This window comes from Mustela putorius, unplaced genomic scaffold (assembly GCF_011764305.1).
Source record: "Mustela putorius furo isolate JIRA1106 unplaced genomic scaffold, ASM1176430v1.1 tig00003867_pilon_pilon_pilon, whole genome shotgun sequence".
In the NCBI taxonomy this organism is placed as follows: domain Eukaryota; kingdom Metazoa; phylum Chordata; class Mammalia; order Carnivora; family Mustelidae; genus Mustela; species Mustela putorius.
Window position 1 is genome coordinate 20,303,307 of NW_025422019.1, and position 144,179 is coordinate 20,447,485.

The 144,179-nt window shown below is 36.1% G+C and overlaps 1 protein-coding gene across 7 annotated transcripts; it reads left to right on the forward strand.

The window, feature by feature from the left end:
* Window positions 1-47,407: 47,407 nt before the first annotated feature.
* On the forward strand, window positions 47,408-112,558 carry SPOPL (speckle type BTB/POZ protein like). 7 transcript variants are annotated; one of them, XM_013048904.2, is made up of 13 exons: window positions 47,409-47,745; window positions 68,988-69,121; window positions 86,908-87,044; window positions 87,207-87,328; window positions 87,574-87,725; window positions 89,576-89,703; window positions 95,609-95,786; window positions 95,868-95,923; window positions 97,316-97,438; window positions 105,760-105,902; window positions 105,992-106,045; window positions 106,639-106,713; window positions 108,272-112,558. In XM_013048904.2, the coding sequence occupies exons 3-13, from the start codon at window positions 86,967-86,969 to the stop codon at window positions 108,414-108,416; spliced, it is 1,254 nt and encodes a 417-aa protein (XP_012904358.1). In that variant the 5' UTR covers window positions 47,409-47,745; window positions 68,988-69,121; window positions 86,908-86,966; the 3' UTR covers window positions 108,417-112,558. The 7 variants fall into 7 exon arrangements, with proteins under 7 accessions (XP_044922378.1, XP_012904358.1, XP_012904357.1 ...); XM_013048903.2 differs by lacking the exon at window positions 68,988-69,121 and adding an exon at window positions 77,549-77,607; XM_045066443.1 differs by lacking the exon at window positions 68,988-69,121 and having other exon boundaries at window positions 47,408-47,745; window positions 95,609-95,699.
* The last annotated feature ends 31,621 nt before the right edge of the window (window positions 112,559-144,179 follow it).

Sequence of the window (144,179 nt, forward strand, 5' to 3'; positions counted from 1 at the left end):
AATAAATGCCATGCTATCATAAATTTGGTAGATTAAGAAATGAGGCATACCTAGCAACATGTATAACAAAGGATTTCCTTCAGTCGGGGGAGAAGAACACTAGCAATCCATCTGATGTTGATTATAACTCTTCACAGGAAGCCTCTTGTCAGGAGCCAGGGTCCAAAGAAAAAAGGCCTGATGCAAGCCAAATCAGGAATTGGAACTAGAGCCAAGTAAACTCCAATTCAGGGAGTTTCTCAAGTCCAGCAAAGAAAGCAGGGCAAATTCATGATCTAGACTAAGATTGTAACAGGGAGGGAAAAACCTGCAATAAAATATTCATATGCTTCAATCCAAGAGCTTCCAAGGATCAAGCCAATTATAAGCCAGGAAGACTAGTTGTAGGCTCTACCTACAGTGGTGCTAACAAAATTGCCCTAACTTTGACCTGGTCAAGCTCTGCTATGGAACTGGGGTCAGCCTGGTCCAGCATAAGAAGGACACTACTATTTCTGGCATGGAGGAATTAGAGACAACCAAAGTAGGGAAAATGAGATCATTAAGGACAACAGGTAGATGTCTGTAGCTACATAAAAAGAAATGATGCTTGAGTCTTATTTCAAAGCTGTTATATATGCTGAGAGTCATGGAACCCTTGTCAGTGACATACCAGTTCGTAATGAATAGGGATATGGGAGTTCTATGTTATATATTTCTAAGAACTCTGCTCCTGAATAGGCCAATGAAAAGAAACTCAGCACACTTACTAAGGCAGATACTCGTTCAGAATGATAACAGAAATTGTTGTGTTTTGATCTTAGTATTAGTTTATGAAGCTGACTAGAGAGTCATGGAAAGAATGATCAAAGCAAGGACAAAAATAATCTATACTTTTCCCCCATAGAGCCTAAAAAATCTTTTTTACCCACCTTTCATTATCCTTTGAAATAACTTGTAGGAAAATAAAAGCAGATGTCTGGAAAAGTCATCGAGAAAAGCCACAAATCAAAAAGAGATTTCAAACATATGTTTTTAATGAACTGGCTGAAGGTTTGTTCTCCCCCGCCCCCCGTACCATCCCAACTGATCCCAGAGTGTTAGCGGCAAGGTGTTCTATCAATCAGTACTTTCCCAAAACTAAATGTACTGTCATTCTACTCTCTTTGGGAAGAGAAGACTTAAAGTGGATGGAAACTGCCTTAGAGTACCAAAACAGCTTTCCTGTTCAGTCTAGTCCCACTGCTTTTCTTTTAGTCCACAGGTACAGCAACCTGGACCTGGAAAACTTGGAATAAGTCCTTACCTATCTTTCTGTACCACATGCAAGGGAAAAATATGAAGTCATTCCTTATAATACCTGTCTGGTTCACATTCATTGGCTTTTCTTCTTTATTTCCCAGAACCACAGTATTCACTAACAAAATTTAAAACATCTTTTGTTAGCTTGAGTACTTTCCTTAAAGGATCAGTAATTTTTTCTATCTAGCGAGGCATTTTGGATAGATAGACATACTATATCTGGCCAAATAAATCTCCACCTGAAAGACAATTTCCAGTTCTTAATATGACCCCAAGTATAAGTCAGCTAATGGTTTTATTTTTAGATGAGGCCTGAAAAGATCATCTTGCCATAACCTGTATTCTAATCAGTAAGATGTAACTATACCTGTATCTTCATTTTATGGAGTGAAGTTCATTGTTATGCTGAGTCTTACTATAGCTTAAGGGGCATGAGAATTCAGAACAGCGGCTTCTATAGAGATACTTGGTCTACTACCATACCATGCTGTCTCTTTTTTGGAATTATGGCTAATTTAAGACATATTATTATAAACCAGGCCATAGACATTACCTTAGTAATTGAGTTTATGAAATTTCCAAGCTAGATGATGATGATTAAAGAGTGTCTTCACAATAACAACTTCATAATTAAAACAAATGAAGGGTTTGTAGAATACTGTAGGCAATAAAACACACTTTTTTCTTTTTAATAAAATGGTAAATAATAATAGAAGCCTTATTGGTAATCATTTAGGTTCTCATACCAATATATATAATTATAGAATTCCTACATATCATAGCGAATATATTCTGGTCTGAGATAAAATTCAGGATCAAGAATTGTAAACAGAAAAATAAACTGCTATACAGAAAGATGTGGTAGCACATGTTGGTACAATATGGCAAAAAATTTGCCCTGGTCCTGTGTCTCTTGGTGAATGAATGTAGAAGCAGTGGATATAGGAAATAGGACTGGACATTTCCAAATGGGAATGATGAGCTTTTCGCTATGCTATCTTTGCCTCAGAGAATGCCATCACTTCCCACTAACCATAGCTCAGTCCAAACTCTGGTTCTCCAAGGGAGCAGATTACTGTACAGCATGCACAAAGAAGAAGGAAGTAGCATTTCCACAAATAGCCTCAAACCAAACTTTGAGAAATCCTCATATTCAGTAGAAGATGGGAATATGGAAAATATAGTTTATTAGTAAAAATATATCTTGCTAAAAAATGTTATTAAAGTAACTAAAGCAGGTATTTCTAGGACATTTTAGCATATTTTATTAAAATGAAGATTTGATTCTTCACCCAGAGGCACCTGGGTGGCTCAGTGGGTTAAAGCCTCTGCAGCAGCAGGCCATGATATCAGGGTCCTGGGATTGAGCCCTGAATCTTTGCTCAGCGGGAAGCTTGCTTCCCTGCCCCCTCTCTGCCTGCCTTTCTGCCTACTTGTGATCTCTGTCTGTCAAATAAATAAATGAAATCTTTAAAAAAAAAAAAAGAGAGAGAGTATGGACAAACGCCTCCATCTGATAAATCCTAACTCCAAGTTCAGGTGACCATATGTATTCTTTTCATGTTTTAGAATAAAACAAGAAAAGCTTTTTTTAAAATATGTTTTTCATATTTTTTGCAAAAAATGGAGACATTTAAAAAAATAAAATCTACAGGGGTGCCTGGGTGGCTCAGTGGCCTCTGCCTTCAGCTCAGGTCATGATCCCGGGTCCTGGGATCGAGCCCCACGTCTGGCTCGCTGCTCGGTGGGGAGCCTACTTCCTCCTCTCTCTCTCTCTGCCTGCCTCTCTGCCTACTTGTGATCTCTCTTTCTCTGTAAAGTAAATAAATAAAATCTTAAAAAAATAAAATCTACAGGCTGAGTTTTTAAATACTATAGTTATGATATTTCAAAACAAATTAGTATAAACTTTATATGATTGATAAATATTAAGGAATTAATTCAATTTTCAAAAAAAGTCATAGTTTTAAAATTTTATACTTATAGGTGAGTTATAGGTGAGGATATTTCTGAGCAGCATTTTCAGAGTTACTTATTTATATAAGCATTATTTTATACATTGCTTTGTCCTTAAAAGAATGTAGGGGAAATTGAAAAGATATAAACCATGTGAATCTACCTTTAGATGGCTAGGCTGACTCAAGGTTATATAGTAGATAGTTGAGTTTGTATAGCCTGTATTATACTTTGGTAAAAAAACAAAAACAGAAACAAAACCGTACCACCCCAAGTCTTCATAGCTTATAAAAACAAAAATTTGTTTCTTGTTTGTTATAAATTTATTTTGAGTCAAGCTAGCTCTTCTAGCAAATACGGTTCATAAGTAGACTCAAGAAATTGAGGCTTCATTTATCATCTAATAGTTTTCGAAGCATATGATATTACTAAAATTATTTGAATGAGAGCATTTTAAAAATGTGTATAATGGTATCAACTATAATTTTTTTTAAAGATTTTGTTTATTTGACAGAGAGATAACAAGCAGTCAGAGAGGCAGACAGAGAGAGGAAGGGAAGCAGGCTCCCTGCTGAGCAGAGAGCCCGATGTGGGGCTCGATCCCAGGAGTCTGGGATCATGACCTGAGCCAAAGGCAGAGGCTTTAATCCACTGAGCCACCCAGGGGCCCCAACTATCATTTTTATTCTAAGATACAAGTATCTAGTCATTCGTTAGGACAGGTTTTTAAAAATCTATCTCCACAATATTTGTACTTGTAACATTGCCTTTTTTTAAACTGACATGTAATTGATATACAATACCTATTAATTTCAGGTGTACATCGTAGCAATTCAATATTTTTATACAGTATGCATGATCTCCATAAATCTAAATACCATCTGTCATCATACAAAGTTGTTGCATTATTATGGACTATATTCCTTATCCTGTACCTCACAACCCTATGACCTCTTTATTTTAATTAAAAATTTGTATCTTTTGATTCCCTTTACCCATTTTACCTGCTCCCCTACATTGCTTTTTAAGTGATATTTGAGAGGCATGTTTCTGATTGACTTCATAGCTTTAAAGTCACAGCCTCCCCACACCAAAAAACTAAATCTGTTTACATTATTGTGTCTCCTCCATCCCCCCCTTTAAAATAGTTCAGCCAAGTGACCTATAAAAACATAGTTTTAAAACTAGCACTGATTTTGTCCATTTCAACTTAATTGTATTCCCCATACAATTTTGTTTAAAATCATTTAGAAAATACCATAAATTATGAGTGACTTACAAGAATCTGAATGTAAGAAATATCCTTTAATTCTGAGACATACTTTTGGGTAAAATATTAAGAGTCTATTACATTCTAGACATTACGCTAAGTACAACAACAAAGATAAAATATAGAGGCGGGGAGAGACCTGAAAACTGGAAGTTTGGTATAGGTGTGTGTGCCATTTTGACTCTTATGGGGTGGGTAGGCCCCTTTCAGGAGATGATGTGCATGCTGATGGCCAAATAGGGAAGAAAAGGAACCATGTGTAATTTGGAGAGAGAATATTCCAGCCACAAGGAATATTAAATACAAAGCACAAAAGCCATAAAGCATAAACAAATTCAGCTTGTTCCAGGGTCTAAAAGAAGGTCATTCTTTGCACAGAGAGATGAAGATTATTTCAAAGAATAGGAAAGGTGTGAACCACACAGGGTCATGATGGCCATGGTGTAGGGTTTAGATTTATGTGTGCAGAGAAGTAGTCCTTTGGGTATTTTTAGTAGGGATATGGTATGATCTGATTCATATTTTATGAAGGCCACTCTGTTTCGTACAAAGAGAATAATATCCAGGAGGAGTGGAAGTAGAAATTTGGTAGGAGGCCAGAGCTCTAGCCTCAGTGGGAGCAAGGGAGGCATGGACCAGTACTGGAGAGAGTAGTGGACAGAATTCCATAAGGATTCACAATCAAGACACAAAATAAACTAGAAAAATATTTGCACCACATATCACAAATTCTGGTTTTCTACAGATCAATAAGAAAAAGACTGATAGACAAAAAACATATTAATTTGCAGAAAAGGAAATAAAAAGGCTTCTAAATATGTTAATCTCCCCAATCTCATAATAAGATAAATGAAAATTAAAATTACACTGAAATACTCATCTAACCAAACACTGGTAAAAAGCAAAGAGTTTAACAGATTATAAGTTTGGGGAAGGCATGAAGAAATAAACATACATTTCTGGTATGAATCTAAGTATATGCTATGTGATGAACAATATGGAGATGTCTATCAAAATCACAAATGTACTTGTCCTCAGACCCTTCAATTCTGTTTATTATAATTTATTCTACACATAAGCCTTCATTATACATCTTTGACAGAGGTGGTTAATGCTTTGCCCATATCCCTCAACCAAGTATCTGTATCCCTCAACCAAGGACTCTCAGATGTTGGTGTGTATCTACTTCAGCTCTCTCACCCTTGACACTGAATAATTGTGAGAAGTGTATTATTCTCCTTTCTCAGTTTCCCCCATTTTTAACTTCCCATAATACTAAGATACAGTTACTGACTAAGGTACCTGGCTTATAGTGCACCACTGGTTGATTTCTTTTCCCTAGATCACCTTCCTCTTCCTTTACTAGTTTTCACAGCACCTCCAAATAAATTACTTACAATCAATGTTGCTTCCTGGAGGAATCCAACTAAGAGAATCCTCCAGCTCCTCCTTATATATGTTCTACCTTTAGATTCCTTATAGGGGATGCTATTGGCATTTGGGCAGTTATAGCCAATGTTTTACAGGTCTGTCCCTACCTTCCAGGACTTTTAGCGTTCCTCTTCCCTGCACACTAAACTTCTATAGCACTCTAGTTACTAGTCCTTGTGACAACTCAAGCCTTATTCCTTGCATTTTCATGTTTCTTATGTCTCCTTCTCATCCCTGGGAACAAAGCTTCTCCTCTATCACCCTCATTAGAGTGCGACTTATTCCTTTCAGGTTCCTCAATCACCAGGTCTGGAAGTGGGCTAAGTGTCTTCTTATGGCTCTTTACTGCTTCTAGATCATTTTCCCACCCTCTTCCAGAAAAACTCCACCTTGAATCCCATATCTTTCCACCATAATACCACCATCTGTCACCCTAGGAGTGCCCCTTGAAGAATCTTCCTTATTCCTTAAAGATTTTGGCCATGAGCTCATTGTCATTCTATCCAACACTGATATTATAATTCTTGGTGATTATAGTATTTACCATGTCCTCTCAGTCCCTTGATCTCTCTTCCTTCATCAAGAGAACCTTGAGAACTTCCCACCACAGTATCTACCCATAATTTGGTATCTGTGCCACATGTTACCTTCCTTTTTGCTACAATGAATGCACTGTCCCTGCCCCTATCTAGACTAATATGTTGTCTAGTATTTTAATCCCATACTTTCTTTCCTATTCAAGGACATCACTGCAGCAATTTGTATCTCTCTTCCTGAATCATTAATGTTCCCATTTCCACTAGGTCATTACATTCAGGATTCAATTATACTGAAATTTCATCCATTTTAAAATGGTAATACACTCATTTGGTTTTTGTCCTTCTGCACTGGACATTTTATCACAGTCTTCCTTGTTGGTCCTTCCTTATCCCTCGGCCTAACAATGACTGGAGGGCATCAGGACTCAGTGCATAGCCTTTCCTATATCCATGCTGCCTACATTGATGATTTCATCCAGTTTCAAGATTATAAATACCATTTATATACTGACAACTCCAAAGTTTATTTCTCTAACTGGGTCCTCCCCTCAAAATTCATAGCTCATATATCCAATATCCTACCTGATATATCTATCTGGATATCTGATACATGATTTTAACTGGAAATGTTCAAACTTCTTATCTCCTATCCAAACATTCTTCTTCAATGGTTTTCCTCTACTCAGGAAATGGCATACCCCTCCTTCCAGTTGCTCAAAACATATACGTAGTACCATAATTTGATTTTTATCTTCCCCTAATGCTCCATATCTACTTTAGTAGGAAATTATTTTTGGCTTTACTTTAAAAGTATATATAGAATTCAACCACAACTTACACCTCCATTGTCAATACCTTTTAAGGTGTTGTTAAACAATAACATTGTTTATTTAATGTAATTGTAATGTAATGTAATTGTAATTATGTAATTATTATTGTGTTAAAACACTAACACTTTAAAGACATTTTTTCAAGTTTTTATTTAAATTCCAGTCAGTTAACATACAGTGTAATATTAGTTTCAGGTTGTAAAATATAGTGATTCAACCCTTCCATACATCACCTAGTGTTCATCACAACAAGTGCATGCCTTAATCTCCATTGTCTACTTCACCCACCACAACCCACCTCCCTTCTGGGAACCATCAGTTTGTTCTCTGTACTGAAGAGTCTGTTTCTAGTTCATCTCTTTCTTTTTTTCTTCTCTTGCTTATTTGTTTCATTTCTTTAATTCCACATAAGAGTGAAATCATATGGTATTTGTCTTTCTTGGACTGACTTATTTTGTTTAGCATAATACTCTCTAGTTGCACCCATGCCATTGCAAATGGTAAGATTTCATTCTTTTTTATAGTTGAGTAATATTCCAGTGTGTGTGTGTCTGTATCTGTGTATGTGTACACACACCCCACATCTTCTTTATCCATTCACGAATTATCACATGCTGTATACTTGTATACTTGTATATTGTAGATAATGCTGCTATAAACATCTGAATGTATGCATCCCTCTGAATTAGTATTTTTGTATTCATTCAGTGAATACCTAGTAGTGCAATACCTAGATTATAGGGTAGTTCTATTTTTAAATTTTTGAGGAAGCCCCACACTGTTTTCCAGAGTGGTTGCATGAGTTTGCATTTCCACCAACAGTGCAAGAGGATTCCCTTTCTCTACATCCTCACCAATGCTTGTTGTTTCTTGTGTTGTTGATTTTAGCCATTCTGACAAGTATGAGGTGATATGTCATGGTAGTTTTGATTTGCATTTCCCTGATGATCAGTGATGTTGAGCATCGTTTCATGTGTCTGTTGGTCACCCACATGTCACCTTTGGAAAAATGTCTCTTCATGTCTTTTGCCCATTTTTGTTAGATTATTTAGTTTTGAGATGTTGAGTTTTATAAGATCTTTATACATTTTGAATATTAACCCCTTCCTGAATATATTATGTGCAAATATCTACTCCCATTTAATAGGTTGTCTTTTAGTTTTCTCAGTCATTTCCTTTGCTGTTCAGAGCTTTGTATTTTGATGTAGTCCTAACAGTTTACTTTTGCTTTTGTTTCCCATGACATAGGAGACATATTTAGAAAGAACTTGCAATGGCCGATGTCAAAGTACTGCCTGTGTTCTCTTCTAGGATTTTTGTAGCTTCAGGTCTTAAATTTAGGTCTTTAATCCACTTTAAGTTTATTTTTATGTATGGTATAAGAAAGTGGTCCAGTTTCATTCTTTTGAATGTTGATGTTCAGTTTTCCCAACAACATCATTGGGAGACACTGTCTTTTTTCCCATTGGATAGTCATTCCTGCTTTGTCAAAAATTAATTGACCATATAGTTATGGGTATATTTCTGGGTTTTCCACTCAGTTCCATTGACCTATGTGACTAATTCTGTGTTACTACCAAACTGTTTTGATAGCTACAGCTTTATAATATAACTTGAAGTCTGGAATCGTAACGGCTTTACTTTGATTTTCTCTTTTGAGATTGCTTTGGCTATTTGAGGTCTTTTTTGGTTCCATACTAATCTTATGATTGTTTGTTCTCTGTGAAAAATATTACAATTTTGATAGGGATTGCATTAAATGTGTAGATAGTATTGGGTACTGTTGGCATTTCAACAATAATTGTTCTTTTAATCCATGAACAGGGAGCCGACTCCCTGTGCTTCTTGGAGCCTGATGCAGGACTCAATCCCAGACTCCGGGATCATGACCCAAGCTGAAGGCAGTTGCTTAACTAACTGAGCCAACCAGGTGCCCCCAGTTTCCAAGTATTTTATTGAGGATTTTCGTATCGATGTTCATCAGGGATATTGGCCTGCAGTACTCCTTTTTAGTGGTGTCTTTATCTGGTTTTGGTATTGGTAATATTGGTCTCATAAAATGAAAGTGGAAGTTTTCCTTCCTTTTCTATTTTTCAGAATAGTTTGAAAAGAATAGGTATTAACTCTTCTTTAAATGGTTGGAGGAATTTGCCTGTAAATCCATCTGATCCTGGACTTTTGTTGTTAGGAGTTTTTTGAGTACTGATTCAGTTTCTTTGTTGGTTATCAGTCTCTTCAACTTTTCTATTTATTCCTGTTTTAGTTTGGCAATTTATATCTTTCTGGGAATTTATCCATTTTTTCTAGGTTGTCCAATTTGTTGGGCATATAGTTTTTCATAATACTCTCATAATCATTTGTATTTCGGTGGTGTTGGTTGCTATGTCTTCTCTCTTTGTGATTTTATTTATTTGGGTCCTTTCTCCTTTCTTTTTTGATAAGTCTGGTTGGAGGTTTATCAATCCTATTAATTTTCTCCAACTCCTGATTTCATTGATCTGTTCTATTGGGTTTTATTTGTTTGTTTTGTGTGTGTGTGTTTTGTTTTTAGTTTCTATATCATTTATAGCTACTTTAATCTTTATTATTTCCTTCCTTCTGCTGGTTTTAGCCTTTGTTTGTTGTTCTTTGTCTAGCTCCTTGAAGTGAAAAGTTAGGTTATTTGAGATATTTCTTGCTTCTTAAGGTAGGTTTGTATAATTACTATATACTTCTGATCTCTTAGGACTAGGACTGATTTTGTTGCATCCCAAACGTTTAGACCATAGTGTTTTCACTTTCATTTGTTTCATGTATTTTTTAAAATTTTCATCTCTGACTTCTTGGTTGACCCATCATTGTTTAATAACATGTTATTTAACATCCTTGTTATTGTGGTCTTTCCAGATTTTTTTCTTGTGGTTGACTTGTAGTTTCATAGCATTGTGGTCAAAAATGGTGCTTGGTGATTTTAGTTTTCTTGTGTTTGTTAATGTCTCTTTGTGGACTAATTTGATTATTCTAGAGAATGTCCTATGTGCACTTGAGAAGAATGTGTATTCTGCTCTTTCAGGATAAATATTATCTGTTAATTCCACTTGGTCCACTGTGTCATTCACAGTCCATTGTTTCCTTATTGATTATCTGTAGGTGATATGTCCCTTGATATAAGTAGGGTGTTAAGATACTCTACTACTATTGATTATTATCAATGGATTCCTTTATTTTTCTTTTTTTTCTTAAACTTTTTAAATTAAAGGACATTTATTAATTTCATTTTATAAATAAATCATAAAGAATATGTATATTGCCAAACATGCTTACTTAACTTTGTCATTTCTTTATTTTTTTTTTTAATTTAAATTCAGTTAACTAACATATCGTGTATTATTGGTTTTGGAGGTACAGGTCTGTGATTCTGCAGTCTTGTATAATACCCTGTGCTCTTTACATCACATGCCCTCCTTAATATCCATCACCCAGTTACACCATTCATCCACTCTTCACTCCTCAGTTTGTTTCCTTTGATTAAGAGTCTCTTAGGGTTTGTCTCCCCTCTGGTTTCACCTTGTTTTATTTTTTTCTCTCTTCTCCTATGATCCTCTGTTTTGTTTCTTAAATTTCATGCATCAGTGAGATCATATGATAATTGTCTTTCTCTGATTGACTTATTTCATTTAGCATAATACCCTCTAGTTGCATCCATGTTGTTGCAAATGTCAAGATTTCTTTTTTTTTTTGATGACTGAGTTATATATGTGTGTGTGTGTGTACACATATATATACATATATATGGTCTTCAGATAATTGCATTTGTATCTTTGGGGTAAATACCCAGTAGTGCAATTGCTGGGCTGTAGGGTAACTCTATTTTCAACTTTTTGCGGAATCACCATACTATTTTCCAGTGTGGCTGTACCAGCTTCCACTCCCACCAATAATGTAAGAGGGTTCCCCTTTCTCTACATCTTTGCCAATGTCTGGCATTTCCTGACTTATTGATTTTAGCCATTCTAACTGGTGTTAGGTGGTATTTCATTGTGGTTTTGATTTGTATTTCCCTGATGCCAAGTTATGTTGAGCATTTTTTCATGTGCTTGTTGGCCATTTAGATGTCTTAATTGGAGAAATATCTCATAATGTCTTCAGTTCATTTTGTTACTGGACTATTTGTTTTTTGGGGGGTGTTGAGTTTGATAAGTTTTTTATAGGTCATGGATACTAGCACTTTATCTGATAAAAAAAAATGTGAACATCTTGTCCCATTCTGTCAGTTGTCTTTTGGTTTTGTCAACTGTTTCCCTTGTTGTGCAAAAGCTTTTCATGAAGTCCCAAGAGATGTATCTAGTAAGAAGTTGCTGCAGCTGAGTTCAAAGAGGTTGCTGTCTGTGTTCTCCTCTAGGATTTTGATGGATACCTGCTCATATTAGGTCTTTCATCCATTTTGAGTCTATTTTTTGTATGGTGTAAAGAAATGGTCCAGTTTCATTCTTCTGCATGTGGCTGTCCAATTTTCCTAACACCATTTGTTGAAGAGACTGTCTTTTTTCCATTGAATAGTCCTTCCTGATTCATCAAAGATTAGTTGACCATAGAGTTTGGGTCCATTTCTGGGTTCTCTATTCTGTTCCATTGATCTATTTGTCTGTTTTTGTGCCAGTACCGTAAGTTCTTGATGATTACAGCTTTATAATAGAGCTTGAAGTCTGGAATTGTGATGCCACCAGCTTTGGTTTTCTTTTTCAATATTCTTTTGGCTATTCAGTGTCTTTTAAGGTTCCATACAAATTTTAGGATTATTTGTCCCAATACTGTGAAAAAAAGTTAATGGTATTTTGATAGGGATTGAATGTGTAGATTGGTCTGGGCAGCATAGACATTTTAACAATATTTGCTCTTCCAATCCATGAGCATGGAATGTTTTTCATTTCTTTGTGTCTTCCTCCATTTCTTTCATGAGGATTATATAGTTTACTGAGTACAGATACTTTGCCTCTTTGGTTATGCTTATTCCTAGGTATATTATGGTTTTGAGTGCAGTGTAAATGGGATCAACTTCTTAATTTCTTTTTCTTTTGTCTCAATGTTAGTGTATAGAAATGCAACTGATTTCTGTGCATTGATTTTATATCCTGGCACTTTGCTGAATTCCTGTAGGAGTTCTGGCAATTTTGGGGTGCAGTAATTTGGGTTTTCCACATGTAATCTGAGTATCATGTAATCTGAAAAGAGTGAGCGTTGACTTCTTCTTTGTCTAATTTGGATGCCTTTTATTTCTTTGTGTTGTCTGCTGAAGCTAGGACTTCTAGTACTATGTTCAACAGCACTAGTGATAGAGGACATCCCTGCCATGTTCCTGACCTTAGGGGAAAAGCTCTCAGTTTTTTCCCCATTGAGAATGATATTTTCTGTGGTCTTTTCATATACAGCTTTTATAATATTGAGGTATATTCCTACTATCCTTACACTGCAAAGAATTTTAATCAAGAAATAATGCTGTATTTATTCAAATGTTTTTTCTGCATCTATTGAGAAGATGATATGGTCCTTGTCCTTTCTTCTATTTATGTATTGTATCACATTAATTGATTTGTGGGATGCTGAACCACCCTTGTAGCCCAGGAATAAATTCCACTTGGTTATGGTGAATAATCCTTTTAATGTACTGTTGGATCCTATTGGCTAGTATTTTGGTGAGAACTTTGGCAACCATGTTTATCAGGGATATTAGTCTGTGATTCTCCTTTTTGGTGGGGTCTTTGCCTGGTTTTGGGGTCAAGGTTATGCTGGCCTTATAGAAAGAGTTTGGAAGACTTTCTTCCATTCTGATGTTTTGAAATAGCTTCAGAAGAATAGGTATTATTTTTTCTTTAAATGTTTAATAGATGTATCTGTTTCCTCTAGCATCTTGGGTTGAGTCTAAAATGAAAAAGGTTGTTGACTTGTTTGGAGGGCTTATCACACTTTTCATGTTGATTCATGGTTTTGAGGATGTGTCTGTAATCTGTAGGCAGTGTTAGTTTCATGTCAGAATTAAACAAAAGCTTTATCTGTATTACCAGAAACCCCAAAATTATGAAATCTGTTTAGGAACTGGCTGTCCTATATCTGGAGGGATGTTGGATTTCTTTGAGTTCCTTTACCATCTCTCTTTTGTGTAAACAGGTTGAAGACCACCCATGGGTCACTCTCATCAAAATTTCAATCACTTATGTGCCAGCAAATTTAAATATGACTGGTTACCTCCTGATATCCTGCTACATTCAAAGAAATTTTGTATTCACTTTTGTTCAAAAAGAGAAAAAGAATAACGGCAGTAAATGTGGGGCAACATCCCAAAAGCCAGTGGGATAGGAAAAGTCAACATCACCTCAAATGGAAAATGTAAGGACTCATCCAGAAGTGTCTTTTGGGGCAGGAATTAACCTATAAATTCTGGATGGTGAGGCAATCTTGCTGACCTGTTCAGATTTTCTATTTCTTGTTGATTCAGTTTTGGTAGTTTGTACATCTCTAGGATTGTGTCCATTTCTTCCAGATTGCCTAATTTGTTGGCATGTAGTTGCTCATACTATATTCTTATAATTGTACTTCTTCAGTGTTGGTTTTGATCTCTACTCTTTCATTCATGATTTTTTTAAGATTTTATTTATTTATTTAACAGAGAGAGACACAGTGAGAGAGGGAACACAAGCAGGGCAGCAGCAGAGGAGAGGGAGAAGCAGGCTTCCTGCCAAGCAGGGAACCTGATGGAGAGTTCGCTCCCAGGACTCTGGGATCATGACCTGAGCCAAGGGCAGATGTTTAACAACTGACTTACCCAGGTGCCCCTACTCTTTTATTAATGATTTTACTTTCATCCTTTATCTTTTCTTTTTCAAAAGTCTGGTAGGGGGTTAAAATCTTATTAATTCTTTCAAAAAACTAGCTCCAAGTTTTGTTGATCTGTTCTACTGTTCTCTTGGTTTCTATTTCATCAGTTTCTGCTCTTATCTTTATTATTTCTCTTCTCTTGCTGGGTTTAGCCTTTATTTGCAGTCCTTTTTTCTGCTTCTTTGGGTGTAAGGTAGGGTTGTGTATTTGAGAACTTTCTTGTTTCTTGAGAAAAGCTTGTATTGCATATACTTCCCTCTTAGGACCACCTTTGTTGCATCCCAAAGGTTTTGAACAGCTGTGTATTAATTTTCGTTGGTTTCCATTTTTTAAAAATTCTTCCTTAATTTCCTGGTTGACCCATTCATTCATTCTTTAGCAGGATGCTCTTTAGCCTCCATGTATTTAAGTTCTTTCCAAATTTCATCTTGTGATTGAGTTACAGTTTCAAAGCATTGTGGTACAAAAATATGCAGGGAATGATCGCAGCCTTTTGGTAAAAATTGAGACTTGATTTGTTACCCAGTATTTGTGATCCAGATCTTTTCTGGAGAATGTTCCATGTGCAGTTGAGAAGAATGTGTATTGTGTTGCTTTAGGATAGAATGTTCTGAATAATCTCTGTAAAGTCCATCTGGTCCACTGTGTCATTCAAAGCCCTATTTCCTTATTGATATTTTTGCTTAAATGATCTGTCCATGGCAGTGAGGTGGGTGTTAGAAGTCCCCTACTATTATTGTATTATTATCAATGTGTTTCTTTAATTTTGTCATTAATTGGCTGCTCCAATGTTAGAGGCGTAATGTTCACAATTGTAAGAACTTCTTATTGGATAGACCTTTTAATTACGATATAGTGTCCTTCCTCATCTCTTCTAGTCTTTGGTTTAAAATTGAATTTTTGTGATATAAGGATTGCCACCCCATCTTTCTTTTGATGTCCATTATTAGCATGATAAATGGTTTTCACCCCCTTCTGTCAATCTGGAGGCATCTTTGGGTCTAAAATTATTCTCTTGCAGACAGCATATGAATGGGTCTTGTTTTTTTATCCAATTAGATACCCTGTGTCTTTGATTGGGGCATTTATCCCATTTACATTCAGAGTAACTATTGAAAGACATGGAGAGGAGGGGCACAATGGTGGAGAAGTAGGAGATCTCGTTTTAACCCATCCCCTAAAGTGAACTAAATATCTACTAGAAAACTCTGACACCCATGAAATCAGCCTGAGATGTAGGATTATACACTTCTGGATCTCTGTGGGGGAGGAAGACACAGTGGAGAGGTAAAGCAGAGTGGGAATGCTCGGACTGATTGCAGAGGATAAACAGAAGGGGGAGGGAGCCACCAGAAGTGACACACTAGAAAGTAAGACTCCAATATAAAAGCACCCTATGATTGGGGACAAGCATTAAGTTGGAGTCTGGTGAAAAGCACTCAAAAAGAACAGAAGATCTTAAGGGGCAACTGGTGGAATCAGGCGGTCACAGGCACACACCTAAGCCCACAGACCCAGGACAGCCACTGCCAGTGACCACTGGTGCAGAGTGTGAGGGAGCCTCTAGCTTCTGATCCCTGAGCCCTCAGGGTTGCACAGCTTGCAGCACTACTCAGTTGAGTGTACTCCCATCCCCGCATGAGGGAGTCTACTGTGGATACCAGCCTGCGCTCTCTAGAACTACAGCCTTTTGTGCTCTGTGAGCACTGTGCGACCAGGGTCTGACCCACTCCCATCCATGCCTGAGAAAGCTCCGTACAAGTGCTAGCCATCATTCCCTAGGACTGGCAAAGAGTCTGGATGCTTCTAGCCCGGGCCTGAAGAAACTAAGTGCAATCTCTGGTTGGGATCCCTCAGCAGTGGCCTATGCAACTGTGAGGTCTGGATCCCAGACAGCAGTCCTGGCAAAGTTGGCCACTGGAAGCAGGCTCCCTGTACCAATATTGCTCATTGTTTTAGTGGCACAGAGGTGCAGAGACAAGCGCGCACTTGGGCAACCCCTGAGACAGTGGCCGTGGACATGCACTGCCTGTGGGAGGTTGCACGGTTCAGAGGAGTTTGCAGAGGGGGAGTGTGTTCTGGACCACCCAGAGGGGAGCAGACTGAGGCTTCTCTCTGAGAAGGAGCTCTGGGAGCAGTTTGTTTTCCACTAAATCTCCAAAAAGCCACAAAAAGCTGCCAAAGAATGAAAACTTCCAAAGAACAAAAGCCTGAAAAACCAGTTTCCACAGAGCCCAGCCCCTTGATAGTGGGCAAGAGGATTCAACCCAAGCAAGACTGACTGAAAAACAACGTGGCAGGCCCACTCCCCCAGAAAGCAAGCCAAAAGAATGAGAGAGGATAAACACCACAGGGTCCTCATGAAACTGTAAAACCCCAATAACAGGAGAAAACAATATATTAAGCTTCCAATATTGCTCTAAAACCTGTATATTTCATAGTTACAACTTTTATTTTTAATTTGTTCTCACTATTCTTGTTCTTTTTTTTTTAACCTACTTCCATTACAACTAGAAGTTTAATACAACATATTCCATAATAACTTTTAACTTGAACTTTTTTCATACATATACCTGTGTTTTTCTTTTTCTTTTCTATTTTTTTAATATACATATAAGCTCCATGGTAATCCTCTCTTCCTAATCAATACTATCCCTATATATAAAACAGTTTTAATCCCCCTTTAAATTTGGAAAGATGAGTCCTTTAAAAAAGATATCAATATACACCCAGGAAGAATCAAAATAAACTTCCTCGCCCACATTGAGGATTTATAACCACCCTCTCATCTTTTTCTTCTGTCATTGTTCCTGTATATTTGTTTTTGTTCTGGTATTATATAAATCTTATACTTGGGGTTCATTTTGGCTGGGTTCTTTTTTTTTTTTCTTGTCATTTATTTTTGTCAGTCTTTTTGTTTGTCCATTTTTGTTTGTATGCCTTATAAATCCTACTTTTAGGGCTCATTCTGGCCGGGTCTTCTCTTTTTCTTTCTCTCTCTCTTTTTTTTTTTAAATTTTCTCTTTCTTTGCTGTTGACTTCCGATTGCTCTGAAGCCTTCCAGGGTACACCTTGCCTGGATTGTGGTTGATATATTCAGCTACACATGCCCTCAACCACCTCTCACCAAGTTAACTAGGAGAAGGAACACCCAACAGAGGAAATATTCAGAGTTTGTGCCCTCTCCATAAAAACTATTTGATATGGACATAAACAGTATGTCAGAAAGGGAATACAGGGTAACAATTATCCAGGCAATGGCTCAGTTGGAGAAAACCATTAGTGACCACATAGAATCTCTAAGAGCAGAAGTGAAAGCCACCCAGGAAGAAGTTAAAAATGCTATCAATGTGTTCCAATCTAATATAAATACTCTAACAGCTTGGGTAAAGGCAGAAGATAGAATTTGTGATCTAGAGGAAAAACTGATAGAGAAAAAGGATCAAGAGGCATTGAAGAAACAACTTAGAAGCCACAAAAACAGAATTAGGGAAATAAATGACACCATGAAATGTTCCAATGTCAGAATTATTGGGATCCCTTGGGGGGGGGGGGCGATTGGAGAAAGAGAGAAGACAAGAAGATCTGGTTGAACAAATTCTGGATGAAAATTTTCCCAGTCTGGGGTATAGAATCAGTGGTCATGTCCTAGAGCAGAAAGAACACTCCCCCAAGATCAAGAAATGTAGAAAGACCTCAAGACACTTGATTGTGACTCATGAATCATAATTTTAGACAAGAGGTTCTGAGGGCAGCTGGGGGAAGAGATTCCTTATGTACAGAGGATGGTCCATCAGAATAATGTCAGACCTGTCCACAGAAACCTGACAAGCCAGAAAGGGCTGGCAAGATATATTCAGGGCACTAAATAAGAAGAACATATAGCCAATAATACATTATCTAGCAAGGCTCACATTCAAAATGGATGGAGAGATAAAGAGCTTCCAAGACTGGAAAGGTTTAAAACAGTATGTGCCCACCAAGCCGGCACTGTAAGAAATATTAAGGGGGGGGGGTTCTATAAAAACAGAAAGAAACTAAGAGTGACATAGAACAGAAATTTACAGAGACTATAGAAACAAGGGCTTCATAGGCAACATGATGTCCATAAAAATGCATCTTTCAATAATTACTCCCAATGTGAATGGCCTAAATGCGCCCATAAAATGGCACAGGATTGCAGATTAAATAAAACAACAGGACCCATCCATATGTCGTCTACAAGAGACCCATTTGGAAGGTAAAGATACATTCAGACTGAAAGTGAAAGGATGGAGAAACATCTTTCATGCCAATGGGCCTCAAAAGAAAGCTAGGGTAGCGATTCTCATATCAGAAAAATTAGATTTTAAAGACTGTAATCAGAGATAAGGAAGGACACTACATCATTCTTAAAGGGTCTATCCATGAATAAGATCTAACAATTATAAATATGTATGCCCACAATATGGGAGCTGCCAACTACATAAGCCAAATGTTAATCAAGATAAAGAGTCATACTGACAAATGAACCAGGAAGAAATAGAAAACCTGAACAGACCCATAACCAGTAAGAAGATTGAAACAGTCATCAAAAATCTCCAAACAAACAAAAGCCCAGGGCCAGATGGCTTCCCATCCCTTTGATCTAATTTTTGATAGATCAAAAATTTTAAAAAGAACTAATTCCTATTCTCCTGAAACTGTTCCAAAAAATAGAAATGGAAGGAAAACTTCCAAACTCATTTTATGAGGCCAGCATTACCTTGATCCCAAAACCAGAAAAGGATCCCATCAAAAAAGAGAACTACAGACCAATATCCTTGATGAACACAGATGCGAAAATTCTCACCAAAATACTAGCCAATAGGATTCAACAGTACATTAAAAGGATTATTCACTACGACCAAGTGGGATTTATTCCAGGGCTACAAGGTTGGTTCAACATCCACAAGTCAATCAATGTGATACAACACATTAATAAAAGAAAGAATAAGAACCATATGATACACTCAATAGATGCTGAAAAAGGATTTGACAAAGTACAGCATCCCTTCCTGATCAAAACTCTTAAAAGTGTAGGGATAGAGGGCACATACCTCAATATTATCAAAGCCATCTATGAAAAACCCACCGCAAAAACCATTCTCAATGGAGAAAAACAGAAAGCTTTTCTGCTAAGGTCAGGAACACAGCAGGGATGTCCATTATCACCACTGTTATTCAACATAGTACTAGAAGTCCTAGCCTCAGCAATCAGACAACAAAGGGAAATTAAAAGCATCCAAATTGGCAAAGAAGAAGTAAAACTATCACTCTTCGCAGATGATATGATACTATATGTGGAAAACCCAAAAGACTCCACTCCAAATCTGCTATAAACTGTACAGGAATGCAGTAAAGTGTCAGGATATAAAATCAATGCACAGAAATCAGTTGCATTGCTCTACACAAACAACAAGACAGAAGAAAGAGAAATTAAGGAGTCAATCCCATTTACAGTTGCACCCCAAACTATAAGATACCTAGGAATAAACCTAACCAAAGAGGCTAAGAACCTATACTCAGAAAACTATAAAATGCTCATGAAAGAAATTGAGGAAGACACAAAGAAATGGAAAAATGTTCCATGCTCCTGGATTGGAAGAATAAATATTGTGAAAATGTCTATGCTACCTAAAGCAATCTACACATTGAATGCAATTCCTATCAAAATTCCATCCATTTTTTTCAAAGAAATGGAACAAATAATCCTAAAATTTATATGGAACCAGAAAAGACCTTGAATAGCCAAAGGAATATTGAAAAAGAAAGCCAAAGTTGGTGGCATCACAATTCTGGACTTCAAGCTCTCTGACAAAGCTGTCATCATCAAGACAGCATGGTACTGGCACAAAAACCAGACACATAGATCAATGGAACAGAATAGAGAGCCCAGAAATAGACTCTCAACTCTATGGTCAACTAATCTTTGACAAAGCAGGAAAGAATGTCCAATGGAAAAAAGACAGCCTCTTCAATAAATGGTGTTGGGAAAATTGGACAGCCACATGAGAAAAATGAAATTGGACCATTTCCTTACACCACACATGAAAATAGACTCAAAATGGATGAAGGACCTCAATGTGAGAAAGGAATCCATCAGAATCCTTGAAGAACAGAGGCAGCAACCTCTTGGACCTCAGCCACTGCAATATCTTCCAAGGAACATCGCCAAAGGCAAGGGAAGCAAGGGCAAAAATCAACTATTGGGATTTCATCAAGATCAAAAGCTTTTTCACAGCAAAGGAAACAGTTAACAAGACCAAAAGACAACTGACAGAATGGGAGAAGATATTTGCAAATGACATATCAGATAAAGGGCTAGTGTCCAAAATCTAAAAGGACTTAGCAAACTCAACACCCAAAGAACAAATAATCCAATCAAGAAATGGGCAGAAGACATGAACACATTTCTGCAAAGAAGACATCCAGATGGCCAACAGACACATGAAAAAGTGCTCCACATCACTCGGCATCAGGGAAATACAAATCAAAACCACAATGAGATATCACCTCACACCAGTCAGAATGTCTAAAATTAACAAGTCAGGAAATCACAGATGCTGGCGAGGATGCAGAGAAAGGGGAACCCTCCTACACTGTTGGTGGGAATGCAAGCTGGTGCAACCACTCTGGAAAACAGCATGGAGGTTCCTCAAAATGTTGAAAATAGAACTACTCTATGACCCAGCAATTGCACTACTGGGTATTTACCCTAAAGATACAAACGTAGTGATCCGAAGGGGCACGTGCACCTGAATGTTTACAATAGCCAAACTATGGAAAGAACCTAGATGTCCATCAACAGATGAATGGATAAAGAAGAGGTGGTATATATACACAATGGAATACTATGCAGCCATCAAAAGAAATGAAATCTTGCCATTTGTGACAATGTGGATGGAATTAGAGGGTATCATGCTTAGCAAAATAAGTCAATCGGAGAAAGACAACTATCATATGATCTCCCTGATATGAGGAAGTGGAGATGCAACATGGGGGGTTGAGGGGGTAGGAGAATAATAAATGAAACAAGATGGGATTGGGAGGGAGACAAACCATAAGTGACTCTTAATCTCACAAAACAAACTGAGGGTTGCTGAGCGGAGGGGAGTTGGGCGAAGGGGGATGGGGTTATGGACATTGGGGAGGGTATGTGCTATGGTGAGTGCTGTGAAGTGTGTAGACCTGGCAATTCACAGACCTGTACCCCTGGGGATAAAAAATATATATATGTTTATAAAAATTTTTAAAAATACATAAATAAACAAAAGAAATGGAGCTGAGCCTTCTGAAGTGACAACTAAGTAGGGCTAAGGAGAGGTCAGTTCATATACACACAAGACACACTATCTCTTAAAAGTAGGAATTAATAAAGGCTCATGCATTGTAACAATAATCAGATTTGGTATAAATATGACCATCATTAAATCATCTTTATCTTTTTTCCCTAATAAATTAAGAAGTGCCTTTCACATGGATCATATTTTATGGTTCACCACTTTTTTTATGAGTAAATGATTAGCATATACATGAACCCCTAATAAAACCACACAACCAACTTATACTACAATAGTCTACAGTTCTCAACAAACAAAAGACAATCTCTGGGGACCAACATGGAAGTATGATTAGAGATCATACCTATTTGCTATCTAAACATTGTCTATAAACTGAGTAAAATATTCTTCATACAATTCTGTATTCTTTGTCATATATATATAAATGACCTAGTGATTAATAAAATACATTCAAAATCCTTTTTAAAAAAAGAGTCATATTGATATGAACCCATTAATAGTAGGGGATCTTAACACACCACTCAGCAACAGAGATCACCCAAGCAGAAAATCAATAAGAAAAGAAGAGCATTGAAGGACATATAGGACCACATGGACCTCATAAACATATACAGAACATTCCATCCTAAAACAACAAAATACTCATTCTTCTCAAATCCACATGGAACTTTCTCCAGAACAGACCACATATAGGGTCACAAATCAAGGCTGAACTGATACCAAAAGACTGAAATTATTACCTGCATATTCTCAGACCACAATGCTTTGAAACTGGAACTCAACCATAAAGAAAAGCTTGGAAGGAATTCAAACACTTGGAAGCTAAAGACCACCCTGGTTAAGAATGTTTGGGTCAACCAGAAAATCAAAGAAGAACCTAAACAATTCATGGAAACCAGTGGGAATGCAGACACATTTGTCCAAAACCTATGTGATAATGGCAAAGGCGGTCTTAAAGGGGAAAAACATAGCCATCCAAACCTCACTCAAAAAAAAAAAAAAAAAGAAAAAGAAAAAGAAAAAAGAAAAGAAAAAGAAAAAAAGAAAAATCCAGAATACACCAGCTCTCATTACATCTTAAAGAACTGGAAAATCAACAACAAATTAAGCCAATCCCACTCACAAGAAGGGAAATCATCAAGATTAAAGCAGATATCAATGAGATAGAAACTCGAGATACAGTAGAACAGATCAATGAAACTCTAAACTCTCAGGTTGTTTTTCAGAGTCCATAGTTTCTCATGATTCACCTCCCCTTCCAATTTCCCTCAACTCCCTTCTCCTCTCCATCTCCCCATGACCTCCATGCTATTTGTTATGCTCCACAAATAAGTGAAACCATATGATAATTGACTCTCTCTGCTTGACTTATTTCACTCAGCATAATCTCTTCCAGTCCCGTCCATGTTGCTACAAAAGTTGGGTGTTCATCCTTTCTGATGGAGGCATAATACTCCATAGTGTATATGGACCACATCTTCCTTATCCATTCGTCCGTTGAAGGGCATCTTGGTTCTTTCCACAGTTTGGTGACCGTGGCCATTGCTGCTATAAACATTGGGGTACAGATGGCTCCTCTTTTCACTACATCTGTATCTTTGGGGTAAATGCCCAGTAGTGCAATTGCAGGGTCATAGGGAAGTTCTATTTTTAATTTCTTGAGGAATCTCCACACTGTTCTCCCACTGTTCTCCAAAGTGGCTGCACCAACTTGCATTCCCATCAACAGTGTAAGAGGGTTCCCCTTTCAACACATCCTCTCCAACACACGTTGTTTCCTTGCTAATTTTGGCCATTTGGCTTTCCGGTGTAAGGTGGTATCTCAATGTGGTTTTAATTTAAATCTCCCTGATGGCTAGTGATGATGAACATTTTTTTCATGTGCCTCCATTTTTTATTGCATCTCATTAATAGCCTTTATTATTTTGACTTGATGAGATATTTAGTTCTTTTGTTTTTCCAGAAAGGAATTCTCTAGTGTCTTCTATCTTTTTCAAAGCCCAGCTTGTATCTTTATAATCATTATTCTCAAGTCTAGTTCTAACATTTTACTTATGTCCCTACTTATTAGATCCCTGGAAGTCAGAATGTCCTCTTGTTCTCTTTTTGAGGTGAGTTTTTATGTCTTGCCATTCTATCCAGAGTAGAATAGATGAATGAGAGAACCAAACACTAAAATGGCAGCAATAATCCCATACAATAAAAGGATAAAGTGTAACTGTAAAAATGGAAATTAAAAGACAAGGAAAAAAAATAGAAAAACAACAACAACAAAGGCCGGTATATAAACAGACAGGTGAACAGAACAGAGCAATACACTATCTCCTCAATGAGTGTGTTTTGATCAGTTTGTCAGAAGAAACTACATCTCAAAACTGTAAAGAAAGAAAAACTAATACATACAAAAATAAAATTAAATACATTGAAAGTATAGAATATAACTGTAAAGATTAAAAAAACTGTAAAGATGAAAAAACAACAAAAAATGAAAAAGGAAAAAAATGACCAAAAAAAGAGAGAATATGATCTGACAGATGAATAGAACAGAGTCATAAACTAGATTTGGGGTGTATTTTGTTCTGTTAGAATAAGCTGCATCCCAAAATTGTAAAGAATGAAAAACATATATATACACACAAAAATAAGCTTAAATACAATGAAGAGATAGAATGAAATGGTAAGAATGAAAATTTAAAAAGATTTTTAAACAAAATGAGTTGATAAAATAAGAAATTAGTTGAAAAAGGCAAGAAAAAATAACACCTATTCTCCTGAAGCTGTTTCAAAAAATTGAAGCAGAAGGAAAACTTCCAGATTCTTTTTATGAAGCCAGCATTACCCTGATCCCCAAACCAGGTGAAGACCACATCAAAACGGAGAATTTCGGACCAATATCCCTGATGAATATGGATGCTAAGATTCTCAACAAGATCCTAGCAAACAGGATCCAACAGCACATTAAAAAGATTATCTACCATGACCAGGTGGGATTCATCCCTGGGTTACAAGGATGGTTCAACATTCACAAATCAATCAATGTGATAGAACAAATCAATAAGAGAAGAGAAGAACCACATGGTCCTCTCAATTGTTGCAGAAAAAGCATTTGACAAAATCCAGCATCCATTTTTGATTAAAATGCTTCAAAGTATAGGGATAGAGGAAACATTCCTGAACTTCATAAAACCTATCTATGAAAGACCCACAGCAAATATCATCCTCAATGGGAAAAAGCTCACAGCCTTCCCGTTGAAATCAGGAATACGACAAGGATGCCCACTCACCACTCTCGTTCAACATAGTATTAGAAGTCCTAGCAACAGCAATCAGACAACAAAGAGAAATAAAAGGTATCCAAATTGGCAATGAAGAAGTCAAACTCTCTCTCTTTGAAGATGACATGATACTTTATATGGAAAACCCAAAAGACTCCACCCTCAAACTAATAGAACTCATTCAGCAGTTCAGTAACGTGGCAGGATACAAAGTCAATGTACAGAAATCAGTTGCTTTCTTATACACTAACAATGAAAATATGGAAAGGGAAATTAGAGAATCAATTCCATTTACTATAGCACCAAGAACCATAAGATACCTGGGAATAAACCTAACCAAAGAGGTAAAGGATCTGTACTCAAGGAACTACAGAACACTCATGAAAGAAATTGAAGAAGACACAAAAAGATGGAAGACCATTCCATGCTCTTAGATCGGAAGAATAAACATTGTTAAAATGTCTACACTGCCTAGAGCAAATCTATACTTTTAATGCCATTCCAATCAAAATTCCACCGTATTTTTCAAAGAGCTGGAGCAAATGATCCTAAAATTTGTATGGAATCAGAAGAGACCCCGAATTGCTAAGGAGATGTTGAAAAACAAAAAGAAAACTGGCATCATCACGTTACCTAATTTCAAGCTTTACTACAAAGCTGTGATCCCCAAGACAGCATGGTACTGGCACAAAAACAGACACATAGACCCAGTGGAACAGAGTAGAGAGCCCAGATATGGACCGTCAACTCTATGAGCAAATAATCTTTGACAAATCAGGACAAAATATACAGTGGAAAAAAAAAAGACAGTCTCTTCAATAAATAGTGCTGGGAAAATTGGACAGCTATATGTAGAAGAATGAAACTCGACCATTCTCTTACACCGTGCACAAAAATAAACTCAAAATGGTTAAAAGACCTCAACATGAGACAGGAATCCATCAGAATCCTAGAGAAGAACATGGGCAGTAACCTCTTCTATATCAGCAGCAGCAACTTCTTTCAAGATATGTCTCCAAAGGCAAAGGAAACAAAAGCGAAAATGAACTTTTGGGACTTCATCAAGATCAAAAGCTTCTGCACAGCAAAGGAAACAGTCAATAACAACAACAAAAAAAGAGGCAACCCACGGAATGGGAGAAGATATATATGCAAATGACAGTACAGACAAAAAGTTGATATCCAGGATCTATAAGGAACTTCTCAAACACAACACACACAAAACAGATAATCATATCAAAAAATGGGCAGAAGATATGAACAGACACTTCTCCAATGAAGACATTCAAAAGGCTATCAGACACATGAAAAAATGTTCATCATCACTAGCCATCAGGGAGATTCAAATTAAAACCACACTGAGATACCGCCTTACACCAGAAAGCCAAATGGCCAAAATTAGCAAGACAGGAAACAACGTGTATTAGAGAGGATGTGTTGAAAAGGGAACCCTCTTACACTGTTGATGGGAATGCAAGTTGGAGCAGCCACTTTGGAGAACAGTGTGGAGATTCCTCAAGAAATTAAAAATAGAACTTCCCTATGACCCTGCAATTGCACTACTGGGCATTTACCCCAAAGATACAGATGTAGTGAAAAGAGGGGCCATCTGTACCCCAATGTTTATAGCAGCAATGGCCACGGTCGCCAAACTGTGGAAAGAACCAAGATGCCCTTCAACGGACGAATGGATAAGGAAGATGTGGTCCATATACACTATGGAGTATTATGCCTCCATCAGAAAGGATGAATACCCAACTTTTGTAGCAACATAGATGGGACTGAAAGAGATTATGTTGAGTGAAATAAGTCAAGCAGAGAGAGTCAATTATCATATGGTTTCACTTATTTGTGGAGCATAACAAATAGCAAGGAGGACAAGGGGAGATGGAGAGGAGAAGGGAGTTGAGGGAAATTGGAAGGGGAGGTGAACCATGAGGGACTATGGATTCTGAAAAACAATCTGAGGGTTTTGAAGGGGTGGGGGTTTGGGAAGTTGGGGGAGCCAGGTGGTGGGTATTAAGGAGGGCATGTATTGCATGGAGCACTGCGTGTGGTGCAAAAACAATGAATTCTGTAACGCTGAAAAGAAATTTAAAAAAACAATTAATTAATTAAAGAAAAGGAAAAGGGAAAGAAAAAAAATTAAATTTGAAAGACTAAAGAATCAATGGAAAAAAGGCAGGAGTTCTATGTTCTGTATTCCACTAGCAGTGGAGTTTTGCAGTTCTCATTCATGGGTAAACTTGGCTGGATGTTCTTACAGATCTTGGGAGGGGCCTATTGCATTGAATCTCAAGTATCTTTGCCTTAGGTGAAATTGTACCACCCTTGCCAGGGGCCCAAGCTAAGTAATCTGCTCTGATTTCTTCTCTGTGGCTTTTGTTCCCTGAATGTTTTAGAGGGTAAGAATAAAAATGATGGCCTTCCTATCTCCCGTCCCAGAGCTGAAAACTCAGGGCCCCACTCCTCAGTGCACTCCTAGAGAAAAGCAGGCCTGTCTTCTTGGTCTCTGGCTGCACTCTCTTCAAACCTTGCAGACTCCTGTGTTGCACTCTTGCACTGCTCCCCCCACCCCAAGGAAGGAAAGGAGGTCTCACCGTTTCTGCTGCTTTGTTGGGGCCCTGCTCAGAGAGCAGTTGCCTGAATGTGCCGCAGTTTGTGGGTTATGGCAACCCCAAGCTAAGAGCCCACTGCTGGGCTTCCCCACTCCTATACCTTTGAGCCCTGTCACCCTCAGGCACCACCAATCTTCCTTGACCCCAAGGATCCTGAGACCACATTATTCCAGCCGGGGTTTTGCCCCCACTTAGACATTTGAATGACTTCCCTCATCAGAGCACACTTCTAAAAGTTCTGATTTTGTGCTCTGCTACTATATCTCTTGCCAGTAGCCAGCTTATGGAGGCTCCCTGCCCCCATGGCTTATCTTCCCATATATCGCCTCAGATTCACTCCTTTGCATCTCCTCCCTTGAGGAAAGTGGTCACTTCACTATTTGTAGAGTTGCAGCTATTCTTTTCTTAGATCTCCTGTTGAGTTTAGAGGTGTTCAGAATTATTTGATGATAGCTATCTAGCTGAATGCCTGGGACCAGATGAAATTAAGGTCTCCTACTCCTCCATCATCTTGGATTCAGTCCTCTTTTATGTTTTTATTAATTGTTTTATTTATTTGGGTGCTTCCATGTTGGGTTTATAAATATTAATTTTTTTGTCTTCTTGTTGCATTGTCCCCTTTATTATAATATAGTGCCCTTCTTTGTGTCTTGTTGCAGTCTTTCTTTTAAAGCCTAGCTTGTCAGACTTTACTGAACCTGGGTGGCTCAGTCAGTTAAGCATCTGCCTTTGGCTCAGGTCATGAACCCATTTTCCCGGGATCAAGTCCCATGTGGGGTTCCCTGCTCAGCAGAGAGCGTGTTTGTCCATTTCCTCCCTGTTCATGCTCTCTCTTACTATTTTTGTCTCTTTCTCTCAAGTAAATAAATAAGATCTTTTAAAAAGGCTTTTAAAAAGAAATAAAGATAATTTTAAAAAAAATAATAAAGTCCAGTTTGTCAGATATAAGTATTGCTTCTCTGGCTTCCTGTTGATATTCATTTGTAGGTTAATTTTCTCCATCCCTTCACTTTCAATCTGCAGGGGTTTTTTTAATTTATTTTTTTTAAGATTTTATTTATTTGATAGAGGGAAAGACAGCAAGAGAGGAAATACAAGCAGGGGAAGTGGGAGAGGGAGTAGCAGATTCCCTGCTGAGCAGGGAGCCCAACGCCAGGCTCAATTGCAGGACCCTGGGACCATGACCTGAGCCGAAGGCAGACACTTAACAACTGTGCCACCCAAGTGTCCCTGCAGGTGTTTTAGGTTATAATGAGTGTCTTATGGGCAGCATATAGAAGACTCGGTTTTGTTTGTTTGTTTGTTTTTAATCCATTCTGACATTCTATGTCTTTTGATTGGAGCATTTAGTCTATTTATACTCAAAGTAATTACTGATAGCTCTGTATTTATTGCTGTTTTGTTACTTGTTCTGTCATTGTTTCTGGAGATTTTTCTCTGTTCCTTTCTTGTCTTTGTTCCTTTTGGGCTCTCCTTTGCAATCAGAGTACCCTTTAATATTTTTTGCAAGGATTGGTTTAGTGGTTAAGAACTCCTTCAGTTTTGTTTTTCTGGGAAACTCTTTTTCTCTCCTGTTCTGAATGAAAGTCTTGCTGGATAGACTATTGGTGGCTGCAGATTTTTCCCATTCAGCACTATGAATACCTCATACCACCCCCTCTTTTTCTTCTGGGATTCCTATAATAGGAATGTTATTACATTTGATGGAGACACTGAATTCCCTGGTCTATTTTCATGTTATATAATTCTCTTTCATCCAGTTTCATTATTTTCCATTATTTTGTCTTCTAGTTCACTAACCTGTTCCTCTGTTTCTTTCAACCTTCTGTTCATTGCATCATGCCTATTTCAGAAACTATTCATTGTAATCTTCATCTCTGATTCTTATTTTAATTCTTCTATCTAGTGGTAGGGGTCTCATTAATTTCTTCCATTCTTTTCTCAAGTCCAGTGAGTATCCTTAAGATCATTGCTTTAAATTCTCCATCAGGTATGTTACTTACATCTGTTTCACTTTGATCTCTGGCCATGACCTTATCTTGTTCTTGGATAATTTTCTCTGTCTTCTCACTTTGTCTAAGTCTGGGACTGCTTCTCTGTGTTAGAAAAGCCAGTTATGTCTCCTGTTCCTGAGAGTAATGGCCTAAGGTTATATAGGTTATGTAGTGCCCAGGGCCTGGCACTTCCAGGGAGTGTCTCCAGTGTGTTTTGCATGCACTGTTGTGTTCTGGCTACTTTGTCCTTTAGGCCAGTTCTCCACAAGATTTTCCTTCTCTGCTAGAGGAAGTGTTTCCTTTTTTTCTTTTTTTTTTTAATTTAAATTTATTTTTTTTCAGTGTTTCAAAATTCATTGTTTATGTACCACACCCAGTGCTCCATGCAATACATGCTCTCCATAGTACACACCACCAGGCTCGCCCAAACCCCCACCTCCCTCCCCTCCAAAATCCTTATTTTTCAGAGTCCAGTCTCTCATGGTTTGTCTCCCCCTCCAATTTCCCCTATCTCACTTCTCCTCTCCATCTCCTAATGTTGGAGGCAGTGGTTTCATCCCTGATGTGAATATAGTGAGTTTTAACTAGGTGTGCTCTAGGTTGCTTGTAAAATGAAATCTGTCACCACCTCCACAAACTGAGGCCCTACAAAACTCTCTGTTTGGGAAACATAGTGTGGGCAATTTTTTATGCTGGGAAGGGTCCCACCCACTGGGACTAAGGTGAGTGACCATGACTGAGAAGGACACAGCAGCACAAGGGTGTGGGGGTTAGCAGTTAGGCAGCTAGTGTCCACACTGCACTACTTCCCACAGGTGGCTCTGTGGTATGCTGGGGATGAGGAAGGGAAATGGCACTGGCCAGGCAGTTCCTTTGTTCTCAGAAAGGTATCTCTGTGAATGCTGCCTCTTACTGACATGGTCTAAGAGAAAAATCTCCTTACTATGTGCCCCCAGGTGTTCTTCAGTTCACTGTTTCTGCACTGACCATCCCTGGGTTGTTGGCCTGCTTTCCATCCTGGAGCAGCACAGTGCCCTCTCCCAGCCAAGACTGCTGACCTTTAAAACTCCATGCTTTAAGCTCTGCAGGCTACAAGACCTCACAATATTCAGCACCTCTCACTTTCCAAGCCAATAGCTATGGGGTGATGTTCTCCTCTGCTTTCCCCCATATGCTCCTTTCTCTTGCCCTTCTGCATGACCACAGTTGTCTCCCCTCAGCAGCAGTCAGGATCCCTTTCTTCCCTAAATCATGTCTCCACACTTTCTACCTTCTTCCATGCGGCCTCTTCTCCTTAGTTGTGGAGGTTGTTCTGTCAGTCTTCTGTCAGGTTAACTTCTGGGGTATTTAAGATGAGCTCACAGTTATATAGTTGCATTTATGGGACAAGGTGAGCTTAGGGGCCTCCTACTTTCCTGCTATCTTCCTGTCTCTCAGCATTTTTCCACTAATTTTGTTTCAGAAGACTCTTAAGGATGAACTGGTCTTCTAATTCTAAATAAGTGGAAAATTATTTCCTTCCATGATGTCAGGAGAGCTACACTTTATTATCTTCAGCAGAATATCCCCTCCACACACACCCTCAATATATACAAAATATACCAGTCTTCTACTTCTGGCACAGATTTAGTAGGAGCCAGGCCAGACTACCAGAATACAGCCAGGCATGTACTCAGGCCAACCTGATGATCCACACTTTCAACACTTGTAAAACCTTCCTCATCGTGGTCCCTTTTTTCATTTTTGCATTACCCCCATACAATTTAACTTCAAAACAGAAATCAGAGTATTCTTTAAAGATGTAAGCTAGATCATGTTACTACTTTAGGCAAAATCTTGAATTCCATTTGAACTAAAGGTTAGAGTCTTTACAGTGGCCCAGGGGACCACATAGAACCTAATATCCCAGGCACTGTTCCATATAGACTCTTTGACATCTTTGAATAAATGAGAGTTGGACAGATTCAGCAGATTCTATTTTGAGAGTAGCACTATTAAGATCTGCCAATGAATTTGCTGTGGTAAGATCAGGGAAAGGGAACAATCAAATGTGGTAAATGACTCCTTGATTTTTGGCCTGAGCACCTAGGTAAATGATTATGTGTTAACTTTTCATAAGAAAGACCAGGACTAATATACATATGTGGGGTTATAGGTAATAGGTAGGAATTCTATCACATACATTTGAAATTTTAGGAGCCTATTAGAAATCTAATAGAGGAGTAAGGGTATGCAGTTGGTTATACAAACCTGGTAAGAGAAAACTAGGTGAGTGTGATTTCACGGAACCCCAGAAAAAAAATGTTGTATCAAAAAGGATGCAGTGGCAATCTATTTTTGATGCTACCAAGGTTGAGTAAAATTATGGCGAAGTTAAAAATGGATTAAACAAATGCAGGCTATTGGTGATCTTGGGAAGATGGTGTCATTTGGGTGGTAAATGGATTAAGGAGAGAATGGGAGGAGTTAAATGGAGGAGAGCTTATACAACTGATTGATGGTAAGTCAGTTCCCCCTTTATTATATCCATTTTTATTGTGAACAAGGAATAAGTTTAACTTTCAAAGTGTATAATTTAGTGATTTAGTGGCTATATTTGCTATATCTAGAAGGCTGTACAACAATTACCACCATTGTGATTTTAGGACATTTTCAATATCTCTCATCCCCCAAAAACACCATATAATCATTAGCAGTCACTTTCCATCTTCTTCAACCCATCCCCTAACCTCCAGCCCCTGGCAAGTACTAATTTACATTTTATCTTTATGAGTTTGCCTATTCTGGACATTTCATGCAAATAAACTCATACAACATGCAGTCTTTTGTGTATGGTTTCTTTCAGCTGGTATTTTTTCAAGGTTCATCTATGTTATATATGTCAAGATTTAATTCTATTTTTTTAAAGTTTTTAATTATTTGAGAGTGACAATGAGAGCGAGCACAAGTTGAGGGGGATAGGCCGGGAGAGACGGAGAAGCAGGCTCTCCACTGAGCAGGGAACCAGACATGGGGTTCATTCCCAGGATCCCAGGATCATGACTTGAGTTAAAGGCAGATGTTTAACAGACTGACCATCCAGATGCCCCTATTTCATTCTTTTTATGGCTGAATATTTTTCCACTATATGGTTTTACCACATTTTGTTTATTCATTCATTGGTATATAGACAATTGCAGTTGTTTCCACCTGTTAGCTATATGAGTAATGTTCATATAAACACCTATGTATGACTGTTTGTGTAGACATGTTTTCATTCCTTTGTTATACTTAGGAGTGGAATTGCTAGACCATACAGTAGTTGTAATTTTGGCAATTTGAGGAACTGCTAGACTGTTTTTGAAAAAGGCCATACAATTTTATATCCCTAACAGCATTGTACAAGGAATGTATATTTCTCCACATCCTTACCAACATCTATTGTCATCTGACTTTATAATTACAGTCATGCTACTGAGTAGGACATGGTATCTTACTGTGGTTTTGATGTGTATTTCCCAGATAACCAATAGTGTTAAACACCTTTTAACAGATTGTGTTTACTGACCATTTGTATATCTTTAAAGAAATGCATATTCAAATCATTTGTCCATTTACAAGACCAGTGCTCTAACCCCTGAGCTATGGAGGCTATTTGTCCATTTAAAAAATATATATTAACTCATTTACTATTCACAAGAGCTATAAGATATGGGTGGTACAATAGTCCCTATTTTACACATAAGGAAACTAAAGCAGTGTTTCAGTACCCTGCTCAGGAATGCATAGCCACTAAATCCTGGTTTGAGGTTTAATGCTCGGAACTACAATGCTAAACCCCAGTGTACAGACTCCTGATTCTAAATTTTATCCAATCTTCTTCAGCAATATCTCTGTCTGCACCAACTCCATACTTCTACAATTGTATTTTCACATGTGTTTTAATTTCTAAAGAGAATTTTCTACCTTTCTTTTACTTCTGCATTTTCAGGATATTACTTTCTATTTTCTCTACCATTTGACCTATAGAATCAGCTTAACTTCCATAAATGATGATTAGGATTACATTTCTAAATTACCTTGGGGAGGATTTATATCTCAAAGTTCTCTTCTGTTAGGAAGAAGCTATGTATCTACGTTTATTGGGTCTTTTATTGTTTTCAAAAATATGAATCATATTTTTGTTAGATATCTTACAGTTTTGTTGTTGTTGAGAATAGGTTCCTTTTTCTGTTTCACTCTTTAACATATCGCTGATAATACATAGGAAAATATTCATTTTTTTATACTAATTGTGTATCTAACCATCATACTGAACTATTCATTGATTCTAGTAATTTTTTCCTGGATTTTCAAGATAGTTGTTTTCAAATAATTATATACCTGTGTCATCTGTCCATTTTTAAATTGTTATTCAACTTTTCTTGTTTTAAAAGATTTTTTTAATTTTAAAAGTTTTATTTTAAAAGTTTTTTTTTTATATTTTCTAGATCAAAGTTCCTTCCAAATATTCCCTTAGTATCCTTTCACTGTCTGTAGAATCTCTAGTGATGTCCACTCTTATTCTCGATATTGATATTATGTATCTTGTCTCTTTTATTTCCTGAGCAGTCCAACTATAGTTATATCTGTCTACTGATCTCAAAGCATTATCTTTTCGTTTCATTGATCTTTCTCCATTGTTTTTTACTTTTTATTTCTGTTTTGATCTTTATTATTTCATGCTTACTGTTCACTTTGATCTTAATTTCCTTTACTTTGTTTCTCATGGTGGAAGGTCAATCACTTCAAACCTTTTTTTTTTGTAAATATAGGTTTGATGGTATAAATTTTCAAGGAAAATATCCCACTGATTCTTTTTTATGTTTCTATTTTCATGTAATTCAAAGTAATTTTGACTCCTTTGATTAATGGGTCATTTAAAAGTGCATTATTTAATCTTGTAATATGTGGGAATTTTCAAGGATCTTTACATTATTGATTCCCAGTTTGATTCCATTGCAGAGAACAGATTCTGTATGATTGGAATTTTTTTTTTAATTTCTGAGATTGTAATATGGCACAAAATATGATCTATCTTGGTAAATGATTCTTACATACTTGAGAAAAATATGTATTCTACTCTTGTGTATAGGGTTTTATAAAGGTCAATCAGATCAAGTTGGTCATGAGTGTTGTTCAAGTTTTCAAGTTCATTTGTCTATTCCTCCTTGTGGTTCTATCAGTTTTTACCTCACTTTTTTTGAAGTACTGTTAATAGTTGCATAAATATTTAGGATTACATCCTTTTGATGAGTTGACTACTTAATCCTTACAAAATGACCATTGTAATCATTACAAAATGAAAATTTTACAATAGAAATAAAAATCATTTCATAAGAATTATGAAGGATTAAGCCTGGTAATACTCTCCTCTCTGAAAATGTCTTTGTCTAATGGCCACCTCAGTGTTCTTTTGACTACTTTTGGCCATGCTGTATCTTTTTCCTATCCTTCTAACATATTTCTGTTTTTATGTATGAAGCATACTTCTTGGAGGCAGCATATAGTTGGATCATGCCTTCAAATCCGATCTGATAATTTTACTGTTTTAATAGCAATGTTTACACTATTTACATTGAATGTGATTATTTATATGGTTAGGTTTGTTTTCTATTTATCTTTGTTAAATATGTTCTTTGTTCCCCCTTTCCTTTTATCCTACCACCTTTTGTATTTTTTTTATGAATTTGCTGCTTTGTTGGGTTATTCATTATGTCTTTCTTTACTTATTTTATTGATTGCTTTATCTTGTAATAGTCTATGTTCAAGTGATAGTATAAACTTAAGCTCTACAAAAACTTTACTTTCTCCTCCATGACCTTTATGCTAATGTTTCATGCATCTTACTTATATGATTATAAATCCCACAGTATACTGTTACCATTATTTAAACAGTAAGTTATCGTTTTTTATTATTATTATTAAAGAGAAAGAGAGGGAAATAACAGATCAGGGGAGAGGGAGAAGCACAGCTGAGCAGGGAGCCTGACCTCGCTCTCAATCCCAGGACCCTGGCATCATGACTGGAGCCAAAGGCAGATGCCTAACTAACTGAACCACACTGGTGCCCCTAAACAGTAAGTTATCTTTTAAAGGATTTGAGTAGAAAAAAATATATATATTTACCTATATAGTCACCAATTATATAGTTCTTTATTCCTTTGTGTGAATTTACATTTTGTGTTTGAGGACCTTCTTATAACATTTCTTACAGTATGTGTCCACTGGTAATGAATTCTTTTAGTTTTTGTATGTCTGAAAATAGCTTTACTTCACTGTTGTTGAAAAATATTTTAGCAGGACATATAATTCTAGGCTGACAAGTTTTTTTCATTACTGTAAATATGTTCCACTGTGTCCTCATTTGGATTATTCCCAATTTAAAAAAAAATTGTTTTCATTCTTATCTTTGTTGTTTTGTATGTGTCTTTTATTTTTGGTACTTGTAGGTTTTTCTTTTTTTTTTTTTTTAAGATTTTATTTATTTATTTGAGAGACAGCGATTACAAGCAGGCGGAGAGGCAGGCAGAGAGAGGAGGAAGCAGGCTACCCATGGAGCAGAGAGCCCAATGTGGGGCTTGATCCCAGGACCCTGGGATCATGACCTGAGCCGAAGGCAGAAGCTTTAAACCACTGAGCCACCCAGGCGCCCCAAGGTTTTTCCTTTTTTACCACCATTTTTTTTTAACAATTTAGTGATGATAGACCTTGCTGTAATTTTCTTCATGTTTCTTGCACTTGGGCTTCATTGAGCTTCTTGGATATGTGGGTTTATAAAGTTTGGAAAGGTGTTGAACATATTTCTTGAAAAAAATTTTCTGCTCCTCTCTCTCTTTTCTGGTAATTCTAGGCCACTTGAAGTTGTCCCACAACTCACTAATACTCTTAATTTGGGAATTCCTTTTTCTCTGTGTGTTTCACTTTGGATAGTTCCTATTGTTATGCTTACAAACTTCTATCTTCTGTTACACCTAATTTGCTGTTAATCCCATCCACTATATTTTACATCCTAGACATTGTAGTTTTCAACTCTAGAAATCTGATTGGGGTCTTATTTTTTTAAATCTCTACTTATCTCTTTGAATATATAGAATGTAACCACAATTGTTTTGATGTCCATTGCTAGTAATTATATTATCTGTGTCAATTTGGAGATAGTGCTGACCAATTGGTTATTCTGTTGTGGGTTGTATTTTCCCATCTCTGTGCAGGTGTGGTATTCTTTGATTGCATGCATACTTTGTGATTTTATTTTGTTTGGTGCTGGATACTTTTAATTCTCATAAATCTTGAGTTTTGCTCAGGAGTAATGCTGTTATTGGAAACAGTCGATCTGTTCAGGTTTTGCTTTTATGGTTTGTTTGACAGATTGGGAGCAGTTCTGAGTCTAGAGCTAATTATTCCCTGCTAGTGAAGAAGACATTCTTGAGTAATCTACCCAGTATCTTATAAACTATGAGTGTTTGTAGTCAGGTTGGAGGGAACAGGCACTATTTCTGGCCCTTTATGTGCTCCAGGTATAGGTTGTCTTTGTTCCTTCCAGATTCTTTCCTGGGCCTCGGGTAGTTTCCTTACAGCATGGGCTGATCAGGACTTCACTGAGCATTTTCACACCAGTACCACTACACATTGCCAGTTTTCTTTCTGTGTAGCTCTCTGCCCTTTTTCCCTCAACCTATCAATTCTAACTGCCCTAATGTCCCTGGACTTATACATCTGTCTCTTCAATTTGTAGTCTTAACTGGGTTTCACCTCAGCTTCCCTTCCATACGTTAGGGCCTGAAAACTCTCTCAAGTTAATATCCTGGGGCAAAAGTAGGTCTCATCTCTTGTTTCTTGTCTTTCAAGAATCAATTTATAATAAATTTTCCTTTATTACCTGGTATCCAGTGTCCTAAAAACCACTGTTTAATTTGTGTTGGTTTTGTTTTGTTGTTTGTTTTGGTTGTTACAGGTGGGAAGGCGAATTTAGACCCTGTAACCCCACCTGTGAGCTTTTATTAAGCAGAGGTAGCAGGAAGCACTCTGAATGGCTCCTCATCAATGTCTTTTCTTCTTTATTTATGATGAGAATGAGAAATTTGGCCTACACACACAAACATGCACTCACACAGAAATACGCACACACACACACCCCAATTTTTGTTTCTCAGATCTTTAAACACACACACACACACACACATGCAGATGGAGCAAACACTGATACCACAAACAACTTCCTTTTCCAGAAACAAGAGAATTCCACTGGGGAACACTCCTTTATGTTGTGGTGTGCTAGCCCAAGCTTTATCCTGATAATTTACAAATCCAAATTTCTCCCATAGATGGGAAGTTATAGGCCAGATATAATATACAATTTACTGGGGAAATTGCAGTGAACGTAGAGGTAGGCCTGGCCCAAAGTCATTCAAATTCAATAGTATAATAGCAAGTAAGAGAGCCCTAACTTTCTGGCTCAATTTTATTGCACATCTTCACCCTCAATTCTTACCACCTACCTCAATCATAAGACTTTTTACTGAAATACCCTATGGGGAAAAAAAATCCTTAAAAGAGGAGCACTATATAATATTAATAATTATAGTTGTATTATTATTACTGATTATAAGTCCTTCAAAGAGGACCTCTAGCCCCCCAAAGAAAAGTTAACCAGGAGGTTACAAAATCATAGATGAGGAAATGAATCTAGCTGCCCTGAAGCAGTAAGTATCCTTTTTACCAGTCTGGGAGAGGCTGTGTGTCCACGAAGCTTAGCAGTACACTCATGTTAAGGACAGTACATCTCTCTGTCTTCCCAGCGAAAGTACCCTATTACTACTATCCGCTTCTCCTGTTTTACAATCTGCTTTGGTCAATATTTCCTTAAGCTAGGAAGAATGCTAACTAACACAGAGATGAGAAACTGCTCTTAGAAACCTGTTGACAATATGAGCTAAAAAAGACAAGTTTGGAAAGCTAGAATCAGTATTTTTAAAAATAATAATTTCTATTTTTTAAATAGCTATGGTTTGTTTGCCAGTGGTAATTTAGTGATAACTAAGAATATCATATTAGGAATTATAATATGAAGGAGTCTACTGATTATGGGCTAGCCAGGATGCTTGTAAAACTGTAACTCCTATTGCTACTAAAGGTAGTCTACGCAAGTACAGACCCAGAATATCGAGTCATATTATGACTGAAATATATGTTTCTACTAATATTCAATGATGTCTTAAAGGACATCAAAAGACAGCAACATATGATATTCAGATATAACGTATTAGTGTGTTTTTTAATACCTAATATAAGTAACAGAAGGAATTAATTTTATGAAGAAAGCCCATCTTGGTTAGGTAGTTCAATCACAATACTAAGCAGCAAGATTAGTCTCTCCAACGTAAATACTTAGTGAGACTCATTACTGCTGTTACAACAAACACTAACTTTCCCTGCAAGGTTTATTGATCTCTTAAAACAAGTTATGTTTCATGGCTGCATTTTTAAAAGTCCTCCCACATAGTCCTCATTTTTAAAAGTCCTTCCTCATAGTCTTCTTTAGAAAGCCAAACTCCATTTTTTTTTTAACAAGTTAAATTAATAAGAGGTGACATTTTTCCAAATAGGTTTGGTTTGATCAGTGATTTTGCTTCTCTTTTTCTCCCAGGGACATTTGCCAATGTTTACAGAAGTTCTGGTTGTCAAAACCGAAGGGGAGGGTGCTACTGGCATCTACCAGACAGATGCAAATATTCTACTAAACCTTTTACAAAGTACAGAACAGCCCCCTACAACAAAGAATTATCTAGTGCCAAATGTCAACAGAACTGAGATTAAGAAGTCATATGTTAGATATAATGCTACTAAACTTCACTATAAATTCCAATTGGGGAATACCTTTGCTGCAACTTTTAAAGTTACATTTGTTTTAAGAAAAAATAACTAGTCTTACTCACAGTTTTTAAATAACCTCTTGCATTTGCTTCGCATTTTATTGCTTCCAAAATTTTTTCATACGTTTTAATCTCATTTGTTTCTCCCTCTGATGAAGTCATCTTTTCCCTGTTATAATACCAAGGATGTGTTGCATAAGAGGAGGCCTGGGGTGGGGAGGGGGACTGTACCTGGGTGGCTCAGGTCATGATCCCAGGGTCCTGGGATCTAGCCCTGCATTGGGCTCCCTTGCTCAGCGAGGAGCATGTTTTTCCCTCATCCACTCTCCCTACTTGTGTTCTCTCTCTCTCTGTCAAATAAATAAATAAAATCATTAAAAAAAAAAAAAAGAAGAAGATGAAGAAGAAGAAGAAGAAAAGGGTTAGGCAAGTAAGGTCACACACACAGATTCAAATTCTGGATGAAAAATCCATGCCCTTTTTTGCTATCTTACAGTTGTGACACTTGTTAAGAACAATATATAAAAATGAATTTAAAAATTTTAAAAAAGCAAATAAATCATCGACATCCATGAGGGTATGACTCCAAAAGACAGATGTCATATGCTCTCAGGATGGTAAGTGGCAGAGAACAGGGAATGGGTTGGGTGTTTTGGGAGGTGGGAAGCAAGTATGGGAGATAAGAAGCAAAAAGAACAAAGACATTAGTCAAGCCATGGGGATAAGCACAGATAGATCCCTGAATTTAAAATGAACTACTCTGTGAAAATCATTTTTCCCTTATAAATAGGATAAAATTCTTATGAAAACATAAAATGGACAAAAGTGCTGAATCCGACCAGTAAAAGAGAAACCACATTCATTATTTCAAACGGAGAATTTGATACAAGGAATCTATTGTACAGGTGATGGAAAATCTGAGAATAATCTAGAGATTAGTAACCACAGAAAGCCACAACAGTTTTAAATGGGCAGGAGAGTGGAAACAGTATTGCCAGGGCTCAGGGCCTGTCCAGTAGGAGATGGAACCCGAGAGGATAAACAGTTGTTGCTGTGAACAATGCCTAACGCAGAAAGAGAGGGGGAGAAATACACTGGTTTCTCCCTTCTTCCCACCCTCCAGGCGTCTGACAGTGCTTCCAATTGGCCTAACTCAGCAGGAAGCCAGCTGACACAGGGCACAGGAAACAGCTGGGAGCTGGCTAAGATTGGGAGCACAGAAGAGCCAAGGGATGAATCTAAAGGAGACAAGCTTAGAGCCATCACATTGTCCTGTGGGCATTTTGCCAATGCAAGGACACTACAAGTTAGTTCAAGGCAATAAATGAATATTCCTGTACTAAACTGTTTTCCTGCAAGGCAAGAAAAACAGGTCTTAAGTCTATTCTGGACCCAACAAATAAGTAAACTAAAAATCAAACTCAGAAAAGGAATCTGACAGATGAAGCACAAAATAATTTTTCATAAATATTTAGACCTAAGTAGTGACAACTGAGAAAAATAAAAATACAGATAAAACCCTGCTATAATAGATGCTCAGAAAGGAAGTTTGGATTTTGTCACACCTATTTTGCACACAGTAGGCTCCATATTCAAAACAGAAGCAATTTCTGAGCTCTTGACAACATGAAAATAAAAACATTCATCACCTTTCATCTTAAATGTGTAGACTATAGCAGAACACGATTTTTAAAAGGCTAGCCTAATTTTCTTTTTGGGAAAAAAAAATACTCAGAAAGTAAACTAAAGAGGCAATAATGTATTACTGTAACGTCTCCCTTTTAACTGGTTCACCGTGTGTACTGAATGTGCATAATTAAATTTAAGAAGTAGGTTGAAATTGTAGAAACACTAGTATAAAACTAGAAATAATGAAAAGTAAAAGCCAAACTTCTAATTGTTATTTCAGCTAAGTAATGGTTAATATTTAAAAGAGATATTATCTAGGGTAATTCCTGGCACATTTGGTTTCTTGTGTATACTCTCAATCTGCAATAGCGAATGATCATTAAAACCTTCAGAAAAGTATACCAGTGATGCTGTTGTTAACTGAGGCATAAAAGTCCCCCTTTAGGGAAGGGGATACCTAAAGCAGATAAATATAAAAAGGCACTGAAGTAAAAAAAAAAAAAAATGTAAAGTGTGATTTCTGGTAGCTCTCCTGCCTCAGACACAAGTGGGCCTTTCTGGTCAGTCCCAGCAGACAGGGTAAGACTGAAGCATCCAAAATACAGCACTGGACCTGTTTCTTTGAGTGGAAGAGCCACTAGACAGCTGGATGCAGCTGCAGGCTTATGAGAGTTCAGTGTGTAGAGAACATCATCCTAGCTACAGGGTCAAGGAAACAAATGCCATAGTCCAAAGCTACAGTTTCCTAGGGGGGAGGAGGCTTTAAGATTGTAATGGCGGGCCTACAGTGGTAGAAGCACTGTGAAAGCAAATCTAGGGTCTTGTGATGCTGTGAAATCCCAGAGGCTATTTGGAATAAAGGGAGTGTCTATGTGAGCAGCGTGAATAAAAGGTGAGTGACCTAGGCAGGGAATCAAACAGAGAAGCCCAGTTATTAAAAACTAGAAAAGAAAAATATTTAATTGATGATAGGAGGTAGAGGGGAGGGCTTGAACCTGAATCCAGTGTGGAAGAGTTTATATCCTTCCCTCCCAGAGACATTTTTAAAATCCTTTTAGGGTTCAGGTTCTAAATAAAGGCACAACCCCTAGAGTCCTTATACTTTTCCAGGTTTTACCAAATGGAGAGCTGGAAAAGAAAAATATCTTGGCTCTAAAAGCTACAGAAAACTGTGAGGTGAAATTAATATATATTTTAAGAGGAAAATTATATGAATCTTTCATTTTGCATAACTGAACATTGTATTTTTCATGTGGGATATGACTGTATTTTTGAGTTTCACAGGATGTGGAATAAAGCCTCTAAAAGAATATCCAGATATTGTGGCAGCCCTTTAGTTGGCTCTTCTTTAGCCTGGCGTAGTTCAGGCCGGGAAGGTCAAGAGTGTGTCAGAACTTTGGCAAGGATGGACAGGCAAGAAGAGGAAGGCAGAAACCCAAATCACCAAGACCAGATCGGGGTAGGGAGAAAAGGGAGGCTTGGGGGAGGGGTGTCTGAGACAGATGCAGAGGTTGGGCTTGATGGGGAGCTGGGAGGGGCAGTGCACTGTCCCCGGAGATGGCACAGCTTGGTTTCTAATTTTGGAAATGGCCATACCAGGATTTCCAAACTGGCAGGCAGGCTGGCAGCAAAGGGCTCTGAATAGTAGAGAGAACCATCTGGAAGCAGGTGGCCACTCAGTGTTATGGAGGGGTATGATGCAGAATCAGTAACACCTGGACAGTAGGGCTTAGTTTCTAAAGGGGGGAAGAGGCAGAAGGGAAGTAAGGACTGAGCCAGAGAACTCAGTCCTTCTAAAGGAGCAGAGAAGTGAAAATCAATGAGTCAAGGAACACTAGGGCACAGAGGTTCCAAGGCTCCCAGGTTCACTTAGTTTGATTGGCTCCTGGGCAACTCCAGGAACACTGCCAGAGCTCAACCAATGGACCTCTAGGACTTCTAGTCTGGGAGTCTGGAGCAGGGCCCAATTCTATATGCTTTGCCCTTGAGAAGAGGGGTACCTTAGTCTAAGTGAAACAGGGGGTCATCAGAGATTACTCTGGAAGCAGGGCCCCTTAATGTGCCCAGAGAAAATAGCTTTAGAGCTATTGTTCCTTGAATCAGGGTCAGAGGGGACTGAAGTGATCTCAATTTTCAGGGAGAAAGCTAGAGACAGGAACCACCCAGCAGGCTTCGCAGGGGCAGATGTTTAAATAAACTCTTCTAGCCAGAAATTGCCCTGATAGGCAGACGGGTGTGTCTCTCTGGGAGGGGACCAAAGACCCTGACCTGGAGACATTGTGATGACTGAGCAGAGATAAAAGAGGAGGAGACTGAGCAGCTGTACCTCTACAGTCATTTGAGGCTGCTGCAGGGGCTGGTGACCTCTGGCTGGAGAGCACAGTGGAGAGCTCTAGGCTTCCACTGGGACGATCTCCAAGGTCCAGGATCAACCACAACTTCTCAGGTTACCTGACAGCAGAGCACGGCCAGGGCACCAGCAAAGGAGAAAGAGCTTAGCTGGCCAACCTGAAGAAGAGAGAGGTCATCGGGGACTACTAGATCATGGCAGTAGCAATCACTTGGATCCTGGCACACTAAAAGATTTCCAGCAACTGTAAGTGACCCCGATGAGAGTGAGTTCTCAGGGCATGCCTGGAGGGATGGTGTAGGGGCTTTGGATAATGTTGTCAAGGAGATCATTTTTGTTGTTTTTGTCCTATTACATTGTAAACAGGGAATTTGTAGATTAGAGTAACCAAGATTTTTTTCCAAGACAATTTATTGCTTAGGTGAAAGTTTGCTGTTTCCCATTCATTGTGTATTAGTGATCCAAAATCTAGGGATAGTTAATGTTTTAAGAGCCTCAAAAATGTTTCAAAACTGATTTAAATTAATATTTAATTCAATGGCTATAAAATTTAACAGTAAGCCAACTAGTGAACTGCAACTCAACACAACTCTTCACATGGTGATAGAACAAAAATAACAAAAATCACCTTTCTTGTAGTAGACCCCACAGATTATCCAAAGGACCAAAGCATTAAATACATGAGTACATACTTAATTTGAAACAAGAGTATCTTGAAATATTTGATATAAAGTGGCTGAGGACATGAAAATGAAGGTGCCAGAGGAGGACGTAAAGGACACAAAAATGATCCTGTTCTCAAGATTCTGGGTGGGCCCTATCTCAGTTTTCTGGGAATGTCTTTTGAATAAAAAGTACATCAAACTTGCTGGCTCTTTCTTGCTATAGGCATCACTACACAAAGGTTGTAGGTTCTTAATTCTAGAATTCTAAAGTTTTTGGATCCTTAATGAGTATCATATAATGCAAAAGTACTACAAAACTAGGAATTCACATGCAAGGTGAAAAGCCAGAGACCCAAGAAAGAAATGGAGGTATGGGAAAAGGAAATGAAATTATGTGTAAATAACTCACAAGTTATTAAAGAGTTTTAGTGTTTTCTTCCAAATAAAAGACCTAAAATTTATAACAGTGAAAAATAATTAGCAAACAAGTTGTTCTTTTCTTTCCACATAAATTACAAAACATAAATGTCAAATATTTGTCTGGCCACAAGTGTTAGTTTATGGAAGTAAAGCCTGAGTTTGGTTCCCTTGAAGAAAATTTAAGACGGAAAGGGATAATGGCTAGAAAACTATGAGGAACCCAGCTCACCAGGAGAGAAGAACTTGGTTGACATTGGGAAGGTTGGGTATGAGCAAAATGTCCAGGGAAGCAGAGTACTACACTTGGGATTCATGAAATATATCATGTTTACCAAAAAGCTTAATACCACTTTCTTGACTCTAAACAGAATAATGAATTTGGGAATTATTTGCAACTGCATGCTTTAGTTTTTGTTTTTGTTTTAAGATTTTATTTATTTATTTATTTGTCAGAAAAACAAGCAGGGGGAGCAGCAAGCAGAGAGAGAAGCAGGTTTCCCACTGAGCAAGGATCCTGATGCAGCAGGACTTGATCCCAGGACCTGGGGATTATGATCTGAGCCAAAGGCAGATGCTTAACCAAATGAGCTGCTCAGGTGTCCCTGCTTTAGTTTTTTTGATAGCTAGAACTGGAAAATAATAGTACAAAACAGGTGATGGTATGGAAGGCAGTGGTGTGTCTACTGTGTGTACCCAGTCACGAAACGGGAGCATTTGTGATTTTAACTTAGAAAAGAAAAATAAAATGCTGCAGTCACTAAAATACCAAAGTGGGACGCATGGTTGGCTCTTCAGATGAGCCTCATAGGGTTAGGTCAAGAAGATCCAAAGTCTAGTCCTCATCTGCGCTCATGACGCTCAGAGAATGACTCTTCTGCCAACCTATTAATTACAATGAGTAGAACTTTTAAGTCATCCACTGAGGAGTGTGAATGGTTTTCTACAGAAAACTAGCACTGGAGAGAAAAATGAGTATCAAAAGTTTCTTGGTGTTTAAGGAGTTAGAACACCTTGCATTGCTTTGAGCAATGCAAACCTGATAAATGACTAGTGGAAGAACACTATGCACAATACCAGTGATAAAGCTGTTACTTATTTAAATATTTATAAAAATCACTTATGGCAGTAATAAACCATAGCCTTTAACAGTTTAGTTTTCCAGTAGCTATCCAGTGAGTTCAAAATCAAATCAACAAAAGTAGTTCTTTAGGGGATTGGTATAATAGCATCAAGCTTTAATCCAAGCTTATTGACCACTGTGTCATCTTTTACTTTGTCAAACCATAAGTTTTACTGGCATTAGTTATAAGCCATATTTACTCTTACTCTTTCCTATTACTTTATCAGTGGATAAAGTCACCAAAAAAAAGAACGGCATGTCCCAACACTGCAGAGAGAGCAAGCCTAGGGAAAGGACTTTATGAAAATACCCTGAGGAGCTATTTGACATTCTTGTGGTGGAACGACCTCCAACCAGAACCCAGTCAAGTGTCAAAGGTCACCCAAGTACCACTCATTCCTAATTCCCAATTGAAAAATCTACTTCAAAGATTTATTATAATGATTGTTTGGGTGTATTACATGTATCAGTGCCTAACAATGACTGATCAGTGGAAGAGAGGGTGTGATATAATTTAAGGGGTTGAAAGAGGTAAATGGGCTGGGCAGAAATCTTACACAATTTTCAGTGTTTCTGTCACAAAACATAAAGTTAACACAGACCTACAATGAGTATAGCAAATAATTTAACTGTTCTTTGTGTTTGGAGAACACGAAATTTTGCACTAATATTTGCTTTCCCCACTCACAAGTCCCTAGCACACTAATGCTCACTTCCACTTTTGCTTTTTAACCCTTGACTAAGATAATTTTGAACTTTATGGTTATGGTGATCTTACCTTTTTTTTTTTTTTTTTTTTTTTTTTCTGCTACTCTTTGGCGCTGGTTGTATCCCTCGCATGTTTTGTGTGTTACATCGTGAATAACACAAAGTAGTATTAATTTGAAGTGAAGGAGATCTGCTTTCCTGGTATTCAAACTCCATTCACCCTTGAATGAATTACTTACTATTTCTGATCTTTAGCTCCTTTATCTGTAAGATGGGAATCATTCCTACCATGAAACTGTAAAGTTGCTGAGAGGATTTTAAAAGATCATCCAAGTCCGTGCTTACAGTGCTCTCGATAGAGATTAAAATAGTATTTTTCTCCCACCTCCCCTTTTCTTGGAAAAGCAGGTAAACAGTGGACTGATGCGCAGTTTTTTAAAAAGTTAAAGGAACTGGGGGGGGGGGGCTGTCTTTAAATGATATTCGTGCCTGCACTGTCCCTCAAAACTCTTTAAATTTAGAGTGCATTCTCGGCAGCTAGAGCAAGTTTTCGCTCACGAGTGCTGAAACAATGTTCTGTAGGAGGTCACCTTTCTTTGAACTCCATGAGGAAGTCTCCTCATGTCTTAAGACGTTTGCTTAGATACAGCATTATTTACCGACGTTTAGTCATGGGATGCCACCTGTTCTTCCTTTGGCAAGCAAGCTCAGTCGCCTTTAGGCGGACCCCTTCCTTCCTAGGCCTGAGACTTCCACTGCAGGCTCGCCTCCAGCCAAAAACCGTTCCACCGTGGCATTTCATTTGCCGACCTGGAGTTGTCTTCATTTCTCCCTGGAGACTGTATATTGCTGTTTTCGTTTTGGCACTTCACAGAGTTAGGAGCTCGCAACAGGGGCTCGGTAAAAGTTGCACCGTGGCTTTCCAGTCTGGTGCAGCACCAAGGAAATCGTACCGAGAAACGGTGGCCGCCTATAGCACCTACGTCTATCCATTTAAGAGGCGTTATCAGCGGACTTTATAGGCAAGGAAAGTTTTACGCTGGTCGAAGGGAGGTCCCGCAAGACCAGGGAACTCCTGGTCCCCTCCAAGGGTGCCACTGCTGCGGGCGCGCACAGCCGAGGGCCCACCGCCTGGCGCAAGCCGCAGCAGCAGCGGCTGCGGCGGCGGCGGCTCCCAAAACCCGGCGGTGGATCCCGGCCGGCCCGGAAGTGCCCGGTGAGGGAGGGAGGAAGAACCTTGCGAGCCCACGCCGCCGCCGCGCGCACGCGCCCTCGCTGGCTGGGGCTGGGGCTGGAGTCGCAACTCGGAAGCCGGAGCCCGGACGGGCCCGGGGCGGGGAAGGGGGGGCTGCGCGGGGGCGGGAGCAGCGGAGGCAGCCGCCCCTGGCGGCGGGTTTGTTTATCCCCGGGAAGAAGTTTAGGAGCGGGAGACAGGGAAGGAAGGCGGGCCGGGGAGGAGGGATGCGGCTCGGTGGAGGCGGCCGCCACAGGGACTCGCCGCCATCACCTCCGCCGCCGCGGCCGCCGCAGCCGCCGCCTCAGCGGGAGAGAAGTCGCTGCCGGGACTGCCCGCCGCCGCCCCGCACGCCCGGGTAGGTGCCCCTCCCCCTCTGAAGTCCCCGCCGCACCTTGGTTGCTTGCTCTTCCAACTCCCAGCCCTTTCAGCTCGCTTGCGCTGGAGCGGGGCGGCCTCCTCCTCACCCACGGCACCCCCATTCCTCCTGGCTCCGGACCCCCTGTTCCTGCGACGTGCCTTCCCTTTCTCAGGGCTGCTTTTCGCCCCCGCCCCTCAGCCCCACCCGCTACCCCCGCCCAGGCCTTCCCTTCCCAGTCTTGGCTTGCCCCTGGCGACCCCCCCACCCCTTATCGATTTCCCAGCCTCCGCCTACCAGGATCCCCGAGACTTTCCTCCACGAACCTCGCCCCTTTTCCTTCGCCAGTCTCGCTCCTTTATACCTACGTATCTCCACGCCCGCCCCTTTATACCTGGTCTGTTTTCTTCCCCTCTTGAAGTAGTGCCCAAAGATGGAAGCCCCTTTGCCCGTCTTCTCCGCCCCCCCCCCCCCGCTCCCCAGCGTCCCCATCACCCCTCATCCCAAACGTGTGAAGTTATCCCTGTGAGCCCATGTTAGCGTGAATTCTCTGCTCTCCAGCCAGACCACTCAGTGTTTACTGCGGTGTTCAGGCCCTCAGCCTACTTCCCTACCTCCAAGCACACCTTGCCCTCTCACATTCTGTCACGTTCACAAGGGAACATCAGACTAGCTCTGAGGTTCAGGGTTCCAATGTTCACTTTCCTCTTTTATTCCCCTGCGCTATCTTTTCCCCCGACTCCTCTTTCTTTGGAGTCCCTGTGTACTGAGTAAAAGGGAGAGGATGGTCGAGTTTTCTTCCTCAGAGCAGTAGATCCAGTAGAATTAAGATTTACCTTTTACTTATCTCAACTTTTGACCTCTTTTTCTGTGAATTGTGTCATTCAGCCATACTTTTGAGGCTGTTGCTGCTTTGTCTATACTTGAATGATCCTGGGCCTAGATTATTCCATTATCATACTTGTCTTCGCAGTTTTTCCTTATAGCTGAAGCCACTGTTTCTTAGGAAATTTAAGTAATAAAAGGTTTATACCTTGGAAAATTATATCTCTGCTGCCGTAATGGGAAAGCTGGAATATTTCAAATTATCATCCTGTTATTCTTAGGAGAAATGGTGCCTAGTGGTTAAGAGCTCAGATGTAGCTGAACTGCCAGGATCTAAACCCCTGCTTTGCCACCTACCAGCTCTGGCCTTGGGCAAGTTATTTAATCTCTATGCCTCAGTATTCTTACACATCTAAAAGGGGATAGTGGTATTCTTGATAAGATGGTGGTGATAATTGTATAACTTATTGCAGGTAAAATACAACAGTTCCAGGCACCTGGTAAGCATTCAGCAAATGTTCTTTATCGTCATCTCTTAGCTTGACTTCTCTTGTCTATTGGTGGGTGAATTTTGAGGAGGGAAGGTGGGAATGGAAGGCTGCTTTTTGCTCTTTTTCATTTAATACCTTTTTTGATGTAGTTATGATTCATATTTTGTTACTGTATAAACTAATTCCTTCTGGTGTGAAAAGTACAGAGTTTTAGCTCCTTGTTTGAGGGTAAGTTACTAGGCTACAAGCAAGTCAGTCCCAGCTTCAGGTGTCCTTAAAATGTTACATTTGTTTTGAGAATAGATGAAATACAAAGCAAATTTACAGTAGTGGAAAATGACGGTTTTACTGGTAAGTAAAACTGATTATTCATACTTAACTATTTCTTTATGTTGAATTGTTACTCAAGAACTTGGCTTCACCCAAAAGACTTGTGGCTTTTCTCTCTTAACATATTATGTATGTATGTATGTTTGTTTGTTTGTTTGTTTGTTTTTGAAAGATTTTATATATTTACCTGACAGAGATCACAAGTAGGCAGAGAGGCAGGCAGGAGGGTGGGGGGGGGGAAGCAGGCTTCCTGCTGAGCAGAGAGCCCAATGTGGGGCTGGATCCCAGGACCCTGACATCGTGACCCCAGCCGAAGACAGGCTTTAACCCACTGAGCCACCCAGGTACCCCAACATATCATGTTTATTAATACAGCCATGCCTTGATGTTTCCCAGATTTTACTCACTCTTTAAAACCCTGACAGTTTTTGTCATATTTGCTTACATCCTGTGCATTATTTTCTTGATTTTTTTTTTATAACAACTCAGTTAAAACCCAAATAGGTGCTGTTGGTATTGTTATAAATAGTGCCATATGCGCTATCTAAATAAAGATGTTGCCCATGTATAGCTTAAAATCATATTTTATGTCATCAGTGGAATGTACTCCAAACTTTGAGTGACAGTGACTTTGCCTATGCTAGTCTCACCTAAAATAACCTCTGCTCTTTTCCCCACATACCCAGGTTCTACCTATCTTTCACATAGTTTCTGCCAACACTGGTTTCTTTGTCTCTTGGTTTTCCTGCTGTCTGTATGCAGCATTTTTTGGCTTTGAGTAATATAAGCCCATTCAAGAAAAATGACTCCCTTAGAATAAGACTTCAGAAGTTTATAGGAACTTTGAAGGGGCGGAATGAAATGGACACTTAGCATCTTCTTTGTGCTAAGCACTCTTGCTTTGGTTTTGTACATATTCATCCTTTCTAAAAATATTTAATGAGCACTTACTTCATGCCAGGCATTGAGGATATGCAAGAGCAGTCCTTCTGAATCAAGAGTTCTAGTGAGTATCAAGCCCTAATGCTCTAGGGGATACAGGGTATGTAATGAATTGACTCCTCTCTTATGTATCTAAAATGGTACTAGCTATGTACCTTGAGAGAGAGAACGGAGGAAATAATCACTTAAGTCGGTTTCTGTAGGGCTTAATTTCTCACAGAACCCTGGCTGAGAAAAGCCCCATCAGAGAATAATAACAGACTCTGCTTTTTTGTAAGTTATTTTAATGTGGCACTGACAGAAAATAAGCAAGAAGGCAGATAAAATTACTTTATAAGAGACTGGTAATATTGAGGATGATGATAATCACTAACATTTACAAAACACTGTGCCAGGCACTGCTTAAAATAATTTAATATCTTCTTTAATCCTTATAACAGTCCTTTGAAGACTTTATTGTATCTCAGTTTCACAGATAAGGAAACTAAGAAATTATTTAACAGCCACAAAATCACACAGCTTTGTAAGCAGTGGAACTAGATGATATTGTTGTAGTCTATTACCTTTTGTTGCCTCTCATATCTTTTAGTTCCTTGTTGGTTACTTTAGACAAAGTTCTTCACCTTTTGGGGGAAGAAAGAAAAAATAATTTCGACAGTGAGGTTTCTCTGTCTTTTTAGGTGGTTTAGGGAAGTAAAGGAGATGTAACTTTTGTAAAGCAAGGGGTGCATAGACTTATCCAAGTCTTATACATGACTGGATACTGAAGGCATTTGCATTTTTGTGGTCCTGCTCACCATTATGTTTCCTGACCTAGGTTTATTCACTTACCAAAAATTTATTGAATGACGGATAATGTGCCAGGCACTGTTCTAGGCTCTGATATGTATGTTAATGGAAGGAATGTACCTGTATTTATGGAGGCAAAAGCTATTGGGATAAAGAAGCTAAACAGCTAATTACAAAAATAATAATTACAATTATGATTACTGCCACAAAGGAAAATTATTTTAAGCATTGAAAGCCCACTAATGTTAACAGGGAATGCTTCTCTGAAGTTATGACTTTTAGGCTAAATCTGAAGGATTAACTGAAGTTACCCTAGTGGTGTTGGTAGTTTCAGCTTTCTAGAACTGAAAATCCTGTCCGTGCTGGACCTTAGCATATGAAGCTGGTTGACGCAAAATGACGCCAGAACAGATCACAATGGTCTATCATTGTTAAACATTTTGTATTTAAATTCTGGCAATGGGAAGCTACTGGATAATGTTAAAAACCTGAATAAGTTACTTAAATTTTTACTTTAAAAATATCACTTGACTGCTCTGCAGAGGACACACTGGAGAAAGGCAAGTGTAAAGGCAGGGATACCAGTTAGGCCAGTCCTTCTCAAACTTAATGTGGAGAAGGACCAGTTTTGGTTGGTTTGGTTTGGTTTGGTTTCTAATCTGTACTGGTACTTTAGTGACACAATAAAATGGACGTTGTGGCAGTTGTCAAATTGCTATAAAAATTTCTAAATAAGTCTTTCAGTTTCTGTATTTGCCTTGTCTCAGACCAGTAACAGTAGTTCATGGATGACTGTTGGTCTACAGAACACACCTTTGAGTAGAATTGAGTTCAGCTATTATAGTAGGTTAGGCAGGAGACGATGGAATCCTAGTCCAGGGTGGCAGCAATAGAAAGTAGCTGGATTGGGGGAAAGTTAAATTGATAGGATTTGGTGATGAGTTAGAGTAGTGGGTCTAGAGAGAGGAGAAGGCAGGTTTCCGGGGTTGGTGGTTCTTGTTGGTAACACAGGGAATAATACTAGGGAGAGGAGCAGTTTTTTGTTTGTTAGTTTTGGGAAGTGAAGAGAGTATTGATTATAATTCAGCTCGAAATCTTCATTATATGGCTTACAGTTGATATCTTACTGTGGGAGCTGGTGAGTGTGATTTCCCAGAGAGATGGTAAAGGAATATAATAATCCCCTGTGAATTTTCAGCATTTAAACATTGGGAAAAAGAAATGAAGCAAAGGAGACTGAGAAGGTGTAGCCAGAGTTGGGAAGAAATTTTCCTTGACATCGCTGAAGCCAAGGCAATAGACTGAAAAAGGAGTGGGTAATCAACTATTTCAACTATGTTGAATGAAGCTGAGAACTCAATTCAGCTGGCAACTAAAAAGTACTCTTTGGATTGAGCAACATGAAGGGAATTTAATTTTATTATTTGTTTATTTATGGGGGCAGGGGCAGAAAGAGAGAGAATTTTTTTTTTTAAAGATTTTATTTATTTGATAGAGACACAGCGACAGAGGGAACACAAGCAGGGGGAGTGGGAGAGGGAGAAGCAGGCTTCCCATCAAGCAGGAAGCCCAACGTGGGGCTCGATCTCAGGACCCTGGAATCATGACCTGAGCCGAAGGCAGCTGCTCAACCACAGCCACCCAGGCACCCCCAGAGAGAGAGAAAATCTTAAGCAGGCTCCATCTCACAACCCTGAGATCATGAGCTGAAATCAAGAGTTGGATACTTACTCTAATGAGCTACCCACAACATCAAAATTTTTTATTTCTTAATAAATAGTCTGTCCATAAACTAGTTGGTGATGAATTTTGTTTTAACCTGCCAAAGCAACAATCCTAAATTTAGGATAAAATTATATCTATAGTATGAGCCATCTTCATTCCTCAGTTTAGACCTCATGTTAGACCCATGTTTCTATTTATCACCATGTAGATGTTCTACAAGCATCTTAAATTCTTTCTACAACTCACGCATCAGAACATATTCAAACAGTGTTTTTTAAGGTGTTTAATACTAAACTTGTAGAAATGTGATTAGACTTAAGAGACTAGGGTCATTGGACAGTTAAATATTGTTACAGTGTAATTAGTATTGTCACTGCAGCTTATTCAGGTTGCCTTGGAAGCACAGATAAGGCATTAGGGAAGACTTGAGTAAGTGTCTGAAAGGTGGAGAGGTGGAGAGGGCAGTCCAGTGTAGTTAGTGGTAGAGGAGTTTAAAGAAATGATAAAGAAAGGCTACTAAAGAGGTGATACAAAATACAGGTATTTTGAAAGCATGCAATGGCAAGGAATTGGGACACTAGCATGTGCATGATAGTTTGGAGAGGTTAGTGTGCCATTCAAAAGGTTTTCTCTTCAACTTATGTACCTCTTTCTGTTTGCCGTTTTGATTAATATCACTACCCATGTAAAGGCACCAAGCTTGGAGATACCTACTGAATATTTTCAAAAGTTAAAGATAACTATGTTGTAGCATTTATCGTTCAAGGTGATAATTTATTTTTATTGGTTGGCTTTATATTTCATACATTAACACCCATACTTACAGAATCATTAAGTAATTTATAGCATAATTTAAAAATATTGGTTATGCCTTGGGTTTGTTTTTTTTTTTTTAAGATTTTATTTTATTTATTTGCTAGAGAGAGAAATAGCACAAGCAGGGGAGTAACAGGCAGAGGGAGAAAGAACCGGGCTTCCCACTGGGCAAGGAACCAAATGTGAGACTCATCCCAGGTCCCTGGGATCATGACCTGAACTGAAGGCAGATGTTTAACCGACTGAGCCACCCAGGCATCCCCTGCTTTGGTGATTTTTTAACGGGAGAAATTTAATACATATAACTTTTTTCAAACTTGGAGAGTTGAAAATGAAGGCCTTGGTAAGGATTGCTAAGAGTTTACTGCGAAACCTCAGGCTATGGTTAATGATGGTGTTTTTGGACAATGAAGAATAAGAAGAGGCCCCTGATACCGTAAACACTATTTTAGATAGTTGTCTAAATGTTCCTAGATTTACCCTCTTGCACCATAGTAGAACACAGTTCATCAGCTGGGATTACTCTCTGAAGAATACTATAGTTGGCAAAACCTTATTGGCACGATCAAAGGCTCATAGAAAATAGTGTGTTAAAAGGGAAAATTAAGTTAAATGTATTTTAAACTTTTAAAATAGTAAAGGTTATAAAATTGATCTGCCTTAAAATAAAGGAGGAATGGGTTTTATCAAAATTTGCTTCTGAGTTCAGTGAGTTACTGTGGAAATGTTGTTATTCTGATCTGCTAAGGTAGTCTCCCTTAAATTTTGTACTAGAAAATTGTAACTCTTAATTGTTTTTTAATATCTTTTGCTTTTGCCTTCTCCCTGGTTTTTAGTTCCTTAGATCTTGCTGAATTCTTGTGTAACAACTGTATATTTTTCATATGTTACCACGGTTCTTAGAGGCATACTTTTTCAGGCCTCTTTTTTATATACATATGTAGAGCTCTGATGTTTTCAGACTTGCCTACATGTTCTAAAGGAGGACAGAATAATTACTAGCATTATATTTTGAATTGTGCTCTGTAACTACTATATATGAAACAAAACTTTACATAGATAAAAGATAGCAGATTAAAAAGAATTATCAGCAGATAGAAAATTGTGTTACCTCAAACCATGATTGGGATAGGTTGTTTATACACTGAGAACAAACGTATGATGGAAATAATACATTTATACAATATGAACATGCTTACAAAATACTCCTTTGAACTTGTTGTATTTGCTTTCATTCTTAATTGGATATGAGAATAAATAAAATTAGGAATGACAATTTAAAAAGAGGTACTTTACACTCCTATTGAGTAATGCGATATCTCAAGGGTTGTGGTATGATGCTTTTAAAATACTACTTGAGATATATTAGCAAAGAAGAAAGCACTGTTTCCTGTCTGGATATGTTTTTTGAAGCAAATTTAACAATTTTTTTATTGTGTATAAATGGATTTGTACTTCTCCCACCACCCTGTTCCCCCAAGGTAAATTAAGTGACTTTAAGGTAAAGAGTGCAGTTGATACAAGGTGTTTTTTTTCAGTTGTAATTTGGATACGATTTTTGGTGTTTTAGTGGGAAATTCCCCTAAAGGTAAATAGTTTTCATCCTATAAAATCGAAAACAAACACACAAAAAAATCATTGAATATAAATTCATTCTGAAATCATCAAGGCAGATGTCAACACAAGATGCTATCAAATACTTAAATTAATTGAATTTGTTTTAGTTAAAATTTTTGGTGGCAATTCTTAGGACCAGTTTAAACCTTTTTTTAGTTATTCAGCATGGAGGTTGAGCTTCAAGTTTAATATGTCCAGTTTTGTTAGAGCTCAAGTGGGCACACAGCTAAGCAGATTGGTCATTTCTGATTGCATTCAAAGTGTATTTTTTATTATGATGATCATCATTTATTTATTTATTTATAGAGAACACGAGCTGGGGAGAGAAAAAGAGAGTCTTAAGCAGGCTCCATGCCCAGTGTGGAGCATGTCGCAGGGCTCGCTCAATCTCATGACCCTGAGATCTTGACCTGAGCCAGAATCCAGTCAGACACTTAACCTACTGAGTCACCCAGATGCCCCTAAACTGTATTTTTAAAACTTGAAATTTTTTTTTTATGTGAGCATTTATCCGTGGCATTTGAGAACTGGCTTGAAGCAAGTAGTATTTGGGAGTATCCTAATTCATGCTTTATTCTTGATGATTTTAATTTTTCTCAGATGTCTTATTTTTACTGTTGTTTTGTCTGTCTGCTTCCTCCCATAGCATATCCCTTATCAAAGAAAATTTCCTCACCAAGTTATATAATGAAACCAGTATTTCTTCCTCACAAAGGATATAACCTGGTCTTTCTACATATATAACATTTGCACATGGTCTGAGAAACTGACAGTACTGTAAAGGTATTTTCATAGAATTTTCTTATAGATCATCATGGTTTAAAGGGAAGAACTTCCCTGTAAAACACTTGTACTGTATTTTTTATATTTTACTATCTTAGGTATAGATAATAGCATAATTTTTTGAAATGTACTTGCCTTCAATTACTGGATGCATCATTATACATGTACCCCAAAGAGAGAAAATAGTATCATTTACAAATATAAAATGCCATCAATTTTAACCCATTTTTTTTAACCCACTGAGCCACCCAGGTGCCCCTAAAATGCCATCAGTTTTAGAAATGTTAAAATATGAGAGAAAATGGGCATCTTAGAATTCATGAAATGTGGCATCAATGTACCTTATCTTATGGTTATCACCCAAATTCCTCAAAATAACTAACGTCCCAACATGAAGTGAAATTATATCCTGCTTTATCTTAGAGCTTTCTGAATTCTAAAATTCTGCTTTACTTCAGAGCTCTTTAAGCAGCATAGCACAGAAATTAAGAGCATGTAACCAGACTGCTATTTATTTAATAGCTTTGTGAATTTAAGCAGTTAGCATCTTTGTCTCAACATTCTCATCTGTGAAATGGAAATGGTAATAGTATTTACCTTGAGTGTTTGTTTTATAAGAACCAAATGAGTTATATTTACATTTAGAGTTGTGCTTTATACATAATTAAATGTTTTGTGTAAATATTATTTCTGATTTAGGATATATAAGTATATATAGGATATATAAGTAAATGATGTGTTTAAAAGGGAGGGACAAGGGGCCTTATCAAATGGGTCATTGGTATTTTGGGCCCCCAGTGAAGATTAAATTATTTTGTTGATTTGTCTTCTTTTTTTTTTTTTTCCTATGTCTTTTAACTAAATGTGAGATTGCAGTCTTGACAGCTTTGATAACAAAGTTGCATTTTTATTTTCATGAAAATAATACTATGTAAAGATTCAGCTGAAATTTGCTTTTTTTCATCTGTATTAAAATACAGTTAGAGTTTGACATACTATGACGGATGTCTTGAAAATAGCTTGTGATACACTTATGATTCCTGTTAACCTTATAAGGAATTCATTCAGATATTTTTAAAGAGTTTCAAATTAAAGAACAATGTTTTAATTTTAGTTTAAAACATCATACTTTGACATTGTGAAATACATGGGGGAAAATAATGAGGCAGTTTTTGTGTATTTTGATCGTATATTTTATATGTTCATAATTTTGTTGGTTCATTGGATATTTAAAAATATTGTCATATGCTTTAATAGTAAAAGTAGATTAAGACCTTCCTTTGTACTTCCGGATTTTTTCCTCATTCTCACTTTTGCTTTATTTTCCTTTTTTCTGTTCTATTTTGAGCTCACATCATTCATTTATTCCGTAAGTGGTTATTGACCCAACTACTAAAGATCAGGTTCTGTGTTTACACCATTGTATTGGAAATAGCCCTTAACCTGAAAGCCTCATTATTTGGGATATAATACTGTCTACTCATTGAGTGCTTAAGCACAGTGCTGCAAATTGTATATGCACTCTTTGTTTTAATCCTTATAACTAACCTGCTAGGGCAGGTTATTACTTGTCAAGTGTTTCTTCTAAGTGATTGGCAGAAGAGTGAACTCTGCTGATGGAAGGAAGGTGAAGGTCTGAATGGTCAAGGTTATGGTGGAGGCAGAGCTTTAGTGGTAAAATTTTTTTTCAAAAATTTTTAGTGTTTTCTTCTGGAAAGGATTTGGCTCTTGCATTCTATAACCTTAATACAACCTTCTTTGTTTTCATATAAAAATGGTTTTAAATTAGCATGAGAGAAGATTCAAAAAGTGTTCTCTCCCAATTTTAGACTGGAAGGAGCATGGCACTGGGAACATGATTTTATTACAGACATCTAGGCATCAAGCTGCTTATTTATTTATTAAATTTTTTTAGGTAAACTTTTTATTGACATTTAATATTTAAAGACGTACATACTACATCATATAGCAAATACACCCTTGTGTCTGGCTTCTGACACAAAACATTTCTATTTTTTCTAATTTAGTTATTTATTTATTTACTTATTTATTTTTGAGAGAGAGAAAGTGTGGGTGTATGTGCAGGGGATGGTGGGAGAGGAAGGGAGAATCTTAAGCAGGCCTCACGCCCAGTGTGAAGCCAGATGCAGGACTCAGTCCCACTGCCCTGAGATCATGACCTGAACTGAAATCAAGAGTCAGATGCTTAACCAACTGAGCCACCCAGGTGCCCCCCAAAACATTTATTTTTATATGATCCATTCATGTAGTGTGTAGCAGCAGCTTATTCATTCTCACTGTGTAAAATTGTTTCAGTTTAGCTATATACCGTAAATTACCCACTCTACTGTTAATGAACATTTAGGTTGTTTCCAGTTTTGAGCTACAGCGAATAGTGCTCCTATATAATATTCTTGTGTATGTAGTATACATTTTTGTAGTATATGTTCCTTGTAGTGCAACTGTTGGGTCATGGTGTGTGCTTGTATTCAGTTTTAGTATGTATTACTCAGTGTTTTCCAAAGTGGTTTTATCAGTTTATACTTTCATCAGTAGTGAATGAAAATTCCATTTGTCCCAGACTCTGCAACATTTGCTTGATATTGTCTCGTTTATTTAGCCATTCTGGTGGGTGTAAAGTGGTACTGCATTGTGGATAGGCTAGGTTTTCAAAATAAACGTGATTTCCTTCCCCACTAATACCCACATACCCTCCCACATGTGCTCCAAGGAAAAGTGGAATAGAGACATGTTTATTTTCACAAAACCCATCAGATGATTCTGGCTGCATTGTCAGTTGATAAGATGCAGGAATATAAAGCAAATTTAAGTATAGTTTAGGGAAAATGAGCAAAATGAGCATGTCATGAAAATGATAGTTTCATTGTATAGTTCACGGACTTTCTGACAGATGGCGCATTTCTGCCTAACTGTTGCTAAATGTGGGAAGGTTTTAAGATTTTGCAAGCTGGTGAAAAGTTTTGTAGGCTAGTTTATTGAGTGTGTCTGTGACATTGGCTCAAAGCTTTCATTACACAATGCTGGCATGCACTTGCTCTTAACTTGATTTCTACCCAGACTGCAGGTTGTGTAGGTTCATTTCTTTTGTGAGGTTCTGCTACCTCTTAAATAAGGGAAACGCTGTGTACGCAGCAGGATTTACTCAGCTTTCAGATCTTGAATGTTGAGAAAATTTTACCATATGCCCACAACATGCTGTGTGCTGTTTTATATTTAATTTCTTGTTATATATGGAGTTTTTTCTTGTGTCAACAGAAGGTAGTGTTGCTAATATATTTTTTGTCATCATATTGTATAGTGAAAACCAGGGAATGCAAAAAATGTTCCTACCTGTGAATCCTTTTCAGTGTTAGGATTGTGGTTATTCCTTATTCTTCAATGAATGTAGACCTTAGAATTGATGTAGGGAAGTGCCATTCCTGTCTTTTATTCTTAATTATTTGTTGATTTCTGCTATTAAAACACACATATAAATTCACAACTACAGATAAGATAGTTTAACCTTTTTAACATTCTCATAAGCTTTTTCATAGCTAATATTTTTAAAAGATTTTATTTATTTATTTTACAGAGAGAGATCACAAGTAGACAGAGAGGCAGGCAGAGAGAGAGAGGGAAGCAGGCTCTCCGCTGAGCAGAGAGCCCGATGTGGGACTCGATCCCAGGACCCTGAGATCATGACCTGAGCCGAAGGCAGTGGCTTAACCCACTGAGCCACCCAGGCACCCCATAGCTAATATTTTTATGTCTGACTTCATTTCTTACTTCTGCAAAATACCGTTCCTGGGTAGAGCAGCTGTTGATAAATACTTGTATTTATATGTCTACATCATTATACCCTGCATGTACATCACCATTAAAATGACTTTATTTTCCTTAAAAATATTTTCTTGAAGAAGAACATTTCACATAGCTGCTTAGTTTACAGGAATAAAAGAAGGAAAAGAAAGAAAAATAAATCAAAAGGGAAAGAGAAAGAAATAAAGCAAAATGATCCATGAAGAACAATGTGTTAGGAGATCCTAAATTTTAAGCCAGTCTTTTCTGAAGTGATGTAGCACTTGGTCGAACTGGACTTAATAAAAGGAGGTTATTGCCATCACCTACCAGCCCTACCTCTCTCATAAGGAAATGCTTTGCAGAATAAACTGAATCGTTTTAATACCTCATGGGAACACTTTTTTTTTTTTTTTTTTAAGGATTTTATTTATTTATTTGACAGAGAGAGATCACAAGCAGGCAGAGAGGCAGGCAGAGAGAGAGAGAGGAGGAAGCAGGCTCCTGCTGAGCAGAGAGCCCGATGCGGGACTCGATCCCAGGACCCCGAGATCATGACCTGAGCCGAAGGCAGCGGCTTAACCCACTGAGCCACCCAGGCGCCCCTCATGGGAACACTTTAAAGGACATGAATGCCATCTCAGCTCTTCTCATGAGCTAATAATTCCAAGATTCTTTTGACTAGCAATAATCAGTAACAATTTAAGAATAGAGTACAAGTATTTATCATAAGCTGCTCTACCCAAGAACGGTATTTTGCAGAAGAAAGAAATGAAGTCAGACATAAAAATATTAGCTATGAAAAGACATATGAGAATGTTAAAAAGGTTAAACTATCTTATCTGCAGTTATGAATTCATATGTGTGTTTTAGTAGCAGAAGTCAACAACTAATTAAGAATAAAAGGTACAGGAATGAATGGCACTTCCCTACATGAATTCTAAGGTCTACATTCTACATATAGACTACCACCCTTTATCCTAAAGCATACTATTTTGCCAGTTTTTTCCCAGAGATTTTAATAACTGAAAGGTCCAGTAAGTGTAGTTTCTCTTACCTTTTTCAAGGATGATGGTTTATCCTGCTTTTACTTAAGATAGTACTAATTTTAATTTACGTCTTGTGTCCCAGCATCCTGGTCTTATTCAGCATTTGTAATGTTTAATTTTTAATAAAATACTATTAATAGTTGAATTAAAATAAGCCTGGGTTGGTTTGGCAGATTTTTACTTCCAGCTGCTGCCACGGTCTAGTGTAGTGGTATGTGAGATACATGTGTAGTAATGAGTTCTGTCTTGAACAGGTGGTAAAATCTGGAATCAACTAAGTATACCTCTCTTTTTCTAACCCTTCTAAGATACAGTACAACCAACACCTTCCTTTAATAACCGTATCAGGATGGGGATTTCCATGATTAGAAGTGGGCTGGGATGCAAATGACTAGGAGCAACAAACTCCTTTTGGTCTCAGGTGATTTTAAGAGATAGGTGTGATGCCACTGCCCTTATTGACTGCTTTAGGAACCATTTCTTCCGTGTCGGGTGCTAGAGCTTGAAGTCACAAGGAGGGCAATAGATAGTGGGAAATTACAGGTCATGTGAGCCAATATAGTGACTGAGTAGTCCTACAATGGAGTGTGTAGAACAGCAGTATTTAATAAAGCTTTGTGCAATGGTGACAGTGTTCTATAATCTCCACTTTCCATTTTGGTAGCCACTAGCTGCTTGTGTCTATAGAACACTTAAAATGAGTCTAGTACAACTGAGGAGCTGAACTTCTAATTTAATTTAATTTAATTTGTTTTATTATTTAGTAAGATCTATTTTGCAACAAACCCTTTTGACAATAGTTAAAAATAGAAGTATGTACTTAATGAAAGCATCCACTTAAGAAACCACTCTTCTGCTTATAAAGATTTTTCACATGCTCAGAAACCTAAATAAAGGAGCAGACCTTGGGTAGTTAGGTTGACGAGGAGTAGAGAGGATTTACAGAATGGTTGTAGTAGAAGAGAAAGGGAATGAAATATGAAGTGAAGCATGCTTGCTAGAAAGTGTTTGGAGTGAGGCATTGTGGGTTTTGAGTTTGATAAAGAAGGAGATTAGTCCAGAATGGGCATAATGACTTAAGAATGGAGAGGGCTCAATGAAGTATTGTGAATAAGTATTGGGGGATTAAATTGGTGACAGATGGGAATAAGTTCTCTTATGAAACTGATATACTGAGGCTTAACTTTCATAGTTGACTTAAGCTATTTTAGGTAATAAGTTCCAAGTCAGGATCTTTGAAAAAGATTGCTAAAATTTCAAGTGGGTGAAATCATTCAGGAAGGTGAAGGAGTTCTGATGCTGGTAGATTGGAAATCAATAGCAGTGCAGTCATCCAGTGTGATGGCAGGAACTGCGAAGAAGACATGGAGACAGGTGTTGATATCTTCCACTGTAAAGGAGCCTATCTGGAAGAAAGGTGAGAAGAGGAGAGAAGGGAGAAGAGGGTAAGAGAATATAACATTGGAGTCAGCAGTTGCCATACAGTTTTGGCAGAAGATTAGAAAAGTGGTCTGGAAGCAACTCTGGTTGGAAGCAAAAGTGGTTGGAAGAGGGGTGACTGGGTGACTCAGTTGGGTAAGTGGCTGCCTGCCTTTGGCTCAGGTCATGATCCCAGGGTCCTGGGATCAAGCCCCATATCAGGCTCCCTGCTCAGCAGAGAGCCTGCTTCTCCCTTTCCAGTCTGCCTGCTGCTCTGTTTGTGCACTCTCTATCTCCCTGTCAAATAAAATCTTAAATTTAAAAAAAAAAAAAAAGTGGTTGGAAGAACTGTACTTCCAACTCCTTTTTCTAGATTCTTTGCAGGTATAAGGAAAGGACCTTATTTTAGCAATTCTATCTTATCTGCTTTAGTTAGATATTTATTTCTCTGACCTTATATTTGTTTCTCCAGTACCTGACCTATTTAGATACTTAATAATGTTTGTTCAGTAAATGCTAGATGAATGTGAAATTGTTCCAGTGTGCTGGAGTTCTAGAACAAAGAGCATTGCTTAGACACTTTCAGAAAATGATTTGAGGGTGCCTGGGTGGCTCAGTTGTTAAGCGTCTGCCTTTGGCTCCAGTCATGATCTCAGGGTCCTGGGATGGAGGCCCACATCCAGCTCCCTGCTTGGTGGTGGAAGGCCTGCTTCTTCCTCTCCCATTCCCCCTGCTTGTGTTCCTCTCTCTCTCTCTGTCAAATAAATAAATAAATAAACCTTTAAAAAACTGATTTGAAAACAGGAACTGTTACTTTTACACAATTACCCCAATTTAATTAGGTATGTTTATATTTGAAAGGGCAATACCAGAAGTAAATTATGTAACTTTACATAAATCAATGGATGGTAGCTTCTTAATGGGTTATTAAGGGTAGTTAAAATATTTGGGGAACCGTTCTTGATTTTTACAGGTTGACAAGAGGACATTGCAAAATTGATATATGTCTTTCAGATCTTTAGACAATTATTAAAATTGTAATCTCTGGCAATACGTTACTGTGTTGTTTTTGTTATTGGAACATTAAACTCTTGGAGAAAGGAATTGTAGCAAATTGATTAACTTTGCACAAGACAGGTAGAGTCTTCACTTATTTAAGGTAAAAATTTTTGATCCTCGCTAAATGAGCAGGAGAAGTATGAAAGCAAAAGATTCCATTATGACTTTGTAAACAAATAAAACACAATTGGGGGCAAAAACTTTAATGAAACAAAATGGGGAGAAAGTAGGAAAAGGGAAATACAGCTTTTATTTTAGATACATGTTTTAGGATATAGGTAAATTTGAAAAATGTCTAGGGTTAATTTTAGTGGATCCAGAATTGGCAACTAATGGCAGAAACTACTGTAAGTACTTTTCTCACCTTCTCTCCTTCAGTACTAAAATCTTCCTGCGTGAGTAATGACTCCCTTTCTGAAGATGAGAATGCTAAGGGTCAGAAAAGGAAAGTAACTTGTTCAAAGGTTGTAAGTCCTAATTTTTTTTTAAATTTGCATTGTTTTATATACAGGTCTTTCAGTTATATTTCAGCAAGTTTTAACAAATGTATTCACCTGTGTAACAACAGCCCAGTCAAGATATAGGTCATTTTCATTACTCTAGAAAGTTCCTTTGAATATTACACAATTCCCAAGAGATATTTGGACATCAGTCTTATCTTTTTCCCTCTATGCCTCTGCATTACTTGCATTAAAAGAGAACTGAAACTGTTAGAAATAGTGATGTGAAAGCAACAGAGTTAATAGTTGATGTAATATTTATTGGAGAGCCAAGTGATAAAGGTTGAAAAAACAAAAATAAAAACTGAAAATACACATTTAGGGAAGTTTCACTCTGCTCTTCTTAATAGTTCATGAGATTATTACTGTTTTGTAAACTACTACTATCTTTGAGTTTCATATTGATATTCATACACATTAAACTAATTTATTGAGTGCTTTCTATGTACCAGACACTATCCTAGATGTTTTATATACATTCCCACTCAACACAGTCATTTGAGGTAATTACCATTTATTATTTCATTTGTTGAGATATTACCATTTATTATTATTATTATTACTACTGTTATACAAACAAGAAAACTGAGGCTGAGAGCCCTCACACAGTTTTAGGATTTGAACTTCAGTCTAATATCAGAAACCAAATTTTTAACCCTGACGGTAGTCCCTGGATCATTCTATAGTACTAAATTATATTTGGTACTTTGCTTTTTAGGAGGCAATAAATTATACACTGCCTAGGAAATATATAATACTTTTCAAGTAACTAACTTCAGATCTAGTCAGTATGTCTTTGCTTACTATCTGCTGCCTTGTATATGAAGCAATGGTTACATAAATGCGAAAGTATAGTACTTAACACATTTGATTAATTAGAAAAATTGTATTATCAATGAAAACTCTTGGATATAATTTTTGACTAATACGGGTTTTTTGTTGTTTCTTCACTATATGACCTTAGAGCACATTGCATCTGTGTTTCAGTTTCCCTAACTATAAAATAGAAGTAAGTATTTCAGAGGGTTGTTTATTTAGATGGTTCCATGAGATAATACATGTAAGAGTAAAGTTCTAAAGTGTGAAGTAAAATCTTACAGATAATTGTACTAATAACTACAATAAATTTGATTATTTGAGAGGGAGAGAGCGCAAGCACAAGAAGGGGGAGAACCAGAGGGAGAGGGAGAAGCAGGCTTCCCACTGAGCCAGGGAACTTGACATGGGGCACCATTCCAGCACCCTGGGAAGATGACCTGAGCCAAGGGCAGACGCTTAACCCACTGAGCCACCTACACACCCCTAAATTTGATTAATTTTGTGCAAGGGCATTGGTTATACAAGTACTTGAGTGGCTAGGGAATAATTCATTTTACTGAAAAAAATCGTATGGGGTTATAGATTGGTTAGTAAAAGTTTTACGAAAGAGGTGGCACTTAAGATGGGCAGATTAAAAGGTATTGGTGCTTAAGGGTTAAGACTAAATTATCATTTGTTAATTAAGATAATTTACTACTCTGAGTTGGGTAAAAGAGTGGTATGGTACTATAACTAACAAATTAATGCTTGGAATAAATAAATTAACTTTAAATTTTTTTAATTGTATCAGAAGTTTATAACATTGTATATAGTGCCATGCTGTCACACGTTTTAAATAAATTATGCATTGGTAATTTCTGATTAAGTGTCTTGTTAGGACCTTTAAGCCATTGCTATAATTTTCAAAATTTAGGCTAATATCTAGGTAAAACTTGCTTTTAGAGACTGTAATGAACTCAGAGTTACTGCTTTGGTATTAAGAGTATCTGGATGATCTTGTTCCCTTAATCATGTTTGTGCTGCCCAAAAATATTACGGGGGCACCTGGGTGGCTCAGTTGGTTAAGCGTCTGACTTTCGATCTCGGCTCAGGTCTTGATCTCAGGATCATGATGGGTTCAAGCTCTGTGTTGGGCTCCACACCCCTACTTTTAAAAAGAAAAGAAAAAAAAAAAAGACACACATTTGGGTAACAACATTTAGTTTTAGTTTTCTGAAATTTTTACCAAAAAAGACATGATTAAGTTTTTACTTTGTTCTCTTAAGCACATTTGAAATTACAGATTTTCCCTGGGAGACCTATAAGATCTAGTTCAAATGATGAGGTCAGGGGCTATCTCTCATCCTTCCTTGTTTCCACAGGCTCTAAGTGTACGTTCTCCAGTGGATTAGTACATAAGAGAATGACTAAAGGAAGGAAGGAATGATTAAAAAAAAAAAAAAGATATCTTGTAATTTGGCCATATTGAATGAGTAGTCTCCTGACTGCTGGTCTCACCCCTTTTTAGTTTACCACAGTTTATATATTACTACAATTTAAAATCTTACCTTATGAGGTTATTAACCGTACTTTAAAAAACTATCATGTTAACTGAAGCTGATTTTTGAAAACCCCAGTACCATCTTTATGAGATTTCTGGAAATAATCTCCTTTTAAAAAGTGAAATATTTATTTGTAGATAGACTTCTGTTTTTCTTATTGTGCCTTGTATATGATGTATCACATAAGTAATAAGAAAACAATTGAACTTGCAGCAACTAACAGGAAGTATAATTGTAGTTGATTGCAAATGGTGATTTTTTAAAAGTGGCTTCCGAAGAGCCAGAGTGTCCTTATTATTTTATGCTGTAGGAAAAGCAATCAGGTTCTGAAATGATCTATAGTTGATTTTTTTTTTTTTAAAGACATACATTGCAGTTTGAGGAAGTTAATGTGATACCAAGTAAGTCTTAGTCTTAGTGTAGGGTATGAGACTTAATGATTCTTGCCTCAAACTCTTTGTGTAGCTAAAAGCTCAGTGCTGTGCAAAAGGGCATGTGGCCTAAAATCTAAAATGGCTGGGAATAGAATCCAAATCTCTCAACACATGGCCCTCAGAGGTTCCCCACCCACGCATCCATTTTTACTATTCTTAAGGAAAATGACATATCTATCTCTAGAAATGCTGTTAAATGACTTCTTACTTTTAGTCTTTTCTTTGAAATTACAATAAAGAAACAGAAATGGAGTGATTTTGGTGGAGTTGCAGTGTATGTATACCCAGGGGTTGTGTAGTTTGTTCTTGGTTTATGTTTTAAGGGAGAACTTTGGTGTTGAATGACAAGGCAACAGTAAGCAGAGGCTTTAAATCTCTGTAGAAACCTTCACAAGCATGTATTAATGGCTTTTAGGAGTTACCAAATAGAAAAAGAGTTGGCATTAAATGTCTATAAGCATTTTGCCTATCCTTGTAAAGTTTCTGTGAATGTCTTCAATTAAAATTACCTGCTTACTTTCAGTGTCTGATGTTGAGGATTTCAAAAGAGATTCCATACCATTGGAATAAGACCCTGGTACAAAAAAATTGAAAGCTAGCCCAACTCCACCGGATAATGCTTAGATAAAATGGAAGATTCAGTCAGAGCTGTAAGGACACATGGATGGTCGGGCAGTGATGATGAGATTCTTGTGTTTATGGTATTAAAAGCTTTCTGGTCTAACCCTCAGACTAGATCAGTGGTTCTCAAGGTGAGATCCCTAGATCAGCAGCATCAACACCAACTGAGATCTTTGTCGGAAATGCACATTCTAGGGCCCAGTTCAGGCATACTAAATCATTAACTCTGGGTATAACGAGCCTTCCAGGTGATTCTAATGCACACTTAAATTTGAGAATCACTGCCCTAGAGAACTATAACCTGAAAGTACCATTTGTCATCCCTTAGAGACTGAGACTATTAAAGTGGACCATATAAAATATTCTGCTTTTGACTTATAAGAAGTTCAAAGTGTTAAGACCCATTGTTTTACTTAGGTCTCTCAATAGTCAAAATAGGAAAGAATTAAGAGCCTAGGTAAGTAGACTATAAAGTAAGCAGAGGTATTGGCTCAACCCCATTCATTTTTTTTTTCTTTTTTAAGACTAAGGCCCTGTGTAATTTCATCAGCCGCAGCCATGGCTCCTGGGTGCTGGTGTACATCTCCTACTCCCTGCAGTTCTTTTGGTTTTCCCCTTATAGTCAGGAAGAATTGATCTTCCCATCCTTAGCCAATTTTTTTCTTGAGGGTTTTTCATCACCTCCTGTTCCTTACCTCTAAGATTCTTCTCAGTAGCACCTGTGTCTAGAAATACTGCCACTGAGTGAAATTATTATACTGAGTCATAGCTGTTTCTATTTGGAAGAAGAGACTTTCTCGCATGGTATGCACATTTTAGTGAACTTTAGATTTTTAAGCAATGGCAACTACAAGATGAGTTTTCTGTTTTCATGTACATATATTATAGCCATAATTAGCTATTCCATTAATCCTTAGACCTTGTAATTAATCCTCCTTCTTCTTTAAACACTAAGGCTTGCACTATAGAAATAGATAAAACCCAAAAACCTTCAAAAGAGATCATAGTAGACCAAGTAGTAAAATGCACTAAATGAAAGGGGTGATGGAGGTGATAGAGTAGTAGGAGTCTTTAATGTGAGCTCACTATGGCAGTGAGTAAACAATTTCAGTTTTCTAAATAAGCATACTAAAAAATAGTAATAAAATAAATGGGCATACTGTGTTATATACTGCTCCCCCCTCCTGGCTAATAATACTTTTCAAAAATAGAAGTCCTAATTGTGTTGAGATTCATGTTACATGAGAATAAAAAAGAGGATAAGATAGGGCTTCCCTCTTTCCCCTCCCAGTTCAAACTTTTCACTATAAATGGTGCCTGCTTTTATTTCTGTTAGTGGTTTTTATTGATAATGTTATTTTTTACTTATTAGCTCTAGACAGTAGTACCTTCAGGAATGATAGTCTTGGTCCTCTCCTTACCCCCCCATCTCCCAATTATTCATTGTTAATTTTATATCTACATTTTGTTTTGTAACTAAAATTCTTTTTTGCTTTACTTACAGATCAGTTCTAAAAACTTTAAACCTTGAAATATGTACAATGTGATTATATAACTTACTGTAGAACAAAGTAGAATGGTCTTACAGAGAACAAAATGTAATCGTATGTACATTAAAACTTTACAATTGAAAATTTTCCAAATATCAAATTCTGGGGGATTCACCTTTAGTTTTTTTTTTCAGTTTCCTCCTCTTCTTCTGAGACCTGTTCAGTTCAGTTGTTTCTTCAGTTCCATGTTTTTTTCCCCTTGGATTTCTTTTTCATGTGGTTTAGAGCTGTGGTCTTCAAAATGAGGCATCCATCCACATTAAAGAGGGTACGTGGAATAATTTTGGGGGGTGTTGGAATATACTTGAAATTACGTGTTTCATCTGATGATTATTTTTTTAAAGGTTTTACTTATTTATTTGACAGACAGAGATCACAAGTAGGCAGAGGCAGGCAGAGAGAGAGAGGATGAAGCAGGCTCCCCGCTGAGCAGAGAGCCCCATGTGGGGCTAGATGCCAGGACCCTGGGATCATGGCCTGAGCTGAAGGCAGAGGCTTTAACCCACTGAGCCACCCAGGCCCCCTGTCTGATTATTTTTTAATTTTTACTTTAATGTGCTTTATAACACACAAACATACGAGTATAATGATATGCTAATTTATAAATATAAGATATTATAAAATATTTATAAATATTGAGAGCATATGTTCATATGATTTTTACTTATAAAGGTGTGTCATAAACAAAAACATCTGGATTTCTTTTGATTCAGAATACCTCATTGAGGAATTATCAGTATAGACTAGCACACTTTCCAAGTATTTGCTGGCTGAAAATATCCTGTATTTGGCTTGCATTTATGAATACATTTAAGTATGGAATTCTAAGTTTACATTTTTTCTCCTTATAAATCTTAAAAGCATTAGTTCTGTGTCTTAACAGCATTTAGATTTCAATGTGACTTGTTTCTTTGTGGATAACATGGTGAAATGGAACACTTTTACTAAGATGTGTCTATGTATAGATATATTTTTCACTAAGCATTTTGGTACTTAGTGAGCCCTGTCTATGAAGTTGTGTCTTTCTTCAGATCATGGTAATAGCTTCGTTTTTTTTTTTCTTTTTATATGTCCCTATTTTTTCCTGTTTTTATCCCCCTCAGGAAGCATCTATTAGCCATATTATATCTCTTCAACCTGACCTTCAGGTCTCTAGTTTTTCTTATTTCCAATATTCTTTGTGTTTTAGTCTGTCTCATCAAAAATAGTCTTCAACTTCCTGGCGATTCACAGACCTGTACCCCTGGGGGTAAAAATATATGTTTATTAAAAAAATTAAAAAAAAATAGTCTTCAACTTTTATTTTGCACTCATGCATCAGTTATGGCCATTTACAAGAATTTTAAGAATTAATCTTTTCTGACTACTTTTTCAAAGCAGCTTATTTTTGTTTTATTCAGGTGTACTTTATGAGAAATTTCTTTGAGTGTGCCGTTCTGCCCCCTGTATGGTCTCCATTTCTATCAGTTGTATGTTTTCATTTTTGGATCTTTTCCCAAATGTCTGTAATCCTTGGTTTTTCATTAATATTTTGGGATGAAGAGCTAGCTTATTAAATAACGGTGTCTGGCTGGCATGGTTTTCCCTAAGGTTGCATAGGTCTCCTCCCCATCAGCCTTCTTCCCTGAATGGGAAGGCTGTGCATGAATTCAGTGTAAGGGGACATAGTGTTAAAACATTATCTACTTCTCTGTAGATTGTGTCAGTAGGTTGGGGACTACCCCCTTCCCCATTCCCACACATTTCAAAATAAAGAGGACTTTATTTCATGTAGTAGAGTATTTAATTTCTATTAGAAATTATCTCTTCTTGTCCCATTCCTAATGTCTTTTATTATATTCAGAGTTTGTCCAGTCTGTGTCCTGTTTGTCTCTTAAGCACTGATAACTCTTATAACAGGTGGCCAATTTCCCTTAGGAAGCAGTTCTTTGACTTTGGCATGATGGTAAAAGCCACAGCAGCGAGCCTTGGGAAAGGGGAGGTCACAGCTGTCTCAGCTAGCCCAAATACTGTTTCTAAAATAATTAACCTTATTATTGCCTTGACCTTCTCCTGCTTTTTGTATTTGGTGAAAGGTTGGTTCTTCTTTGGGCCTCTTTGAAAGAACTGTAGATACTTCTTCTATCTTGGATTGTGATTTTTCTCCCTTAATTTTTCCATAATTTTCCCATATGATTGATATCTTTGCTAATTTATTCCCATTTATGGGCCTTGAATTTTTCAGAATTTCTGATCCACCATTATTACCCTTATTTTCCAATCCTACTAATGTCTTTATTCTTTTGTGAAAACTTGTCATCTCATTGATAATGGTGGAAAGTAAGAGACAGATAAATGTGCTCAGTTCTCTGCCTATAGCTATGTTCTGTTTTTGAAGTTCCATCTTAAGTGCAGAATTTTATCTAGGTATTTAGAAATTAGAAAATTGATAGAAGGCTCTATATCTTTCACATGAGTTTGGAAGAGGGTATGAATCTCCTTTGTTCTGTTTTTGTTTTTGTTTTTTTAAGTATTTTATTTTTGCAAGAGAAAGAGAATGAGTGGAGGAGCGAGGTGGGCAGATAGAGAATTAGGCTCTCTGATGAGGAGGGAACCTGATGTGGAACTCGATTCCAAGACCCTGGGAACATGACCTGAGCCGAAGGCAGATGCTTAACCCACTGAGCCAGCCAGGTGCCCAATGTTCTGGGTTTTTTAAACCAGGCTTAAAATTACTTAAAAAAACATAACTTACCAAAACTGACACACAATATGAAAGGGAAAATCATAAATAGTCCTATTTTGATTAAAATTGAATTCATTATTACAAACACCCCCACAATGAAAACTTACACAGATGGCTTCACTGTATAAGCTCTTCTGCAGAATAGGAGACAGAAACAAACTTCACAGTATGTTTGATGAAACCAATGTTAACTTTTATACCAAAACCAGTCAAGCACTATCATAAGAAAGGAAGGTAAGGAAAATCTCTCATCAGCACCATATGTAAGAACCCTAAATAAACTAACAGCAAATCAAACCTAGGCCTGCATAAAAAGTATTACAATTTCATGACCAATGGGATTTTATTTGAGGAATGCAAGGGCAAATAATATTAGAATCTATTAATGTAATAATAGATCCTATTAACAAAGAAAAATAGATCACCTTGATACATCCAGAAAAAGCTGTTGATGGAATTAAGTGCCCTTTCAGAACAAAAAAATCTTTACAACTAGGAATAAAAAAAAAAACAAAAAAAAAACAAACTTCCTTAATTTTACAAGTGTCTTAAAATATACACCAACACCCCTACAATTTGAGATGAGATAAGGGGCTATTATCAGTGTTTTCATTCAATACTGTACTGGAATTCTAGCCTTAAGGCAAGAAAAATAAAAGGTATAAGAATTGAAAAAGAAAAGAAAAGAGTCAGCACTCATAGATAACATGATTGTATACAAAATAATGAAATTAACAAGCAGTTTTTTCATGCTATTGCACACAAGGTCAACAGACAAAAATTCATTTTATTCCTATAAGTTAGCAACAAATAACCAGAAAATAAAAAATCTTAAAAAGATGCCATTTATAGCACAATTTAAAAACCAACTTCTAGAAATAAATCTAGTTAAGGATGCTCACAATTTCTACACAGAAAACTACAAAATGCTGTAAGAGAGCAAAGTTAAGGGTCATACTCTGAATGATCTCAATGACCTGAAATTTGTTTTCAAGGCTTTCTTTATCATGCAAGAATATGATTAGTTTTGGTAAATGTATTCTGTGTAGTTGAGATGACTTTATTCTTTTGCTGTTGGGTGTTGTGTTCTGTCTCTGTATATGTATGTATATATGTCATTAAGGTTGTTCTTTCGCTTGTTGAGGAAATTAGTCTCCTGCTATAATTTTTAGAAGCAGTCCTATTGTATGCAGACATATTTAGAATTATGTTCTTGTGTGGCTCAATGGGTTGAGTGTTCAACTCTTGGTTTCCAGTTTAGGTTTTGATTTCAGGGAGTTAAGATTGACCTGGATAGGTTCTGAGCTTAGGGCAGAGTCTACTTGAAATTCTTTCTCTCTTTTTCACTTCCTCTTTACCTCTCCCCCATGCACGTGCATGCTCTCTCTCTCTCTCTCAAATAAATCTTAAAAAAAGAAAAAATTATGTTCTTGTGATTGTCCTTTTTTCTCTTTTTATCACTTTTTTTTTTTTTTAATTTATTTGACAGAGAGAGATCACAACTAGGCAGAGAGGCAGGCAGAGAGACGGGGAAAGCAGGCTCCCCACTAAGCAGGGAGCCCCATGCGGGGCTCAATCCCAGGACCCCGGGACCATGACCTGAGCTGAAGGCAAAGGCTTAACCCACTGAGCCACCCAGGTGCCCCTACCTTTCTTTTTATCTTTCCTAATGTTTCTTGCTTTAAAGTCTGTTCTGTCTGATCCTAGTGTAGCTATACCTGCTTTGTTTTGGATAGGATTTGCAAAAAAGTATACATTTTCCCATCCTTTTAATTAAAAACTTTCTTACCCTCATATTTTGTCTTCTGCAAACAACAAACAGTGGCAATTTATTCTTTCCTCACATAGTTTCCTATCATGTTAACACCATATTAAGTTTCATGTTAAACAGCAATTAAATGTAAATGCTTTGTTATTATTGAATAAAACAACATTAAATTTAAAAAAAAAGAAATTACCATTTGTATAACATACGGTTAACTAACTGTAGACTTGAATCAGGTTTTTGCCAGTATTCCCACTACTGCCTTTTTACCATTCCAAGATCTGACATTGAACTTAGTAATGTCTTTGAGTATATTTAATCCAGTCTGATAACTGGCATAGTTAACATACTTATATGTAAATGTAATATATTTACATTATATATTTAGTATATATATAAATATAGTTATTTATATTATCTATCATCTTGCTATTTCACTTTTGTATTTTTTTCCTTTTTTGTTGTTTATCACATATTTTTTAAAGATTTAGAGAGAGAATGAGCATACGTGCACACGAGTTGGAGGGGCAGAAGGAGAGGGAGAGAAAAGACTCCATGCTGAGCACAGAACCTGACCAGGGTGGGCAGGACTTGACTCAGGGCTTGATCTCACAACCCTGAGATCACAACCTGAGCCGAAACCAAGTCTGAAACCTAACCCACTGCACCACCCAGGCCCCCCCTTGTTTATCATATTTATAGTTAAGCTATCTCACTTCTCTTTTAGTGGTTACCCTAATGATTATAGTATGCTTCATTTACTTATTACAGCTAATATCAGTACTTAAACTTACCATTTCTCCAAGAATGCTAGAACCTTAGAACACTTTTTATTCCATTTATCCTGATGTCTTTTACATTCTGGAATTTTGGGATCCCCTGTCCTGATTGCTTGAGCAGCTCTAGATAGATGCCTATAAACAGATTTTATTTTTTATGTCAAGTTTTCTACTTAACAGCAGAATTTAAGTTGCCTTTTTATATACATTAATTACTTGTTTTGGTTATTATTCATCCTTACCACCATTTACCCTCAAATGTCACTTGTGAAGTTTTCATTATTATATGTGTATTCTGGTATTCAGTTTGTGCAAAGTGTAAGCATGCACTTACCCATCCACATTTTACAAATGAAGGAATCTAAAGAAATTTTAAAATTCCTTTAATACAGAAAGGAAAGGACCGGTGAGTGTAAGATTCAAGAATCCATGACAAAACCGTGATCCAAGCTGGTCTCAGCATAGAACACTTGCTATTAAAATCTGTGCTGTAGTTTGTGGTCTTCCTGTCATTTATTTGCTTCTTCCAGAATCCAGCTCAGAGACTATCTTCAGGATATCCTTCTTGTCCTGAAAGTGTTCATTATTACTGTGTACATTCCTCTGTCACATTATCATAGCAGAAGTATGCTACCGTGTATCTGTTTCTCCTACAATATTACGGTCTTCTCCAGAGTAGAGACTATATGTTACTTCATTGCAGTTAAAGGTACATTAGAGTGCATGACACATATCTAAGCATATAGTAAATACTTATTGTTCTGTCATGAAGTCATTGTATGCTTAATTCAAGAGATTTAAGAAATATATGATACATGTATTATCATTTTTATAAACATTTATTAGTCTAGTTATTCTTATTTCTGTGATAAGTCTTAGCAAAACTATTTGAACATGATATATTAAGTTACATATTAACTGATCTCCTTTATTTTGTAATCATAGTCATCATGTATATAAAATTGCTGGGGCAATTTCATACTATTTTCAGTTGTAACTTCATGATGCAGTTCAGAAAACTTTAAGCATAAATATGTTAGTATTTCACAGTTGAAGAATGATTTACAGTTTTTAGTTGAAAAATTAATAAAAATGCTTCCTAAATGTGCGTATATCATTGTTTTCAGTAAATTTGAGAAGTTTTTAGTCATTTCTTCAAATATTTTTCTCCTTTTTGTCTCATATTTCCTTTTTATGTCAATGTGCTTAATAATGTCCTAGATTTCTCTGTCTCTATTCCTCTTTCTTTCTTCATTCTTTTATCTCTAGATTGTATAATCTCTATTGATTTCTCAGTAAGTGTAATAATTTTTCTCCAAGTATGTATCTGCTTTATATGAACATAGCCCTTTATGTGAAATTTTAATTTTAGTTATAGTATTTTTCAACTCCAGAATTTCCTTTTTCTGTATATATAACTTGAGACTCTTTATTGATGTTCTTTACTATCAGTTTCCTTTTGTTCTTTGGGCATATTTATAGTAGCTACTTTGAAGATTTTGTCTGTTAAATTCAACATCTTCTTGGAACCATAGTTTCATCTCCTTTTTTATCCTGTTATGTGAGCCATACTTTCTTATTTCTTAGCATAAAAACTAGACTTTTTATACAATGTATAAATTCTTGGAGCTGGCTTTTCCTTTCTAGTGCCTGTTACTGTATCTCACTTGTTTGTTTATTTGATGACTGGCTGGGTTAATTTAACAGAGTCTACATTCCTCTTCTTCTATCCCCACTTTCCCTTACACACACACACACCACCACCACCACCACCTCCTTCCTTCAGATGTTTCTCCTAAAGGGGCACAACCTTGAGTGTTCCTACAGTTACTCTGGGATGACAGTAGTTTGAGCAGGGCTCTTTTAGACTATATCATCGTGACTGCATGTAACTTTTAAGGTCTCCTAATATAGTGCTAATTACAATCTTGTTTTCAACAGTGCCTCTGGCTTTAATTGCTCTACAGATTAATCAAATTTGAGTTCCTTTGGAGGGATAGTTTCTTAAATCAGTGTTTGAAGCTTGTTCTGACTCCAGGTAGGTTACTTCTATTATCTCTCTTTTTTGTTCAGTCTGGCAAACCAGCCAACCAACCAACCTATGGTTTAGTCTTTATGTCCAGTGATTTCTCCAGACTCCTCTCAGTTGCCTTTCCACCAGGGCCTCCACTGTTTTTCATAGCACGTTTGTCCATTTGCTTGCAAATGAAGTATTTCTCAGAGAAGACATTTGAATCTGTATGTTTTATGGCTCCCTTCATCTCACAGGCAGTATCTCCAGATCAGGTCTCAAGTATACAGTGGGGACAATGATGCATTTCTCTTCCAGTTATATCTCTGCTGTAGGATCTGAGCTGTTTGTGTAATGAAGGGAATAGTATACACATGTCTACTTGGGTTGGGTCTCCCAGTGTGGAATTCTCACCTTAGAAGCTGGAATAATAGCAGTCAGTGCCCCAGCAGCTTTATGGGAAAGTTAAAGCCTACATCCCATCACTGTAGGTTGTATGGAAAAAGAGAGCCTTCCCTCCCCCCATATACTTGGTGGCACTTACCTAGTACTTTACCTTCAGCAATAGGTACCTGGAGGCAGAATGAGAAATGTTGATATCCTGACCTTCCCAATAAGATAGACTCCTGAGCCCACAGGGGAAAGAGGGAGCCCTGTTCTCGGCTGTACCAGTCTAAAGTGGAGTTGACACTTTCTGAGCTAGGGCGAAGGGACCAGGGGAGTCCTGGTACTAACATCATAGACTCACTTGTCTTAAAATCCCTTGTAGATTTTCTTGAGTAAATCTTTCCTCATTTGCCCTCTGTCCCCAGGACCATTTCCAGGAACTACAATAAATGATTGTAGTTTTGTAATTTTCAGTGGAGAGCAGATCTGTGGAGTTATCAAGCTGTCATGCTTTGAAGTTTTTTGTTTTTGTTTGGGGGTCTGCTTGTTTGTTTGTTTGTTTTTGATTAATAATTCAGTGTCTTTACTGATTATAGGTCTGTCCCAGTTTTCTGTTTTTGAGTCAGTCTTCATTTGTATTTTGTTTTTTTAAGGAATGTGTCTATTTCCTCTAGGTTATCTAATCTCTTGGTGTACAAGTGATTAATATTATTCTCTTATGCATTTCATCTCTGTCAGGTTGGTAATGATGTCCTCACTTTTGTTTCTGATTTTAGTCGTTTCAGTCCTCTTTTTTGTCTTGGTCAGGTCTAGCTAAAGGTTTGTCAGTTTTGTAGATTTTTTTCAAAGAACCAACTTTTGTTTTACTCCTTTTGTTGTTTTTCTATTCTCTATTTCATTTTTCTTCCCTCTAATTTTTGATATTTCCTCCATTCTGTAAGCTTTCAGCTTAGTGTTTTCTTCTATTTCTGTATTTTCAAGGTGTAAAATTGGATTATTGATTTCAGAATTTTCTTTTTTTATTATAGGTATTTAAAGGTATACATTTCCATCTGAATGCATCCTTCATTGTATCCTATAAATCTTGGTATGTTGTATTCTCATTTTCTTTTGTCTGAAAGAAAATACTCTTTTCTAATGTTTCACGTGCTGTTTCTTTTTTGCCTGTTTGTTGTTGAAGAAGAATCAATGAAACAAGATGGAACTGGGGGGGAGACAAACCATAAGTGACTCTTAATCTTCACAAAACAAACTGAGGGTTGCTGTGGGGAGGGCGGTTGGGAGAAGGGGGTGGGATTATAGGCATTGGGGAGGGTATGTGCTTTGGTGAGTGCTGTGAAGTGTGTAAACCTGGTGATTCACAGACCTGTACCCCTGGGGATAAAAATATATGTTTATAAAAAATAAAAAATTTTTAAAAAAAAGAATATGTTCTTTAATTGCCAAATATTTGTGAATTTTTCAGTTTTCCTCTTACTGATGTACAGTTTCATTCCATTGCAATTAGAAAAGATACTTTGTACAATTTTAGTCTTTTAAAATTTATTAGACACTTATTTTATATCCTAGCATATGGTATAAATGGAGTCTGTTCATGTGTACTCAAAAAGAAGATATATTCTGCTGTTGATAGGTAGATGTCTGTTAGGTTTAGTTGTTTTTTTGTTTGTTTGCTTTTGTTTTTGATTTCATTTTTTTTTTTTTAATTAACATATAATGCATTATTAGCTCTAGGGGTACAGGGCTGTGAATTGTCAGGCTTATACACTTCACAGCACACACTATAGCACATACGGTTCAGTTGTTTGGTTTTTGTTTGTTTGTTTGTTTGTTTGTTTTTTAAAGATTTTATTTATTTGACAGAGAGATCACAAGTAGGCAGAGAGGCAGGCAGAGAGAGAGGGGGAAGCAGGCTCCTTGCTGAGCAGAGAGCCCGATGTAGGCCTCGAGCCCAGGACCCTGAGATCATGACCTAAGCTGAAGGCAGAGGCTTAACCCACTGAGCCACCCAGGTTCTCGGTTCAGTTGTTTTATAATGCTGTTCACATTCTCTTATTTTTGTGTTTATGTTCTTCCTGATGGTTCTATGCATTATTGGAAGTCAGTTATTGATATGTTCAACTATTTTTGCAGAATTGTATATTTCTCTCATTCTATTGGTTTTTGCTTATTTGTTTTTGGAGCCTGTTGTTTGATGCATATATGTTACAGTTGTTTTATATTAATCCTTTTATCAATATGTAAGTTCTTCTATGCATTGTAACAATTTTGATGTCTGTTTTGCTTATTTATATGAAGTATGTTTTTCCATCTTTTCAATTTCGACTTATTTTTTACTTCCATAACTACATGGAAACCACTTCGAACCTCATAGCCAACACTCTCTGTTAGGACATTACTTAGGCAGGCTATTTAGAACTCTACTTTCATCTTCACTTTCTATATGGTACTCAAAGGTGAGCCAGAGTTAATAGCTTATGGTGTTCTCTCATATTTGGCAAGCATGTGTTTGTTCCCAGATATGCACGTGGTCTTCTAGTTCCCTCTGTTTACTCAGGATCTTTTCTTTGTTTGTTTGCTTGTTTCTTTCTTTGGACTGATTTTAGGAAGAGAGAGAGCGAGCGAGCATGAGCAGAAGGGACAGAGGGATATGGAGAGAAATCTCAAACAGATTCCACACTAAGCATGGAGTCAAATGTGGATTTCATTCTCACAACCATCAGATCACAATCTGAGGCAAAACCAAGAGTCAGGATGCTTAACAGGCTGGGCCACCCAGGTGCCCCATGTGGGAACTTTTCAAAGCCCTTTGCCCCCCACATATCTTTTTTAATTTTTTTCTTCCCAGACTTCCCTGTCTGGGTATTGCTTATTAACTCTTACCCCGTGTTCCAGGCAGCTGCAGCTAGGTAATACATTGGGCTTTAAATGCTTTGACAAAGGCTGCCACCCAGAATACTGCTTCTACCCTGTGGAAGCTCCAAGGCATGTGAAACAAAGGCAGGCTCTTGAGCTGATCCTTTAAGGAGTTACAGACCTAGAGAAAGCACATAACCACAGTTCTTTTGGAATAAGTCTGTATAGCTCCCTCTGGTATCAGCAACCTGCACCAGAAATGTGGGCTCATGTCTTCATGGCTGCTGCTTAACTGAGGAAGGGACCATGGTAAGTACATATGTTAAAACCTACTTCCTGAAATTTTAGCAGCTGCATTCTTCATCAGGCATTTTCCTGATTGTAAGTTTTCATTTGATTTCAGAGTTCCAAAACATTTTTCCCAGCTTATTCATTGCATTTTTGAAGGGATGGAGTTTTGGAGTTCACCACTTTGCTATTTTTGATGACGTCTATGTTCATATACTTTATTATGTTATCTGTGAGCTTCTCTCTATATAGTTCAGAGATTCATAAGTGGGTAATAAGAATGTGAAGAAATTTCATCACTGTGAGGACAAATTCAGGATATAGATAACTTCTTGTGGGGAGAGGAGATTTGGTGGTGGGAGGGCACACAAGGATAGTGGGAGGAAGATGGTTGACATTTTTTGAATATTTGAAGTTCTTTATAATTTATGGAGTTATGTGTATGTCTATGACATATACATTTGAACACTAATTTGGCACTCAGACATTTTGTTAAGGTAGAAAATTACATGTGTTTATTTCAATAACAAGAGACTTGTTTTCCTTTAGTACGTAAAACTAGGCAACACTACTTAAAATTTTTAAAAGCCTATGTAGAATATGGAAGAAACTTTTACTTATTTGTTAATATCTGTTGGTTGATTATCTTGTATTATTCTCTAGATCTTATTTCTAGTTTTGCACTCTCTTTCTGCAAGCTCTTCTGTGAGAACAAGATTAGGAAGTCCTGAATGTCCTGGACATAGTTGATAGTTGATAGTCTACTGTGCTTTTTTTTTGGAAGAGAAAAAAAATAGAATACTGGAAACAGCACTGAAATAGACTTTGGGAGTTCTTTTCCTTTCTTCTAATATTTACCTAACAGTATAAGCTTGGACCATTTATTTCTGTACCCAGTCTCTCTCTTGGTCCTCCTCTGTAACATGAGAGTTGGACCAGGGCTGTTTCAGCTCTGTAATATCAGAAGGGGCAGCTGATTCCATGGAAAGAGTATATATAGGCTGTGAAACCCATTAAATTTGTGTTCAACCATTTTCTGGTTATCTGTAGTCTAAAGTAAGCTTTCTAACCTGCCTGATGATTTTCTCATGGTTAAGATGGGATTATTACCACACATCTCATAGATTTGTTGAAGAATAAAGAAGTATGTAATGTCTTGTAAGCGCTCAGCGGCATTCTCCATACTCCCATTCCATAACTGCATCATTTGCAAGAATAGTTGGAAAAGAAACAAAAATCTGTAGCCTTTTACTTAGTTGGCTTTATTTATGAACTATGTTGTGAGTTACACTTGAGGAGGTAATAGCTCTTGTAGAGGCATTAAAGAACTCTGTTCTTTATGCTTCTGGTTTTTTAAACTTACTTATGTATTTTATTAATGTTAAGTTAGTTGGTAACTTATGAAAATTTAAATATTAGGAAGATTAACATTAACATTTTCTTTGAACATCTCTCAATCTCTCCTCCTTAGAGAGTAATACATGCACACACACACATTACATGTTTTCTGTGTGTTCATATGGCATGCAAATAACTGTATTTTCTACTTTTAAAAATAATGACAAATTTATTTATTAATATAGAGAAAAATTAGAAAATCTTACCATCCAGATATAGCCTCTATTAATATTTAGGTGTATAACTTATCAGTGTTGATATTGCAGTGCCAAAGTATAACTCATTGATCTTTGTGCCAGTCTGGTTTTTTTCATGCACCTATACTTGTATTGACTCTGGGTGTTATTTATAGAAGTAAAATCCTTTTAGGCCTACTCCTTATGTACATATGTATGTATATAAATATAAAATTATATATCAGTAAATATATTATATTAATAAAATTGTATATACCCATGCACAGCAGATTTGAATACTTTCCCTGACATTAAGAACATTTAATGCTCTTAATGGTTGCATAATCCTACATGTATATCACAAAAGCATACTGTATTTATACTTAATTTGTTTTTTCCACAGTTGTAATACTTTTCTCAGGATAAATATGTAGGGTGAATCTGGTAAAGAGTTTCTTTAGATACTAATTGTAAAATTGTTTTACAGAAAAGGCTAACTGGGGGCGCCTGGGTGGCTCAGTCATTGAAGCTGCTGCCTTTGGCTCAGGTCATGATCCTGGGGTCCTGGGATCAAGCCCTGCTTCTCCCCGTCCCTCTGCCCCTCCCCCTCCCTCTGCCCCTCCCCCTGCTTGTAGGCTCTCCTCACTTGTACTCTCTCTCTCATAAATAAAATCTTTAAAAAAGAAAAAAAAAAGACTAAATGTCTATCTCTCTGCAATTTTGTTGGCTATACAGAGATTAATGATTTAAAATAACCTTTGACCATACTATAGGTAAAAAATTGAATGTGTTCTTTTTGTATGCATTGATTACAAAGGAGGTTAAATTTTTTCATGTGACTTGCTTTTATATCTAGCTATTTTTCTGAATGTTTTTTGAAATCATTCTGAGTTGCCAGAAATTATATAAATTGTTCTCAGGGCCATCAAATAATGCCATAGGTGTTCTCATATTTAAAATAAAATTTGTATCTTTTTTATTAGAATTATTTCCTTCTCTTTTGCCAGGAATTTCACCATTAAAAAAAAAATGAGAAGGGTGATTATTAAAACAGCTGTATAATTTATATTCCCACTAGAAATGTATGAATCTTGTGGATTGTTGTTGCCAGTCTGATAGGTTAAAAAATAAATTCTTAATTTTCTTTTAAGTTGTATTTCTCCAATAATGAGTAAAGTTCTTTTCTGTGAATTATTTGTATTCTTTTTCTAATTTTCAGGAATTTCTTACATACTGGGGAAATTAACCCCTCGTGATGTAATACAGTGCAAATATTTTTCTTGGTTTGTGTTTTTGCAACTGTTCATAATGGTTTATCAGCTTGCTTTAGAGCAGCTGAAAGTATTAACTAGGACCCCTTTCACATATTTCTAACAGGTAACTCTGATAATCATTACTCTTTTTAGTACATTTATTAATTGAACTTGGTTAAGAGAAATATCCAATTCATATTTCTGCTCATATTTCCACTCCCAGCCCAGTAAACAACAGTGACAGTTTTATCAGTCTGGGCCTAGCCAGGAAAACAGCAGTTTTGCCACCAGATCAGGTGGATTTGATTTGGAGCCAGAGGGTGGGGAACCTGTAGTTTAGTCAACTAAAGGTAACAGACTCAGTAGAAGGAAGGGGAACAGCCTGCAGTTTTGCTAAGTAACTAGAAAAAAAAAAAAAAAAAGTAATAAAAAGCCAGGAGGAACATCAGCAGCCATACAGTAAGTATGGTGGCAATAGATACTAGTGTTAATTCCAGGCAAGTTACTAAAAAGAAGAAAATAATCCATAGAAAAACAAATCAGAATTCAGAGTTACTACAATATATTAATCATTGTCCAGCTTTCAGACAAAAATTATGAGATATGCAAAGAAACAGGAAACTATAACACACATTCAGGAAAGACAGTAGAAGCCAGACTTAAAACTACACATGATACAGTTCTATTTAAATGGAACATCTAGGTAAGGTATAACTATGGAAAGCAGATTAGTGGTTGCCTAAATGTGGGGGTACAAAGGACCTTTGGGGATCATAGGAGAATTATAATACTGTATTGCATTGATGAATGCACAACTGTATAAATTCACTAAAAATCATTCACCTATAATGAGTGAATTTTGTGATATGTAAATTATACCTTAATAAAGCTGTTAAATATGTAGGGGAACTAGTATCTTTAAAGTGACTATTAGTGATCTTAACTTACTGTTGTGAGTGCTTGTCTTATGTTCTGCTTTCAGATAAAAGTAAATAACCATATGTGTTTTATAAAAGCAGTTGAAGGTGACAACTTGGAGGTATTTAAGACCAGTACCTAATTTTTATGCATAAATGAGAAATTCTTGTTAAAGTGACAATGGGCAATGCTTTTAAATTACATATTCACTTTTCCTTGAGGCATACTGTTTACCATCATTCATCGCTATTTTGGCTTTTTTTTTTTTTTTTAAGATTTTATTTGACAGAGAGAGAGTGTTCACAAACAGGGGGAGCAGTAGAGGGAGAGGGACTCAGAGCTCTATCCCAGGATCCTGGGATCATGACCTGAACCAAAGGCAGATGCTTAACATGGCTGAGCCACCCAGGTGCCCCTATTTTTGCTTGTTTTGTTAAGGAACATCCACTTTTTTTTCTAACCTCTCCTTTAATGCTGTTGTGATTTTTAAGTACTCCTGATAGAATAATCCCAGTGTTATTATTCTGACTCTCTTGCTGGATATTTTGGTGATTCTCACATTTTGCTGTGCTTCAGATACATCACGTGACAGGAACTCTTGTATGTGAGGAACTTGCACAGGTATAAGTACATTTGTGTGAGTGTATTAATTTAGTTGTCATACTTTAAAGGAGAAATGACACAGTTTACTCATAAAGGGTTAATTTTAAAGTTGTTTCATTTGAAATATTTTCATCATTGCACGTATCACTTTAATGAAGTTGCATCCCCCATCACCCCAAAATTACTCTTTTATCTCAGTCTTTCCCATCTGAGTATGGCATTGCCATCTTCCCCGTTCCACCAGTCCCAAGCTAGAACCTCTCTTTGATTTATCCTTCCTTTAGTTTTATTCCATCACAAATTCTGTTGATTTTTGTGTTTTTAATTTTTAACAATTTCTTTTTATTTTTAATACTTATTTCAGTTGATAGGACCACATTCCTCACCTCTACTGTTATGCTGTATTAGTCTGTTGTCATTGTCTCTTGCCATACAATTCTTAATACCTCTCCAATTTGTTTTCTTGCTTTTATTCAGTTTATTTCCTGAAAAGTTGTAATTCTGATCTTACTACTATCTAAATTACATTGTTAATCTGCTAAAAATCCATCAGTGACATGACTCCTTTCTTTTCCTTAAATTTTCTCAGATTCTTTCTTGCCCTAGGGCCCTGACAATGGCTGCTCTTTCTCCTCTTACACACACCTTTTCCTTGATTTGTCTTTGCTGTTTTTCTTACCTTTTAGTTCTCAACTCAAATATCAACTCTCAGAGCATAAGACATAACAGATTTTCCCCATATCTAGTTGAAGAATTTTCAGCCATTGCATAAAAATTACTTTCCTTCTTTCTCTTTTCCTTTAGTTTCATTTACTGTCGTTTATTGTCTTACTTAGTAATTCATTTAATTTATTTTTTTCCATGTTCTCTATTTTTGAATGAATTAGTTTTCAGTGGTTCAGTGAATTATAATTAATTTGTAAGGTTTTTTTCCTTTAAACTAAACCTTAAATCATTTAAGTTAGTGAGTTTTTCCCCACAAACCTGGCTTTTGATTTGAAGTAGCTATTTCTTGATCTAAGGGTCAGATGAATAGCACCCCTTTTATAGATTTCTACTGATTTTGTGCCTTAAGAATAACTTCATAATTTTACTTAATATTTTATTCATTTGACTTATTTTGTCACAGTGCTCTAAGAACTTTTTTTTTTGATATCTGTGAAGTTTTAAAACATAGATTTGTTTTACATGTTCAGAGGTATAAAAATGAAAACTTAACATCATGGTGGAAGTTTTTGTCTCTGTTCTTGCTCTTGAGTCATCTGACTTTGGCTGGAAAATAATTTGCATGAATTAATCCCTTTATTAAATAGCTCTGGAGGTGGTTTACATATTTTTACACATCTGGAAATGAATTTCTACTGCTTTAAACATGAATAAAAAACATGATAGAGTGTAGAATCCTTGTGCTACAGCTCTTTTTCCCTTAGAACTCTATAGTAATTATCCTGTTACCCTCAGGCATTTCACAGTGAGGGAAAAAATAGGGCCATCTTGATTTTTGTTCCTTTAAAGGAACACATGTATACTTGTAATATTTTCTTTCTCATTTTGAATTTCACAGAAATATATCTCAGTTGTAGTTTTGTATTTTTATTGTTTATTTCTGGTGCAGATTTTAAATGTGCTTCTTCATTTGTACTTCTAAATTTTTTTATATCTTTTATAGGTCCTTTTGTTTCTGTGCATCTTTCCGATAGCTTTCTTCCATCTTTGTTTTCTTGTTTCATACTACGGTTTCATTGTAGACACAGAACAAATATTTTCTTATGAATTTTGTATGATGTGCCTATGTTTGAATGTAATCTTCAAACACCCCCACCCACACACCTACAAACTAACTACACTTAGATCCTCTTGAGTTTCACTTTTCTTTTATAGACTTTACACGTTGCGAAGAATCATCCTTTAGTCACTAATATCCTGGCAAGATAATGCTGAATTAATTATGTTTCTAAATTAATGTAGTAAGACAGCAGCTGACTAGGAGGAAATTTTATGATAAGTACATATTATCTGGTAAGGGACACTCCGATTGGGACAAAATCTTCAACAGAGACCTGTTTATATGAGATAGACGTAGACTTCTGTGGAAATCTATGTTATTCTTCACATAAAATATTGCTTGTTAGTTTCTACTCTTGTATTTTGACCAAAACTTAGAAAGATGAGTGACTAATATTTGTAGTTTTCAGGACTGCTCTAACTTCGCAATCCTTTTGATATATGAGAAGATAAAGGTGAATCAGATATTAGTTGACGCTTGAATAACATGGGTTTGAATCATGCAGGTCAACTTATATGAAGATTTTTTTCAATAAATTGTACAGTAAATGCATTTTCTTTATAATTTTCTTAATAACTTTTTTTTCTAGCTTTATTTTAAAGATACAGTATATAACATATGTAAAATATGTGTTACTCAACTGTTATGTTATCAGTAAGACTTCTGGTCAACAGTAGGCTATTAGTAGTTAAGTTTCTGGGGAGGTAAAAGTGATATGTGCGTTTTTGACTGCAAGGAGGTTCAGTGCTCCTAACCCCCTACCTTGTTCAAGGCTTAATCATAATATTATCAGTAAGTGTCCATGTTATTTTGTGCTTTTATGTTTATACTCTTACTATTAAACTATATGTTATTTTTTGCTTTGTGGTATTTTGATAAGTATACCTTTATAAAATAAGATCTGTAAGCATTAAATTTGTTTAGTTTTTAAGTGTTACATGTTACAAAATGTTTTGATTTTTTTCTTTTTTAATTATTGAAATAATGAAATCCTTGCATGTTCCCTCATAATCAAATTTGGGAAACTAATTGTCTTATGACTGTTTAAATACTCCCTCTTGATTCAGTCAAACCTTTTGATCAGTAAATGGAACTTCTTTTCTTTGTAGTAAAGTATTCATCTGTGCGGGATATTGCATAAATCTTGGAAGACTGCAGTAAAGTGGCAATGTCTCGGGAACCCAGCCCACCTCTCCCTGGAGATATGTCTACTGGTCCTATAGCAGAAAGCTGGTGTTATACACAGGTACGTGCTGTTAAAAATGCCTTACTTTATATCACTTAAAAATTTTATAGTATTTTGAAAATATTGTAAAGCATTTTGTTAGAGTTACTATAAGTGTTTTTAACGTGGCAAGTTAAAAGCAAAAAAGTCATCATTGTAAAAGTGGTTTTCTGAATCTCTTAGGTTAAAGTAGTAAAATTTTCCTACATGTGGACCATTAATAACTTCAGTTTTTGTCGAGAGGAAATGGGTGAAGTGTTAAAAAGTTCAACATTCTCATCTAGCCCCAGTGACAAAATGAAATGGTAAGATTTTTGTTTTGAATTTTTGTTTTTGATATTATCAGCTACTTTATGGTTTTGTTACTGTTTCTTAATGGGTTATATTAGATTTATAGTAAGTTCCTAATAGTATAGAGAATTATAAAGAACTGGAGATATTTAATAGGAGTGCTGTTTGTGATATTTAACAACTAATTTCAGCATTGCCTCTCTTTTTTGAATGTTTTAAGTTTTATATTCCTCCATATGAGCTTGTTGTTTTGTTTTAGGTGCCTGAGGGTAAATCCAAAGGGATTAGATGATGAAAGTAAAGACTACTTGTCCTTATATTTGCTTTTAGTCAGCTGCCCAAAAAGTGAAGTTCGAGCAAAATTCAAATTTTCCCTTCTAAACGCCAAAAGGGAAGAAACAAAAGCAATGGGTAAGTGGTTTGGAGTAAAGTCTCTGAGTAACTATGTGTTAACTTATGTACTTTTGCCTAGAAAAGGATATATTTTTTTTCCCCACTGAAATCTGCTTAACCTCAAACGTGCCATGTAGCCATTGTTTCATTCTAAATGCTGGTCTGGACTTACGGTTATTTTAATGAATCTTAGACTTCCTAAGACATGTAAAATTTGTTAAAAATAATATTAAAATTCTACTTTTCATGTCCTGAAACAGTATATACTTGTCACTTAGAAAAATAGTTGCTTTTAGGGCATGGTGCCTGCTTCAATTCCTGGCAAATATAATTGGTGTTCAGGAAATAGTTCTCCTTTGCTGTTTTTCCAGATAATAAAATCTGAGGAACAGTGTGAAAGGAGATTGAATGTTCTAGTATTCTGTCACTGGAATTTTTTTTGAGGGATGGACTGAACACTGACCAAGGAAATCAGTTTTTCTTAGTCTCAGGACCTATTAACTTCATTTCAAAGCTTCATGTATATAGCCAACTGAAACTCTTCATAATAGAAGAGCATTGTAGGAAATGTATAGTGTGCATAGTAGGAAAATATATCATGAACTGCCACATTAAATATTTTTAATTTTACGTGATTTCCAGAAGTGAGTCATAGAATCAAGTAATATTATTACCAAAATAAAAAAACCTTCCTCCAGATAAAATTTTAAATAATATCTTTTATTGCCAAAGTAATACATAGTTTTATATATATTTTCCTCATGTCTGACATTTATGGTAGTGGAGTGTCTTGGTTTAGGCTGCTAAACACAAAGTACCATAATAAACAACAGACATTGGCTTCTCACAGATCTGAAGGCTGAAAGTTCAAGATGAGAGTGCCAGCATGGTCAAGTTCTAGTGAAGACCATCTTCTGGGTTGTAGATTGCTGAATTCTCACTGTCTTTATATGGCTGATGGAGCTAGGGAGCTTTGTGGAGTCTCCTTTTTAAGAGCACTAATCACATTCATCACGTCTCTACCCTCATGAACTCATCTAATTCTAATCACTGACCTCCTAATACCATCCTTCAGGGGCATGTGATTACAACATAAGGATTTTGAGGGGATACAAACATTCATTCCATAATGTGGAGTCTTTCTATTAAATTTATTACTTGTTTTCACCTCTAGTTAATACTTTGTGTAACAGATTGTAAATACTTTCTACTGAGGATCTTGTTTATTTTATAATACACAATTTTGTAGTATGCTAGGCATTATTGGTTGTCTTTTAAAAATTGTACTAAAATCATCTTTTAGACTTCATGGAAGTTGTTTTTAGGGATGAGGGGATAGATCTAGGAGTGATAAGAGACTTTGTTTTGTTTCATCGGTTGATGGATCTTTCTCTAGTTGAGTAAAACTTAAATTAGTAGGATAGATGCCCCAGGAACGTTAAAGGATGCCCTGCTGATACAGAGCATCCATTTTTAGAGCGAGAATAAGAAATGAGGGATATGTGTCTATAATCAGGTTTTGATGAGGAGGAATATGGCTATGCCGGTGTATTTTGTTCCTCCTCCATTATTCAAGGGCCCGCACTGTTAGAGAGAGGTCTTGTCCAAGAGTTTTGATACGGCTTTTCTTCCACTTAGAGATACAGAAATCTGAATGTGAGCTGATTGATGGTGGCCAGAATTTGAATACTGCTGTGAAACAATCTTGTCCTGTGTGATATAACTCTTAAGACATTTCATTTATGAACACATATATCTATAATTCTTATAATGGATATATTGGCCAAGTTTAATTTTTGTGCATTTATTTAACTATGTTATCAATTAGATGATTTTTTTATTTGAATTTCTATTCTGTTTTCCACCAGAAAGCCAAAGAGCATATCGGTTTGTACAAGGGAAAGACTGGGGTTTTAAAAAATTCATTCGAAGGGATTTTTTGCTTGACGAAGCTAATGGTCTTTTACCAGACGACAAGCTTACATTATTTTGTGAGGTGGGTATATTTTTTATTTCAAGGAACTCCAAAGTTATATCTCATGATAAACAAAAATACAAAGTAGAACAATATTGAGTATACTTTTCTAAATTTAAGGGTATATTTTTAAAATTAAGTAATTGGTATAATTGATAAGGTTTCATTTGTAAGTGTTTTACTAGTAAGACTAGATTGTTTCAGAAATCAGTGTAGTAAGTAGCTTATCCTGAAAAAACTGTCATGTGTATAGCTATAAATTCTATATGGTAGTTATACTACATCATACTAAATACTTCTTCCTCCTAGGAAGACTATGGATATGTATATCTTTTTATGAAAATGTGTAAGTATGTTCTTCATTCTGAATAATTCTAACATAGATGTTCATCATTTTTTTGTCATTTTCAGGTCGACCATATTAAACATGATTAGTAGTATATCAATTTGAATACATACTGAAATAGATACATAATAATGAAAGTGCCTGAAAAGATTGGGAGGCTTTTTGTTTATTCAGATATTTGGGTTCATTTAATTAGATAAATGTTAGCATTATAAGAAATAGCATCCCAAATTTTTAAAATTTGCCCGTGTCTATTCACAAACTTGCAAGATATATTTATTTGTATAAAATGTCATATTTTAACAGTTACCAGCATAGCCCCTGTAATAATTTACACCTATGATTTGTCGTAATTTGAGGTTGGAATTTGCTTTTGTCATTGTTACCATTACATGGTTTTACTCATACAAATTGTTGCGATTCCTCTTTGGAGTGAATTCAAGGATTATGTTATGTTACCAATACAGTTTAAAGAGAATATACATAGTTTTATCAAAATGTTTAAGGTAATTGATAGTTTTCATAGGAAAACTGATTGAAAAGTTATGATCAAGTAAACTCAGTGTAAAATATATTTCAGACCAATGAGTGTCTTAGAAGTATGGTAGCTTATTTTAACAGCTACAAAATTAGCCTTAATCTCATTGTAGGAATATGTTGAATTTCTTGGCAACATTATAAACTAATTGTATGATTTTATGCTGTGTCAGAAAAATAATTGAAATGTGGCTCTAGAGACTACATAATGCAAATACAGTGCATCTTATTTCCACTTAGGCAAGTTAAATGAACTGTAGGATGAATTTGTTATGAATATATTTATTTGGTTGGTAAAGCGCATACCGCTAGTGTCTTCAGCAGAGTTTATCATTAAATAATTTGTAGAACAAATACTAAAACATTTGCTGCCAATAGACATATATCCAGAGTAGTATTTTAAATAAGTACAGGTTATATTATTTTAAAATTTTAGCATCCTTAATGTAGACTCTTCCAGAATTTTAGCAGTTATCGTAAATTCCAACATGTTAAATTTTTTAGGTCATATAATCTTTAAATTTAAAGGACCTTTGAAGTTATGTAATCCAGTTTCAAAAATTTATTGCAGTTAAAAGTCTTTATATAAATAAACTCTTACGAAAATAATTTCTTTTTTGTTGTTGTTAGAATTCAAATAGTGTTAACAGATATTTTCCTAAGCATATTATATTGGAACCTAGTCAACCAAGAAATTCAGAATGAAGGCTGAAATTAAGATCTTTTTTCAATATATACTTTTGAAGTATGTTTTTTATCTACCTACTAGTGAACTCCTAAAAATATAACCCATCATGACTTGTAAGTTGGCATTGGTCAGATTCAGTTTTGGATAGTTGTAATATGTACCTTTTTACTGATGTAGAGACTTATACTCTGGGCACTGTATTTAGCATCGGTGGGCAAAAAGTAATCTGAACAAACATTCCTCATGCCCTCCACCATTTCTTCCATACCTCTCATTGATGCCCTTCCTTCTACAGCACCTTCAGCACTGCTTGCAGAAGAGGAGGAAGCATTGCACTGCCCTACCTAAAGAACTGCCTCCTCCCCCTCCCCTGCAAGTGGTGCTGTAGACAGGTAAGGCAGTTTGGTGCTACCCTTTTTCTGCAAGACCTAACTTCATCTTGCAACTTCCATATCATGAATCAAGTAGCCAGAGGTAGATATTTCTAGCAGTGTAAAGATCTCTGCCCCTTCTCTCCCTCCCAAAATGATGCAGAAAACAAGACTTGAGGAATACCTTTGAAAAATAGAAAACTGTTAAATTAGTCCATCTTTTTAAATCCAATAGATTTTTTTTCAAAGATTTTATTTATTTGACAGAGAGATCAGAAGTAGGCAGAGAGGCCAGCAGGGAGGGGGGAAGCAGGCTCCGATGCAGGGCTTGATCCCAGGACCCCAAGATCATGACCTGAGCTGAAGGCAGAGGCTTAACCCACTGAGCCACCCAGGCACCCAGTTCAATAGATTTTAAACCTCATAGTCTTTAGACCCATAGTATTCCATGATTGCCGAAGATTATGTATATACAGATAGAATATATGTATGTATTGAGTATTTCTTGAAGTTAATTCATTTAGAAGGATACACCGTTTTTCCCATCCTATCTTTTTGTTGCTAAGTTATCACTTCTGTTTTAAAATATTTGTGATAATGGATGGAAGTTAGGTTTTATTCTTTAAAAAACCCTTTTATGGGGGCACCTGGGTGGCTCAGTGGGTTAAAGCCTCTTGCCTTCGGCTCAGGTCATGATCCCAAGGTCTTGGGATCGAGCCCCACGTCGGGCTCTCTGCTCGGTGGAAAGCCTGCTTCTCTTCCTCTCTCTCTCTCTCTCTCTCTCTCTGCCTGCCTCTCTCCCCACCTGTGATCTCTTGTTTGTCAAATAAATAAATAAAATCTTAAAAAAAATTAAAATTAAAAAAAATAAAAGCCCTTTTATACCAAAATGACAACCTTGTTTCTGTCAACCAAATTTTTAAGAAGGATACCTATCTAGGACAGTCAGAAAGTCTAAGATCCGCTATTTTAGAAAATGTGAAATTGGACTATCGAAAGTTTCTCACTGTGGAGCCACTGTGAGGGATCATTAGATAGTTGATTAAGAGTGGCAGAATTTGTACTATGAGGAACCGTTGTAAATTCCTAGCTTTTATTTATTTGACAGAGAGAGAGATCACAAGTAGGCAGAGAGACAGGCAGAGAGAGAGGAGGAAGCAGACTCCCCACCAAGGAGAGAGCCTGATGCGGGGCTTGATCCCAGGACCCTGGGATCATGACCTGAGCTGAAGGCAGAGGCTTTAACCCTCTGAGCCACCCAGGCGCCCAATTCCTAGCTTTTAAAACTAGTTTGGAGAATTGAGATTTTTTAAAACTGGAAACATAAGTCCTTCAGTTCACACTATGAGAGACCCAGATTTCTAGGGTAGTCACAGTTGATTAGAATCTGTACGTGTTCATCTTTAGTCTAAATCATAATTCTCACAATTGGGCTAAAACCAAATTTGAAGAACAGTTTTCAGATGTGTTTCATGTTTTGCTTTGCAGCATTTGTCAGTTTTGAATATTATAACTTTGCCTTTTATTTTGAAAAAACAATAATTTAGCCATAGGAAAGAATCTCAGACTTTTTTCTGAATTTTTTACTCTAGGTTCCATTCAGTAAGAATGTTCATTACTTGTGTTTGAATATGTGCTAGAGAAAACTAAATGTTACTGATTTCTTAATTATAGGTATCAAAAAAATAATCAGATTTTGTTCTGTTTAATTCTGTTAATAGGTTGTTAATTTTTGCTGCATAATATACCTTGAATATACCTTGAATATGTGAAATTGGACTATCAAAAGTTTCTCACTGTGGAGCCACTGTGAGGGATCGTTAGATAGTTGATTAAGAGTGGCAAAATTTGAATATACCTTGAAGTATGAAATCTTAATTAAGTCTTAGTTAAAACTTGTGGTCGCCATGATGATACTGTGTAGATGAATGTTAATAATACAACTTCTGAACTATGATTACATATACAAAATAAAAATAAAACATTATCAATATCTGTGCCTCATAAAAATGGCTGTATTTTTTCATTTTATTTTTTCTGTCACCTGATTCTGGCCAAATTTTTCTATTTAATGTATTATTTTGAGTTAGGATAATAGACAATAAATAAAATTTTAAAAATCCTTTCCTAAATTATGTTATCACATTTTTATGACTTGACTGCATACTTTATGCAAGTAATTGAACTAGTCCACTTCTACTGTCTAGAAATTTTTAAGAGCAGTGCTTGATAGGAAGAAGTGAATATTGTTTATGTGATTAAAAAAGTGATCTGTAACTAAAACCTGAATATCAACACCAGCATTTTTTAAGTATCATTAAGTAGGTGGCAAAATAGGGTAATTAGGTAGGGATTAGTGAAGTTCTTTATTTCTTTTTTGTAGTCATTTTAGAAACAATTTAGAAGTTTAAACAATTAACAGAATAAAGAACCTTTATTGTTGGATTTTATGTATTTATGTATGTATGTACATACACAATATCTTGGCTCTTATATATAGAAAATCATCTCACAGTGTCTTTGCAATAAATCCTTTTTGAACCATAGTTGCATTAAAGTAGCACTACTGATTTTAAAAGATATTCAAAGAAGTATTTGTGTAGTACAAAGAATGGTCTAAAAAAAAAGTATCTTGAGAATTATAGTCTCTAGTCTTCCTTTGATACTGATTGCTAGTGTGATTGACACATTAGTTACCTTCTTTGATCTTCCTTTGAAGTCTGTCTGTAAAACACGGTGATTAATAAGATGATTTCTATGATATACAGGATTCCAAATAGTTAATAATACAAGTTGTAAAAACAATGGCTAATAAAAATATCCTCAGAAAAATAAAAATTTTCTCTAGAAGTATCTGTTTATTCGCATGTGATACATGTTTATATACATCAGGATGAAGGAGGACTTCCTGAGATTTAATATCTTCAAATATTTTATACTGGGCCATTATTACACGTTCTGTGTTAGCTAACAAATGACCACAAAACTTAGAAGCTTAAAACAGTAGATAACTAACACGTAGCACTAATGCACTAATGGTTCATTTACTCTGAAATATTTGCTTTACTAATTGACTGGTATTTTCTTCCACTTATTAAATGTAATATGAAATTTCTAATATTAGTAACATACTTTTTCTAAAAAGTCATGCACAAGAATCAGTGGTCTTTTAAGAATTTTCAGTACATAGTCATCTTTAATGAGAGAAAATTTAATCCAATTATATTGAAATCTTTATAAAAGCAGTGTTTTAATCATACTAAGTTTTATTTATTATTTCATAGATAAACAGAAGGTCTACAGATTGAACTAAATTGTATTTGTATTATTCTTACTGTTGATTATATTAAAAGATTTCCATGAATTTTAATGAGCACAATGCTTTTGTGAGAATTCTTGTACTTTACAATTTAAATCAATATTACTAGATATTTAAATCAATTTCACTAGAGTCAAAACATGTAGGAATTACACTTAAAATACTTAAGAAATTGCTTGTCATACACTGTAGTTGTATAACCTTTTTTAATATTCTTAAAAAGTCCTTTTGAGTGTGATGGCATGTTTATTACATGTATAATAAACTTTAAATGTTGATAGGTCTTTGGTGTAAGTGAGAAAAATTAAAGAAATTTCTTCCTTCATCTCTCAGAAATGTCTCCTGCTTGTTCAGTTCACCCTCATCTTATGACTTTTATTTTCCTGAGAAATAGTTTTTGTGATTAATTTAATGACCAAGCATTCCAACCAATCGATAAGTCATCTATTTACATAAAATGTCACTTGAAAATGATCTAGTGTTTCTGATCTTTTTCTAGTCTCTCCTTTAAATTGTATCCTTAAATTTAGTTCCCAGTGTTAACATTTATGATCAGGAGTACTTTGAATTATCCAGATGATTTTAATGATAAGAAATCTAAGTATAGACTTAATTACTGATACTAATTTATAAAAGTGTTTTTCTTGCTGTCCCTTTTTTATTAGGTGAGTGTGGTCCAAGATTCAGTAAATATATCAGGACATACTAATACAAATACTTTGAAGGTGCCTGAATGTCGACTAGCAGAAGATTTAGGTAATCTCTGGGAAAACACAAGATTTACAGATTGCAGTTTTTTTGTGAGAGGACAAGAATTTAAAGCTCATAAGTCTGTACTTGCAGGTACTTTTCAACTTTTGGGCTATATTGTACATTTTTTCCATACATCTGTACATTAAATAATGATGCTTAATCTTGTTACAGCTCGATCCCCAGTTTTTAATGCAATGTTTGAACATGAAATGGAAGAAAGCAAAAAGGTAAACATGGTTTAAAGGCTAATATTTAATTTGTGCTAATGTAGAATAGTGAAATGTATGTTTTGAAAGTAACGGTTCATGTTCTCATTGTTACATTATGATTTTAGAAATAGAGGGATAGGGAAAAAATGTTCTGTAATAGAACAATAGATGTAGCCTAATGTGGGTGAATATTCCAAATAATAGCTATTTTGATGTCCATCTGGTGGCAAAATAAGTGGGTAGTTCTTATCCAAAAGAGTGGTTCTGGTCCATAGCTATTTGAGATTTTTCTAGTTAAGATGTTTATTCTTCTTTTCTAAGCTATTCATTGATTTTGGAATTCTGCATTCTTTTTACCACTAAAATAAGATATTTATTAGATTTTTTTTTAAAAATGACATAAATTACATCAGTGTTATTGTATGTCTGCTGTAACCAATATCTCTTTGGTTTTCCCAAATGTTTGTCCTTCACTGTTGTCTTAAAATGTAGTCAGATTAAAGATCAGAAATTGATTCTTTGATTCTTTGCTGGTTCATGCTCTAACTAGATAACTCCAAAGTTTACTTATATGGCTCTCCATTCTTTCTGTAGAACTAAAGGCTGCAGCAAATAGCTGCTTTCTTTCCTTGGATTGTTGTTCTGCCAGATGCTATGATTAGCTTTCTGATGACTACCATACAAGGAAACATGAATAATGTCAAATATTATTGTCAGCAAAGGGTCAGAAAAGTCTGGTCTGGTTTAGTGTTGGATGTTTAGCTTCATTGATCCCTTGAAGGGAAATCAGATACAAAGATGTAGGAATAAAAAAGGGATTACTGCTCAAAAAAAGGGGGGGGGGAGGGATTACTGCTCATTGGACTTGAGTATGTTTTGAGCAAAGAGGTGATAGGCCCAGAGATAGTATGACATGTCATTTTTGCAAAAGGGAGAGTTTCAAGGTAGTGGCTATGGAATTATATGAAATACCTGACCCTGCTTTTGCTTAGTGCTAGGAATAGCACCATTGGTTTTAGGGTCATAGGCATTATGCTATGACCTTGGAATTCAACAAAGAAAAAACTAATAGCTGTCTTCTTCTAAGAGAGAGGTTAAAAACTGAACACACATATTTTGTTTGGCCTAAAGACTTTTGTTTGTTTGTTTGTTTACTCTTTTTTAATTGAAAAATTGAGGTTTTATGTGCCTACATGACAGTACTTGTCTGGGTATACTTCTGTTAGACCTGCTTGCTTCACTTTGCCTGCTTAGCTTACTGAAGATTTACTTATCTCCATTTTAAAGTAGAGTTTAAATAGAGCATTTGGGTGCAGATTTAGTTAAATTATTATCAAAGTTTTGCTTTGGTTCATTTGTGCGTGTGTATGTTCTTTAAGTGTAACTTTTTTATGTTGTTTTCAATATCAGAATCGAGTGGAAATAAATGATGTAGACCCTGAGGTTTTTAAAGAAATGATGAGATTCATTTACACAGGGAAAGCACCAAACCTTGACAAAATGGCTGACAACTTGTTGGCAGCTGCAGACAAAGTAAGTAATTAGGTCTTAAAAAGCTGAAAAATCTCCTCAACTTGTTTTATCTAGAAAGCTATCATCAAAGAAAAACTCCACAAATAACTTACAATATTGAAGAATTAATTTATACTATTTATAGATGGCTCTTGAGCATATTATGAAATAGCAGACATTGAAGATAATATGGAAATTAGATTTTTTTAAATCAATAAGGCATAAAAATATCTTGAACTAGTTAGAATATATAAATAAAATAATAAGATAAAAAAGAAGAAAATATTGGATTTTTTTCTAACTTAATTCCCAGTATTCAGACATTTATTTTTTAACATAACACAGAAAGAGAAAAAAAAATGTTAATGTTATATAATGTTCTTTTGTAATGGTGATTTTTTTTTTAAAGAAAATTTATGTATTTATTAGAAAGAGAGAATGTGCCCATGAGTGGGGTGGGGAAGAGACAGAGAGGGGGAGAAGCAGACTCGCCGCTGAGGAGGAGTCCAACATGAGACTTGATCCCAGGACCCCGAGATCATGACCTGAGCTGAAGTCAGACGCCCAAACAATTGAGCCACCCAGGTGCCCCTATAATGGTGATTTCTTGAAGTTTGAGAATCAATGCAAAAATGCCAGAAAATCTCAAATCCCATTAGTTCTCAATCCTGAAGGACATCGGGAGATTTTTCTGAAAAGTATTGATGTTCATGCCATTTATATCTCTCTATATAATATGTAAGTTTATGCATACGCCTTTGTGTGTGAATATGTGCATGTATATATTCGTACATATATACACATAGACAGAGGGAAAGAGAGAGTATGTGATATTGTACTTTTTTTTTCTTTTTAAGATTTTATTTATTTATCTGACAGAGAGTACAGAGAGAGGGAGAAGCAGGCTCCTCACGGAGCAGGGAGCCCAACCTGGGGCTCAATCCCTGGACCCTGGGATCATGATCCAAGCTGAAGTCAGAATTTAACCAACTGAGCCACCGGGGCACCCCAATATTGTACTTGTTTTATAAAATATTACCAGCGGGGCCTTAGAATCTGTTATTTCTTTTATTGCCCCAAGTTGTTATTTAAATTTTTGTTAGTTAGCATACAGTATAATATTAGTTTCAGATGTACAACATGATGATTCAGCAATTCATATATCACCTGGTGCTCAACACAAGTGCCCTCCTTTATTCCCATCATCCATTTAACCCATCCCCCATCTACTTCCCTTCTGGTAGCTAGTTTATTCTCTGTAGTTAAGACTCTGTTTCTTGATTTGCCTCTCTCTGTTGTTTTTTCTCTCTTTGCTCATTTGTTTGTTTCTTAAATTCCACATATAAGTGAAAACATACAGTGGTTTTTTCACTTAGCATAGTACTCTCTGGCCCCATTCATGTCACTGCAAATGACAGGATTTTTTTTTTTTGGCTGAGTATTATTCCATTCTGTATATATCACAACTTCATTACTCATTCATCCATCGATGGACACTTGGGCTATTTTCTTAAATTGACTATTCTTGATAATACTGCCATAAACATCAGGGTGCATGTATTCCTTTGAGTCAGTATTTTTGTATTTTCTATTTTTAACTTTTTGAGGAACTTCCATACTGTTTTCCAAAGTGGCTCTACCAGTTTGTATTCCCACCAACAGTGCAAGAGAGTTCCTGTTTCTCCACATCTTCACCAACTCCTCTTGTTTCTTATGTTGTTGATTTTAGCCATTCTGACAAATGTGAGGTGATACCTCATTTCAGTTTTGATTTGAATTTTCCTGATAATGAGTGATGTTGAGCATCTTTTAATTGGTCTGTTGGCCATGTGGATGTCTTTGGAAAAATGTCTGTCTTCTGCCCATTTTTAAATTTATAAGTTCTTAAATATATAAGCTCTTCATATATTTTGGATATTAACCTCTTACTGGATATATCATTTGCGGATATCTTCTCCTATTCTGTAGGTTGCCTTTTAGTTTTGTGGATTGTTTCATTTGCTTTCAGAAGCTTTTTATTTTGATGAAGACCCAGTACTTTACTTTTGCTTTTGTTTCCTTTGTGTTAGGAGACATATGCAGAAGGAAGTTGTTACAGCCAATGTCAAAGAGGTTACTGCCTGTGTTCTCTTCTAGGATTTTTGTGGTTTCAGGTCTCACATTTAGGTCTTTCATTTTGAATTTATTTTTGTGTATGGTATAAGCTAGTGGTCCAGTTTCATTCTTTTGCATGTTGCTGTCCAGTTTTCCCAACACAGTTTGTTGAAGAGGCAGTCTTTTTCCCATTGGATGTTCTTTCCTGCTTGTTGAACATCAGTTGATATATGATTGTGGATACATTTTGGGGTTCTCTATTCTGTTCCATTGTTCTTTGTGTCTGTTTTTGTGCCAGTACCATACTGCTTTAATTATTACAGCTTTGTAATACAACTTGAAGTCCAGAATTGTGATGCCTCCAGCTTTACTTTTCTGTTTTAAGGTTGCTTTGGCTATTCAGGGTCTCTTGTAGTCCTGTATTAGTTTTATGATTGATTGTTCTAGCTCTCCAGAGAATGCTACTGATATTTTGATAGGGATTGCATTAAATGTGTAGATTGCTTTGGGTAATAAAACATTTTAACAATATTTGTTCTTCCAGTCCATGAGCATGGAATATATTTCCATTTCTTTGTGCCATCCTAAGTTTTTTCATTAGTGCTTTCCATTCTTCAGAGTACAGGTCTTTCACCTCTTTGGTTAGGTTTATTCCAGAGTATCTTATCATTTTTGGTGCATTTGTAAATGACATTGATTCCTTAATTTCTCCCTCTGCCACTTCATTATTGGTATATAGAAATACAACAGATGGTTTTATGATGATTTTGTATCCTGAGACTTTACTGAATTCATGCATCAGTTCTAGCAGTTTCTTGGTGGAGTCCCGTCTTCTGCAAATAGGGAAAGTTTTACTACTTCCATGCTGTTTTAGATGCCTTTTATTTTTTGTTGTTGTTGTCTCCTTGCCATGGCAGAAACTTCCAGTACTATGTTAGTGAGAGTAGACATCCTTGTCTTCTTGCTCCTTAACATAGGGAAAGTCTCTCGGTTTTTCCCCCAGTGAGGATGATATTAGCTGTGGGGTTTTCATATATGGTCATTGTATGTTGAGATGTGTTCCCTTTAAACCTAATTTTTTAAGGGTTTTTATCAGGAATGCATTTTGTACTTTGTTAAATATCTTTTCTGCACCTATTGAAATGATCATACAGTTCTTCTCCTTTCTTTTATTAATGTGATCTGTCATGTTGATAGATTTATGAATACTGAACCAAACTTGCAGCTCAGGAATAAATTCCACTTGATTGTGGTGAATGATTTTTTTTTAATGTATTGGATTCAGTTTGCTAGGATTTTCATATCTGTGTTCATCAGGGATATTGACCTGTAGTACTCCTTTTTAGCGATGTCTTCATCTGGTTTTGGTATCTGTAATATTGGCCTCATAGAATGAAAGTGGAAGTTTTCCTTCTTTTTCTGTTTTTTAAAATAGTTTGAGAAGAATAGGTATTAACTCTTATTTGAATGCTTGGTAGAATTTGCCTGTGAAGCTATCTATCTGAGCCTGGACTTTTGTTGTTACAAGTTTTTTGATTACTGATTCATTTCTTTGCTGGTTATCAGTCTCTTCAACTTTTCTATTTATTCCTGTTTTAGTTTGGCTATTATTATGGCAGTTATGTCTTCTGTTCCTGAAAGTAATGGCCTAATGAAGAAGAAGTTATGTAGTGCCCAGGGTCTGGCACTTCCAGGGCACATCTCAAGTGTGTTGTGCATGTGGTTCACTGTTGTATTCTGGTCACTCTGTCCTTTAAGCCAGTTGTCCACAAGACTCTCCTTCTTTGCTGGAGGCCATGTTTCATCCCTAATGTAGATGTGGCAGATTTTAACTAGCTATGCTCTGGGCTGTTTGTGAAATGGGACTTGACACTGCTTCATCTGGAACTGAGGCCCTGCGAAACTATGGGCAGGGTTTGTGCTGATTTTCCGGAGGAAGGGCCTGCTATGTTGGGACTGACAGAAGCTTGACTGAGAAGGGTGGTCCTGCTGGAGTGCAAGGGAGTGGGGCTTGGTGTTAGCAAGTAAGGCAGCCAATGTGGATGCAGTGTTGGGTCTGTATTTATGCTGAGGGGTGGGGGAGTTAACTGGCACTGACTAGCTCCTTTGTTCTAGGAGAAGTGTCGCTGTGAATGCTTCCTCTCAGGGCTATACTCAGAGAAAAGCAAATAATGTGACCCTGATGTGTCCCAGACATTCTTCAGATAGCTGTTTTCACACAACCTACCCCTGGGTTCTTTGTCTGCCTTCTGTCCAGGAGCAGGGCATTACCCTCCAAACTCTATCCTAGCCAAGCCCACAGAACTCTAGCCCCACTTATTGCAAGAAGTCATGAAATTCAGGTCCTCTCATTTTACAACCCATCATTTTTGGAGAAACATTCCCTTTTGAAATCCTCTGTGTGCTCCTCTCTCCCTCATCCTTCTCCATGACTGCAACTGCCTCCCCTCTACAGCACCCACAGTCCATTCTCCACCAAGTCAGGTCTCCACACTTCCTACCTTTATAAGTGTGGCCTCTTCTCTCCCTTTAGTTGTGGAGTTTGTTCTTTCAGTCTTCTAGACTATTCCTGGGGTATTTAGGATAATCTGATAGTTACCTAGTTGTGTTTGTGGGACAGGAGGAGCCGAGTCCTTCTACTCTGTTGCCGTATTTCTCTCAAGCTGGAATCTATTAATTTCTTAAAACTACATGTGAACCATAGCTATCTCAATAAAAATTTAAATTTAAAATGACATTTGCAGTAGCATCAAAAATATTAAATATATACGCATATATCTAGCAAAAGATGTCAAAAGACTGAACTGATAATTACAAGATATTGATAAGTGAAATTCAGGGACTACCTGAATAAATAAAAAGAGAAATTTTGGGGGGTGCCTGGGTGGCTCAGTCGTTAAGCGACTGCCTTTGGCTCAGATCATAATCTCAGGGTCTTGGGATCAAGCCCCATATGGGGGGGGGGTCCCTGCTCAGCGGGAAGCCTCCTCCCTGCCCCAGTCCCCCTGCTTGTGTTCCCTATCTCCCTGTGTCTGTCAAATAAATTTTAAAAACTTTAAAAAAAATTGTTTTTTTGTTCATGGATCAGTAGTCTCAGTATTAAAATTTCAGTTCTTAAAATTCACTAGTAGAACCAACATGTCCTTAGCAGGTTTTTTTGTTTTGTTTTGTTTTTTGACAAGTGGATATAAAATTTACGTGCAAGTGCAAGAGCCTAGAACAGTCAGATAACTTTGAAAAAGAGATCAAAATGAAAGGCTAAAACTACATGATAACAAGTCTTCCTACAAAGCTTCAGGATTTAAGGGGCTCCTGGGTGTCTCAGTCAGTTAAGCGTCTGCCTTTGGCTCAGGTCATGATCCTGGGGTCCTGGGTTCAAGCTCTGGCATCAGGTTCCCTGCTCAGTAGGGAGCCTGCTTCTCTCTCTCCTGCTGCTCCGCCTGCTTATGCTCTCTCCCTCTCCCTCTCTCTCCAATAAATAAATAAAATATTTTTAAAAAGTAAATAAAGCTTCAGGATTTAAGAAGTGTATTGGTTACAAGATAGACAACTTATTGGAACAGAATGGAAAGTACAGAAATAGACTGTTACATATATTGATACCTAATTTTTGATAAACGTGAAAAGACAATTCAGTGAAGAAGGAATAGTCTTTTCAACAAGTGATACTAGAACAATTGGATACCTATATGCCTGAAAGAAAAAAAAAATACGAACTTCTTATATGAACTTTAAGCCCAATACAAAAAGTAATGCAAAATGGATTATAAATCTAAAACTTAAAACTTTGAAGAGAAAACATAGGATAAAGTCTTCATAGTCTTGTGTTAGGCAAAGACTTTTGAGCTATCACACCAAAAAACAATACATAAAAGAAAAATTGATAAATTAGGCTTAAGTAAAGTTTTAAAACTTCAGAAAACACATAATGAAAAGACAACACAAACTAGGAGAAAATACTTTGCAAAGCATCTATACAGTTAGCAGCTTTTATTAAGAATATAGCTGCTAAAAGACTGTTTTTTAAAAAAAGATTTATTTATTTATTTTAGAGAGAGAAAGAGCACATAAGCAGAGGGAGGGGCTGAGAAAGAGAGAGAGGATCTCAAGCAGACTCCTTGCTGAGTGTGGGGCCTGGTGTGGAGCTTGATCTCACAACCCTAACATCAGGATGTGAGCCAAAATCAAGAGTTGCCTGCCTAACTGACTGAGCCACCCAGGCACCCCGGCTAAAGGACTTTTGCATTCAAACTATATAAAGAACTGCCAAAATTCAATTATAAGAAAACAATATTTTTTTAAAGGAAATATGTATTTCCTTTTTTTTTAAGATTTTATTTGAGAAAGAGCTCGAGCCAGGGGAGGCAGGGGAGTGGTTAGAGGGAGAAGTAGACTCCCCTCTGAGCAGGGAGCCTGATTCAGGACTCAGTCCCAAGACCCTGGGATCATGACCTGAGCTGAAGACTGATGCTTAACTGACTGAGCCATCCAGGTGCCCAACAATGTTATTTCTAAAAATAGAGAAAATATTTGAACAGACATTTTCTCAGTTAATGTCAGTTAACTATTTCAAAAGATACTCAACATCATTAGTTATTAGGGGAAGGTAAATTAAAACCATATGAGTTATTTCTACACATGTATTGTAATAGCTAAGATTACAAAGACCACATTAAGTATGGTCAAGGATGTGTAAGTTAGAACTTTTATACACTGCTGATGGAAATGTAACATGTTACAACCACTTTGAAAGATTGGTGACTTCTTAAAAGTTTCACACCATGTGATCTAGTGAGTCTACTATTTTATCTAAGAGGGAAAAAAAGCATATTCCCATACAGTGACTTATATGTGAATATTTATAGAAGCTTTATTTGTAATAGCTAAAAGCTGGAAACACCCAAATGTTTATCAACAGAGGCATGCAGAAACAAATATGGTATGTCTTTATGCAATGGAATTTTTTTTTAGCAATAAAAAACATTGAACTGTTGATAAAATAGCAAACATGCATGAATCTCAGAATAAATTTCTGAGTAGAAGAAGCCAGTCAAAAATGAGTACATATTTTATGATTCCATTTATAGAAGACACCAGAAAATGCAAACTACAGCAGTAGAGAGCACATCAGAGGTTTAGCCGGGGGTAGGGTGAAAGGGGAGGATTACCAAGAGGTAGGAAGAAACTTTTAGAGATGTTGAATATGTTCAGTGTCATGTTTTAATAATGGTTATATGTTATAAACTTACCAAAGTATAAACTTCAAATATGTGCAGTTTGCTATATATCACTTATACTTCAATAAAGCTGCTAAAGTTGTCATAATAACTAAAGAAGTTATCAAAATTATTTTTTCAGCTTTATAATTCATTCTTCAAGATTGAGCAGTGGCAACATACAGGTACCTCCTGGTACACTTCGGCATTTAAAATGGAGAAGAGGGTGCCTGGGTGGCTCAGTGGTTAAGCCGCTGCCTTCGGCTCAGGTCATGATCTCAGGGTCCTGGGATCGAGTCCCGCATCGGGCTCTCTGCTCAGCAGGGAGCCTGCTTCCTCCTCTCTCTCTCTCTGCCTGCCTCTCTGCCTACTTGTGATTTCTCTCTGTCAAATAAATAAATAAAATCTTTAAAAAAAAAAAAATGGAGAAGAGAAATTCACTCATTAAGAGTATTGAGCAAGAAAGATTTTTTTAAAGGAATAAAACTGTTTTAAAAATTGACAGTATGTATTTTGCATAAATTGAAATTTCCTAAAGAAAATTAGTCTTTCTCTTGAATTCATTCAAGAGAATCTTAACATTAATCTTCTTAATATTTATTCAAGAACATCTTCTTAATATTAGGTTAAAATAACTTTGAGGGTTTTTTTTTAATTATTATTCTCAGTCATAGGGGCACCTGCATGCCTCAGTCCGTTAAGCGTCGGCCTTAGGCTCAGGTCTTGATCCCTCAGTCCTAGGATCAAGTCCCATATCAGTCTCTCTGATCGGTGGGGAGTCTGCTTCTCCCTCTGTCCCCACCCCCCACTCATGCGTGCTCACGCGTGCACGTGCTTTCTCTGTCTCAAAAATAAATAAATAATTTTTAAAAAATAAAAAACCTTTTCTTAATTCTCAGTTCAGAGTATAATGTGCTTTAACCTTATTTTCTAGTTTACAGATACCAAGTGTTTTCTAAATTACAAATACCAAGTGTTTAAAACTTGGTAGTTTGAGTAAATGTTTAATTGTTTTGTTTTCCTTTTGAATAGTACGCACTGGAACGGCTGAAGGTCATGTGTGAAGAAGCTTTGTGTAGTAACCTCTCAGTAGAAAATGTTGCTGATACCCTTGTCCTTGCAGATTTGCACAGTGCAGAACAGTTGAAAGCACAAGCCATAGACTTTATTAATAGGTAAGCTATGCCTGTATTTCAGTGGGCATGACACCTTCAACATTTCTTCACCAGACTTTTTTTTAAGTGTGTTTAAATCTTCAATGCAGGTGCAGTGTACTTCGACAGCTTGGGTGTAAAGATGGGAAAAACTGGAACAGCAAGTAAGATGACATCAGTTTCTGACTTAAAGTTGATCTGCATACATGAAATTAAGTGTTTGCATAGCCTTTTGCCCATCTGCATAAGTATGAATCCAGATATTAGTTACATGAAGTAAACTGCCAGTTATTTTAAAAATTAGTAATTTGACTTAGTGGATTCTTGAGGCTATGCTTCATTGTAGATCAGCTTCTAATGTGAACTGGGATCGACATTTTAATTTCTTATGCATATATGCTTATAGTATATAACTGAGTCCAGGTATTTCAATGGCTATTGGAGATCCTTTCCCTGCCCCTTCAGAAAGCATTTCTAAAAATGTGGGAAATACTCATTTTATCCTCTAAGGCGTGTTCCTCCAGATTTGCTTAGAAAGTCTTTATATTTGAATGCTCATCTACTGCTTCTTAGGTTAGCCAAGTAACTTGAATCATATAGTATTTTAGACTAGCTCCTGGTTCAATTTGTTCTTTTCTTTCTCTGATGAAACTGTAAGAGGTATGATAGTTGTTACATGTTTTTAAGCCTGGGCCTTCTGAGTATGAACCACTAGAACTTATTATTCCCTTCTTATGTTTTCTTCTCTCATTTTTAGAATGATTTGTCTATGTTTTATAATTTTTCAAAATCAAAGAAGCGTTGATGGTGTAAAGAATTTGTCCTGCTTTTGGTTAGTATTTACCTGTAAACCCTTCAGTTAGTTCTATTTTCACATATTATCAAAAGTTGATATAAGTGAAAAAAGACAGTGTTAGAAACAATAAAATGAGTGTTGACCATTTAATTATTTCCCATTGTTTTCATCTATGACCACTTTTAAGTTACTGGTTGTTCTGTATATTGATTGGTCTGTGATAATATATTATCATGGCATTTGATCCTAAAAAATATATTTGAATCAAAAATATAATGTTTTAGCTGTAAATGATAATTTTGTGATCCTTTGTACTTAGCCACTTTCAAGTTCTAATTGTATTCTGTTAAGAAAATATTACATTGAACAACTTTTTTACACTGTCAACAAATGTTGGTTTATTTCACATCCCTTCAAGAAGCTGTTGTAGATGCAGATCTTCAATAGATATTTTGTTGAATTAAATAAATGAAAATGCCAGGTATATTGATAGGTATCTTTGTGATTCTGAGCAATTAGTTGAAATTATAAACACAATGACATAGAGCTAATATAATGTCAGGCAAATTTAAAAAGTTGTTTTATTGTTATTAGCTACTGTTTAGTTCCACAAACATTTACCTAGTATTCTTATGTCTCAAGCACCATGCTAAGGAGTTTCATATAAAAATGATTAGGAAAAATCTTCTCTTGAGAATTTTATCTATTGATACAAACTAAGTACATGAATATGTTATTATAATGTGGTAAGTAATGTGATAAAGGAAGATATGTACAGGGCACTGGATAAAGGTTGGATGGTTTAGGGATGGCTTTCTGGAGATGACTTCTGAGCCTTTAAACATGAATAGGAATTAGTAAAACTGAGAAGGAAATAACAGGCATTGTGAACAGAAAGGATAGCTCCATCCAAAGTATAGAAGCATGAAGCAGTAGGTGATCATTCAATTAACAGGTATTTATATTTACTATACAGTAAATACCCTAGGCACTGTGCTTATACAAAGAATATCATGGTGAACATGATGAATGTTCCCCTGCCTTCAATGGGGTTTATAGCTTAGCAGGAGGCAAATTGGAATTAGACAAGTAATTGAAATAAAGTGTAACAGTAGATACTATATAACATACCCATCCGAGCATATAGCAAAAAAACCTTACCTAAGCTAGAGGAAGAAAGCCTTTTTGAGGTATTATTGAAAAAATGCCTTAAGTATTAGTAGGAGTTGATAGTATTGAAGTAGAGGGAGAAGAGCAGAGGGCAAAAGTTGGAACTCTAGAGAAAACCTGTGTGTAACAGCCATGGAAAAGAGCTGTTGAAAGAGCTGATACACAAATGGTAACAATGGGAGTTAGGACTATGGAGAAAACTGTAACATAGTTCCAAGTATAGAACTTCCAGAAGAATTTAAGAGTTTCTGTTGCAACATAAAATACCAGTAAGGTGAAGATGGTATTTTCATGAATTCATGGGGCCTGATGACATAGAGAAATGAAGTGTTTAAAACATTTTGAAATTTGTAAGTTTTAAAAATAATAACAATGTGTTTTGAAAAGTACTCTTTAGTAAACATAACATAACTTTATTTTTCAGCCAAGCAGCGGACATAATGGAAACATCGGGGTGGAAGTCCATGATTCAGTCTCACCCTCATTTAGTAGCAGAAGCCTTCCGAGCACTAGCATCTGCACAGTGTCCACAGTTTGGCATTCCACGCAAACGGCTAAAACAGTCCTGAAATCTTCCATGAACTGTAGAAAAATGGAATTGACTTTTACTCCTCCAGGTCCAGAAGGATTCTAATATACAAACCATAAGCAAGAGTTGTTTCTGTTGTCTTGTCCACAGAACAGAAGCTGAAAAAGCATATTGCTTGCATTTCAGGTGGATAATTTATGGTTTATTCTTCAGCTTTAAATTAGACTGATTATACTCTAATTCACTTCAAGGCCTTAAATTATCTTCAGTGACTTCTCTTGTTCATATAATACTTTAATTTTTTTATTGTGCCTTGTCATTTTGACTAAGGCTATGCAGGATTGCACTAGGTCCATAATGCAGTAATATTGATAACTGAAGATATTAAGTTTCAAAAGGATCTTCCATTAGTTTGAGAAAAAAGCAAAATGAATTTTATAGGGTTTGTCCTGTGCTGTCTCTAAGTTTAAAACTAGGTTCTTCTTAAAAGCACTTGAATTGGAGATTACTGATAATGTCTCCAGTCTAAGTTCTATACATATAGGAGAACCTGCTTACCTTCAAGGTAAGTTACGGCAATACACTGCTTCAATTCTAATTTATTTTTCATTTCAGGGGGCAAATATGCAATGAGTTGGCCCAAATTTTTAGTAAAATTTGTGATGTTTGTCTGTGTATTGACTGTCCAACAAACTGAGAAAAGCATAACAAACTTTTGCTTGTGTTTTTTGTGGATTTATTCAAGTTTACAATGATTGAGAACTGATTGAGGTTAAGATTTCAATAAAAAGAAAGCATGTTTTATGCTGAATTAATTTTTTTAATTTATAGTGACATACATTTATATGAAGAATTCTGTCCATGTTGAAAGTAAGGATGACCAAATGTAAATTTAAGGAGTGGGCCAATTAAGAAAGATATAATGCACTTTTAATGTGTAACTTTTGTATGCTAAATGGTACATATATTTTTTTTGTTTTGTTTTTGAGGGAATTAATAAGGTATAATTAATTGTGTCTTAACTTTTGAAAGAATTTTTTAAGACCAATGGAGGCAATTGGGATGTTTGTGATAATAGATAAGAACATAGCCTTGATTGTAGTTAAATTGGTTTAAATTTCAGATATTTATTATTGAATTTATTCCTGTCTTATCACACTTTGGAGAAGGCAACTGAATAAACAAATCCTGGATACTCTACTCTCCTCCTGAAAACAGTGAACTTATATTATTTGCAGACTAAAGGAGAGAGCCCTTAGAAATATGTCAGGCCACACTCTGAACCTTTTTTCTCCCCTAGCTTTCTCCTTTCTGTTTCAGTTACTGTACTAACATTGTGGATGATATTGAAATTCTGCATAATGTGAACAGGATAAACTATTTATAAACTGCTTTTCATGGGCCAGTTCTTTATTATAAATGAATTTAGCTTTAAACACATACACATGTTCAGTGTTTGGATAGCTCTGTTCACAGTGGAGTCTGTTCTGGTGCATTATCCCAGAGAAGTAGGAGTGATCAGTGGCAAGTCACTGCATCTGATTTTCTGTGATAGTGACAGTATGCTTCGTAGGCAAGATTTATACTTGACCACAAGGGAAAAAGTGTCACTGGAAAAAAAAAACACATATATATTCACGTACATACTTTATTCCCCCAATTAAAATTTGTATGCTATGTTTAATTTTTGAATTTAGGACAAAAGGAGAAAAATGAAGCCTGAGGATTTAAAATAGATTTCGTTTTTGTTATCTCTTTGTTAGGTAGTCACTGAAGCAATTTTAATATATAAAGAGTGATTCATACTTACATTAAGCAAGCACTGTCAAATAAGCATTTGTTAATCCACAACAAACTGTAGTTTGAAAAGATCATATTTTCAGATAGCTTCATTTCTTTCTGTGTAGTTTAATGGAAATCTTTCTTATGTTAACTTATATTTGAAATTGGAAAAATCCCTTGGGACATGTTATTGGACTCCATCCTGTGTAAGAATACTATAGGGAGTAGAACCTCGCTTCCTTAACCAGATTGAATCTATTAAATTTACAATGTACAAATTTTATACACACACATACATATACATGTTAAGATTTTAATATTTTTCCAAGGTCTTAAAACAAAATTCCTCAGGCTCTAGAACCTTCTTTTCAAAAAAAAAGTACTGGTGTGTCCATTTATATCAAATATGCACAGGCTCATTGTGAATTAATTCAATGCTTATATGTACATTTCTAACGATAGTGACTTCAGTAATAACACCCATATAATGAACACTGCAGCTTGCTCCTACCTACTTACTTTAGTGTTTATTGCAGATCTTAAGGTTTTTATTATAAAGTTGTTTTTTAGTTTTGTTCTAAGTTTGGTAGCACATTTTGTACCAAAAACGTCAAACACTGTGCTGTGAGGAGATACACGTTTGTAGAAATGTCCACTTTTCAGATTATATAATGCCTACCATTATACTAACAGAATCATATCATAGTTGATTTATTTTTTTTATTTATTATGGGGGATTTTTTTTTTTTTGGTATTGTGGGTTTTGAGGCAATGGAAAAAAAAGTGTATTCTGATGTGAGTGCTCTAATAGCCTTTTTATTTTTTCATTTTGAAACTACACACATTGTTTTCAGTAGGGACAGAATCTGTCCTGAACAATTTTGCCTTTTATTAGCCTGCTCTTGTTTCCCTTTTGTCACATAAACAGAGCTTTCCTTAGAAAAGTAGTGACTGGTTTTAAATGTTGTTACATGTTATCAAGTAACCATTGGAGAGGTGTTCATTAGCTTGAGATACAGAAATACTGTATTTGTGCCTTTTTTGTTTTTAAATTTTAACATACATTGGTATTTAGAGCACAAATATGAAGGTGCCATAATGTTATGGCTTGCCATTGTTACCTCCTTGAATATTCATGTGTCATTGTCTTGAAATAGTAATTGGAGAACCATGCATGTATTATGTCATCTGGGTGGGTGGGGGTGTGTGTGTGTGTGTGTGTGTGTACACGTACTTGTGTTTGCTTGGACTTGCGTGTGGTATGTTCAGAAGAGTGAATTTCTGAAAATAGGACTCAGTTAAATGTTGAAAATTCAGGTTAGTTAAAATATTTCATTAAATGAGCTTTATTTTGGAGGCAGTTGATAGAAAATTATAATTTTCAAAAATGTGACCATTTACTGCATGATGAAATGTGAAAACAGTGCCTTTTTAGGACATCAAGTTTAAAGTTAAGTTTTAAAATATTCACAAAGATATCTTAAAAATTTGTCATGAACATTATTAGCTTATTTTTAAACTAGACCTAAGTTAGAATTTAAATTGCCAAAAGCATAATTACTGATTTATTTTCCCATTTAAGTTCTGTGCAGAAATGTAAAACCTAAGTAAAAGTTTTTATAAAAATGTGGCTCATACATGCTACCCAGTGTTACTAAATTAGAACACTAGAGACTTCAGTAAATTGTTTTGTTAAAATCCAACTCAACAAGCTTTCTTCCTAGCAAGGTATTTGAAAGATGAATTATTCTGACGTGGACATTCTTGCTCTTTGATGGATAAAATAAAAATATTCAGTGTATTCTTGCAAAAGGAGGTGGGTGAGTGGGCTTTACTGTTTTCAGATTATAAAAACAGCACTTTTAGCACATAAGAGTATTTTTTTTTGTAAACCTCTTTTATACAAATTATGAGCTCTACTTTAAGTGTTCATGGGATGATGTCAATTTTAGATCTAGTTGAACAAATATTGAGTGCCTATCATATGCAAGACTCCTCTTCACTAGGAATGAAATCACCACACCGTGTCTTCTGTTTGCAGTATGTGGACTTTATGTTTAGAAAGAAATTCTTATATTTAAATTTTTTTCTGTTTGTTAGAGTTTATCGTTGTATACTGTAACCCAGTTAATTTCACATCCAGTTTTTTAGAATGAAGATATAACTTAAATGAGTCCCATTTTTGAAAATAAAATTCTGCTAAAATTATTTAAAAATTAATTCTGGGGGAAATTGATTTTCAAGATTCAAATGTGTAAAGACTTATATGAACTTTTCAGCCTCATTTTTAATCAGCTGATGTTAATGATGAGATACATACTTTTTGTATCTTGTTGCTGAAAATATTTTTTGCATTTCAGCACGTTGAGTTAAAATAAAGTTGTTACTACTTATTCAGAATTAATTGGTTTATTTTGTGTTTATTTGAAAATAAGAACTCTTTTCATTTTCAGTTCCTATGATGTTTTGCAAAAGAGCCATGTGTTTGATGTAGTAACTTTAAATTATGCATAGTAGTTAATTCTCCTACATAGGAAAACTAGTATTATTTGGAACCTACTAAAGACTTATTCCTTAACTGTGAGTTATACCTATATTTGCTTTTATGTATACATTATCAATATCGGAAGATTTATGCTAATGTCCTGTAGCTTTAATGTAGTACTTAAAGATTACCTCTCCACTGGTCCTCCTGTTCCTTCTTCATTATTAACAGACAACTTAATTATTTGCTGCCATCAATAAGGGCAGAATTGGGGCAATGCATTCCTGGCCTCGTTTAGTAACAGTAACACAATTAGTGCATAAAAATTGTGGCCAAAGTGGCAGTATGAATGCATAGTTAAAAAACCTTCCATACACCCAACACACATATACACATGTGTATGCATACTACATTACCCTTAGAAGAATAAAGGAAGGCCTGAAAAACCTAAGAACATTGTCTATTCAATTAAAGTAAAATAGGACAGGTAGTGGTTATATTCTAAACTTTAAATGAATTATGTATAACCATTCCCTTTCACTCTGCAGCAGCCAGCATTCTGAATATATATTTTTTAGAACATTGGAATGTAGTGTTTCCTTAGTTCTACCACCCAAGAATCATTTATTTCTAAGAGAATGCCAATAGTGGTATTTGTTTTGATCACTACTTTTTTTTTTCCCCCCAATATCCATTCAATTTTAATTTGGTCACACTTTTAAATAGAAGACACACTGGTAGAAATCTTGCATGTGATACATTGTTGCTACTTTTTTGGTATCAGAAAGGTTTGCTTGTATCTGCAAAGGATAGTGGCAAAAAAGGTTTGTCCTTTCTGTTACGAATGCTGCCTTTTCACCTCTTTTTCTATTGCCTTACATCCTTAATTTTTTTATGAAGGATTCAGACATAGCCAGACAATTGTAGGATTTAGGAATAACAATACAGCATACTCACCTATGCGTGCCGCACACACGCACACACACACACACATACACACACCCCAAAACCAACCAAACAAAAAAAACCAGTGTCCTGACAATTCTGATACTTTGCTCTAAGATAAATTTATTGCTATGATAGGTTATTAGAATGTGCTTGAGTTTTTAGCTAAAAAGTTGTGCAATTCATGAAAATGGAATGGGCAGAAATGAGGAAAAATAAAAATGATGTGCAGCTGAAAAAGAGGAACAAAATTAGATGCATCAAACTTGATAAATACCAGAGATGCAAAGCAGGAATTTGAATCAATAGGAAACAAAGCTCATAAGTGCTCCCAGATTACAAAGACAAGAATAGATGAAAATAAAGATGATTCAGTTTAATTTCTATATCCAGATAATTAAATAGAGTGCCAGGCATTGTACCAAACTTGGTAATACAAACAAAATATAAATAGCTCATATCCTCATAAGTGTATTCTTGAAGAAAGCACAGTTATATAATATGTATGTGAATTGTAAAAAAATAATAATAATATGTATATGTATGTGAATTGTGATAGGAGTACATGAGGGCCATCTAATCTGGGAGGGTGATGGAGATCTCAGATACCCTCTGAGGAAATGATACCTAAATTAAAATTAAGTGGAAGTAGGCAACTTAGTGGGACTATCATCCACCCCATTATGTGAAATTCCAGAGGTTGAACCAAAGTTCATGTAGAACCTGTATGGGAATGAAGATAAACATGACTATATCCTTACGTGTAAGAGAAGGAAAGAGTAAACCAGAAGATGAAGGTCATGATTTTTTTTTGAAGGTATCAGAGGAGTCAAGTTTTAACTTGAGGAATTTGAAGTATGGTTGTGTCATGATCAGTAATTTATCAATCTTCAAATGAACTGCTGAGGCCTAGAGGAGACGGTAAGGAAAGTTCTGAAGAGATGAATGCTCTGCTCTGCGAGGCCAGGAGCTCTGAAATGGAACAAAAGGGAGAAATCTGTGAGGAAATACTGCGAGGGCTTGGAAATAAATTGCATATGGTAGAAGGAACAGGATTCAGGAGTGACTCCTGGGTGTTGTATTTGAGCAACAGGATGGAGGGTGGTACCATTCACTGATACAGTAATCACAAGGGTAACAGCAGCTTTGAGAGAAAAGCAATCATTCTGATTTGGAGCCTGTTAGGCTTAAGATTCCTATTGGACATTCTGATTGGGTATGTGAATCTTAGACATGAGAGTGATCTGGGTTATCAAGTCAGGAATCCTCAAAGAAGATAATCAGTGCATGCAGGTTAATAAAAAGCATAGGGAAGAAACAAGAATAGAAAAAGTGGCTAACAGCGTCAAATGCTGAGCTGTCAAGTAGGAAGCTAGAAAATGAATTCAATATTTGAAAGAGGACCTGACAGGAGTCTGAAGTGGGGGAAGAAGTAGGTAGGATTGGAGTGAGAAAATGGATGCTCCAAGTACAGAACAGGATGTTCGGCGAAGACAGCAGGAAAGAAACTAGCTATGGGATAGGGTTTAAGATCAGTTTCTTACTTTGATCTCTTTTATGCTAGGAGAAGTGTGTGTATATTAAGGTAATGACAAGGAGTCATAAAGTAGAAAACAGATGGGATTATTCAGGTTTTAGAAGAGAGGAGAAATGGAATTAGATACCAGACAGGAAGATTGCTTCAAACATGTGCAAGGGAGAAATAATGAATGCAGAGTCAGACTTATACATTGTTTTGTTTTTGTCTGAAAGGTAATATTTTATGTCTCATTCCTTGTGAAGTCAACTATTCAGAATAAAGGCAGGTGATGGGTTTAGAGCAGAGGTCAGCAAACTTACTTCATAAAGGATTTAGATAGTAAATGTTTTACCTATTCAATTATGCTATTGTAGCATGAAAATGCCATAGACAGTATGTAAACAAACTGTGGTTTTGTCCGGTTAGAACTGTTTACAAAAGCAGGCATTCAGCTGGATTTGACTATTGTGCCATAGTTCACTGAGTTCAAAAAGTTCGAGAAGACCAGAGTAGTTTTGGAATAACAGATATGAAAATACATGGATGGCCCACTTGAGATTGGAGACCATGACTTTACAGAGGATGAGTTAAGGGTAACAAATCTTTAGATAATTGATAATATCAAAGACATAATTGGAAGACAGTGACTAAAGCTATTAATTACTTTTCTTTTAAAAAGATGAAATTTGGGGGGCGCCTGGGTGGCTCAGTGGGTTAAAGCCTCTGCCTTCGGCTCAGGTCATGATCCCGGAGTCCTGGGATCGAGCCCCGCATCGGGCTCTCTGCTCAGCAGGGAGCCTGCTTCCTTCTCTCTCTCTCTCTGCCTACTTGTGATCTCTGTCTGTCAAATAAATAAATAAAATCTTAAAAAAAAAAAAAAAAAGATGAAGTTTTGGAGTGCCTGGCTGATTCCATTAGTAGAGGATGTGACTTGATCTCAGGGTTGTAAGTTCAAGCTACACTTTGAGTGTAAAGATTACTTTAAAATATTTTTTAAATGAATTTTGGAAATGAGAAAATAAATAGCTCTCCGGGTAAAGTTCATCAACAGTTATCCAAACCCAGACACAATGGGTGACTTGTAAATTGGAAAGATAGTGTGAGCATCCAAGAAGTAAGTATTTTAAAAGTCCTGTTTCTCTGACGAGACTTTAGTGAAAGAAATTCTTACTCAAAAACTTTTAGCTGTGTAATAATTCACTTCTAAAGTTAACATTTAAATTATATAGAAGTAGTGTATTAACACAGTTCCTAAAGTATAGGCAATGATGAATATTAACAAAAATTAATCTGAGCATAGGAAGTTGAGGCTTATAAGGACTGGCAATGAGTATTAAACTTAAAAGGAAGTCTAACTTATTGTAACATAACGTAAACATAAATGTAAAACTTGACCACAACTCCCTCACCCCAACCTGGTGCGTTCCCAACCCTGCCTGCTCCTCCGCCCCCGCCTTCAGGATGACCTATGGAGACGCTATTAGCCTCCCTGCAGAGGGGTCTTCTTACCTTGCTGATGAACCTTGGCTAGTTTAGAAGTATAAACTACATAAAATGTAAAAATACAAATGTTACAAATGTTAGAATGGTCATCTATTGTAAATATAAAGGAAACCAGACAGGAGGAAGATGGGGAACTGGAATTGGGAAATAAAAATATAAAATTCTTCCTCTTGCATAAATGGGAATTAAAAATATTTTTTCTACTGATTTTTAAACATTGAGTTATAAACATTTAAGGACTTTTTAAAATTAAGAAGCTTAAACTATCCATTGGTAGAATTTAAAATAGACTACATATATATGCTCCAAAACATTGTGTGTGTGTCACAGTGGGAGAGAACCCAATTAGGACACAAAAAAAGGAGAAGGCAAAGAAAATTACAAAGATCTAGCAGAAGTAGTATGACCATTGGAATAGGTTAAACACACCTGCTATAAGAAAAAGTTATTTAGCAATGATCTCATTCAGCAGGTTGTGTGAGCTCGAAATGTAATAATGAGAGAGAAATGCCCTATTCTGATAGAGTTTACTATAAATCCAATAATAAAATAAAAGCCTTGTGAAAGGGAAGTAAAGGATTTTGTGGAGCACATCTCACAGTCCAGAATTGTTAGCTGGCATAGAAGAAGAAGAGCATTTTTTATAAAGGGCAAGTGTGACAGCCCAGGGGAAAATGGGGGTGATGATTTTACTGAAATACAGTAGAGCTGAAGGGTAGTGCTTTTTGTTGTTGTGTAGTGTCTCTGTGTTTCTGTGTCTTTTCTTGAGGATTGAAATCCAAGTGAGAGAATCCCAGTAGGACTAAGTCAGGGAAAGCCTTTTAAGTTCTAAATTGCCCAAGTTGACTAGACCAAGGAAAAAAAGTGGAAACAATTATCAAATAATTACCTCCACAAAAGGCTTGGAATTAGGTTGACTTTATACGGAAATGATTTCAAACTTGGTAGGAACTGATCATTCCCATGATACATGAATTGAAGTAAACACTGAGAAGTACTTTCTTTTAAGCTACTATAAACCAGGTAACCTTAGGAAATTGCAGAAAGTAAAGGAAATCATACATGTAAGACTGATGCAGCATCCTAGTGGTACCGGTAGCCTAATAAATATTCTCACCAACTGTAATTGTGGATTTGTTCATTTCTTCTTTGAGTCAGTGTTTGAATTTGAAGCTCTTTTTATTAGATAAACACATAGTTAGGACTTTTACATTTTTCTAATGACTTGATCTTTAATCATAATAAAATAGTCCTCTTTATCACTCAATGCTGTCTTGAAGTCTAAAGTTCACACATTAGCATGGTGCATATAATGGCACTCTTTCAATTGCAACCTACTTGTGTTTGTATATCTAAAGTGAGTGTTTTGTAGACACTGTATAGTTGTGTCTTATCTTTTTATCCAGTCTAATTCGTTCTGCTTTTTAACTGGTGTGTGTAAACTATAAAATACATTTTATAAATTACATTATATAATTACTGATATGTTAGAATTTGTGTGTTGCCTTAATATTGCTTTTCTTTATTTCGTCTTTTGTTCCCTCGTTGCTCCTTTCCTGCTTTGTATTCTTTTTAAAGATTTTATTTATTTATTTGACAGACAGAGATCACAAGTAGGCAGAGAGTCAGGCAGAGAGAGAAAGAGGAAGAGAAGCAGGCTTTCCGCCGGGCAGAGAGCCCAATGCGGCTCTTGATCCCAGGACTCTGAGATCATGACCTGAGCTGAAGGCAGAGGCTTTAACTCACTGAGCCACCCAGGACCCCCCTGCTTTTTTTTTTTTTTTTTAGGTTTTTAATATTCTATTTCTTCTTTTTATTACATATTCTATGTTATTTCTTCTTTTTGCTTTTTAATCTGTACTTTTTTGCATTTTTGGTCATTGTTCTAGACTTTACAATAAGTATCCTTATCACAGTCTACTTTCAGTGTTGCATCATTTCATATAAACTATAAAACATGTACAACTGTTTCATTTATTACTGTCATTTGCACCACTGTCATATGCTTTATTTCAACATATATTATAAACCCTAAAAATCAGGTTACTTCATGTTATAGTTATTGTTCTAAATATGTTATAGTTATTGTTATCATGTTATAGTTATTCTTCTATCATGTTATAGTTATTGTTCTAAATACAATATCAAGTTATGGTTATTGTTCTAAACAGTGAATAGCACTTTTAAAGAAACTAAAGAGAGGAAAATTAATGAAAAATATTTTCTATTTACCCATATTTACTATTTCAATGCTCTTATTCCCATAAATCTGACTTTCCATCTATTTATTGCATTTTTTAGAGAGCTCCAGAGACAGTTTTGGATAAGTTAGTGATTGATAATCTGAAAAGTAAACAAATGTACAAACAAAACCATCAACTCCTGGAACCAAAATAGTCCTACAGAGAGGGAATGCAATCAGCATACTTTGTGCCCCACCTGAGAACGATGTTTTTGTACCAGCATCATGTTGTATACACTGAATAGTATCATAACCACAAATTGTGACTTTATGCTCTGATCTTTCTTAGTGGGAAATTAATAATATCTGAAAATAAAAAGTACAAAATTAGGTTAAGAATTTAATAGTCATAACAGCAAGCTTGGAGTTTGGAAAGAGGAAAGTAAGTTTAGAGAGGGAAGATCGGACAGTTGGCAGAGTTCGCCTCTGGGAAGCAGGAGTGGCAGTAAGGGAGGGGCTGCTGTTTCTCCTAACAGGTCTAGTTTTACCGTTTGACTTTTCATGTAATATACGTGTACTAATCTGATAGTTAAAACAATTGTGAAGCTAATAGGACTATTCCAGTGAGAGGAAAAACACAAGTATAGAAGAAACAGACAAATGGACCAGGTAAGATTTCTGACTACACACATTGGTTTGATAATCCAAAAAGTAAATGGCCTTAAATACAAGAAAAGATAGTTCTTCTGGTCTGTTGAACAAGAGGAAAGGATGATAGGATCAGAGCAAATGATGGTAGTTCTCTGTGTCTGGTGGTAGGAAACTGAAGAGTGTCCTGATTCTATTATCTCTATGACTGCAGCATGAGAGTAAAATGGAAGCAAAGTGTTACTGCTTTTCCCTGAGTCCCAGCTGTGATGACAATGAGAGGGTTTGTTTTTTTTAATAATTTGAAAAATTTTCATTCATTTTCTTTGGATTATTTTTGTTATCATGTTCATCCTTATAGCCTGATACGTTACTACTTAATTTATTTTTTATGCTTCCTTTCATAATTTCTTTTTTCTTTCCACTTAGTCTCAGGTTTACTCCCCTTAAGTGACTTCAGTCTTTCGAAGATGTGTTCTTTTCTGTTCTGTGAAAAACCAAAGTAAGGTTTGTTTACAGATACCTGAGGGCTGTTAGTATCTGCAGAAAGATTACAACTGTCTATGTCATCCCTATAATTTCTTAACTCCTGTGCTTTGGATAGTGTATCGTCAAAATGTTAAACAAGTTTAAAATCAAATGGGAATATAAAACAAAGTCTACTGTGCATAAATTACTATCTTGTAGAGCCTGTGGATGTGCTCTGGGCCTAAGAAAGGATTTGGTATGCCTGATGATAGTGACGAGAGAAGGCTGCATAGACATTGAAGGATGCTTGGTCTAAGTCTGACGGTTAGAACTTGGGTCCACCAACCACCATTTCCTGCTCTCAGCCCACATAGGTGTTATTAAGCAACTGGGAGTTGGTATTACTGCAATTGAATCCTCTATTGCTTACCAGCTATGTGTTCTTGGGCAAGTTACTGAAACTCTGAATTCATTGCCCCATTTCTTAAAATGTTGATAATAACTTCATTACCTTATAGGAATATTGTGACAATTGAATGACAGAGTAGATATGAATGCACCGGTTACACCTGACATACACACAAGCATATACTTGGCTATAGGAGGCAGAAGCTCCTGTATAAATGTGGGTTTATCATGAAACTAATAAAGCTTCAGCTTCAAAGCTCCCTTACTTGCACAGATGAGCTCCTGCCAGGGCTCTGGGAGATAATCTGGTAATGTGATTGCATAATCAAGTGTTTTCATAAAAACTGCAAAATGTTTTAACTGCAATTTTAAGACCATTGCCTTTTGCTTCAACTTTCTGTTACCCTTCCCCTTGTACTAGGGGGGTGTTGGAGTGGCCACAGGAATTTCGAGGCTCCTACCAAGGAAAGATGAGTTGGGAATACATTTAGTTTGAGTTTTGTGGGCTGTATGTATGTGGGTTACAATGTTCACATACAGTTAAGCTACTGCTAGTTGTTCTGGTAGGAATGGCTTCTAGGAATAATCCTATACCCACTATGCCATTTCCCTAAAACCTGTAAAAATAACAAAAAAAAAAAAAAACAAAACAAGTACAGGATCATATGTTGTATCATGATATAAACATGTCATATTACACCTGGCATTGAGTAATGGATAGTGAAGGGAAAGTCTTCTATTAGATGTGTAAATTTTCCAGAGGTGAATTTAGTTCTCATTAATACCTAGAAAAAAACAAAATCTGTGTTAAAAATATACTCAATAATTCACCATATATAATTATCAATGCATGATCATTTTTTTCCTCTCTCGATGGAATTTGTGTGAAATTTATCCCAATATCTATATTTACAGCACAAAACCTGTAGCAGTATTGAAGATGTGGTACACCTGGGTGCAAAGTCATGTTTTATGCATCCCAACATACCGCATCTCATCAATAGCAAGTTGTAAGGCTGACTTTAAAAAAAAAAAAAAAAACTAGCAGTACTATAACGAATTTCATCAGCCATGTTTCAGGCTGAGTTATATTTGTTACCTCTTAGAGACAATATACCACAAAATTTCCAATATGAAGAAGTGTTCAAAGGTTATGCTACCTAAGAAAAAGAAGTATAGCATATGTCAGGCAATTAGTAAAAATAGGGTATTTATATTGATTTTGTGATGTTTATCAACTTTGATAAGTTTGTAGTTTACTGCAATTTTGTTCCCCATTCAAAATAATATTCACTTTTCTAACAAATTTTGTAGTAATATTTTCGTTATTTTCTCTAAAGAGCCCCCTCCCCAAATTGTATAAATCTCAAACCTCATGAAATTGACAGTGTCTATACAGTGAGATAATGCAGGACAGAACAGTTTTTCCAGAAAGGGACATTAGTTCACTCCTAACACTGCTGAGAGCTTCCAGTAAAGCACTAAACTCAAATGAATCATACCACAGACTGGGCTCCTCTCAGAAATTGACTTCTTTTCTTTTAGTACCTAACTACAGTCTCTTAATTTTCCATAATGGATCAGCTGTATCCTGGAGCAGATGCTGGCCAAAGCCTTTGGGCATCCTTGCACTTAATGACTTTCTCTTTCAAATTAACATGAGACCTCTCAAGTCTTGTTTCCTTCCAACCAAATGGGCCGCCAGGACATGGGATCTAGAGATACCAAATGAAAATCTGTGATGTTGTTTTGTTACTCCTCTAAGTAAAGAATTTCTTAATTTCTCTCTTCCCACCCCCTTTTTTTTTTAAATGAAGGATAAATCTAGGAAGTTGTCTTTATGTCTTACAAATCCAAAACGGGGCTTGAATTGTTTCTGAGATAAAAGCAGGTGCCCTTTGTTGCGGGGATTAGAAATAAAATATTAATATTGTGGATCTAAATTTAAGTTTCATCTTTATCAAGGTTGAAACCATAAGTCTTTTTAATAAGATCTATGCCCTGGTTTCTCAATTCCCAAAACAAACTTTTTGAACGAACTTCCTGAGCTAGAAACCATGGGAAAGAAAAGACAGCAGAGGAAACATGAAGCTGCAGCATTTGTTAATCTGAAAATTAAATGATCCTCACATGGTCTGTCTTCCTTCTGCATGGATCAGACATCTGCTTGTTTGTCTTTTCCAATCAGGCAGTGTTTCATTCCTTCCCTTCCTCTCCGAAATGTTTCTTTATTTTTCAGATTTGTAGAAAGGACTTTACATAATGGCTATATTTATTCCTTTTGTAGCTCTTGGAATAAAATGTATCTCTGTAGCTCATCTACATTTAAGTTTAGTGATTTCCTGTCTTCTTGGTCACTGTTTGTATCTCTTAGGGTATTGAGTTTGTTTTATGAAAAAGATGCTGAGAGCCTCTTTCCAAAATTGTCTCAGATTAAGTGACCTTCTACTTAGTCTTAGGACATATATTTTTTAGCTGATGCTTTCCTTCTTTTCCCCTCCATTTCCCCATTCTTTGTTCCTTTCCCTGGCCGCTTTATCATTCAAGGAAGGGTGGGGAGAGCGAGAAGTTATTTGCTGATTCCCATACTCTCTCCTGGGACTTGAAGGTGACTTGGTGTACCCTGACAAGATGACGGCTGATGACATCAGGCAAAAGAGCAGTTTCCTCCTAGAGACCATTTGGATCTGAGACTGGGTTGCAACCATTGATGAAATCAGAACATCACATAAGGAAAGGACACTCTGAGCCACAGAGAGAAGTAACTGATTGTGCATTTAGGACAGTGCTTCTTAGAATTGTGAAATGAAGTTTTATCTTTTTGCTTCTGGGAGAGCGACAGCCCCAATCCTGTTTATGATATCATTTTGAGAAAATATTCACTCAGGGTACAAAAAAAACTTTTAAAACGTTGGATTAGAGCTTATGTCTTTCCAGCCCTCTGAACTCAAGGTCCAACCTGCATTTTTATTTATGCTTAATCCACATTCTTCACTTAGTCCCCAGTGTTCTTCTTAATAATTTGTCTCTTACATCTTTGGTCCTTATTCCAGCCACAAGGGAAACATCTTCAGAGATCCAAGCGGAAACAAAAAATGTTGTGTGTATCTTGACTCTTTGATTAGTGTATCCTCTCAGACCTTCAGTACCTTTTATGTGACTATCTGAAATCAAGGCTTAATTTATCTATGTACCATGACTATTACATCTTCCATTTCCACTGGATAGGGATGGTCACCAGCTATTTAACAACAATTATTTTTGTACTACACCTTTTATAATTAAACTTAATAGTACAGAAAAAAATTTAAGTATGCACAAATTAAGAAGAAAAGAACAAGAGAAAACAGGACAACCATTAAATGTCAATATTTGAGATTCTTGTTAGCCAAGACAAAAAGCAAAAACTGATGAATTAACATTATCCCATAAAAGGAAATGTACCAATTCTTCAGATGATACCTTTTTAAATGTTGACTTGTTAATGTAATTGATTATATTACAACATCCCAATAATATCAGCATCTCCTCTGTTCCAGACTCTCATGTACATTCAAAATCTGTAAAATGGCAACAGCAATAGTAACTATTAGAAATCACCATTTTTATAGGTCAGAATACTTACAAATTGCCAATTTCATATGGCATAACCCCACATCTCATTAGCTTAAGATTAGTAATATGGGGAAAATTTATTTCTATCCCTATATCCATTCAAACCCATTGCTCCTTTTAGTGGTAATTTTATCTTCATCCAGAATATCTTTACATCAATATAAGCAAAAAACAAAAAAATAAAAACCAACATATTCTTTATTTTTCCTTTTCTTTGCAAAATTAAAAAATAAAAAAGTAGACCATGCTCAGTTATATGCTTTGCTTTAAAAAAAAAAAAATCATAATTTTTTATCAGTAGCTTCTTGTCCTCCTCAGCTCTCCTCCTGTTAAAAACAAGTATATAAATATTCCATTATAAGAATGTAATATAACTCATTTTGTCACCCCCAATTAATGGATTTTTCAGGTTGGTGGTATTTTTAAGATGACTATTGATATCACCAGGCGAATCTTTGCTATTACGAACAATGTTGTAGTAAATAACACTGACGTTACATCCTATGTGTGCAGATGTGGGATTAAAATACATTCTCAGAAATGGAGTTGGTGGGTCCAATAGTAAATGTACTTGCACTTTGGATAAACACCATCATATTGTTTCTATAGGGGTAGTTTATGTTCCATCAAGCAATGAATTAAAAAAAAAACATTTCCCTGAAGCTCTGCTAACATGATATGTCATTAAATGGTTAGAATTTTTGCCTATATGATAGGAGGAAAGTAACAGTTGTTTGGTTTTAATTTATATTTCCATTACTATGAATAAAGCTTAGGGGTGTGTGTGTGTGTGTGTGTGCGTGTGTGTGTGTGTGCGTGCGTGCGTGTGTGTGTGCGTGCGTGTGTGTGTGTGTGTGTGTGTGTTTTATTCAAGGAATTCTCCCCATCCCCTGCCTGGCAAGGAAGCTATTCATCACCTTTCTCCTTTACTGTTAAGTTATGAGTCTTATTCTTTTCATTTTCTAGAAGCTCTTTATTCTTTATTAAGAAGATTGGCACTATACTTCTTCTTTTTTTTTTTTTTTAATTTTCAGCATAACAGTATTCATTATTTTTGCACCACACCCAGTGCTCCATGCAATCTGTGCCCTCTATAATACCCACCAACTGGTACCCCAACCTCCCACCCGCTGCCGCTTCCAACCCCTCAGATTGTTTTTATACAAACTGTAAGTACTTTTTTCAGTTAGTAATATTTTGACTTTGCTTTTGGTCTTGTTTTTTAGTTGAGTAGAAGTTTTTATTTTTATAGAAGTGAGTGTGTATTTATTTATCTTCTCTTTAATAGCGTCTAGATTTTGAATCCTAGAAAGGCTCCAAGTTTGTAAAGGAATTTGTTCAAGAAGACTTGAAAAGTTTTTTTAGACAATTATTTGATTGATGTGGAATTTATCATATTACAAAATGGAATATTTGAAATAATGTTATTTATTATATGGCTGTTAAGCTCTTCTGACATTATTTATTTAAAAGTCCATCTTGTCCCCTGTCATTTCAAATGCACTTGTATATAGGTCTATCTCTGGATCTTTTTTGTTCCATATTTACCTTGTTACATTGTCTATTCTTGCATCTATACCACACTGGCTTCATTATGCAAAATTTATTATCTGTTTTAACATCTGATAGTTTTAGTTCCTTTTCAGTGTTCCTCTTTTTCAGAATTGTCCTGGTTTTTCATTTGTTTGTTTGTTTTTCCACACAGTCTTCAGAATAACTTTTTTTTTAGTTCTTAAAAGTGTCCTGTTGATACTTTTGAGATTACAGTACATTTTAAAATTAATTTAGGGAGAACCAACATCTTGTTGTGTTTTCCCCCTGCAAAGCTATACATTTTCTTTGTTGCAATTAGAAATGAGATTTTTTTTTCTATTACACTTTGTAACTTGTTTCCGTTATATATGAAATCTATTGATTTGTGAATACTAATTTTCTACTCTACTACCTTATTGAATTCTCTTGTTGCTTCTAGTAGTTCTCAAGTTAATTTTATTTTCCAAGTATATAATCATATCACCTGCAAATAGTGACAGTTTTATGTCCTCCTTCCCATTTTATATAAGCAATATATGAATACATTATTCATTGTATAAAAAATCAAGCAATACAGAAATATTTTGAATCACAAATAAGAATCCTTTTTAAGCTCCCCAACCAATCATTTTTTTCAAATGCAGCCCACTTCATCTAAAGTTTTTCCTGCATATTTTCACAGGTTTCTATGTAAAACTATGCAGTTTTGTTTTTTTATTTTCATATTTCTAATGTACTTTATATACTGTTTTACATAGTTGTCTTTAAGAACCTTTTAAAATAATCACAGATGTAGAAATTTGCAGCTGCAAAACAAAGACTTGCTTTTCTGAATCGTTTGAGAGGAAGTTACTGACCTGATAATCCATAATCCTGAATACTTTAGTGCAAACTTCCTACATTCGAGGATGTTATCCAAGAAAATCATCAAAGTCAGATAATCAACATTAGTACATTAAAACCATCTAGTCTGATGGGGCACCTGGATGGCTCAGTAGGTTAAAGCCTCTGCCTTAAGCTCAGGTCATGATCCCAGGGTCCTGGGATGGAGCCCCACATGGGGTTCTCTGCTCAGCAGGGAGCTTGCTTCCCTTCCTCTCTTTCTGCCTGCCTCTCTGCCCACTTGTGATATCTATCTGTCAGGTAAATAAATAAAATCTTAACACACACACACACACACACACACACACACACTCACACACACATCTAGTCTGAGATTCCATGGATATTTCAGTTGTCTCAGCAATGTTCTTTAGGACAGAAGAATCCAACTCAGCCTTACTTGTTACATTTAGTTGTAATGTCTTTAGTCTCCTTCAGTTTTTCCTTAACTTTAATGATCTTGACTCCTATGAAGATTACTGTCCAATCATTTGGTAGAATGTCCTTCAATTTGAGTTAGTTTGATTTTTTTCTCCTGATTAAATTCAGGTTACACACAGGAATACACTAGCAGGAATATCACCGAAGTAAATCTGTGTTCTTCTCATTGTGTCTTATCTGGCGATAGGTCACTCTCCTTTGTCCCATTACTGATTATATTCATTTTGATCATTTAATTAAGATGCTCCCTGCCAGGCTTTTCCACTGTGATGTTAGTCTTTTATATTTTGAAATTAGTTAAGTCTTTTGTGACGAGTTACTTTGAAACCAAGTACATATCCCACTCCTTTATGTATTTATTTATGTCCATATGAACATGCATACTTTTCTGTTTTTTTTTTCAATGGGTTATAACCCATTACTCTCATTATTTCTTTTGATGGTCAAATTGTCCCTAATCTAGTTAGGGTAACTTCTGTGGTCTTTTGGCCATATCTTCTGATATTCTTTAAGCATTTTCTTGCTTCCTAATACAGCAAGATATTTCAGACTTATATTTTTGCCTCTGCCCTAGAATCAGCCATTTCTTCAAGTAACCTCAGTTCCTTTAGTGGAGAATGGTATTTAGATCTAGGCACTTTGTATGCTTATTGCTACTAGAATATCTGTTCCAAGATCCTTTTCATGGACAGAGCTAGAGAATATATGTATGTGTATATATATATTTATATGTGTATATATTTTTATACTTATATCTTTAAACTTATTTTACACCCACCTCTATATTGAAAACCACAGGTTGACATCAATACTTCTAAATCCAATACCAAACCACACGATTCCTTGTAATGTTCTCTCTTTTGTACCATATGCTTCTTCTTTGCCAGTGATAAAACTGTCTTACATTATCCTTAATAGATTTAGTTGTTTTGTCAGTTCTCCAGAGTGCAATCAATCTCTTATCTGTACCACCACCCCACTCTACAAGCTTACACTGGTATCCTTTCCACCCTGTTCAGCCCCTTCCATCCCACTCTGGGACACTGTAGCTTCTCCTTTCTCTGGTGTGGTCACCTATCTTGTTCTACCTACATAATGACTATAGAATTGAGGTTGTTCAGGAAGGAGTAGGGAATTGGAAGTATAGCTAGATATCTTTAAAAAACTGTTTTGTTGTAAAATAACCCAAACATCAACTTTGAAATTAAAACCAGTCTTTATTTTAATTTGCTTTGTGTTTTACTTAATGCATGCATTGGAAATCTTTCAGTGTGAATATACATGTAACTACCTCATTCTTTTTAAATTTCCTTGATTAATTCTATAATATGGTTATACTATAGTTTGTCAATAGAAGGATAATGAAGTATACATTTGGTTTCTTGAATTTTTAAATTTATAAACAATAGATATCTTGTACATATTCCTTCTTTGTGTATATTTCCTTTTTTCTTTAAAGATTTTATTTATTTATTTCACATAAACACACACACACACACACACACACACACACACAGAAAAAAGAGAAAGAGGCAGGCAGAGGGAGAAAGAGAAGCAGGCTCCCCGCTGAGCAGAGAGCCCAACATGGGGCAAGATCCCAGGACCGTGGGATCATGACCTGAGCAGAAGGCAGACGCCCTACTGATCTACCCAGGAAACCCGTTGTGTATAATTCCATGTAGAAAATACAAAGTGGGATTTCTGGACTGAAGGATATTACTGGTATTTTATTTTAGTCACCATTTTTGCTAATTTTTTTTTGAACTCCCTATGTTTTTTTTACTGATTTGAAAGAAATTCTGCTTATTAAGACTATTAAAACTGTTTCATAAGTTGCAACTCTCTATTTTTGGTCTGCAATTTGTTTTTTCATTCTTTTATGGTGTCTTTAAGCCATATATATATGACATACATATATTTATATGTAATATAGATATATATGAGGATTTAAGAGGACTAATATATCCATCTTTTTCTGTAGCTCTCATTGATTTTTTAATTTTCTTTAGAAATTTCTTCTAGTTCTTTTTTTTAAACAGCGTTTCTTTTCCTCTGATATTTTTAACTGGGATATAACTTACATACAACAAAATGCATGGTTCTTAAGTGTACAGTTTAATGAGCTTTTCTTATTGTCAACCTACCCCAATCATATTGAACATTTCCATTACCTCAGAGAATTTCCTCATGCCCCTCTGCAGCCAGTCCTCTTGCTCCAGAGGAAACACCACTAATTTCTATCACTATAGTTTTGCCTGCTCTTGGCCTTCATATTAATGAACTTACACAGCATGTACTCTTTTATGTCTGGCTTCTTTCACCCAATATAATGCTCTGGAGATTTACTAATATGTTGTATGTATCAGTAGTTTTTTCTTTTTAATTTCTAAGCTGTAGTCTATTATATGTTTATGTAACAATTTGTTTATTAATTCTTCTGTTGATGCACATTTGTATTGTTTCTATTGAAGAACCATTATGAATGACACTACTGTGAACATTGCTGTACAAGTTTTTGTTTTGTAAGTCTCGGATATTTTCATTTCTTTGGGATAAATACCAGTGAGTGAAATTAATGGATTGTAGGATGTCTGTATGTTTAACTTTATAAGACACTAGTTCACCGTTTTCCAAAGGGGTTGTACTTTTTTACATCCCTACAGTAAAGTATGAGAGTTATGGTTATTCTACATTTTTGCCCACATTTTTAAATTATTACTATTCCATTGTGTGTGAAGTAATATCTTTGTGATTTAATTGTTAAATGAATGACATTGAACCGTAACTCTTGTTGGTCATCCATATATCTTCTTTTGTGAAGTGTTCAAGAGTTTTGCCCACTTTAAGAAGTTTTTATTATTTATTTTATTTTATTTATTTCTAATACAATTTAATTACTGTATTACTTACTTATCATTAATTTTATTATTGATTTATTGTTCTTTGTGTATTCCAGATATAAATCCTTTGTCAAATATATCTATTTTTTTCATCTTAGTTTGTGGTTTGTTTCTTCATTTTCTTTTGAAGGTTTTTGTTTTTTTTTAAGAGTTTATTTATTTATTTGACAGAGAGAAAGAGAGCACAAGCAGGGGGAGCAGCAGGCAGAGGGAGAGAGAGAAGCTGGATCCTTGCTGAGGAGGGAGCCCCATGTGGGGCTAGATCCCAGGACTCCAGGATCGTGACCTGAGCCCAAGGCAGACATTTAACCAACTGAGCCACCTAGGTGCCCCTCTTTGAAAGGTTGTTGTTGTTGTTGTTTTGTTTTGTTTTGTTTTTTATCGATTTATATGACACAGAGAGAGAGAGTACAAGTAGGGGAGCTGCAAAGGGAGGAGAAGCAGGCTTCCCCCATTGACGTGGTGCTTGATCCCAGGAACCTGGAATCATGACTTGAGCCTAAGGCAGATGCTTAATCTACTGAGCAACCAGGTGCCTATGTTTCTTCATTTTCTTAATGGGGATTCTCAGTGAACAGAAAATGTTACATTTTGGTGAAATACCATTTTTCTATCTTTTAAAATGGTTACTGCTTTTTGTTTCCCATCATTTTTCTTTTACCTGTTCCAAAGTTCACAGAGACTTTTTTTTGTTTTGTTTTCCTCTTAAACATTTGGAATTTAACTTATATGGACAGATTTATGATTCATTTTGAATTGATTTTTGTGATGGCATGAGGTAAATGTCAAGGTTCTTTTTTTCTTTTTCTAAATTTCAATTGAATATCTTGTTCAATTGCTATCGTGTTGAAAAGACTTTCCATTACCTCAGTGAATTCACTTGATCTTTTGTTGCTGTTGTTAAAATGAAATTTGCATAACATGAAATTAACCATTTTAAGTGTAAAATTGAGGGGCATTTAGTACATGCACAATGTTGTGCAACCATCACTTCCATCTGGTTTCAAACATTTCATCACTCCCAAAGGAGACTCATAACCATGGTTGCCCCCCCAGTTCCTTGAATACTTTTCCTAAAAATCAAATCATCAACAAACTGACCAATATGTTCAGGTCTTGATTCTGTTCTGATGAAGTATGTATCTACCTGTATGCCAATACCCCAATTTTTTATTATTATTGTACCTTTATAGCAAAGGTTTGCAATCATGTTGTGAAAGTTTTCCAGCTTTGTTCAGTTTGAAGATTGTCTTGACTAAGTCTTCTGTTTCAGTATAAATCTTAGAATTAGTTGTCATTTTGCATTAAAATAAAGCCAGGTAATATTTTGAGTGAGATTTCATTGAATCTATAAATAAATTTGAGGAGCACTGACATCTTTAACAATATTGAGTCTACAAATTCCATGCATATCATATATTTATTCACTTTAAAAAAAAAAGATTTTACTTATTTATTTGACAGAGAGAGAGAGAGATCAGAAGTAGGCAGAGAGGCAGGCAGAGAGAGAGAGAGAAGGAAACAGGCTCCCTGCTGAGCAGAGAGCTCGATATGGGACTTGATCCCAGGACCTTGAGATCATGACCTGAGCTGAAGGCAGAGGCTTTAACCCACTGAGCCACCCAGAGGCCCCTATTTATTCACTTTTTAAGGCTTCTTTTTCTCAACAGTGTTTTCTATTTTCAGGGTAGTGGTCTCTTATTTATTCCTAGTTCTTCAATTTTTTTTTTTTTTGATGCTAAGATGAATGACATTTTAAAAATTTAATTTAGAATAGTTCTTGTATTTAAAAATGCAAAAGACCTTGTCAAATAAACTTACTATGACCTTGCCAAATAAACTTACTAATTCAAATAGGTTTCTGTAACTCCATTAGGGTTTTCTATCTGTATAATCATATCATCTCCAAATAACAACCTTTCTTCTTCCTTTTCAATTTTAATATAATTATTGCACTTCTCTTGCTCAAATGCCTTGGCAGAAACCTCCAATACAACATAAAATAGCAGTTGTGGGTGTTACATCCTTACCTTAGTCCTGATCTGAGAGGAAAAATATTATATATTCATCATTAAGTTTGATATTAGCAGACTTTCCATAAATAGCATTTATCAGATGGAAGAAGTTCATGTGCATTTCTGGTTTTCAATCATTATTATTATTGGTAATTTATTTTGCTAAATTCATTTTTTAGATAATCCAGCTTTTCTCTTTATTCTCTTCATATAGAATTTTTTTAAGTTAAAACTAAATTTTAATTTTAATTTTTTAAAATTTTATTCCTGAGGTAAACCATTTGCTATTTTTCTCTTATATTTAGATTTGATTCCCAAGTATTAAAGATATTTATATATGCTTAAGAGGAATATTGTAATATTGTAATTTGCTCATCTTGTAATATCTTTGTCATATTTTGGAATTAGGGCTATACAACCTCAAAAAATAGATTAGGAAGTCCTCTGTTTTCTGAGTGTTTGCATATCATTGTTTTCTTCCTTTCTTAAATGTTTGGTAAAGGCCTAGAATTTTCTTTGTGGGATTATTTTTAATGATACACCATTTTAAAAATATAAAGCTATAAAAAATTTTTATTCCTTTAGTGCATTTTGGTAAGTTGTGTTTTTTAGGGTATTTGTCCATTTCACCTAATTTATTCAATTTAGTGGTATTATGTTGTTTATAATATGCTTTTTAAAAAATCTCTCTAATGTCTGTAAGCTCACCTCCCCTTTGGTAATTGGTCGTTTGTATTTTATCTCATTTCATCTCAATCTGGTTTTGCTGTGTTTATCCATTTTATTAAACTTTTCTAACTAAGAATGAACTTCTGGTTTTATTGTTTTTTAATTTTTTTCTATTGCATTGATTTTGATTTTATCCATATTAGTTCCTTTCCTCTACTTACTTTAGGTTTGATTTCCTCTACTTTTCATAACTTCTTAAGGTGGAAGTTTACATCATTTATTTTGTGTTTATGTCATTTTCAGATATAAGCATTCAATTAACACTATAAATTTCTCTCCAAGTTCTATTTTAGTTTCCTCGTAAGATTTGATTATGTTTTTACCATTTAACTTGAAATGTTTTCTAATTTCCTTTATGATTTATTGTTTGAATCAAGGATTATTTAGAAATGGGCTGCTGAATTATCAAGTACTTGGGAATTTTCTAGACATTTTATTGTTATTGATTTCTGACTTAATTCCATTGCCACCAGTGAACATAGTCTGTGTAATTTCATTTGGAATTTATCCAGACTTATTTTATGGTGTAGCATGTGTTCTATCTTGGTGAGTTTTCCATGTGTACTTTGGAGTTGTTAAGTGTAGTGTTCTATGCTGGGTGTCGCATTCAGGAAAACAAATGTCAATTCTTGTGAAAGGAAAATTTTCCACAGACAATTTACTAGTGGACTTTTATTCAGTTATGTGTGAATCAGACAGTACCCAATCTTAGTACCTAATCTTAGCTGATAAGAAGGAACTCTGAAGAGCTTCACAAGGCAAGAGATATCTATAAAACAAAGTGAGGAGGAACAAAGAAGTTATACTGGACATCTACTGATTGGTTAATGCAGAATTGCTTTCCCAGTGTGGAGCAAAGGGAAGTCTAGGAGTGGGTCAGATAGCTTGTGCAAGGAAACAAGCTGTGATTGATTGACTTGAGCCTTCCTATTCTGGGTGAGCTGAGCATAGAAACTTAGTATTTGCTTTGCTGACATGGGCCTTGGCACAAGCAACCCAATCTTGGGCCTGCTTTAGATATCTTAACAGTCTAGTCCTGATATACATATAAACTTTATTTTTGAATGTGTGAAGAAATAGGGATCTAATTTTTTTCTTGATAATTGTTTCAATACCTATCGTAGTTGATTTAAAATGCTGCCCTTTACATGTCAGTAACTATTCTTGGCTGCTATATTACTTCCTGGGATCAGGTACACAATTACCTAATATGAGGCCTGACATAAACAATTAATTCCACCAATTATTGACTGGAGGAAATATTTTTTGCATAGATGTAATTCATGAACACAATTACAGTTCTTCTTCGTCTCTCTCTATAGCATCCTAGCCTATTTTTCAAAGGAGATTTTATTTATTTATTTGTCAGAGAGAGAGAGAGAGCACAGCAGGCAGAGGGAGAAGCATGCTCTCGGCTAAACAAGGAGCCCAGTGTGGGACTCGATCCCCGGACCCTGGGTACATGACCTGAGCCAAAGACAGACGCTTAACTGACTGAGCCACACAGGGTTCCCTAGCCTATTTTTATGTATATACTACCTTATATGTATTCTAAATATAAGATGACTACGTATGTTTAGGGTGATATATAAAATCCATTCACAGCAACCTGGCTATGCAACGAATCACCAAGAGATAGCTGTCAGAGACTGCACTCTTAGAGAACTTATGACTTGTACTAAATAAATGCTCAACCTATATCACATAATTTGAATTGGCTTAACTTCCTGATATTTTTTCTTAACTCCTACAAATAATACTATTTGGAGTGTTAGAATCTTCCTATAATTTAACTAACTGTTAAGTTGTGACATGGAAGACTGTCTCATGAGAGAAGTGGTATGAGTAGTGGTGTTAGTTGGTCAGGGAAGGATGTGAGGCATATGGTAGTGGCTGACAAGTGTTTACTCTGGCTTCTTCTCCTTCTTCTTCCCCTTCTTCTATCTCTTCTTCTTCCTCCTCCTCCTCCTCTTTCTTCTCCTTCTTTTTCTATTACTTTTCCTGTGCTTCCTTGGCTAGAATTAATTTTTCACTCTTAGAATGCTTAGTGCTTCTCTCTTAGGATGTTGGTCATATACTGATTGGCACTATTATTCAGAGATATGGCCTACTTGGTCTATGAAAATGTTTCTCCTGGATATACTTGCACACATACAACAATGGAATTCTTTGTCCATTCATCTGTTGGCAGACATTGGGTTGTTCCATATCTTAGGTATTATGAAAAGTGCTGCAATATACATGGGAGTACAGATATCCCTTTGAGATAATTGATTTTGGTTCCTTTGGATATATACCCAGATGCTGGATTGCTGGATTATATGGCAATTCTATTTTTAATTTTTTCACAGTGGCTGTAACAGTTTATATTCTCACAAAAAGTGTACAGGGGATCTCTTTTTCCATACCTTCAGGAACCTAAAAACATTGAGTAGAACCGGAGAATAGAAAGGTGATTGACAGGAGCTGGGGGCTAATGGGAATATGTTTCTCAAAGGTTACACACTTTGAGTTAAAAGATGAGTTCTGAAGTTCTAATGTACAGAATGGTGATTATAGTTAATAATCCTGTATTGAATCCTGTATTGAATACTTACAATTTATTAAGAGAAAAGATTTTAAAAGTTTTTAACACCTCTCCCCCCACACACACAAACAGTAACTATGTGAACTGATGGATGTGTTAATTAACTTGATTGTGGTAATCATTTCACAGTATACATATATATAAATCATCATCTTGTACACCTGAAAAAATCAATTATACAACCTAAATATACAATTTTTATTTGTCAATCATACCTCAATAAATCTGGAAGAAAAAAATTAAAAACCACAATACTAATGCAAGTTTTATCATTATCATTCTAAGCCTGAAAGAACCAAAATTCAAATTTAATTTGCAATTAATTGAAGGTTTTGTTTTTGTGGAAGAAAAAGCTATAGACATTATATCATAGTAAAGACTTGTGCAGAGATAAGTATTTATGGAAAAATGATTTTTTATTTGTTTAACTGACAATAGCTTGCTGCCTTAAGCAGATTTATATAAACTCTAAGCACCATTTGAATATAGGTAGAAATGGTTTAGCTACAGAGTTCCAAATATACTCCTTTAAACACAATCATCTCTCATGGCAGAAAAAGTCGTGTATGATCTTGGTATGAGTATGAATTAGTAATGTTGGAAGGTAACTTGGAAATTTCCATCAAAATACTAAAAAAGAAGTATACTTTGCAAACTAGCCATTCAAGTCCTATTCACCAATTCTTCAAAATCAGTGTACATACTAGTTTGTATGTATAAAGCTATTCAATGAAGCATTTCCAAAATTGCAAAAAATACAAATGTCATAAACTCTAGTTGATAAAGGGACAGTGAAAATGCTAGTTGTTGAAAATAATATGATAGATCTAGTTATACAGATGTAAAAATATTTCAAGACATATTGCTATGTTTAAAAAAGTCTAGTCACAAATAATACATAGTTCTTGACTTAATTGATGTGAAAGGAGACCATATATGTGTCTAGGTACACTAAGCTACATCCTGTAATTACCTGGGAAGAAGAAAAGGATCCTGGTGGAACATAAAAAAATGACCTTGGGTTTTTGCTACATACAATTTTGTGTTTCTTGAATATTTTAACATGAGAATGTTGTCTTTTGTGTAATCATCTTCATTTTAAGAATTAAAACATAGAGAAAAAGTAGAGTAATGATTAATGTCTTGCCCTGTCAAATTGAAGTCATACTGTAGAGGATAAGAACATGAACTTTATAGTCAGGCTAATCTGTGATCTGAATCTGATTCTAATACTTAACAGCTATGACTTTCTATAAGTTATAACTTCTCTGGGTCTTTTTTTTTTAATCTGTAAAATAACAATATCTAAATGAGATAATATGTATACAGCATAGACCACAATGTTTGGTGCATAATAATTCTTTGATAGTAGCTTCCTTTTCCCCCACTTTCCCTCCTTTTTATTATTATTGGTATCATATCATTAAAAATGGTTTCAATTTAAGTCGTCCACATTCATGGACTATTTAAAGTCAGTATATAGTGTGTATGTGTGTTTGTGCACATATACTGTTTAGATGTCCTAGTTTATGAATGTGATTACCATGGCCAATTTTGTCTGTTAGGTCCCTATGATAATGAGACAGTGAGCCAGAAAACTAAGCTAAGTGGAGTCACTGGACACTAATGACTGCAGTATTGCCCTTATGCCTGGACAAGAGGGCTCTTTGGCTCTGAACCTTCTATATTATAGTAACCCATACATCAGGATCCCGAGACACCAAATTGCTTATACTCTATCTCTGAAAGAATAGTTGATTGTGAAAATTTGGTGTTTGAGTTGCTTCCAGCTTTAGAGACAGACACCAGTTTGGAGTTTGAGGAAGTCTTGGATGTAAAGAACATTTAGTGGGTGCCTGGGTGGCTCAGTGGGTTAAAGTCTCTGCCTTCAGCTCAGGTCATGATCTCAGGGTCCTGGGATCAAGACCCATGTAGGGCTCTCTGCTCAGCAGGGAGCCTGCTTCTCCCTCTCTCTCTGCCTGCCTCTCTGCTACTTGTGACCTCTCTCTCTATCAAATAAATAAATAAATAATCTTTTTTTTAAAAAATGAAGAACATTTAGATAAAAGAAAAGGTGAATAAATTCATTTGTCCAGTCTTCCCTCTCTGATAGCGTAAATGTCGTAGATTTTGCCTACCAAAATGTCTTTGCCTAGTAGTGCCCAGCATTCATTTTCTTTTTTAGATTATTTATTTATTTACTTGACACAGAGAGGATTCTGGGATTAGGACCCAAGCTGAAGGCAGACGCTTAACTGACTAAGCCACCCAGGCACACCTATTTTCTTGTTTCTCTTTCTGTGCCAATCCATGAATTAGCACTGAATCAACCTCAATTTACATAGTGACAACTAAATATTTCATTATATAAAATAATCCCAATATTTTATACATACACACATGCATATTCATGTGTGTGTAAACTATAGAATATATTTTTATAGTCAAAAGAAACCACATGTGAGTTACACAATAAAAATACTTGTCAATAAAATGTAAGAAAATTAATTAGAAGTTAGAAACAAAAATAACTTGAAGAGAAGTAAATAATATATGCAAATAATCCTGAAACTAATGTTTAAGAGGGCACCTGGAGGCACCTGGCTGGTTCAGTGGTAGAGCATGTGACTTGATCTCAGGGTTGTGAGTTTGAGCCCCATATTGGGTGCAGAGATTACTTAAAAATAACATCTTAAAAAAAATTGTTCTCTCTTAGTATAGATTAATATAGAGTCCTGTTTGAAGAGAGATCTGAACAAATCTTACAAGTTAATACAACTATTTTCAGGTTTCTTTGTAAACATCCCAATGTTGAAATATTCAAAATAAAACCTAAAGAAATGTGAAATGGCTCTAGATATTGCTTTAAATAATAACCAAAGCTATCATATATAAGTGATAACAATTTTAATAATAAAACTAAATATAACTTTTTTCTATGATAATTTTTCATATGTAAAAGAATTATGTTTAAAAATAATGTATAAAATTCATGACTCATGTCTTAACCTAGGCATTGTTTTATGCATTTTGTTGAAAATATAAGTTGTTCTTGCCTCAGCAGAGCAGTTTCTCAAGATTAAAATTCATAGAAGCTACCTAAGAACAATAATCACTCAAGAAATTTGGTCTAATTTGGCAATCCTGTCAATAAAACACAAATTATGTGAAAAGCTTGATAACAACAACATGATTAGTACATTTTCTGAAATTAAGGCAAGAAAAATAAATTCTATGAGATAAATATATGATGATTTATGGATTATGTATGCCTTTATTTTATTACACATCTTAACATCACCAGTCCTTCAACAGAACACCCAGGTGGATCACCATTGATATTTTTCCAACTTTCAGTTAAATCAAAACCATAGCTTTCCAATTTATTTTAAAATTTTGTAGTAATGTTAGTATATTTGTCAAAATAAGAGAACAGAACATATTTTATTTAACAATATGTGGCATGAAACATAACTTTGAGATAATTAAACATATGTGATGCGGGTCTTTGTATTCTTATTCTGAGCCCTGCAAATGTCAGGGGCAAGCTAGTATGTTGTGATTACATTAGTGACCTCTCTATACATGCAGTGAACAAGTAACCCTATGTGCCAGAGGTCTTAGCGCAGAGGATCAGGTCTGCTAGGAGTGAATATCTTAGCACTTATTCATCTGGGCAAAAAAACAGCCTTTTGCTCTGCAGATGATTCCACCAGATACAATGGCTGAGCTTCTATGTCTGATCCCCTGTGTCTGAAATCTTCAGTACCACCTCCCTGGCATTTAAGTCAGGAGCAGCATTTTCCAAAGGACCCTGGTGTCAGCAGCTGCTTGCTTGGGTAACACTAGGTGTAATCATCCACTTATGCTCTCAGATTAAGAGCTGATTAGGCCAATTGTATCCAGATCATTTTTCCCTATGAACAATGGCAGCTGCAGAGCATGTTTTCAAGAAACCTAGTCCAAAATATGAGGAAAAAATATTTCTTTTTTCTTAGAAGTAAAATAGATTGTACTTAGCTCCTGAATTTTATTTTATCTTTCTGTGGGTTTTTATAGCAATCTTAACATAGCTGTATTAGAAAAGAGCATTTTAATCTGGAGGGAAAAGTTTGCTCTCTCAACAAATCAACATTCTCTTCTCTGCAAAACGTGGAGCTTGAATATGCAAATGATCCCCTAGTCGAAATTATCATTAGTCATGCTTTCACAAAGAAATAATTGAAGAACATTGTAATATATGACAGACAGCATTAAGATTCATCAAGTTTCAATTCTTGGGATCTGTCAGCTTGTCAAAAAGCAGATGTCTGATTTTGTGGCCCTGCTGGTGTAACATTGGACTCTTTCTCTTAGTGCACAATTGTCACCTCCTATAATTTGCTTTGAAATGAACAAGATCTGGCATGGTACATCTTCTGTTTAATGGGCAATATTACAAACACGATTAAAAGAAATGGCTATAAAGTTGTCTTTGCCAATTGAATCTGGCAAGATTCTACCACAGGCAGCTAATAAGCTTACGAGATATATTACCTGGACTGATCACCCAACTCAAGAATGGCATAGTTTATTTCACAGGCCTTGGGAAATATAAGGGGGGGAGGGTTGTCATTCAAACACTAACAGTTACAAGATCTAGGATGGAATCCAGCAAGAAAACCTGTAGTTCAATTATAGATGCAAAGGAAGGAAAAAGAGATCATTATTCAGCATAACTTCTACTGTTCACTTTGATCTTTGAGATAGAGTTGAGGAATCTGTAAATTTGAAAAGTTTTACTATTAATGTTGATAAGAGTTACCATTTACTGAACCGGTAGTATACAGCACCCATTGTATTAGTGCTTTCCATCTAATCTTCATCGTGATAAAGGGAGGTAAGCAACACTAATTCTCATTACCTAATGAGTAACATGAAGGTTTTAAACATTAACTTGCCCTAAATCAACAGCTAGGAAAGGGCAGGGTCAGAATTCCATCTATGCCCATTTGACTCTAGAGCCTGCACTTTTTAGTCACTGGGTTAAGTATCTCTGAGCCAGAGAAGACCATACTATTGTTGAGAACTTCTGTTTATGAAGCCAACTGAGCCACCTGATTGCTTTGACTGTGTAACCTAGATCTACAGGAAACATGCGTGAGGAAGTGGCGCAATGTGCACTTGGCTCTTAGGACAGATATGACTTCTTCCTAGTTTTTGCTCACTCTGAGCAAACAGACATTCTGTACCTATGGAAGCACTTTAGCCTCTCAAATGAGAGGTTTTAGGAGTGTGGTATTATGATTTATAATAAGAAATAGATATTTGGTCTTTGTCCCTCTTTTCCTGGTGGAGCTCGTAAAACCCTTGGAATCTCCTAAGTGGTAAGAGTGATGAAGGTGTTTCATATTCATAACGAATGCCTTTCAAGCACACCTGAGTTTATGTAAATAAGTTGACTTTTGCAAAGCACAGAAGGATGGGGACTGGTTGTCAGAGGAGCCAACCATGTGACTGGCAGGTTGAAACTTTTCAGTCCCAGCCTGCTGACCTTGGGGGAGGGGGAAGGAATATGAGACTGAATCAACTGCTGAAGGCTGATGATTTAATCAATCAAGTCTATGTAATGAAGCCTCATAAAGCCCCAGAAGGATGGGGTTTGGAGAGGTTCTGGGTTGGTGAATACGTGGAGGTTTGAGGAGAGTGTGCACTTAGAGAGAGCATGGCACCTCCGTGCACTTTCCAATACCTTACCCTACACATTTAGTCCATCTGGCTGTATCTGAGTCATATCCTTTTATAATAAGTAATCTAATAATTAAAATGATTATGAATTCTGTGAGTCACTCTAGCAAATTAAAAAAGAAGGGGGCCAATCCATAGCCAGTCAGTCAGAAATACAGGTAATAACCTGGATTTGTGATTAACATCTGAAATGGGGGGAGGATCAGGATTGTAGGACTAAACCCCTAACCTGTGGGATCTTATGCTTTCTCCAGGTAGATGGTGTCAGAATTGTGTTATAGGAAACCCAGTGGGTGTCAGAGAATTGTTTGGGGTGGGGAAAAAAACCCCACATATTAGATTTGATACCAGATTATAGGGGCATTGATTAATGTGACTTTAATTCAAAGCTTTCTGTGGCAGATAATTTTAAATGAATTTCAACCTCAAATACTTACAACTCTTTTCTTGACACCTGCTGACCTCCAAACACTATTTTCCAGTCTCTCTTGAGCTAAGTGAGGCCATATGACCTACTTCTAGACCACAAGAAATAAGTGCAAGTCTGTTGGGAAGGCATTCTAGGAAAGTTTGTGCTCTCTTGATAAAGGGGGATGATGAGACTATTGATCCTTGAACCAAGTTTACCCTAGACTGTTCTATGGGAAAAATAAACCCAACTCCTAAAATTACTGTGAGTTGAGCTGTTTCTTTTGCTCAGTTACACTCATAACAGCTACAGCTCCTAATATTTAACCATAATTAATTTTTTTTTCTTATTTAGTTTAATTAGGTCAATAGTCATATGTATTAAATAGTATGATATTATCTCCATTTTGAAGATAAGGACAACACAATCTATGGTGATAAAGCTCCTGGTGCAAGAGCTGGATGTGCAAGCCAGGCCTGCAATACCTGGCTGGTGCCCTTCAAACCCTCAGTGAAGAAGCTGTGAATGCCATGGCGTCTTTCCTGACCTGTGCATCAGTAGCATTGAGGGTCTCCAACACCACACTGTTCTCTTGCCTAGACATCCTCTTGCTCATGTGTTTTGTCTGTTTAACTTTGATTCAGCCTTCATATCTCCCCTCAAATATCACCTCCTCAGAAAAGCTTCCTCTGACCATTAATATTACAACGGAGTCCTCATTATAAATTTTCTAGGTACAACATACTTTTCTTTTTTGGCACTCATCACAGTTTTTATTATTATGTGATTCCCTGGGAAGGAAATGCAAGTTAGAGGAAAATTAATGAAGGGAACTGGTTATAAAGATGCTGGACTTGTGAGAAGCAATTGTTGATGAAAACCACTGCCATCCCTGGGCCTGTAGGTATGATGGGGAGAGAGTATATTATCAGAGCCCAAAAGCTGGGGATGCCTGATGGATGCTGGGGGAGAAGCCACATAGTTAGGGAGTTAGAGTCACAGCCAGGGCTGTCCAAAGGAGATAGAGTGAGAGAGGAGAAATATCTCATGGCTTTCCCCCTCCAATAACCCTCCAATGCTGACTGTGCTTCTGTTGGCTGAACTTCTCAAGAAGTCAGAAAGCAAAGAAAATGCAACAGATAGGGGAAAGAGCAGAAAACAGCTCTGAGAGCAAGCACCATACTGGCAAGTTATATATTTATTTATGTGATTTTTTAAAAAGATTTTATGTATTTATTTGGCAGAGAGAGAGGTCTGGAGAGGGAACACAAGCAGGGGGAGAGGAAGAGGGAGAAAGAGGCTCCTCACTGAGCAGGGAGCCCGATACAAAGCTCCATCCCAGGACTCTGGGATCATGACCTGAGCCCAAGGCAGATACTGAACCATTGAGCCACCCAGGTGCCCCGTGCTTATGTGATTATTTGTTATGTGGTAACTTATCTCCCATCTAGACTGAGCTTCTTGAGCAAGGGCTGTGTTAATATTACTGACCATTGATTTGTCAGTGTTTTTTTCATTCCTCAGTTAAGGACTAACACCTGTCCTTAATATTTGTTGAATGAATGAATGAATGAATGACAACCAAGAGCACCTAAGAATGGAAAAAAATGATCTACCATATCTTGATAGGCATTAACTTGAGAATGGACATGCTTTTCTCCATTTCTTCCATTAACACCAATCTACTTCCCTTTCTAGAAGTTTCCTGTGAAGTCTTAGTACTCTAACCTGGTGGTATGTTGCTGGGAGAATTGACAAAAGGGAAGAGACTTTGATGTTAATTGCTCACATTTACACACCCATGCACGAATGCACGCATAAACACACACACACACACACACACACACATACACACACAGAGGCACATGCCTGCACACAGTTTCTTTCCCTTCCCTCAGCCACAGGAACAGGCCCCTGAGGAGGGTATTTTGTGGCTTGCAGAGCCTATCACAGCAGAATCTGTGAAAAACTGGGCAGATGCCAGGCTTCTGTTTTCCAAGGAGAATTAAATAATGGAGTCCAGTCCATCTGAATTTGAGCAACAAAGAAAATCTGATAAAAATTAAAGTGCTTACATTCATAACTATCTTACAAACTGAGTGAAATAGATTATTTGCAAACATGTTTTTGGTCCTATTTCCAAAACCTGTCATGAAAGTTATTTGAAATGTTTTTGGGAAACACTGATATTTTGGGTGAGCTGTCTTAGAAATTATAACTTCCAGGAGAGGTTCCTGTAACCATAGCCACAGATAGCAGGTGGTAGTGGCAAAATTGGGAGGAAAGTGACATTCCCAGATGTCCTTTCTAATTAATTCTACGTGTTGTGTAAAATTGTATCTGAACCTCCCTTTATTGGCATTGGTAGTAATATAAGGCAGGCAAAGACCAGGCTCCCTGGACCCATGAATGCCCCTTTCATTCTGTGTTTTTTCCTTGATACCTTTCATGACCAGGGTGGGAGAGACAGAGGTGTTTCACAGACATTCCAGTTGCCATCCCACATCTTTCAGCATCCTCACAGGTAGGCAGAGCTATGTGATTGGTTCTGGCTAATGGGTTCTCATTGGGAATGATGTGTGTCATTTCCAGGCCAAGGTATAGACAAGCTGCCACAGCACCTGATCTGGACCCATGTAGAAATGTCCAGCTTTGGTCACTGAGTCACACATGGAGGGAAGTTGCTCTCAAGAGTTATATGGACCCACAGGAGACTTTTTGAGAGCAAGAAAGAAAACTGTTATGTTAAACTACTGAGATTCTGAGATTATTTTTTACTACAACATAGGCTAGCCTATCCTGACCAATAATGTGTGAATATAATAAAAGCAAAAAGCCTTTAAAACCTTTCTTTGCTTATATTTTTTGGCCTTCTCTGTCTTTTCTCTTTCCTTCAAGAGTTAAAGAGTACATTGGGGTAAAAAATAACAGTCTAAAAATTGAGCTAATGTGGAATTTGGTTGTGACAGTTTTTATTTCAAATATGTTACTTAAGAGTTAATAATAAAAGAAGGAATTCCTGGTG

What these genes read in the sequence shown, in the direction of transcription:
- SPOPL (XM_013048904.2), top strand. Translation starts at nt 86,967, where the DNA reads ATGTCTCGGGAACCCAGCCCACCTCTCCCTGGAGATATGTCTACTGGT. An exon ending in AAAGCTGGTGTTATACACAG is followed by an intron (nt 87,045 to 87,206) that starts GTACGTGCTGTT and finishes TGAATCTCTTAG; the next exon opens with GTTAAAGTAGTAAAATTTTC. An exon ending in CCCAGTGACAAAATGAAATG is followed by an intron (nt 87,329 to 87,573) that starts GTAAGATTTTTG and finishes GTTTTGTTTTAG; the next exon opens with GTGCCTGAGGGTAAATCCAA.